At 38.9% G+C, this 119,167-nt stretch overlaps 5 protein-coding genes, 1 long non-coding RNA gene, 6 other non-coding genes and 41 pseudogenes across 13 annotated transcripts; 50 read left to right on the plus strand and 3 right to left on the minus strand.

Moving 5' to 3' along the window:
- Positions 1-28,739: 28,739 nt before the first annotated feature.
- Positions 28,740-48,737, minus strand: LOC148908244 (uncharacterized). Its single transcript, XR_016120750.1, has 3 exons — positions 48,641-48,737; positions 42,656-42,792; positions 28,740-29,185 (listed from the first exon to the last, which is right to left on the minus strand). It is a non-coding gene; the product is annotated as an uncharacterized LOC148908244 (long non-coding RNA).
- LOC148908245 (uncharacterized) lies at positions 35,316-36,570 on the plus strand (annotated as a pseudogene).
- On the plus strand, positions 41,224-42,108 carry LOC148908246 (uncharacterized). The gene has a single exon (XM_089035173.1). The coding sequence runs from the start codon at positions 41,224-41,226 to the stop codon at positions 42,106-42,108; it is 885 nt and encodes a 294-aa protein (XP_088891299.1).
- Positions 48,738-49,383: 646 nt separating the features above from the next.
- Positions 49,384-49,502, plus strand: LOC148908247 (5S ribosomal RNA; annotated as a pseudogene).
- A 200-nt stretch (positions 49,503-49,702) lies between these two features.
- On the plus strand, positions 49,703-49,821 carry LOC148908248 (5S ribosomal RNA; annotated as a pseudogene).
- Positions 49,822-50,340: 519 nt separating this feature from the next.
- LOC148908249 (5S ribosomal RNA) lies at positions 50,341-50,459 on the plus strand (annotated as a pseudogene).
- Positions 50,460-50,658: 199 nt separating this feature from the next.
- On the plus strand, positions 50,659-50,777 carry LOC148908250 (5S ribosomal RNA). The gene has a single exon (XR_016120935.1). It is a non-coding gene; the product is annotated as a 5S ribosomal RNA (ribosomal RNA).
- Positions 50,778-50,977: 200 nt separating this feature from the next.
- On the plus strand, positions 50,978-51,096 carry LOC148908251 (5S ribosomal RNA; annotated as a pseudogene).
- A 199-nt stretch (positions 51,097-51,295) lies between these two features.
- On the plus strand, positions 51,296-51,414 carry LOC148908252 (5S ribosomal RNA; annotated as a pseudogene).
- Positions 51,415-51,599: 185 nt separating this feature from the next.
- Positions 51,600-51,718, plus strand: LOC148908253 (5S ribosomal RNA). The gene has a single exon (XR_016120978.1). It is a non-coding gene; the product is annotated as a 5S ribosomal RNA (ribosomal RNA).
- A 199-nt stretch (positions 51,719-51,917) lies between these two features.
- LOC148908254 (5S ribosomal RNA) lies at positions 51,918-52,036 on the plus strand (annotated as a pseudogene).
- A 196-nt stretch (positions 52,037-52,232) lies between these two features.
- On the plus strand, positions 52,233-52,351 carry LOC148908255 (5S ribosomal RNA; annotated as a pseudogene).
- A 200-nt stretch (positions 52,352-52,551) lies between these two features.
- Positions 52,552-52,670, plus strand: LOC148908256 (5S ribosomal RNA; annotated as a pseudogene).
- Positions 52,671-52,868: 198 nt separating this feature from the next.
- On the plus strand, positions 52,869-52,987 carry LOC148908257 (5S ribosomal RNA; annotated as a pseudogene).
- Positions 52,988-53,187: 200 nt separating this feature from the next.
- On the plus strand, positions 53,188-53,306 carry LOC148908258 (5S ribosomal RNA; annotated as a pseudogene).
- Positions 53,307-53,504: 198 nt separating this feature from the next.
- LOC148908259 (5S ribosomal RNA) lies at positions 53,505-53,623 on the plus strand (annotated as a pseudogene).
- A 200-nt stretch (positions 53,624-53,823) lies between these two features.
- Positions 53,824-53,942, plus strand: LOC148908260 (5S ribosomal RNA; annotated as a pseudogene).
- Positions 53,943-54,142: 200 nt separating this feature from the next.
- On the plus strand, positions 54,143-54,261 carry LOC148908261 (5S ribosomal RNA; annotated as a pseudogene).
- A 201-nt stretch (positions 54,262-54,462) lies between these two features.
- Positions 54,463-54,581, plus strand: LOC148908262 (5S ribosomal RNA). The gene has a single exon (XR_016120976.1). It is a non-coding gene; the product is annotated as a 5S ribosomal RNA (ribosomal RNA).
- A 201-nt stretch (positions 54,582-54,782) lies between these two features.
- Positions 54,783-54,901, plus strand: LOC148908263 (5S ribosomal RNA; annotated as a pseudogene).
- A 201-nt stretch (positions 54,902-55,102) lies between these two features.
- Positions 55,103-55,221, plus strand: LOC148908264 (5S ribosomal RNA; annotated as a pseudogene).
- Positions 55,222-55,421: 200 nt separating this feature from the next.
- LOC148908265 (5S ribosomal RNA) lies at positions 55,422-55,540 on the plus strand (annotated as a pseudogene).
- Positions 55,541-55,741: 201 nt separating this feature from the next.
- On the plus strand, positions 55,742-55,860 carry LOC148908266 (5S ribosomal RNA; annotated as a pseudogene).
- A 201-nt stretch (positions 55,861-56,061) lies between these two features.
- On the plus strand, positions 56,062-56,180 carry LOC148908267 (5S ribosomal RNA; annotated as a pseudogene).
- Positions 56,181-56,380: 200 nt separating this feature from the next.
- LOC148908268 (5S ribosomal RNA) lies at positions 56,381-56,499 on the plus strand (annotated as a pseudogene).
- A 201-nt stretch (positions 56,500-56,700) lies between these two features.
- LOC148908269 (5S ribosomal RNA) lies at positions 56,701-56,819 on the plus strand (annotated as a pseudogene).
- Positions 56,820-57,020: 201 nt separating this feature from the next.
- Positions 57,021-57,139, plus strand: LOC148908270 (5S ribosomal RNA; annotated as a pseudogene).
- Positions 57,140-57,339: 200 nt separating this feature from the next.
- LOC148908271 (5S ribosomal RNA) lies at positions 57,340-57,458 on the plus strand (annotated as a pseudogene).
- A 17,508-nt stretch (positions 57,459-74,966) lies between these two features.
- LOC148908272 (5S ribosomal RNA) lies at positions 74,967-75,085 on the plus strand. The gene has a single exon (XR_016120982.1). It is a non-coding gene; the product is annotated as a 5S ribosomal RNA (ribosomal RNA).
- A 201-nt stretch (positions 75,086-75,286) lies between these two features.
- Positions 75,287-75,405, plus strand: LOC148908273 (5S ribosomal RNA; annotated as a pseudogene).
- Positions 75,406-75,604: 199 nt separating this feature from the next.
- Positions 75,605-75,723, plus strand: LOC148908274 (5S ribosomal RNA; annotated as a pseudogene).
- An 843-nt stretch (positions 75,724-76,566) lies between these two features.
- On the plus strand, positions 76,567-76,685 carry LOC148908275 (5S ribosomal RNA). The gene has a single exon (XR_016120991.1). It is a non-coding gene; the product is annotated as a 5S ribosomal RNA (ribosomal RNA).
- A 200-nt stretch (positions 76,686-76,885) lies between these two features.
- Positions 76,886-77,004, plus strand: LOC148908276 (5S ribosomal RNA; annotated as a pseudogene).
- Positions 77,005-77,205: 201 nt separating this feature from the next.
- Positions 77,206-77,324, plus strand: LOC148908277 (5S ribosomal RNA; annotated as a pseudogene).
- Positions 77,325-77,523: 199 nt separating this feature from the next.
- LOC148908278 (5S ribosomal RNA) lies at positions 77,524-77,642 on the plus strand (annotated as a pseudogene).
- A 519-nt stretch (positions 77,643-78,161) lies between these two features.
- Positions 78,162-78,280, plus strand: LOC148908279 (5S ribosomal RNA; annotated as a pseudogene).
- A 200-nt stretch (positions 78,281-78,480) lies between these two features.
- LOC148908280 (5S ribosomal RNA) lies at positions 78,481-78,599 on the plus strand (annotated as a pseudogene).
- A 523-nt stretch (positions 78,600-79,122) lies between these two features.
- On the plus strand, positions 79,123-79,241 carry LOC148908281 (5S ribosomal RNA; annotated as a pseudogene).
- A 200-nt stretch (positions 79,242-79,441) lies between these two features.
- On the plus strand, positions 79,442-79,560 carry LOC148908282 (5S ribosomal RNA; annotated as a pseudogene).
- A 519-nt stretch (positions 79,561-80,079) lies between these two features.
- Positions 80,080-80,198, plus strand: LOC148908283 (5S ribosomal RNA; annotated as a pseudogene).
- Positions 80,199-80,715: 517 nt separating this feature from the next.
- LOC148908284 (5S ribosomal RNA) lies at positions 80,716-80,834 on the plus strand (annotated as a pseudogene).
- A 198-nt stretch (positions 80,835-81,032) lies between these two features.
- Positions 81,033-81,151, plus strand: LOC148908285 (5S ribosomal RNA; annotated as a pseudogene).
- A 199-nt stretch (positions 81,152-81,350) lies between these two features.
- LOC148908286 (5S ribosomal RNA) lies at positions 81,351-81,469 on the plus strand (annotated as a pseudogene).
- Positions 81,470-81,670: 201 nt separating this feature from the next.
- LOC148908287 (5S ribosomal RNA) lies at positions 81,671-81,789 on the plus strand (annotated as a pseudogene).
- Positions 81,790-81,988: 199 nt separating this feature from the next.
- On the plus strand, positions 81,989-82,107 carry LOC148908288 (5S ribosomal RNA; annotated as a pseudogene).
- A 200-nt stretch (positions 82,108-82,307) lies between these two features.
- LOC148908289 (5S ribosomal RNA) lies at positions 82,308-82,426 on the plus strand. Its single transcript, XR_016121035.1, has one exon. It is a non-coding gene; the product is annotated as a 5S ribosomal RNA (ribosomal RNA).
- A 199-nt stretch (positions 82,427-82,625) lies between these two features.
- On the plus strand, positions 82,626-82,744 carry LOC148908290 (5S ribosomal RNA; annotated as a pseudogene).
- A 201-nt stretch (positions 82,745-82,945) lies between these two features.
- On the plus strand, positions 82,946-83,064 carry LOC148908291 (5S ribosomal RNA; annotated as a pseudogene).
- A 199-nt stretch (positions 83,065-83,263) lies between these two features.
- On the plus strand, positions 83,264-83,382 carry LOC148908292 (5S ribosomal RNA; annotated as a pseudogene).
- A 1,333-nt stretch (positions 83,383-84,715) lies between these two features.
- LOC148908293 (uncharacterized) lies at positions 84,716-89,053 on the plus strand. 2 transcript variants are annotated; one of them, XM_089034979.1, is made up of 6 exons: positions 84,716-84,818; positions 85,759-86,201; positions 86,581-86,848; positions 87,028-87,260; positions 87,602-87,909; positions 88,316-89,053. In XM_089034979.1, exons 2-6 carry the CDS (start codon positions 85,787-85,789, stop codon positions 88,514-88,516), a joined length of 1,425 nt encoding a protein of 474 aa, XP_088891105.1. In that variant the 5' UTR covers positions 84,716-84,818; positions 85,759-85,786; the 3' UTR covers positions 88,517-89,053. The 2 variants fall into 2 exon arrangements, with proteins under 2 accessions (XP_088891105.1, XP_088891104.1); XM_089034978.1 differs by lacking the exon at positions 84,716-84,818 and adding an exon at positions 85,338-85,645.
- Positions 89,054-89,134: 81 nt separating this feature from the next.
- LOC148908294 (uncharacterized) lies at positions 89,135-90,783 on the plus strand. Its single transcript, XM_089034980.1, has 2 exons — positions 89,135-89,517; positions 89,812-90,783. Exons 1-2 carry the CDS (start codon positions 89,306-89,308, stop codon positions 90,227-90,229), a joined length of 630 nt encoding a protein of 209 aa, XP_088891106.1. The 5' UTR covers positions 89,135-89,305; the 3' UTR covers positions 90,230-90,783.
- On the minus strand, positions 90,682-93,885 carry LOC148908295 (uncharacterized). The gene is made up of 2 exons (XM_089034977.1): positions 93,412-93,885; positions 90,682-93,062 (listed from the first exon to the last, which is right to left on the minus strand). The coding sequence occupies exons 1-2, from the start codon at positions 93,742-93,744 to the stop codon at positions 91,110-91,112; spliced, it is 2,286 nt and encodes a 761-aa protein (XP_088891103.1). The 5' UTR covers positions 93,745-93,885; the 3' UTR covers positions 90,682-91,109.
- Positions 93,886-95,188: 1,303 nt separating this feature from the next.
- On the minus strand, positions 95,189-101,743 carry LOC116305420 (uncharacterized). The gene is made up of 9 exons (XM_089035822.1): positions 101,490-101,743; positions 100,204-100,751; positions 99,733-99,886; positions 99,497-99,504; positions 99,168-99,211; positions 98,898-99,064; positions 97,330-97,967; positions 96,148-96,334; positions 95,189-95,502 (listed from the first exon to the last, which is right to left on the minus strand). The coding sequence occupies exons 1-9, from the start codon at positions 101,575-101,577 to the stop codon at positions 95,189-95,191; spliced, it is 2,148 nt and encodes a 715-aa protein (XP_088891948.1). The 5' UTR covers positions 101,578-101,743.
- Between the last annotated feature and the right edge of the window lie 17,424 nt (positions 101,744-119,167).

Here is a 119,167-nt window from a genome sequence, read left to right on the forward strand (position 1 = left end):
GATGAATTATCTTGACCCGCGAAATCAAGCAAACACTGCAGGCGGGATGATTTTTAAAGAGCTTGCTTTTAAGAAAAAAGGAATCATGTATCCCTAGAGGAGGAGCGTGGACCGAAATGAAGTATGAAGGAAGGGCGAGAACCATTGGCGTCTTACTAGCATACACGGCCGAGCAATTGCAAATCCAGCTGAAAGAAAACATGCCTTTGCTGCATAACGCCCATCTCAGCAGCTATGTAAGGATTGTTTTAAATTCTTTCTTACTTCATTTTATTTGTTGACTTTTTTAAGGATTAAGTTGTACCGTTCAATGAGTAGAGGTAATACAATGGAGAAAATGACATCTGGTGTGCTAGATTATTTAAAGGCACAAGGTCCAAGAATTTTTTACTTTTTTTTTTTACAAAAGTCGCTTCAAGGAAGACGAAGAAGAGATGGTACCATAATGTTGTTGTGATTGTTTAAACAATCAAATTTAGTTTGTAAGTTAACTCTTCTTGTTTTGTAGATGATCAACTGACAACACAATGACAACAACGTCCGTCACATCATTCTGGTTCGCGGTCGCATGAAGAAGGTTGCTTTCAACTGCTTTCGATGAAAATAAGCAGATCAATTTTTCAAGCTTCAATAGGATAATGCTTTTAATGGTCATGGCCAATGGTCATGGCCAATGGTCATGGCGTAAGAATCAAAACTTTATTCTCCTCTCGCATTCACTTCTTGGTTCGTCGTTGGCACCTATACATGATCAAAGTTTTTTAAGGTTTTTCCAAGCGATATTCAAGAGGTGGCGATAAAAGAATTGACTACGATCGATGGAGGCGAAGTCCCCACCAAATGGTTCGTAAGGTCAAAGTCGAATGCAAACAAGAATCGAACTCAAAATGTTTTCGCATCATCGACGCTTGGTGCATTTGCAGACATTCTGAGCTCATGCAAGGAGGAAAGAACGAAAACTTTGGGTCTAGTCAAGCACATATTGGACCTTATTCAAGAACAGAGGCTTGACAACGAAGACGTTTCGACCCCTAATAAATAGAATAAGAGACCATTACTTGATGAAAGAAAGCAAAATCATGCCCATTCCAAGCTGAGCCAGCCAAATCAAATCCATTTCCAGCCGACTAGTCCTCCTTCAAATCTCATTCAGCCCAGCCCGCCTAATCTTATAAATCAGTCCAGCCCACCAAAACTTAATTATTTCAAGCAGAGCACGCCAAATCTTGATTGCAGTTTTTCTTCATGTACTAGTGGCAGCAATGAATTTTCCATAATAGAAATTAAGAATTCTGATTATACTCCAGCCGTGAAGAAAAGAAAAATAAGAAAGCAGGCAAATATTCATCAAAGAAGTACCGTAAGGCCACGTGACTAGGCCTTGTAACGTCAAGTTGTTTACAACGCTTGCATATACGAAGAGACAAAATAAGAGAAAAATGGAAGCGAGTGTTCCAAAAACCAAAAGAGGAGGACAATATTGTGTTACTGGTGCACCAAACAATCAAAGCTGCACCAACTTGAGCTATTCTGAAGGCATAACTATGTATCAGTTTCCTGTTGACCCCGATATACGAGAAAAATGAGTGAAGTTCGTGCAAAGGCATATGAGAGATTCTGGGGAATCCGTAAACAAATATGCCGCCCCTTGCTCGGCTCATTTTGAAGATTCGTGTTATGTGCGAAGACCTCTACTTATTGAGGGAATGGCTAGGAAAATGAACAAGGTTTTAATAAAGGGTTCGGTCCCAACTCGAGCTACGGTGATACCAGCTAATTAACTTTATTATTGCATTCAATATTACGTTCAATAATGTCGTTAATAATGTTGTCCTAAATCTACCTCTAATGTAAAGGATCACTTCAACTGTACTTCATCTAACATCATCTATTGCATTCAATGCTCTTATTGTAACATGCTGTATGTTGGAGAAACTGGACGAAGATTAGGTGATTATTTCAGAGACCACCTTTACGATATTCCAAGAAAGACCTCTCTAAACCAGTTTCTTGACATTTTAATTCTGCGAACCACTCTAACGAAACTAATGCTATTGTTTTTAGTCTTTGCTTAACACACGGTAGCAATAATTCACGCAAAGCAAAAGAAATGCGCTTGATTTATTCGCTTGGCACAGTTAATCCGCACGGGATGAACGAACGCTTCACCTTTAATTAGCCATTACAGACTTACCATTGTTATTTTCGATCTTTTTGTTCTCTTTTGTTTAACGATTTTCTATTTTCTTATTGGTTTGTTTTCCCTCTACACCACTATATTAAGTTCCATCATTCTCTTTCTCTCATTGACTCTGACGAAGGACTAACGTCCAAAACATCAGTCTACTTTTAATACCCACGGTGATAAAATTATCAACTACGACACATTTTGTTCCACTAAAAAACGCCGACGCAGTCCAAGCTAGTTCCAAAACTAATCGTCATCGACAAGGTGTTCAATCAGTGTAGTTTTGCTATTTTCATGATTTTCGAGTATTTTGGGTTCTACTGCTGGACTTTATCCGAGCATGCTGGTATTCCATCAGTAAGGTTTGGCGTTTTCAATGTGTACGCGTGCTTTGTATTCCGCTGATGAAGTTTATTCGTACGTGCTGGTATCCCATCAGTGAAGTGCGGCGTTTTTTCTTGTTTCGAATCCAAGAATCCGTTGTATTCAACTGATGAAGTTCATGCGAGAGTGCTAGTATTCCGTCAATGAGGTTTCACGCTTTCAAGCTCCTGCTCAATCACAAATTGAATGTGATTCCACACTTCGTTCCGTGCAAAATCTTAGAAATCTGTTTGCGCCACATGCAAGCACTTCTCTACGCTCTTATCCAAGTTCTTGGGGCCCAACAACGACGGATACTCATCCACCCTCCAAGAGGACGCGATTTAATCAAATACTCGAAACGCGGACTCACGATTTCCTCTGCTTGTCGGAGAAGAACACACAAGTCATACCTAACAAAGCAGAAAAACTGGCTCTATTGATGCAGGCTTAAATCGACGTAAAATAGTTTTTGGCAACAAAGACGATTCTTTGCGTTTTAAAGAAACTCTTGGAAAGGCTTACCCAAAACTTAAAGCTGGTGATTCGAACAGCTAAGAAGTGGAGTAAGGCCTGGCGAAATAATCCTTATCAAGCCATCACCCTGTTTTGGCTAAAGTGTCCCTTACTTAAAAGATATGGCAGAATTGGGACAAGCAATTGTATATATAAAACCACTTCTACAAGACCTACATCTGAGTCCAGATGAGTCTTCAGAGTTAATACGTGGCCTTTCTTAATTTCCAAATTCGATCTTTTTCTATTAATTATAATGTCTTGCATATGCACCTATCAATGTAAGTCCTGGGGTAAACTTGTAGGATGGGTTGTTATTCCGGTGTCATATATTTTAAACATGTAGGGTTTTAAAAACTATAGCATATGTAGACCAAAAAATCAAGTTTGACAGCAATCTTGTTATCAATAAAGCACAAATTAAAATTCAAAAAGCTAGAAATTACAAATTGAAAGGCGCCGTTTTTGAGCCCGCAATAAATGACCGCTTTGTATTGTGACGTCACAACGTGAAGGCATTATTCAACATAGACTTCAACATGTGTTACTAGAGAGTTTACAGGCAAAGTTTATCAAATGTAATCGAAATTCTCTGTTCCAAATGCCACACTGCTGTGTGCCACAGTGCACCATTCAAAAAAGACATATATCAGTTATAAAATCCCTACTGACCAAGTCAGTCAAAAAGCAAGGATAGCCCGCATAAAGAGAGAAAATCTACCAGCACTAAAGAATTGCTACGTTTGCAATGTTCACTTCGAAGAGTCATGCTTCGAAGTAGATTTGATACTAAAACTAACAGGAAAGAAAAGAAAGAGAACTTTGAAGAAAGGTTCAGTCCCTACTTTGTTTTCGTTCTCATCTAGCCCAGCGAAAAGAAGAGCAACCTCTGAAAACCACATCAAACAACATCAAGACAAAGAGGTAAGGTTCTGTTGCCACCATGACCACGCTTGTCAAAACGTGGGATCTTCCTAAATCTTTGTAACATTTAACTTATTCTATGACGAAAAAACGATTACAGCATCAATATTCGAACGCAAAATTATTCAAATTTGATATGACAATAAAATCAAATTATTATAACATAAAACAGACAGGAGTGTACTTCCAAAAGGCTTTATCTAAAGGTTTCTCGATTTAGAGCTGTAATACTTGTAGTTTATCAAAAAATCTATGCCTTCTTACTGATATCCTATTTACTGTCAAGGAAATGCCTAGTATAATTGCAATATCAGAAACTAAATTATCCAGTGAGTATTTATAATATTTCTATTCCTGGGTATAAATTTATCAGTAAGAATTCAGAAACAAACGCCGAAGGTGTTGGACTGTATATAAAAGATAAAATCAAATTCATTAGAAGGATGGACTAAGACATAATTACCGATGGTCTTGAATCGTGTTTTGTGGAGGTTGCCAGAGCTAAACACCAATTATATAATTAGATATATTTACAGACACCCACAGAATGACCGTCAATATTTTCAAAAGATTTTAAGAAAGAAATTAGAATCTATAAATACCAAAGGCTATAAAGCCTACATTAGTGGTGATATAAACTTCGATTTTCTTCGTTATAACACAGATAAGCAAACTTCAGACTATCTTGATGATCTCAGATCATCTACCTTGCTTTTGCTCTCTCCTTCAGTGCTCTGTTTTAATAATTAAAGCTACACGAAAAGGAAAAACAGATGTGACGTCGCTGGGAATCGAACTTGGACCTGCTGCAACAGCTGTGCCATCCTTGCTCCTGTATAGCTCTTCTATAGCTAAAGCTAAGGCATTTTTTCGTGGCTCCCCTTCCAAATTCTTTTGAAGACCGGGTGGCCGTGACGGGCTGAAAAAATGAGAAGGCACTGGGTACGATAGCCTGCGTGGCCGGCGGTCTGCGTTTTTATTGGGGAGACATTCCATAATCAGGGACGAGCAACAATGGGATTTCCTGGAGGAGCTTTCGAGCTTCCTCCAGGGTTATCTCCGAATTTTGGACGCGGTAAGAATCGGTTAATACCATAGTGATGGATGTTGTTAGTTGCGTTTTGAAGTACTTAGTTCTTGAATTGTTTATATCTTCACAGAAGATGCATTTGATCCCTTTCGAAGATGGTAAGTGTTTATTGTGCTGGATTCCAAAGTATACTGATGTTTACGTATGAACTATCAGGTCAATTCATTGCTTTCTGCCAGCAAATCAGTACTAAACCATCATGTTTATTTCTAGTAAATACATATTTTCTATCTTTCTTAGGGATATTAGACTTTGCCTCACAGTCATCTTCGTGAGGGATCAATTTCCGCACATGCGGCGTCGGCGGAGGAGGAACAGACCATGTAAGTAATTTTATTACAGTTATTTTACAGGCTTAACAGGGTAGGCCTTCACCATGCGTTCTTTTAATTTTTATCATACTAGCTTCCACTACCATGCCACCCCGCAGGAGAAGAAGATAATAATAATAATAATAATGAGTGATTATCTTTCTGGTAGTAATCGTACGACTCTCCACATGACGTCGGTAGGATTCATACAGCATTAACCAATAGAGTGCCAGCATTTTCTCATACGTCATTTATTTACAGAGATCGACATAAGTGACAGAAATCATAAGTTACACTTATTACCGGATCGCGTTTTCATTACGAGTTAATCATGCCAAAGCAAAGATACAACTATAATGGCCGAAGTCCAAATGTTTTGGCCTTCGAGCAAAGTGGGGGACAAGATGAAGACTTGTCTGGTTTTCTCTCCAGTGATCTGGTCGCCGGGCAATCCCTGGCAGCCAAAAATAGAGGCAAGGCGTTAGATGAGCGCACGTTGCGTCTCTATGAAACAAGGCTGATGCATCTTGAGGAATTTGCCACAAGCAAGGGAGATGAAGCGCTTCTCTTTGGAGAAAGAAGACGTCCCTTCCTAGCTGTTACCATCATGACATTCCTACGTAAGTTTATTATCATAGATGTTTATGGAAGGTTAAAGAAGACTATTTCTGGACTACTATGCTTTGATGCTCGAACTCCTACTGTACTTTCGTCAAAACGCCATATTCGAGAGCAACTTTGACGAAAAGATTCAACTGATTTAAAATCGCATTCGCGTTAAAATAATATTTTATAGTAAACCAAATGTCTAAAAAAATTTTAATCTTTAAATATGTGGCAGAGATTTCAATTAATTTGAGTTCGGCATGACGTGTCGGCACGAAGCACGGATGTCACAAGTAAGCGTGAATTATCAAAACGAATTTCTTTCATGACCATAGACATTCAAATGCTAAGTAACTAATGTTTATCAAACTTATTACATATGCATAACTAGAAAGCGAAACTAGGATATCAAACAGAACGTGAAGCAGAATATGGATTCCCAAGAGTGAGACATATTTTGAGTCGAACTCAATCTGTGGATTTCGGGCGGTGTCCATAGTTCGCGCTAACGCAAAACGTGGACCGAAACGAACGCAAAACGTGGACCGAAACGCATAGTGTATAGCCCATGGTGATAGAGTCCACATTTTGAGTTGAAGCAAAATATAGATTCCAAGAGTGAGACATATTTTGAGTTGAACTCAATCTGTGAATTTCGGGCGGTGTCCGTAGTTCGCGCTAACCCAACACGTGGACAGAAACGCATATAAAGACTTTGTAAGATAGCGGGATTTCTGTGTGTAGTGTGCCGATCACATTAAAACGTATCAATGGATAATAAGTCGGCCTACATTGAAGTAATTAATTCCGGCACAGGTAAGGATCACTGACGTGGAAAAAGAGTGCTCTGAAGTAAATTTGAAATTAACTCATTCTTGTATTAAGTGTTTGAAGTATGATACATATATTCAACTACAGGAAGCTATATAGTTTAATAAATCCTAGAATGGTTCTCAATATGCGAAAGATGTTAAACTGGGAATTTTTAGCCTGAACACTCAAATTTTGGCAATTTTAATAGCGTATATATATTTCTTTTATAGAAAAAAAGTGCGAACGAAAAGGGAAAAAAATCGGATCCCTTCGTTGTGAGGAGTTAAAACCCCCAGTAATAAATGGTTATAAAGCCGCTTTCCGGTACTGGTTCAATGCATTTGGGCATACTGGGCCCTACGAAGAAGTAGTGGAGAAAGATGAAGAGGGCAAGCTGATTGGAGTAACACCAAGTGGCAATCCGATATTTTCTCCAGGTTAGTTTACTAATTATAAGCATTTAGACTATGTCAAAATATAGTATACCGTATTTACTCGACAGAATAAGTTTCTCAAGTCTGAAACGGCGCTGTTATTCAACGGAAGCGCTTAAGTATTAGTGGGAGGCGCTTATTTAAGAAACGGACACAACAGCTGATATAAGCCGTTCTCAGTTTTGATTTCAGTGGTATACAATTACTACAGTATTTATAGTATTGTAGGAATTGTAAGACGAGAAGAGGATACGTTTATTCGAGAAAGGTGCTTATTAAAGATCTTGGCCCAAAAGCCCGCTTACTCGGGGGAGGCGCTTATACTAGTAAATACGATACTCTGAAACTTTCAATCAATATTGTTTATGAAGCCAGTCATAATTGATGTAAAGGCATTTTAATGGGGTTTAATTTTCAAAACATACAGACATACCTTTTGGGCCTGAAACTAAGGCTCATAACTTTATGTTTTCCGACATAATGTTATTGCTGTTACTTCACACCGACATTGAAATATATTTAAGTTTTATAATCTTGCGGTTGGAGCTACATATCGTCCCATCAAAAATGCTGAACTTTTTTGAGTATGCATATGTATCCACATTTCAGGTGTGAAGCAAGCAATCAAGAAACTCATCAAAAGAGCTAAGCGACCTTCAAAGAAAGAAACGCGTAGAGGTCGTCAGGCATATGAACCGAAGAAAGCCCCTCCATTTATGCTTGACGACCTCTACAGAATGAGGAACTACTGCTTAATGACAATAGAGGTGAAACAATGCTAATTACTAAGTTATATCTTTCAAGGGAATTGAAAGGTAACTTTGTTCGGCCATTTGATTTTTAGGGTTTATGTGGATTGTGGCTTTGGACGGTTGCCTTGTTCTCATTTTCTTTATTTCTACGTGGTGAGGAGCCACTAAGACTGAAAGTCAAGCATCTCTCTTTTCCTGATGGTTTCGATCGTAAGTCCTTTTCGGTTTATCTTTCCCCGCCGCGATTACAGCGCTTCTCTCAGATCGCTTAAAATAACTTTTTGTTTCTTGTTTTATCTTGCTCTCGCGAATCTACAAAGTCAAGAGAACATTCATATTCTCTTGACAAAGTTGACGTACACGCTCAAATATGGAGATATTTCCACCTTGCAGACAACTCTACAGCAGTACAAAGGGGACAGAGGGCTATGACAAGATCTACAGAATAAGAAATTACCTTACAATGTTGGGTGAGAATATCAGAAGAGAATATCAGCTGTCACGTGAAATATCAATTGATGAGACAATGATACCTCACAAGGGGCGGCTTAGCTATAAGCAGTATATAAAAAATAAACCAACGAAATGGTTGATCAAACTGTGGGTTCTTTCAGAGGCAACAACTGGGTATGTCTATCGTTTCCAAGTCTATTTAGGAAAGGTTGAAGGAAATCCTGAACAACATCTGGCAAAGAGAGTTGTTAGAGACCTAACCATAACAGAGGCTAATAAAAACCACCACTTATATATGGATAATTTTTATTGTGATCCTCATTTGTTCAAAGAACTATTAGACAAGAAAATATTTTGCTGTGGTACAGTAAAATTCAATCGTAAAGGTTTTCCACAAGAGGTTGTTATCACTAAAGAAAGACAAAAACAAATGAGGAGGGGTGATTACTTGTGGAGATGTGATGATCAACTTGTTGCATCGGGATGGCTTGACAAGCGTCCAGTTTATCATTTGTCAACCAGTCATCCTCCGACAACAAATGAGCCCACAACTGTTGCTAGATGAGAAGGCAGAGGAGAAAGACAATCACTTCAATGCCCTACTGGATTATCAGAAGTTTATGGGTGGGGTGGATCTGACAGACCAAATGATAAAGAGTTTCTCAGTTTTGCGGAAGTCAAGAAAGGCTTGGAAAAAGCTTTTCAGTTACGGACTTGAAATAAGTTTACTGAACTCTTTCATTATCATGATGAAAGCTAACCCAGATGACAAGAGCACATTTCTGGACTATAGACTGCAGGTTGCAAGACAGCTTATTGGTGGGCAGTCATTTCGTGCAAAGATTGGTAGGCAGTTGTCCCGTCCAATGTCCCAGATGGATACTCTACGTCTGAATGGAAAGTTCCATCCACTGGAATTTACTGACACAAGACTAGACTGTGTTGTATGTGCCAAAACTGTCCAACAAAGAGCACTTCACAGAAACCACCGAAACAAGTCTGCTGTGAAGTGCACTATATGTAAGGTTCACCTTTGTGTCAACAGCCTAAGATCTTGCTGGAATGCATGGCATAATTCTGTTCAATACTGGTAGTAAAGAAAAAACATCTGCTTCAAAGGAGTTTCCTGATGCAGTGGCAGGTAATGGTTAGGTATATATTGAATTTCGTTTAGCTTAGCTGTATGTGTGACATTTTTATTGATGATGTTATTGAATTATTTTTTCAAGAACAACAGCTATTTTTCACGAAACTGAAATTTGTAACTTTCTTGAATGAAAATATTCAATTTCTTGGTACATATGGAATAGGTGCAACACACAAATAGACCTTTTATTTGTTATAATAAGAATATATAGTTTAGGGGGTGGTTACTGTAATGCAAGCAAGATATAAGAAGTTTCCATACTCCAAGTTGGATTGAAATTGATACCTTCAGAAATTTGGCTCTAATTCCTATAAAATAAAACGGTCACCGCTCTGCACATGTCACAATTGTAAAAATGGTTTTCAGGTTTTTGTACTGTATATGTTGTTGCCTTTCTAACTTGTACATAATTAGCTCTGTATCATTAATAATGTTGAAAATATTTTGTCAAGAACAACAGCAATATTTTTCGCCTAAATAACATTTGCAACATTTTTGCATAAAATGTATCAATTTCCTGGTATATATTATGGGATATGTACAATAAACAGAAAACACTTTTATTGGGCATTACAGTGACATATGGTTTAGGGGGTGGTATATAGCACCGTAAGGAAGATATCAATGGATTTCTTGCTTAAGGTTGGGTCACAATTGGCATATTTTCAGAAACTTGGCAATTAAAAAGTTAAACTGCATACATGAGCGTGTGGAGATAAAGAAAGGCTAAGAAGCCATGTGGCGCGACCTGCTTTTTATTACGTCCCCCCCCCCCTGCTTTTCATTGGAAAAAACATATTCTGTTGGTTTTTTTTCGTTTTTCTTTTAGCAAAATCGGACAACATTCCTCATCGAATTCCTTTCTCAAAAGCGGATAGACAAGCCAAAGGTATGCAATGATTTTCACAAACAATTTATTAATTGCATTGATACTGAGTATCTCACAGAGCATTTCATCAACCCTGGGCTTCATGTGATTTCTCCTTATCTGTTTTTAACTCTTTCCTGTCCGGCCCTTCAAATATCAGTACGTACGTACTGATGACGTCATGACCCTGTTTTGTCCTTAAAATATTAAGAATCGGCCAAAAGGCCAACGTATTGTGTGATATAGATAACAGCCAGTGAGAAAACGTCTTATGTCTTGATTTAAATAGTACGAGCATTTTGATAGGTGGATTCTACTTTTAGTCACGCGTCGCCAAGGGTGACGTCTTATTTTCCAATATGGCGTCTCCAGCGAAGCAGGCAAGATCCTCGAAATCTTACAATTTACACGAAGTTTTAGCTTTACTAGACGAAGAAGACAACGAAATTGAGATTGATAGTGGTCCTGAAGGAATATCAAGTAGCGATGAGAGTGATTTAGATCGACAATTACGAAATTCTTCTGACGATTCAAGGTGAGTCGAATATAAAAACGTGTTCATGCTTTACAGCGGAAAAAAACTCCTCATAAAGTTGCTTCGGACCATGAACAATGCACTTAGGCTTAGGAACAAAACCATGAAAAGTACTGAAATGTATTTGGAAACCAAAAAAGTCTGTCTTATGATAAAAAAAGCAAAATATTAGGGAATTATGTTTCGCAGGAAGCAAACAGCTGAGCGAAATTTGATCCAAAGCATCTTTACATTCGGTAATGTCTCTTTCGCTGTTAGGCACTTTTTTGCTTAGCAAATCACCTATAATCCAGCTTTTTACTCTAATATATTATCAAATATAATTGGAAGTTGATTATTTTGTTGTTCTATTGCAATATGAAGTATAAAATAATTTGCTCTTTTGACACTATAGATAACATATTCAGTCATGAGCAATCTTGTCAGTAGCAAAAAATTATCTTCATTACCTATGAATGCAACAAGTACAAATAGTATTTACTAGAGCAATGTTTTCCTGTTGATGTTTGAAACTAAGGTTATTAATTTCAATCTCTTAGCGATGGAGGACAAGACAGTGACTATGAACCCGATACAAATGCTGATGATTCTCTTAGCGATCCTGGGTCCTCAAGTGGTAATGAAAGCAATGTTTCCAGTGATGAAACTTCTCAAGGTGGTCCAAATTTTCCAAATCAGGTTCATGGAAGAGGTCGTGGACGTGGACGTGGCAAAAGCAGAGGACGTGGAAGAGGCTATGGACAAGGACGTGGTCGAAATGGTGGACGTAGGCTGAGTGGCCATGTAATGCAAGCAGACCAACAACGGCCTTCAAAAAGCTACAATGACCCTGATGTAGGTAATGTCATGCCACCTTTTGCACCTAATCGTCCACCAGGAGTACACTTTGGTCAAGTTCTTCTGAGGAACGGCATGACAACAGCACTAGAGTTTTTTCAGCTATTCTTTTCATTAGAGATGATTACAGAAATTTGCAACCACACAAATAGCTATGCTTATGAGCATATAACTGCAGGAACTCATTGGCTGAGATTTGTATTGGAGATGGTTTAACGGAAGAACAGCGTTCACTTGTTTGTCAAATGTTACTCGATGAATCAGACTCTTTTTCTAAAAATGACACTGACATTGGATGTATAGAGGACTTTCAAATGGAGATAAACTTAACTGACACCCAGCCGGTTCAACGGAATTATAACCGTATACCCAGACCGCTTTACGAGGAAGTGAAGAGCTATACAGAAGATCTACTCAACAAATGCTGGATACGTCCCTCTCGATCAAACTATGCATCACCGATTGTGTGCGTCCGAAAGAAGGACAGTGATTTACGACTGTGTGTTGATTTTCGTGAACTCAACAAAAGGACTGTTGCAGACCGTCATCCAATCCCCCGCATTCAAGATATTCTTGATAATTTGGGCGGGAATACATGGTTTAGTATGCTCGACCAAGGAAAAGCCTACCACCAGGGTTTCATCGCACCTAACTCTAGACATCTCACTGCTTTCGTAACTCCCTGGGGACTGTGGGAATGGGTTCGTATCCCATTCGGCTTAAAGAATGCTGTTGCTGAGTATCAACGCTTCATGGAAAATAGTTTAACTGGAATTAAATATGAAATGTGTGTCCCGTATATTGATGACGTCATAGTTTACGGCAAAACCTTTGAGGAACACGTTGAACATATACGGTCTGCTTTACGTCGTCTGAGAGAAAGTGGAGTTAAACTAAAGCCAAGAAAGTGTAGGCCTGTTTAAGCGCGAAATTACTTGTTTAGGACGCGTAGTGTCAGCAGATGGACATCGGCAGGATCCATCAAGTATACAAGCTGTCGTCGCTTTGAAGGACAGTAAACCCTCCACGGTAGGGGAAGTACAGAAACTGCTCGGACTTCTTAGCTATCATCGTCAAAACATTGCTAACTCTTTTAAAATATAGGACACGTCCAATATCGGTAAGGGTGGTCTGACATCGTCAACAAAGATAACGTGGACGGACGAACATCAACAAGCGTTAATACGTCTCATCGATGAATTAGTAACACCACCAGTACTAATATATCCTGATTGGTCCAAACCCTTCATTTTGTTCACTGATGCTTCTAAAGATGGCCTCGGTGCAGCACTTTATCAAGAGCAAGACAAATGTGTCAAGCCAGTTGCATTCACATCTCGAACACTGACTACGGCTGAACGCAATTACCACCTCAACTCGGGAAAGTTAGAATTTCTCGCCCTTAAGTGGGCCGTGTGTGAACAGTTTCGGGATTATTTGTACTATGCACCTCACTTCACGGTGTTCACTGATAATAATCCTCTAACCTACGTACAAACTACAGCGAAACTGAACGCGACGGGACATCGATAGGTCGCTGAACTTGCAGATTTTAACTTTACGATCAAATATCAACCTGGGCGATTGAACACTGTTGCGGACACTCTAAGCCGCATGCCTTTTGATATAGCTAGCCTTGATAAACATTTCATTCAGACCACTAGTCAAGATGAAATGAACGCTACCTTTACTGGTGTTGCGATGCTGAGCGCTGGTGATGCAGCGTGGGTCACTTCCATTTGTGACCACATTGATCTTAATTATGAAGAGCCATCTTTGCGTGATGTCAAAGGAAGGACTGACTACCCGCCAACTGCTACTAGCTCAACAGGCTGATCCTAGTATCAGCAGAGTCGTCGAGATCAAACAACAGGGACAGCGTCTCAGTCGTCGAGCGCTACAACGTGAAAGTAGAAATACTAGAGCCCTACTAAGAGAGTGGACTAAGCTTGAAGTGGGAGCTGACGGATTATTGCGGCGACACACCACAAACCACCTACAACTAGTACTCCCAGCTTCCAAGCGTTCCCTAGTGTACAGAGAACTGCACCAAGAGATGGGACATTTAGGAGCAGACCGTGTCATCCAGTTGGCGCGCGAGCGTTTCTACTGGCCACGTAGGCAGCAAGACATCACACACTTCGTAACGAACGTCTGTCCTTGCCTTAAACAACGCCGCCCACAACAGTCAACACGTGCTCCGATGCAACATATTACGTCGTCATCACCTTTTGAACTCATTTCTATTGACTTTCTACACTTAGAAAAGAGCTCAGGAGGCTATGAATACATCCTTGTAATCGTGGATCATTTCACCAGGTTTGCCCAGGCTTATCCTACAAGGAATAAGTCTGCTCGAACTGTGGCAGATAAGATGTTCAATGAGTTTATTCCTAGGTTCGGTTTCCATGCGAGGATCCTTCACGACCAAGGCAAAGAGTTTGAGAACCATCTGTTTACCCAACTGGAGCAGCTTAGCAGTATCAGACATACTCGAACGACCCCTTACCACCCTCAAGGTAATGGCCAAACCGAACGCTTCAACCAGACGTGTTAGCGATGCTGCGAACACTTCCTGAGGACAAGAAGTCACACTGGAAAGACTACCTTAATAAAGTCGTTCACGCCTACAACTGTACACCCAATTCAAGCACAGGATTTGCACCTTTCTTCCTTTTGTTCGGCAGGACACCAAGGCTTCCAGTTGATATTCTAATCGGTCGTGACGTTAATGGTGCAGCTAATCATCATGCTTTTGCCAAACATTGGAAGACAACGATGCAGACTGCGTATAACATTGCTCGTAAGAACGTAACGGAGAGCAACGTAAAGAGCAAGAAGCGTTACGATCGACGACTCAACTTCACGGAGATCCGCGAGGGAGACCGTGTACTGGTGCGAAACCTGACACCTAGAGGAGGCCATGGAAAGCTGCGTTCCTACTGGGAAGACAAAGTGTACGTGGTAGTGAGTCGCAAAGGAACGGGACCTGTTTATGAAGTCAAGCGAGAAGACCACGCTGGTAACTCGCGACTACTACACAGGAACCTCCTTTACCCCTGTGACTTCCTAGAGCAAGCACTTCCACAGCAACAACGACAGCAAAGACCACGGCGCCGACCACGTACAAGACAGAGGCAACAGCAACATCTGAGTTAGAGTGACGACTCTGGTAGTTCAGATAGTGATATCGGATTAACTCCTGCTGCTTTTCAGCAAAACACTGATGACAGAGACAGCGTAGGACAAGTATCTGAGTCGGTACCTATTGCAGATGCTGATACTGATGCTGACATTCAAGAGGATCATACTGATGAAGGCGGAAATAACTTTTCTCAAGCGGAAGGAGAGATGGTGGAAGACGTATCTACAGATGATACAGATGGATCACATGAGGATACAGTTCAAGAGCCCCAGCAAGAGCCTAGATACCTGACACGTGAAAGAAGACAACCCGCAAGGTATGGGTATGATGTGTTGTTGCACAGTACCAATCCATACAATGGTCCATGCAACATGCAGTCATATCAGGCTTATCATACCTTATCAGCCCAGACTAACACCTCAGCCATATCAGCCGTTTTACCCCCAGTTGACTCAGCCAACTCCATACTGTGGTAGAATGCGAATCTACAACCCATGGATTGCTCCACCCCATTGTCCGTATGGAATTACGACAAACTACTGAACTCACTTATAGGAACATTTAGTATTTTTAAGCATTGTTGTTAATTATGATACTGATTGGACATTGATTAGCTTCGGTTTCTAATCATTCGAATTGACATTATATAAGGAGAAACTTAAGCCACATTTATCAGCGAAAAAAAAGAAAAGACACAGTAGTATCAACAAAAGTACGCCTTAGTACTCAGACGGGGTTCAAACACCCGGTATCCACTGGATAACTGATGGAAGTGTACGGTTTGCCATCAGGGGAACTTAGTCAATAAGGAGCTTTGTGTTAAACGTTTGGACTTGATCACCCCAAACTACAAACATGAAAAAAGTTCAAAAGTAAGATAAGTTTACATCGCAGTGGAACTAAACTACTATGTAGTGATAGTACTCTCGTTTAAAGCAGCAGAGAGTGTGAAGTGTATGAACTGTCACGCTTTCAATAAGTTAGTTGTGTGACATAATCTAGTATAGTATCAAGTGACATGTATATAGAGACCAGAGACATAAGAGAGAACACGTGTAAGCGCAAGCAACAAGTATCAAGCTCTAACGAGTGAATAAAGGATTTTACTACTGTATTTGTATCTGGAGTCAGATTGAAACTGATAACAAAAACACGAACCAGGATGACACCCAATACATATACGTAAATAAGAAAACGATGCTTCTTTTATGTCGGACTCGGACGCTACTAGTCATCAAGTCTTGCAGAGATTTTTTATTCTGTAAACCCAGTCTTATGGTACAATCATTTCAAGCTTTATAACTTATTTAATATTACTTTCTTGATCTTAAACGCATTTTTTTTCGTGGGGTTGCTGAAACTGCGGCGGAAACCGAGGACGTAGTGCTTTCTTCATCGCTTTGGTTTGAGTCATCCCCATCGACTACCATTGACAGAATTTCATGAGCGGAACGTAGTTCTTGAGGGACCTCCAGGCCAACTTCTGTTCGGCATTCGGGGCATGGGGTTCTGCATTTATGGCAAACCAGCATTTGTTCGCCAAACAGTGGCAAGCAAAGTCCACAGTTATCCTCGTTTACTGGTAATTGTTGTTTTCAGGGTACCAATAGGCGAGAAGAAGGAACATGCACTACGACAATTAAAAAAGAGCAAGATACTAAAGTACCGATTCTAAGATCCAACTACCCATATGAAAAAGTGCAAGCGATTAACCAGTCGAGTAAGTAAAGTAAGAATAAGAGTAATATTTGTTCATTTTTGTTCGACTATAAAAAGGTTTAAGATTATCTTTTAACTTCTCTAACACTATCACGGGTCAAGCAAAAAGCTTCTAGTATAGCCAAATAAGGTCATTGTAATAGTCGCAGCACAAACGAATAAAAGCTTTACTCGTCAAAGTGTCGTACCAATCAAATGTGCTTCAAAACGACATACAAATATACAAATTTAAAATATCAAAATGCTTTAAATTGAAAAACCGAATTCCTGTGACATCATTTCTATGTTTATTTTTGTATAGAAAACATGGTTTTGACGTCATATCTATGTTTCTATACTCTGATAAAACATATCTTTTCAGCCAATTAGAGCACGCGTTCTTGAAAATCTATCATATAATATTAGTTAGCATAGCGTATTAACTAACAATTAGGCTGCTTTCATTATAATAAGGGAGAACCAAAAGATTTTCTTGAAAAATAATCTCACCATTTTTGGAGAATTATTTTAGCCAACAAAGTAAATAAATGTGAAATTTTTATGCTTGTTTATGTCTGAACAAAATTGTACAAAAATTTATTAATTACATTGAATATTCAATGATTTGTTTCATTTTTTTCTCCAGATGACAATAATAGCCACACTTCATGCAGAAGACTTGATAGATTTTGGCTTTTCTAAGAAAGGCGACCTTTTAAGCCTTAGAGCATTCTGCAAAGAAAAAAACGAATGTTCAAAATGCAGGAGAAAAAAATTAATGAAAAGAAAGTTGTATTACAGACCATCCTTGATCAGAATAAACATAAAAGGAGAAAGAAGAAAGACCCCAGTAGTAGCATCAACAGCAAAAGACCCAGGACAAAGGCAACTATGATAAAGGTACAGCTTGGATGGCTGCACTATGATGAGAAGGAGGGCAATATGTTGCTATTCCACAATCACCGGGTGGTGGTACAAGAGAAGTTTCTCTACCCCTTGATACCTAATTGGACTCCCTCATTGAAAGTGGAAAACAACTCTTTTTCCCAGACGGCAGTAGTCCACGTGGTTTAGTAGAAGACATAGAATAAAGAGAAAGCTTGAAAATTGACAGAGAGAAAACAGAAAAGCAAAAAGAGCAGCTTATGATCGAAATAAAACGATGAAGATGGAATCCTGCATGTTAGAGGTCGTACAAAGTATAACACCCCGCAATTCTACCCAAAGTCAACTATGTGACCAACCAATAAAGTACAAAAAAATACTGACCAACCTCATCATCAAGCCCTATTACGAGCGCATCAAGCATCAGGGTAAGGGGATGACACTCAATGAAGTTCGTTCCAACGGATACTGGATCCTCGGAGGCTCATCTGCCGTAGGCAATGCTATCGCTTCTTGTGAAAAATGTAGGAAGATTAGAGGAGAGGTTTTCGAACAGAGGTTCTGGACTCGTTGGCGAAAGGAGTACTTACTCAGTATGCAGGAGCGGCAGAAGTGGACGAATCCTCGACGGAACGTAAAAGTTGGCGACGTCGTTATAGTCAAGGACGCCAACGTGTCCCACAACGCAGGACTACAGTCTACCCAGGAACAGATGGCTCAACGCCATCTATATTTAAAAGCTAGAGATAATTTGAGAGTGGATTTGATGTAACACAACAAGCTAGCGCTAGCGATAGCCGAGAAACTTATTCCGAAATATATCCTGGACCATAAGCCGGTAGCTCTTCGTATGTTTCGGCGATTGACGATTGACGATTTCTTTGAAGTGAAACAGGCTGAAAACTAAATCTTTCACGACAACAACCAGTCTCAAGTCAAAAACAGTAAATCTTTTTAATTATCAAAACGAACTAAATTAAAATGTTTACTACTAGGGCAGAGTGACGAACAAAAAAGATGGAAGGCGTCCAAGGAATACTAGATTTGAATGGGTTTCAAGCTTACCAAGGAATTCTGACCAAAAGAAGCTGGGTTTTATAACTTCATCAAACAACAAGTGGAAGGAGTGATTTTCACTTTCCCCATTGGGTACCACGATGGCAGAAGTAAAGAACGCAGCAATGCCCAATGGATGACGAACCATATACCAAGATTAACATTCAACTATACTGACCCCTCGCGGAAATGTACGATATCGTTTGTACCTGGTGGAACGAGTGTGGACAAGGCGTCATCAGATACAAGGGCGTGCACTACGAAAAGAACATGCCTTAAAAACTGCAAATCCCTTTCGTAAACCTAGAGAATTACGATTGCCCCAAGTTCGAAAAACTTTACAAACAGTACTACACTAATGACTTGGATTATGCTTTTGATGCAAGTTCGTATTGCTGAGGCGACATTTACTCGTCGAAGGGCGTGTTTCCCATTGTCCGTGCCTGGAAGTGGTCACATTTGCCAAGTAACTCAAGAATAAAATTTAATTCTGCATTGATTGCATGCAGTGACGCATGATTTTGTAAATCTCTATTTATTGAACATACGCCTAGTTGCAGGAAGGTTATCATAGGAAGAAAGAACTTCTGCAATTTAGTGAGAATAGAATTAAAAAGAAAAAAGAAAAAGAAAAAAAAAAGAGTTCAGCTCCACTAACTTCCTTATGTCTTTTTAATGATTCCTTTCTCACAAAATTACTTTCTATGACAACCTTCTGGCAACTAGGTGTATGTAATGCATATTCTTGGAGTGTAATAAACATGTTTTAAACCAAACAGTGTCTCCTAAAAGGTTTGCAAGGGAAGGGAGATTCCCTCCCCCTTTGATAAAGCAAGATAAACTAACGGACGCTACTCTCAATAATTTGCCCAAGGGAAGAAACTAGATTTTAAAAAGGGAGAAAATGCGACCCACATGTAGTGGATGCGTCGTTTGAAACATAACCCATTTTACAATTGAAAGACACGGACGGGTTTGATTGGACAGAGGCTGTCAAAGCCGCCATGGAGGATAGTCAGGGAGCAAACGTCGTGAAATAAGGTCCCATGGGAATTTCGTGCTGAAAGCAAGCCACTAGTCTAGATGTGTTAAGGGGACCTAAAGGAACATGAAAATATTTGTCGGCAGCTTTATAAGTCGCACCCACATGTTTTAGGGGGGATTGAAAATCGTCCGTAGTATCTCAGCATGGAAACGAGTCCACATCTTAAAATCCCCTTTATACCTATTGCATTTTAATGTATCGTCACCATATTGAGTGAGAATGCAGAAATAGCTATTTAGAAACTTTTCACGCACTTTAATGAGGAAATTTCGATCACGGATGTTAAACACTATTGACTCTTCAAAAGTACTAGAAAAGATGTCAACCTTTGATATGGCGCATGACAAGAAGCCCATGTTCAAGGTTATGCAACATTACATGCGCATGGTGATGGAGATGCTTGCCTTTATCAGAGCTGTAAGAACTGGTGACTGGGAGGTACACCTTAAAACTCTGGCGAAGTTATCAAGAATCTTCTTTGCTCATGATATGATTAACTATGCACGAAGGATTCCTATTTATTTAGCAGAGATGGAAGCATTGAAAGAGTCCAATGTTATCGACGAGTTCAAAAAAGGAAACTGGTTGCTCAACAAGAACAGTCAAGCATCATTTTGTGCACTAGGTGCTGATCATGCTCTTGAGCACATTAATCGATCCATGAAAGTTTCAGAAGAACTCGTTGGCATTACCCTTATCCCGAACGCACGCAATTAGTTCTTTCTCATCGCTCCGGAAATGGCAAGGCTAGCCAAGGAAGCAAAGAACATGGCAGGACTGTCGGGGCAGAAGGAGACGGGGGAACACCACAGTCTAACTACAGCTGTATTAGTACGAGAAGAAAAGAACATCAAACAGCTGACGACCACCATTAAAAGATTCTCCAAGCCCTTCACCGAAGAGAGTGATGAACCTATTTAACCTGGTGACCAAAGTAGTTGTGCCAGATAATGTTAAGAAAGATCTTTGTGGCCAGAGTGAGATTGGGATGGAGATGCTAGAAACCTCTACTCCCACGTACTTTCAAAACAGTTTGTTTAAAGGGGGACTAGCACGAAAATTGGTCAAATTTTCAAAACTCTTCAAAAAGTCGCTCTTATGATCAATATTACTTACATAAATATTTCCTGAGCACTTTTTTTACATATTCCCACAAGAAGTCCGTTAAATTTTCGTTTTTCTTCGTGGCCGCCATTAATCAGTTGTCGCTTCTCTGTTCTCTCGGGGCAGTCTGGGTCGAGCGGATATGACGTCACTTACTCAACCCAAACAAACCAACGTGAGAAATTTGCTAAGGAAATACATGTGAAGTACGGGTAGCGCGCCGGTAATTTGGAGCTTTATCTGTATTTATTTCCTCAAAAGTTAAAAACTATTAAGAATGCCATCTAATTGTTGTGTGGTTCAGGGATGCAGTAATAAATCTGATCCAAAAAATGGCATTTCAGTGCATTCTTCGCCGATTAACAAGCTGGAACGCTGCGAAGTGGAAGCGTTTTGTCACGACGCACCGCATTAACTTCGAGCCTGAAAATCGTTTCACTGTGTGCTCTGAGCATTTTGAGGATAGCTGCTTTGAAAGAGCAGTGCATTTTGAAGGCTCAAAGAGAATACTAAAGCCAGGATCTGTACCAACTCTTTGGAAGCCCGAAATCAACAGTCAGGACGAACTTATCAGTGACAGAAGCCGCCGACAGGTGAGTAGCACAAACTTCTCTACGCTTTAGCCAAAAAAATTATAATACTGTTAAGATTTTAGGTAGGTAGTGGTGAGAATTCAAAATTGCAATTACTATCATAACTTTCTAGGATCAGCAGTACTCTTGCTTGCTTTTTAATAACCTTTATATTCATTCTGCGTGAAAATTTCGCGGCGCGCCGACATATTAAAGCGACCAGATTGCGCCAACATCATGCATTGTTTATTGATCAATGAGTCATAATATTTCAATCAATAGATTACAAACCAAGATTTACACTCTTTAACTTTAATTTCCTGAAATCCGTAAATTAGAAAAAATGCTTTAGAACAATTTGGCGTTTATGTTGTGTTTACCACAACAAAAGTCATTTATTTCAACTCTGTTATGAATATCAGCTGACAGTAATGTGCGAAAATCTATCAAATAAGATATGTTCTGATTTGCTTGAATTACATTGAAATAGTAAGTCATCTCAAAAACACTATATGAACGGGTATGGATAAACAATTATGTAAAGCGAAAAAACCCATCCTACTACCGTAAAATATATAGCCGGCCGATGTCGAATAATCATCATCTAAAAAGGCCACGTATCTTTTCCACAGATAATACGAGACATGGCAATCAACAAGTCGACAAACGATGATTCAAATACGATTGATAATGCGACTGGAGATACGACTGAAAATACGATGATTCAGATAAATGTTTCGGAAAATGACGAGGTTATCGACGAGTCTGGTGACAGTGTTAATATCTTAGTAATGGATACTGTGGAATCATCTGTGAAAGTGGAAATCCCAGGTACTTCCACCTGCAACGAAGATTTCCAAGAACAAACCCTGGAAAAAGTAAGTATAATTGGCGTTAATGTGTAAGGATTTTTCAAAGGGTATTCTAGGGCCAATTATTAGTCAGGGGCCTGCAGAACTAGTGACAGTGTAACCTTATACAACAAACATTTAGTTCAAAGAAACACTTTTTTCATTTGCATTCAAGCAAGTCACAGTTTTTTTTTCAAAATTTTCAAATTGTAAATTTATCAGGATCAAGCTGCAAAGTATGGAGAAATCGAAGAAAAGCTAAAACTCTCCAAGAGAAAGGTGAAATGCTTGCAAACAAAAATCCGCAGGATGGAAAAAAAAGAAGAAGAGCTACTTGGTGCTTTAGGAGAGAAAGTAAAAAAAGGGCAAATGATCACTACAAGTAAGGATGCTGTTATCAAATTAAAAATTAAATAATATCATTCACTGTTTCAGTAATAAAAGTATATTGATTCTAGGTACTCAGACATATTACTATGACTTCGATAATACTGCCAACGACAATGAAGAAAGGGCCGATGTAGACTGGGAACTCGATCCAGAGCATGAAGACCAAATAAAGAACAAGCAGTTCCACCCTCTCCAGTGACCCGTCAGAGTCCCAGTCAACAGGCAGCTCCACCTCCCCCAGTGTCACGTTAGAGTCTCAGTCAACAAGCAGTTCCACCCTCTCCAGTGACCCGTCAGAGTCCCAGTCAACAGGCAGCTCCACCTCCCCCAGTGTCACGTCAGAGTCTCAGTTAACAGGGAGCTCCACCTCTTCCAGTGTCAAGTCAGAGTCCCAGTCAACAGGCAGCTCCACCTCCTCCAGTGTCACGTCAGAATCCCAGTCAACAAGCAGCTCCACCTCCTCCAGTGTCCACGACCACACTAAGCTCGACTGACCCACTGCAGTTATTGTGTAGAAATCCTGGTCTAACACGTGGACAACTTGCTTCACTCAACATTCCACCAGTGGCATATATCAAAGATTGTGATATCAAACTTGTACAAAATACCCAGTGCAACAATCTTAAAGACCATTTTTCCTTAATCTGCCGTCCTTCTGAAGCTGTAGTGGACAAGGCTCTAAGTTTGCTACGTGACCATGTACACAGTGGTGGTGATATAGGGGCTGATGATAATCATTCATTTGTTAGCTTGGGAACATTTGGTACTTTTACTGGTGAGGCACTGGAAGTAATTAAATCATTTTGTTTCACAGCTGACATCAAGCAAAAAGTCAGAGAAGAGCTTGCATGGCTGAGTAGAGAACTCGGATATTAGAGAGACATTACTGTCACTTCGTCCCCAGAAGGAGTTTCTGGATGTTAATGGCTTTCTAATGGATGCCAAAGGTATAATAACAAATTCAATTTAGCATGCTTACTATTGAATTACATTGATCAAACGAAAGTCTCGGATTTTGATGAGCGGCGTATTAATCCATAATAGTAACAACAATTAGTAGATATGAAGTACCTGCATCCTGGTGCTCTCCCCTAGACCCTACTCCGGGCCCGCAATAACGGTGACGTATTCTATAGTTAGGTTCCAGTGAGGTTCCAGTTCTACATCAGGTGGATCGTGGATCAGGGTGGATCGCGGATCAGCCCTTGCAATGACGTCACCCTTATAAAATGATGTCATAGGATTTGAGAACCAATCAGAAGCCGTTCTGGTAACGATAGCAACTCCGGAGCGATCTACCAGATCCCCTTACGGATAGATCATATCTATTTTTAGCACAGCCCAAAGGGTGATGTCATAGCTATTCTAAGTGAGGTGCTGTAGGGGGAGGGGTGGTCATCTATATCTATGTTTTAGGTTGCTGGATTGCACCACATCCTATATTTTACGTCAAAGATTAATCTAGTATAGATCTAGTATACATTCTAGTGTAGATTGACATCGACCCCACATCGACCCCACATCGACCCCACATCGACCTCATATCGACCTCACATCGACTCTGCTCGGCTCGCCTCGGATCGTATAGGTTCGTAGGCTCGGCTCGGATTGGCTCGGATTGGCTCGGATTGGCTCGGATTGGCTCGTATAGGCTCGTAGGGGAAGAGCATAAGTAGTGATTTGAGATCTCTCGTCATAGATGAGATTGTTGAAAGTGGTAGGGATATTATAAAATGATTCTTTCCTGGACCATTTGCAGAAATTGCTCGAAAAACTTCCCCCGCCTCCATACTCAACTTTGAACTCGAACCTTCTACTCGCCGCCATAATTTCGAATTGAACATTGCACTGGAATAGCCGAGAAAGGAATACAGACAAAATCACACCTCCAATTGGGCGGAGTCACAGTGTCTCTGTGCAATGGCCAACTGGAGTACTTTAAGGCGAAGGTGCTTGACATGAGTGATCAAACAGAAGTTCAAGCTGGAAAGGCTAAGTTGAAAATGGTTGAGGCACTAATTGCTGACACAAGTGGAAGCATAAAAGTAGTTATTTGGGAGGATCTTATTACCAAAGTACACTCAGTGAAGTAAAGGTTATTATATTTAAAATGTACACGTTAAGTCTTTTTTGTCCTGATAAGACAGTAAAATGGCCAAAACAGACGCAGAAAGGCAAAGAATTCGTAGAGAGAAATTAAAACTTGACAAGGACAAATATATTCTGTACAGAGAAGATAGAGAAATAAAACCAATGCAAAGAAGTGTACCTCAATTTGCATGCAGTCTTTATGAAGTTCAGAGACTTAAAAGATTGAACAGGTATTATTTTGATTCAATATTCTGATGCATTTCAAATCCATCATAAGCCATTTGTGATTTTAAGACTACTTTGGTGCATTGTGTTGCACAGGGAGAGAGTACAGAAGTTTAGATCAAAGAGAAGGTTGACCAGCCTTGCACAGGTTGATGCAGTACCACCCATGGTGCATCAAACACCACAAGTTTTAGGTAAAGCGATCTCAAACGTATCAAGGGCTCCTCCTAAAAGTCCAAGAAAAAAATAGCAGTAGTTTATAAGCTAGCAAATGCAGCAGGATTTGCAAAAAAGTCAATTGTTAACAATGGGATCCACTTTGACACAATTTGACATCTAAAATACAGCCTTTAAAAAAATCTAAATTTGATGTCCTGAAAGATCTTTCATGATTTTCATCTTTTATTATTTACATTTTTTTAAATGTCAATATCAACTGATTCTTATTTTCTTTCTTTAAAGCGTCAAGCAACTCTCGATGTAGATTTATTGAGGTAGGTATCTAGATTCGGGTTAAGACATGTTAATAACATTGCCCCTCTTTTTTGTATTCATTTAAAATACACTTGTATCTAACTTATTGCAGTGATGATGAGGATGACTTTAGGAACCATTCCGCTTCCGGGTAGGATTGTCCATGGACTTCAAAGCAAAAGTGAATTGGAAACTTGCCTTCATTCTGAAGGATTCACAGTAACGTTGTCAATGCTTTATTAGGAAAAACTTCAGTGTCTAACGATGATGATGATAATGACAGCTACTGACACCAGCCTTTGAACAAAGGGACCTCAAGTGGGAGCTGCAAATTCTCCAGAAGAACTTTTTCGCAGACGAAAAAGTTAAATTGAACGTTGATGAAGAAGACCTGCTCCAAGATGGGTTACTAAAAGATATTGAATTTGATTTTTAAAAGAAACTGAGAGTGTTATACAGAGGGTAGGCTGCATCAGACACTGTAGGTGTCGTTTGACAGCAATTCAATACTTTTTATTCCTTTTCTAGTAATCACTGGAAATGCTGGTTGTGGTTGCGGCCCCATAGATGTGGATGGAGGTGGTAACTGTATATTAAACATGGGGGAGTTTTTAATTGGCCATGATGTCATAAGGGACTATATGTACCACTTCCTACATGGCAGGTATAATGATAAAAAGTATGGGCTTTATGAAGGAATAAACATTATTATCCGCTGGGCCAGTCATAAGATTTAGTGCATTACACACATACATTCTCAAAACTGTATACATTTTTTTAATCGTGTATTTTGCTATAAACTTTCAAAACCTGAAAAGAATACGAATTTTAGAATTAAATCTATGTTCAAATAACCACCTTTGTTAAGATACTAAAACAATTATTTACCAGAGGCTCAGTAATTTATTGGTGAACATTTACCTTGACTACAACCAATTTGTCGCGGACACCTTTATGGAGGCAGCTAATCAATTTCAGTCCTCTTATGGCAAGTGATTATTTCGCTACTGTAACCGTTATTGTTGTGATTATCAACATCATGCCAGTAAATACTCCCTATGTTTTAAGGTAGTAAACCGTAGCCAAAGCAGTCGATATCGTTGAAAACACTATACTATTGAATAAACTAGATCTGTATGGAATTGGAGGTGTAGCCCATGCATGGTTTTCATCATACCTGACCAACAGGACATAAAAATGTTCTATTAATCAGTTTCTACTAGATTCTCAGAGTATAACATACAAGTACCTCAGGGTGCTACTTTAGGTCTTTTATTATTTATTTTGTATTGTCCATAGCAAAATGTGGTTATAAGGAAGGGGGAAATGTTTGGACCTTGCTATTGCAAAAATTCGTCACTATCATTAACATATTGGAAGTATAAACATTCATAGGTGACATGTGACAGGTAAGATGGCAGACGACGATAACTTGGGCTCCGACCTAATAAGTATTTTAATATTAAAACATAGTTAAAGAACATCTTAAAGTACAGGAAAACAGCTTTAAATCCTTGGTGCACCTTATAGATCATTTCAACAGCCGGCCCAATAACCTAAACCGCGAAATACAAGGAGGTTAAACAACTATTGAATGAGAAGCTGCAGATCTATCTTGAAGAAGCATATACAGAATCGGACTACCTAGGGCACCAACTAGATAACTACTGGTGCCTCTCCCGAAATATTAGTAGCTAAAGAAATGTAAATTTGTTGCAAACCGTCCAATAGCAATAGTTTTGAATCATTCGTTCTCCAACCAAAAAAAAATTGGCCACCTCATTTGTTTTAATAAGAAACATACTAGCTACACAAGACAAGATACTATAAAAGGGCTTATACATCTAATGTTCTTATTTACTTATTGTGGTTGTCACGTTTTTCAAAACTAGACGGGATGGAGAAGGGAGATTTGTTATTAGTGGGGGCATTCTTGTAAAAACACCTTATTCAACCTTTTTCGAGATTGGTACATACCATATGCAATCATTAGTACAGGTTTTAAGAATTACATTCAAAACATATTAAAAACATTATAAACGTTTTCCCACAACCGGAGTTAGAAATTCTTATGAATTTGCTAATGATGAAGTGGCAAGAAAGTGACTAGCAATGTTAAATTTTAGTTTTAAGCGCCATTGTATGATTATTCTTCTTATATATAATCATTTTTGCCTGAACGTATTTCATTTATTACTTGTTCAGCAATTTCATAGTAGCAAAATTCAGAGTTTACAGGTGTGCAGCATCAAGTTGGTAAGTATGATGTAGTTTACATTTATTTTAGCGTAACTTTTCAGCAAAAAACGGCGTTATTGATTTTAGTGGGCATTGATGAACTGTATTTCATGAATGACATTACATTACTGGTGCAGGAATTTTTTTACGCCTCATGACAGCCATAAGGCGTAAAAAAATTCCTGCACAAAAGAAATTGCCCTACCCCCCCCCCCCCCCCAAAATCTATAGGTCCATCCTTTAAAAAGCCGGTTTAGATTTCGAATATATTGTACATGTTACGAGTGCATTGTATATTATGGACAATAAAGACGTCTTCAAACCGTTTGTTAACATTGCAATATTGTCTAGAGAAATGGCATTCTTATAGGTATAGAATGAGCAAGTAATCATGTTTCTTATTTTGTTTTAGAGTGAGAGCTGATGCGACCACCGCCAGCGCTGAAGCCACGAAAATTAAAGTGCTACTTCGATGAAAATCGCTCAAACTTGGATTCAGCGGAAACTTCCTAAGAATACTCTTTAAAGGTCCAATAATCACTGTATAAAGTGTTTTCTCGATATTCAGGACGAAAGTATGATATTTTGACGATTATTTTTTGGAGTCTGTGACGTCATACACTCAACATCGAACATCGCTCCATACATTTCTTTGTAGTTTATGATCAAAATATCAGTAGTAAAGGGAGAAAGAAATACCCAAACACCCCAAAATATAAATTATAGTCACAAGTAATGTGAAATAAGCACATTAGCCACCTTTTGGGCTTCATAGGAATAAAATAAATTAAGGATTTATATACAAAGAAATATATGTCTTCGAATTTATTTTTTCAATTCAATTCTTAGAAAACGTATTTTTCATTCGCCTTCAATGTGATTACTTCAGTTTTGAAACGATGGGCAGTGAAATTTGATGAAATTCAATGACAACAGGAATATGCAAACTAAAACTCATATTATTTGTGTGTGTGTGTGTGTGTGTGTGTGTGTGTGTGTGTGTGTGTGTGTGTGTGTGTGTGTGTGCGTGTGTGCGTGTGCAAAGAACAGCAATGAAAGAATCGGATTAAAAATTGAAATGTTGCTTAAAGAAATAAGTCATCCTTTTAGTTGTAAAAATCAAACGAGTGATAAACTAAGATTTTTATTCTCGTATAAGTGAAATGCTACATAATTTTTGACAAGTTACGGGACAGATGAGCAACCAAATATTTAGGCCTGTTTTGCGATAAGCTGTACGATGCTGTTTTCATAGGAACTCATTAGCATTGACGTTAAATTCTGAACTCCTTTTATTCTCACTCAAAAGTATCGATTCGTACTCTGATCAAGGAAGCCTAAACAAAAAATCACGAAAAGGACATTCACAGTGGTGTTGGAGGACCAGTAGCAACCCAACCGGCAGCAGCAAGAGCCCACCCACAGCACTGCCTTCCCTCGAGTCCGTTGCTGGCCTGAGATCCTTCATAGCCAAACACAGACCTCTGCCTCATACCATGCGTGTTAGAAGTAGTAGATGCTGTTGTTTTATACAGGGAGATAGATCCTTACAGTTACGATCCAATATATTAGACCTATAAAAGAACAAGGAAATATATCCATTCATTCAAACTACCAAAAAGTATAACGGTAGAATGCAATTGATATATCCTTCCAAACTATGATATACACTGTATTTAAAGCATTTATTATATATTGACATTTTCAAAGCCATGACACGGGATAAAGTTAACCTCCCACCAGCAGGAGCAGGTAATACGCTTTCAGCTTCATAGAGCTGCCAACAATAATGGAAGGTTTTTTTTAAACAACTGAAATCCTATTTCACAAATCCGGACAAAAACCTCCAGTCACTCGGAGTACCTTTGAAAAAATCCAAGAAAGACTTCTGTGTAAGTATAGCTAGCTAAGCTTTTGTGGATTTTATTTCTTTAATTGTTTTTATTAACTGAGTGGATCTTCTATAACTCCACATGCACACAAGTTACGGGGGATAAAGTCATGCAGTGTGTTGTATCTATGCATCTATTTATACAGGGTTTCTTTTCACTTCGTATTTTTCCACAGGCTTTCTTGCGTTCACATTCCAATTCACGCCCGAACTGTTTTTAAGCAACATGGTCTCGAGGTTGAAATTATGATTATCATAAAATGTTTATTGGCGTTGAATTTATGATTAGCATAATCCTTCTGCCAATGAAACAAGAGGCCAAGCCACCCAGGTTAGGCAATCCAAAATGGCGGAAAGTTCTGGTACGTGCGAAGATTCAGTATTGTTATTTTATCCTTGTTTATCGTGCCCCAAGCTTCCTTTTTCGATACTTTATCTTAAATTTTAGATTTACTTTTGGAATATGTTCCGTGTCTTTCGATTTTAGGTAGCAATATACGCAATTCTAGGCTTCCTTCGCTAGATGAACTCCTACGACGAAGCAAAAAGGTGTTAGAACCAACAGGCAGTGATGGTAGTGGTAAGCCAGCAAGGAAAAAAGGAAAAGAAATTCATTTTGATTTTGCAACCGACCCAGTAACTGGTATACGGTCTAACAAAGGGACTTACAAGGGCAATCCAAGGAAAAAAAGAGACACACAAGCATGTGATAATGAGACAAGTTTGTGTGTAGCCTTTTCTTGCCCAAAAAAAGTATTTGAAGCTTACAACTGGAAATAACACATTGAAAAATTTTAGGTAAAAATGCTAATGGAATAAAAATGATAGAGAGAGAGAGTGGAAGTTTTCAATTTTTGAAGCGGCTTTAGTAAACAAATATGTTTTCCATTATTAAAATAGATACTTCATTGTGTGATTCACCAGTCGCTTATTCTCAAGAATGTTACTCTCATCAAGAACTAAATGAAAAAGGTATGTTCTCTTCTCATCACAAAACTTATTATTGGAAACTCATAACGGGGGTTGAAATGTGTAACAGCCATACATTCCTTGATTAAGTCCAGTGTTCTGGAATATCCAAATTTCTGTCAACAAATTATACTTTCCCTAAACCTTTTTTTTTTTTTTTTTTTTGTTTTGTTTTTTTTTTTTGTTTTGCTTCAGTGTCTCAAAACTAATATTTAGAACAGAAAAGTTTGAAGCTGTGATTTCGAGTCTAGTTTTATTTCCAAAATGTGATATTAAAACTCCTAATTTGCTTATTTGAATATTCTGGAGTATGGATCTGATTAGATACCGTATTAGGTATTTGTGCACGTTATTACACTTCTAAATATCTGGAGGGATTAAAGAGGAATAACCCAAAAGAAAAGAAAAGATTGTGTCACATTTTGATAAGCTTTATTTTGATTATTTTATTCTGTTGCATATCTCCAGATGATATGCAGAGTGATCTCCTTAGTGTCAAAAAGCTTCTAGAAGAATGGTAAGCCAGTAATATACAAAAGAAAAAGCAAGGTTGGGCAGACCGCCAGGAGTGTCTCCACGAAAGCTGGACTGGGTCAAGGCCATCTATGTTTGAAGCAGTCCTTAATGCCCATTTCTTGCCTCCCAAACTAAATGTTTGTGGACGATGTGATGTCCATGCTCCAGTTATTAAATGTTCACAGTGTATTGAAAAGTTTATTTGTAGTTTTTGTGACCAAGAGGTGCATGAAAAAGCTGTTTTCCATGACCGAGAGGCCATAATAGATGGTCATTATGTTCCAGTTCCTACAGATACATCCAGCAACAACAGTGGAGAATGGATAACTGTTGGTAATGTACTAGCTGTATAAAGCACTTGCATGCACATTGTATTTACCATGGAAATGCTTTCAAGTGTCATTAGCCCTATGCATAATACTGAACGCTAATTTGCATGAATAAAATATTTAGTAAGTCAGTGAATTGTTTTATACTCAAAACGTCTATGTACGTAGGTTTCATTACAATTATTACATCTGTTCAACCAAGTTAATTTTTGATAATAACCAAGCTTTCGCATGAATAAATACACCACTAGTAAAAATAAAAGCGTGAGATATTTACAAAAAAATTATTTCATTAGGATAGGATGATAGCAATTAGGTAGGATACAACCATTGTCCCTATTAAAAATTCTTATTTTGCGCAATAAAGCACGCCTCTGTTTTATACTCATTTTACTCATTTTTTCAAGAGATTATTTATCAGAATTAATGTACTAAGTCTTCATTTATCTGATGTGTTGTTGTGGAAAAATAAATTTGAACAGTAACAGTAAAGGTTTTCTTGTGATGTCATAGCAGCCATTTAGGGCAAAACAAAAAATATTCTCCTTTGGAAAATCTATTCTCTTGTCATGCAAAGCTATTGAATTATTTATGACCTTATTATCAAACACGGGTGCCATGAAAAACTCTATGTAAGGAAGCTATTTACCTACTGTATGCTAAGGGAACATGCAGGAGCTTTACTGAAATTAATATATGTTGTGTTATTATACATAGTTAGAAGTTTACCATCAAGTTGCCACTTGTTATGTCCAACCTGTCAAAGTCAGTGCACCCCGAAGGACCCATCTCCTGCATCTCATTGTATAGTTGTCAACATTAATGGTATGTGGATGTTAACTAAATACTGTCAGTTGTGCCCCCAACCCACAATCCCAGTCTGTTTTCCACAAAATCTCAATCTCAATCCCATCAACATTTTTCTATTGTTTTCTTGGTCATAGTCCCAGTGCATGAAATCCCATTTCTTAGCCATAAAAAAGGCAAATCCTAGCTTCCATTTTACCCATTCTGAGGACCTCTTTAAAGGTGCAGTTGCACTGGAAAACATACATTACTTCATGAATGGTTTTTGAAACCTTTAGCATTTTTGACTCATTCAATTGATATTGTTTACTTGCACTGTAAGGGTAGCTAAGTAAATTATAAGGTGACTAGCCACTATAAACAATTCTAATCAATAGCTTCAATGGCTTTACTTCAACACACCGATCTAGCAAATGCGTATTTTTGGTTTAGTATTTTAAATCATTGCTCTCGCACATAAGGAAATAGCTCTAGAAAACAGTAAAAGAGGGAACTTGTTTTAATGAACACTTGTTTCTTTAGGATTTCTGGCTGACAATTGGAATAAGAATAAACCAAAACAAATTTCGTAATCGCGCGCCCACCTATAACATTATATCATTCTTCCGATAACAAATGCAAACGAGTTATCTAATTCAACAAATGATAACAGAAATATTAGAGCCCTGCTTTAATACCCATAGCATTTAGAGATAAATTTATTGCCAAAAAATGCCGGTAAAAGTACGTTTTATGAGGTAAGCTTTAATAGATTTGCATGTTGATATCGACAAACAAAGCATGCCTGGCCATTTCTGCATTTCAGTTGGTTGAACAGTGCACTTTCCTGGCGTTTTCGAAATGTTTTGAATGATTTTAGTAGTGAAACTATGAGTAAGACTGTTGTTTTATTGTTGTTGTTTTTTCTGTTACATTCCCCATTCTCTGGTGTATTAATTATTATACAAAGGACAAGTTCTGCCTTACTTACGCTCCTGCATTACGACAGCCACGTGCTTGATATGACATGACAGAACTACAATATAGCGTTCGCCTCCTAGCACAGCCTGGCCTCTTGTTCATTGGCAGAAGGATTATGCTAATCATAAATTCAAAGCCAAAAAACATTTTATGATAATCATAATTTCAACCTCGAGACCATCCTGTTTTAAGACTGCACGTCAACGAACAATACTTGACCTATTTGAAGGTAAGAAAGGACTTTCGTGATTTTAATTTATAGTAGTTAAAACATTTTTTTTTTTTCATCTATTGACTACACCCACTTACAAGAATGTTGTCATATAAAGATAGATCATTTAGAAATTAATTAGAAAATATTTTGACCCAACTTTAATCTGTCTTCGGTCAGAGCTTAAATGCATTTTAGCTTCCATTCACATGTCATTTGGATGGAAAGAAACTAATTTACGGTTACGATTTACTTGTTTCAGGAAGTCAGGCGATTATAGAAATAAGGATAAGAATAATGCGATTATAGAAATAAGAATAAGAATAATAAGAATAGCATTGCTAATCCTCTCTTGCTCTCTTTTCTGAATGACCATGAACTGTGCCATATCTTACAAGACTGCGTGAAAAATCATAGGCTAGACTAAGAAAGACGTCATAATGTTAAAGGGCTCTTGGAGAAAGATATACGGACATCCGCTTTTTTGTTTGACATTCAATCGCATGTTGCTGTAGTGAGTCCATTCAGATATATGCTCAATACTGGTTTGAAGTGATGAGGTAATCGATCTTGATACATTTCATAAACAGTGGGACTTGTAGAGGAGGAAAGCTCGCTAGATCAGCCCAAGATATAAATTGGGCGAATTCAGTCATTTCAACCAGACAGACAAGCAGTTTTGGTCTGATACCAGCACCATAGTGGAGTCGAATATGCATTTCAATTCGATGACCAAGCCTGGGTCGAGAATCTTGATGCTCTTCATCTAGTTAAAACGAGATCTGTGAAAAGAAAGTCTGACTTTATCAAGCTGTGTTCAGGATTGTTTAACTTTTCAATTGTTTTATTTACCTCTGTGACACTGCTAGAATGAGTTGACTGGAGAGCAATATACCAATCCCTGATGACAGGCACAGCCAATCCAGGATAAAAGCAGAGCTTGTGGCAAAGCATTGCCAGACATTTTTAACAGGAATGCTACCACTGGCACATTCACAGCTGACGCAAACATCACTGACACCATCAAGCAAAAAATCAAAGATGAAGCAGGAAATTCTTGTCCCCTTTAGGTTTGCATTATTTTGAGTTATTATATACATGTACTGCTAGTATTGCATGAATATAACGCAGTGGCTGCCAAAAATGAGACCAGTTTGGAAATTTGAAAATTACGAAATTTCAAACTACAACAACTGATATCTAATATACAGTGATCAGATACAGGATTTATAAGACTTATAATTTTATAATATAATAGAATAAGTTTTAGAGGAGTTGGATCCTTACGAAACGGGCCAACATTGACGTTGTTAGGTTAGGTAGTTAGCTTTTCTCGTAGCTTCGTAGCTTTACGTTGTGGAAAAGTCCAAGAGTTCCTGAACGGGAAAACAGCTTGGGCTGACTGTGGATCATCTTGAAGCCGCAGTATTTTCATTTTGGTCAGCGGCGAATAGTTTTAGTTACCAGGAACGCATGCTTTTGTATAGTACGTAGAAAGCCCCGTAGAAAGTGTACAAAACGATTGACAACGGAAACGTTAATGAACAAGAAATCAAACCACCGCAAATTGATAATTAACATGGAAAAAAGATATGTAAACACTATTTTGGCGCGGGAATTTAAACATTTTCACTAGCCATGGTCCAAAAAATGTGTCTTCATCGGTACTGCATCTGGTGTTTGGCCCAGACTTGCATTGCTCGAAAGCATGGTTCGCTGTGGGAAGTGAAATGGCAGATGGAAAAGTCTAAGAGTTCCTGAACGGGAAAATATTTAAAGTATTTAAAGGAGAAGTAAAGGAAGTATCAAAAGAGAATCGATCATAGGCGAGAATGGATTGCCAGTCGATCCGCAATGGTTAGGTAAGAAGAAGAAGGACTTAGTTCCAGTATGTACGCTCTTTGGACTATTGAGTAGATCCCTGAGAAAAAAAGAACTTGAAAAAGGACTTATTTTTGCGATCTAATGAATTCTCGCTGCTTCCGAAATTCATAAATGAATCAGCGTATGCTTCTATACAAATGGCTGGAAGGCAACAAGCTGGTGCCATTTTTGAAACACCACCAACTAATCCAGTGGCGATGCGCTCAATATCCAATCCAGAAAATCAAGAAAAGCCATGTAAGAAAAACATGAATGTGTTGCTCGATCTACAGAGTGGATCATTAAAACATATAATATATTATAAATTATCGTCGTCTAGTGCCCCTGTCTTGAGTTCGGCATGAGCCCTTTTGCACTTAGTGTGCGTGGCAGTGATGTACAAAACTCACTGTGCATGACATTGCAGTATAAACGACTATCAAAGTATAAAAGCAGCCATATTGGAGTGCAAGGGGATTTACTAGGGAATTAAGAGACGCCAATACTAAGAGCTGAGGTTGTGTAATAAGGCATTCGCGTTCAATGGCCTTGCTGCGTCGTGCAAAACCTGAACTCGACAGATCATCCGAACGTTGACTTGAGATCAGAAGACGAATCGAGTGATGTAGAGGATTCTAGACATCTGCATCACTTAGATGAAACCCCCGCATCTGGCAAAAACGTTCCAGTTCCAGGCATCACAGATCCTATTGCCTGTTTCAAAGACTACCTGAACAAGCAACATTCATCTTTGAAGAAGACCTCAGAGACGACGCCATCTCTTCCACAGAATCTGTAGCCAAGAAATTGAAGGAATCCACAGAAATTACCTTTAAGTACGAGGGTAATATACAGCAACAAAAGTTTAATGTGTCACTAGTTGAACACTTAGAAGCAGCCCAGAAATCTCTAGCTAAAAAGAAATACACACAGGCCCACAGTTCGTTGGACACTTTGGCGAAAGAGATAAAGAAAAGAAATAAACTTATCAGGCTGGCTGACAAATCCCCAGCAGGATGGGATGTGGTAAATGAGTATTTGTCAGACGAGCTTCAGGCAGGAGCGAGGATGAGAAAAAGATCAGTAGGGCCGAGCAAACTGCACAACGAAAGAAGAATCAACTCAAACAAAGAGGCAGAGGCAGATTTCAACCTTACACCTTTAACACAACAAATTCCTACTAGCCAGACTGCGAGTCAGCCACCGAATGAATCAGCACCACCACTCTTACCATCAGCTTTCGGTTACAGACAAGCACAGTTCAATAGGTTTCAGTCCAGAAGGGCCGGTCCAAACGATATCTGCTTTGCCTGCGGGCTGCAAGGGCATTGGAGGGCTGATTGCAGGAAATACCTGGCTAAAAACGCCTCAGTTACTGCTAGTAATCCACCACGTACCGGAGATAATCAGTAACCATCACTAAGGTGTTGCGTATGTAGCTTTGATTATATGATAATGGGTAGTGTTCAGAATTTGGAATTAATTCATTGTGTGAAAGACACGCAGTTTGTTTAAGAAAATGATGAAAAATTTGAATATGAGCGAAATGATAAAACACAAACAAAATATCCAGTTATAGAAGGAGTTTGCTCCTTCTTCGGCAAGCTTTTGTTGTGTGCCGGGGGAGAGACAAGAAAGGAGCTTGAAGATATGGCGGCAAAAGATTTGGAGGCTGGTCCCCTAAATCCATGCCAACAAAAGAACTGTCAACTAGAATTAGATTCTGTCTTGATGGAAGCTCGTTTGCTGTATGACAAACTTAGAAAATGTACTAGTTTCATTCAGCAATTCCTACACCGTAAAAAGGTTACTTTAAAGGAGAACCCCACACTCGATCCATGGCTTACTCAATTAAAAGTTTATTATATACTTATCTTTTCTACAAAGCCTTGACTCCATAGCATCAAGTACAGCAGAGAAATAATTTACGAAAGACACGAAAAATCCGAGCATGGCGGTCGCCATTTTGAATTGCCTTCTGAATGCGCAACATACTACTGGTCAGCAGCGTGTGACGTCACTGCGCGGTCTATCAACTTTCGCGCGAAATTCAACAAAAACACTCTCTACACGGCTTTGTTTACTAATTTTTTCACTCCTCTTTTAAAAATTATGCCTCATTGTATGGTGCCTGGTTGATTCAATGGTTCCAAAATAATACAGGGAAAAGAAATTTCCTTTCACAGAATTCCAAAAGACAAAAAAATTGCAAAAATATGGCTGGAAAAAGTAAGAAGAAAAAATCCACCAAAACGCGAGTCATGCTACGTCTGTAGCGAACACTTCATGCCAGAATGCTTTGAAAAATCATTTAAACATCTGATAGGTCAAAAAGAAAAAAAAATGCTGAAGTCTGAGTCTGTCCCTACTATTTTCAAACACAAAAAAGAGAAAAGACAACGCCAATTTTCCATTCAAAGACGGAACAAACAAGACAAGCAAGAGGTGGGTCAATTTATTTATATTTTCTCTCTTTTTTTTTTTTTTTTTTTTTTTGAAGTTTGCAGAAAAAGAGTAGTATTTAGTTAAAAACACGCACTGAAACGACTATCAACCTTGAAAAATACTTCCACAAGCAAATAAAGTAGTATTTGACATAATAAATTGTTTCATGAAAATGTACTATCTTTCTTCGTTTATTTCTATTTCAAGGAACTCGTCCAATTAATTGCATCAAGTAATGTCCATCTTGACACTGTACAACCAGAAGACACTTTAACTATAACACCACAGAACAGCAAAACAACTGTTGATGCCAGTACACAATATTCCTCTTCAGATTGTTGTGGTATTTATCATCGTACTATAGGAACTCAGACACTGAAACCATCTAAAAAAAGAAATAATAGTTTAGTCCATCAGCAGACCTCTCCAGTTGTAGATTTTGAGACAAATTCTTTAATTCATAGTCAAAAAAATACCCTTCTTGATCATAGCTACTGCCAAGCACCCTCTACTAGTACTGCATCAACTGGAATGGAACAGGAAAGACAACTCGCTTGTACTAATGTTGTTGATTGTGACATGTCTGACCTGGAAACATCTTCAGATGAAGTTTCTGACAATGATTACATCTATGACAGCTCAGATGAAAGCAGTGAATACTCAGAAATTTCAGAGGACAACAATATTGGTGATGACCTCAAATTCATAGTATATGAAAGTGAACTTGACAAGCTTTTTCATTTCTGTCACGTGTTTGTCACCAGTTAGTGAAGTGGAATGGAACAGGAAAGACAACTCGCTTGTACTAATGTTGTTGATTGTGACATGTCTGACCTGGAAACATCTTCAGATGAAGTTTCTGACAATGATTACATCTATGACAGCTCAGATGAAAGCAGTGAATACTCAGAAATTTCAGAGGACAACAATATTGGTGATGACCTCAAATTCATAGTATATGAAAGTGAACTTGACAAGCTTTTTCATTTCTGTCACATGTGTTTGTCACCAGTTAGTGAAGTGAAAAAAATAACAAGTGGTAGTATGGTGGCCATGCATACATTATGTCTACAGCATCATGAACTCACCTGGACTTCCCAACCCTACATGAGCAATAATGTACCTGCTGGAAATGTACAAATACCAGCTGCTATTATATGCACTGGTGGAACATTTCAAGAATTTTCTAGTTTTGCTAAAGCTCTAAAATTAAAGTTCATAAGTGAATCATCATTTTACAGCACCCAAGACAAGTTTGTATTACCAGAAATAAATAAGCAATACCAACACCAACAGCTATCTGTGATAAATGATGTAAAGAAACATAATACTCCTGTTGATTTATGCGGGGATGGGAGAGAGCTGACAGTCCAGGCCATAATGCTAAATATGGTACATACAGCATGATGGATGAAGATTCAGGGAAGATAGTCGATTTTGCATTAGTCCAAGTCTCAGAAGTGTCATCGTCAAATGCCATGGAATACGAAGGTTGCAAAAGAACACTAGATAATTTACTTAACAACAAAGTCTCAATACGCTCCTTAACTACTGACCGTCACACTCAAGTAACGGCAAAACTGCAGCAAAACTACCCTACTATCAAGCACCAATATGATGTTTGGCATTTATCCAAATGGGTGACAAAGAAGCTGTCAAAAAAAGCAAAACTCAAGTCAAATAAAGATCTAGAGTCTTGGATTAAATCGATCAACAATCATTTATGGTGGAGTGTGCAAACCTGTAACCAAGACCCCAAAGTTCTTGCTAGTAACTGGGTGTCGATCACCAACCATATTTGTGACAAACATACCTGGAAAGAAGGTAAAACCACTGTATCTTGCAAGCATCAGAAGCTATCTAGACGAGAACGCAAAGAAATTAATTGGTTAAAGCCAGGATCACCTGCTCACGTAGCACTAGAAGAAGTCATCTGTAATCAGAAGTTTCTAAAGGACATTGTTAAGCTTACTGAATGTCATCACACTGGAAATCTGGAAGTTTTCCATTCTCTACTACTAAAGTATGCACCCAAGAGAAAGCACTTCTCATACCAGGGAATGGTTGGCAGAACCCAACTGCCCATTATTGATCATAACAACAACAGCAATCGAGAACAAGCAATTACTAAGAAAGGAGAAGGCCGATATCGTGTGGTTTTTCCAAAGACAAGAAAAACCTGGGTCGCTAAGCCAGTGCTAACACAGACGTCATATTCATTTGTAAACATTATGGTGGATGAAATAGCTGAATGTCACAAGAATAAGAAAACACTGCCAAAAATAAATAAAAAAATAAAAAATAAAAGCTTGGATACAGAGTTGTTCATGATCTGACTAGAAAACTGGTGGGAAAGAACTATCACATATTTGCTGATAATTTTTTCTCATCAGTTACTCTTGCCGAGGACCTTCTAAAGGACGACCTCTACTGCTGTGGAACGGCAAGATCGAATCGTAAAGACTTTCCCGAAGAGCTGAAGGACAAGAATAAGATCAAGCGCCTTCGCCGAGGAGAGTCTTTATTTTTACAGAAAGGCAATGTTGTAGCGACAATATGGAAGGACAAAAAGGCGGTAGCATTTATCAGTTCACACTGTAATGCTACTGGAAACGAAACAGTGAGAAGGAAACAGAAAGATTGCACTTTCATCGAAGTACCTTCGCTTCCCGTAGTCAAGAGCTACAACAAGTATATGGGAGGAGTGGACATGGCCGATCAACTACGACAGTACTATAACACTACTTGAAGAGCAACAAAGTGGTGGCGATACCTATTCTGGTTTTTTATCGATGTAAGCATTACCAATGCTTATATTCTTATGAAGTTGGCCCCAAACTATCCCACCCTTACACAGCTTTCGTTCCGGATTGAACTGGTCAAATGTTTGATGAATGGCTTCTCCTCTAGCAAGGTTGGTGTAGTTGAAGGTGCTGTCCAAGAGGGACATTGGCCAGTGAAAATGTCCAAAGGCCGCTGTAAAGTCTGCTTGAAGGGCAAGAGAGTTAAGTTCTGCACGCAAGGATATGAGAAGTGTGGACTGCGAATCTGCAAGGACTGTTTCAAGAACCACAACTTGCACCTATGAGCGCCTTCAAACAAAATGGCGGGAGATTCAAATTGTAGTGAACACTGTTGTTGTTTTTGACTGTTCTCAGTGTATATAGAACATGAATTATTGAATACAAGTACACTGAAATATCTCTTACATTTCTAGATTCTTCTTTCTCAATTTTAAGGTCTATATTTAAATGATTTATAGCACTATATTAGCAACATCAGTTTGTATGTTAGTAGTTTCAATTGAAAAATCAAAGGAATGATTTTACCTAATGAATTTTGCTATTTAAAATGTTCATATTATTCTTTAATAGGTATCATTGAAAAGATTATTTTTTGGAAAATAAACTTTTTTACTATTGTATTTCTTAAAATCCTCTGGTTTTCTTGATATGAATGATTTAGTAAGGGTATCCAAAAACACCTCATATTTGTCTGGCACCCCTTGGGCAATTAGAGCAGTTACAACCTGGACCCCTTGGGACTGAGAGGGTTAATGGCCCTCCACACAACAAGGGGATCCTTATCTACCAGAATGCAGCCTTCAAGGATTCCAACATGATGCTTAACGCAAAACTGAAAAGCCTGAAGCAAGAAGGAAAGCACAATGTACAACACAAACCTACCATTGAGATGGAAGATCTCCGGAAGCTCAAAACAAGTGCTATCATGAGTCCAAGTACTCCCAACAGTTTACTAATGAATGTATGGTTTCATTGTACTTTATACTGGTGTAGGAGAGGGCTGAAAGGTCAACGAAACCTGTCTAAAAGCAGCTTCAAGTTCCTCAATGACGAAAACAGGCCATATGCCACTATGACTCATGACGAGGCCAGCAAGAATCACCCAGGTGGTTTTGGCGACCAAGAAAGCTATGAAAAGCTTGCTTTGATTTACAAAACTGACACTCCACATGATGGCTTCTCATCTCTTCAACTTTACCTTAACTGTGACGCATTATTTCAGGTTCCCAAGAGAAACTTAGCACGTTCTTCCGAAGCGGTGTGGTGCAAGAATCAAGTGCTTGGTGTAAACAAACTCGGAAACATGATGAAGGAACTGAGTTTGGCAGCCAAACTTTCCAAAGTCTACACCAATCATTGTGTAAGGGCAACTATGATCACCCTCTGGCCAAATGCTGGGCTATCAAACAGGCATATAATGGCTATTTCTGGCCACCACAATGAGCAGTCTCTACAGAGCAACAACTCGCGGCCTTCGTCAAACCAACTTCAGCAGTGTAGCAACATCCTCTCTCTGGCCATCAATCCAGTTCCAAGCCGCCAGATTCAAGTTGTTCCTGAAAAGCCATTCTGTTTCACAGAATGTACTCACACAACAGGAGAAATTCAATTTTGGAGCCCTATTCAGTGGATGTTCCATCAAGTTGGTCCGCATTTCTTTCATCAACACCGATGGAAATCAAGCTCGAGTTCTGGCTCTTAAAATAGTGTTTTCTTTTCGGTCTAAAATGACTAAAGCCATTGGTTAAGCTTTGGAATTATTATTTTATCTAGATTTGCTTGTAAAAGGCTCTTTCTCAAGGGAGAAAGTCGCTAAAGCTTGGCTTCTTCTCGCTTTGAAATAAAAAATTTTCAAATTGAATTTCGTGTTTGAAGGCATGTATGAAACTCGCAATTTGATTGGTTAAGCGTCTTCTTTCGCGCAATCTGATTGGTTATTGCAAATGCACAAGTATATAAGGAGAATTGGTATTTAAAACTTTGAATTAAATTCTTCTGTTTTATTCAATTGTGTTTCGTTATTTTTGTTTTGAAGAAAATAATTTTATAAAACAAAATACATTTACTGTGTTTGCACAGGCTAACCACCTGCAAATCGCCTGCGGCTCGTGTTTGCACTGATCTGCTCTCGAATTTTTCCAACAACATCTCAGTTTGCAGTAGCCTGTGCAAACACAGTAAATGTATTTTATTTGTTACAAATTAATTTTTTACGAGGAAGACATATTAAAGATAAAGTTGAGACTTACAATATTGTACCATCCTGTTTGAAAGAATTTCTGTATGGTGGCAAACTTATGCCCAATGGAACCAATTTCTCTGAAAATTGCAGGCACAGTTCAACATTTTCAATGCTTGGGGGCTCAGATTTCATGAAGAAGTATACCTATTAAAAGAACAAAGTAAATAAACTTAACTGTAAAACTATAGATATTTTTATAATATTATTGAAGATTCACATTTTCTTTTCAAATACATTAGTTTAATAATCACAATTTGTGAATATTTATTACCTAAATATAAGTATATTTAGTTATTTATATTTATATTTTATCATTTCTACTATTCAATTTCAAATGGCTGTTTAAAATTATTAATAATAATAGCCATTTCAAACTGAATATTTTTAACCAGTATATTGCAAGATTTTTAGTTCCAGAAATTATCCATACCACACCCAAAGATTTTCGAATTTCCAAGGGGTGGGAGGGTCGAAATAATTAAAATATGAAATTTCCAGGGGTGGGGGTTGGGGGATCTAACAAGAAAATTCCTTCCGTTGGGGGGAGGGGGTATGGATAATTCCTGGAATTACGCAATACTAGAAGAAAAGGATGTGCTTTTTCTGATAAAAGTGTACCATATTTCACGCCTGTTTATTTGATGTCTTTGTTTCAGTGCCAATCACAATGAAGAATATTAAATTAGGAAGAATGGTCAACCAGTGTCTACAGCATCAAAAATGCAAATGCAAAAATAATTATTTCAATAATTATAAATGCCCACTTGTGTCTATATACTATGATATAAACACGCTGGGAGCTGTAGAGCACTTGAGAACCCCACGACTTCTCTCTTGCTCTACAACTCCCAGCGTGTTTATATCATAGTATATAGACACACGCGCTGTTTTATATTCCTTAATTAGTTAGCCCTATCACGAGGCTTGAGGAATACTGGTTGTTTCACTACCACACACTTTCGCTACCGTCCTTTTGCTACCACCCAGAGTCCTTTCACTACCATCATGAAGTCTTTTCGCTACCATTGGAAATTGGTAATTTCCAATGTAAGCGAAAGGACTCTGGGTGGTAGCAAAAGGACTGGTAGCGAAAGTGCGTCGTAGCGAAACAACCGGTTACCAGCTTGAGTTCTTCTACTTTTATATCCTCTTATAAACCTACTACTTTCATCTTTATAACCGAAATGTTTCCTCACTTAATTTTTAATGAAATTAGTTCTCTAGCTTGTAGCACATGAAAACCAGCACAACTTCGTACAACTTCACCAAAACGTAAAAATTTAACGTTACCTTGCACAATAACTAAGAAAATGTCGCCATAAAAACGTCATTGTCAAACAAATATCTTTGTTTTGGTTCCCAATGTTGATAATCTACGTAATAATCTTTCAAAGAAAATTGGACTTTTTCGACACATCAGTCCCTACTTAAAAACCACAGAAAGAAACATATTACAACACGGTCATCAAACCTGCTATCATGTATTGCTCTACACTTTGGTCATCATGTAACAGTAGCTCTATTAATAGGGTTATGCAACAAAAAAGAGCGGCAAGAATTATCTTGAATGTAGATAAATCTTCCCGTTCTATTGACTTGTTCAACGAGCTAAGATGGCTGCCTTTTTGCCAAGAATCTTACATCAACAGATGCACCATTGTGTACGATAAGATTAACAGGACCTGAACTCCTTACATCAGTGATCTCTTAGGAATGAACTCTGAAGTCCATAAAAGATGAACATGCTACTGTAAAATAAATGCCCGATGTCCAACATACAAGAAAGAAACAGAGGGAGGGCACACCATAAGTGTCCGCTGCGCAAAAGAGTGGAACAAATTAAATAAAAGTATCAAGGAATCTTCATCAAGAAAAGTCTTAAAAAGAACTCTATTTAAAATCTAGCTTGATAATCAGATTACGAATTTATGTTTTAATTCAATTAATTAAGTTTTATTACATTATTGAATAATGAATTTTTTCATTCTTCTTCACTCGCTCCACTTGTTCCTGTTGCATAACCCTTCTTTAAATTTTTTTTTTCAACTTAGAATTTTCTAAGTCTCTATATGATGGCTCCCCTCCACTTCAGCAAGTGCAATGGGTCGTTCCACTTGTTCCGGCTGCATAACCCCCCTTTAAAATTTTTTTTCCACTTCAAATTTTCTAGGTTCGTCTATATATACCTGTTCATGTTAGCACTATGAATTAAAAATGTGGGTATCCTGTGGCCATTACTGCCACCAAATAACGAAATGAAGTGTCCTGTCAGGCCGATCCAGTGGATCCACTGGAATATCAACCCTCGTCTGATTTTTAGAATAAGGGACCGCTCATTATTTATCTAGAGGGGGGGTACAAAATGATCAGAATTTCTGCATATCGCTGAATATATATATATATATATATATATATATATATATATATATATATATATATATATATATATATAATGATTTTGTGCTTTATTAGGCAAGTTTATCTATTATTTATCTTTATAATACATAATGTTATACTCCAGTCCAATGAACCTGAATATTTTTGATACAGTGTATAAAGTTTTCACCTTCCTTGGTATTGTGCATGGAATACTATTATGAATTTAATAATGGGTGTAATATAAATATAGAAGCCTACAGGTGTTGCTAAAGAAGAAAATCAGTAATTAAAGATAGAGACTTTCATTGCCAGCGGCTTACAATTACAATATGATAATCTACTCAAAAATGGAGTCTAAAGCTAAAGCAGTCAAAGAATTAGAACTTCAAGTTAAAGAAAAGAAATTCAGAAAAAAGAAGCAGAGCTTCAAAAGTATGTTTTATTGACATGCACCTAATTTTTAAAACGTTGTCGGGTTCAAAAAAAGGCTATATCATCAAAGCTAAGACCAAAGGGGAGCATGGGAAGACAAACAATTATGCTAATTTCATGCGTATTGCAGTTTTCCCTTCCTGTGCACATCTTATGCAACATGGCTTTGGCATGTTGTTAATCTACGTAAATCGAATTTGCTCTACTGTGCATTTTTACATGTCTATATATAATACACATTTCGGAGTACCCAAAATCCTTTTTGGTCTTAGCTTCGATGATATGACCTTCTTGAACCCAACTACATCTTTTCAATTAGGTGTATATAAATTATGATATATGTACATATGATATATATAATTATATATTTTTCAAAAAAGGCTTTTGAAGGTTTTGTTGCCTCTTGCATACCAAGCCTGAAATACTCTATGGTTGTGAATGAATCAGCAATTAGCCACAAGAATTTGAATTTTTCAAACCTTTTTTCCTTGTTTTTCAGGAATATTTTCAGACATATTTTCTTCTGTGCTGACATTATTGGGGAAAAAATTACAAAACATTTTTTTTTTTTTTTTTTTTTAATTTTATTTTATTCTATTTTTTATTTTTTATTTTTTTACATGTTGTAATACAATTTTATTTCACATGGAAAAGAATGTGAATTTTTTTTTTTTTTTTTTTTTTTCCTTTAAAGTGGAGTTCTAACAACATTTGAAAAGGTATGAGTGTATTTGTGGGGGGTTGGGGGTTGTATACAATTTCTTCAAATGTGAGGGGACTTTGAAAAAATCATCTTTCACAAAAAAAAATATCTCAACCTCCACCCCCCCTCCTTTCCCTAGATAAATAATGACCGGTCCCTAAGTGAACAAGTCTTGTCTGGCATCACGCACTTTGGCACGTTGCAAAGTAGTCTTGGGAATTCTAACTTGGTATTTAGAATTTCATGTTTATTTGTAGTAGTCTTGACAGCAAAAATGTATTAATATAACTTCAGAATTGGCTTGAAGAAACTGCACAAATATAGTACAAAACTCCTGAACGAAATCAGAATGAGCCTCATTTATGTAACGAACAAAAAGGCATTAATTATTAGCAATGATCTTCGGATACAGAGAATACTGCTTTCAAAAGTTGAAATAAATTAATGTGTAGTTTGTCACAATGAGCCATTACACAATGAGCCATTACAATTAGAATTCTTGAAAATCCTTGCCGCCTTTTAATTTACAAGGAATTCCAAATAAATTTGAATTTCTAATTCAGCTCAGTCTTGAATTACAGCAGTCAGCAAAACGGAGCATGCCTAGACATTAATTCTGTCAGGTGATAAGCTAACTCCACCCCCTCCTAATAACATAGTAACTTTGATTGACAACTGCCATATGCTTCCTATAGCAGAAGCCCACAAAGGTCTACTGGGTAATGTCCCGTACACCTATCAATCTATGAACACGTCATTTAAATCCATATCTTGGTATTATTGCACAACCTTGAAATTTTGTCGAGCAGAAGACGACAAAAAAAACAAATGTATTTTATGAGCGGTATACCACAGGTAACCCGCTAATAATTTTATTCAGAAGAGTTCAAGCGTGTTACTTGATTACACGTGCTCTCTTGCATCAAACTTTGGAGAATAAGGCCTCGTCCCAGAGGAGGTTCCACTAGTATCCCAGAATGCATTGTGTTTGATACTATATTATCACTTTTTCGTGACATCATCACTTTGCTTTGACCGGCTTAGAGTGCACAACAAGATGGCGGTGTTCAGACTCGGCAAATGCTTTTCAAGATATTTCATTATTGTATGTTCATTGTGTTTCAAAAGATGATTTTTCTGTTTGTGTACAAGGCCTTGAAGGAGTACGAGTCGTTTTAGACTAGTTCACGTCAGTTTTTTGGAGAAATTGAGAGAGACGTGTTGCTCTTGTTCCAACAACAACGAGTGACAACTCTTCGATTGATTACTTGTTCAATAACGTCCGTAGCCCAGCTCTTATTCGCCTTACTTAAACATTTAGTATAGGAGTAAGTAAGGTTTATTAAACATTTTTGTTTTGTATAAAATGGGCTAAAAATATCACACCTTTTACGAGTGGCGTTTGTGATAGATTCTCGTAAATATACTTCAATTGTGACTGTCCAAAAGACTATAAATCATGGGTCATTTTTGGTCATTACAAAGTTTTGCTTTTCCTAAATATCTGAATTACACATAATTGTTGCTTAAACTTAAAATACTCAAATATATGAAAAGCAGCATTTACTTGATGTACCATATAAAATCCAATATGACATCAGGTATGACACCGCGTGACAAAGTGAACTCGAGTGATATAACTCTTACAATTGGCGTAAATCCAAACAAATATGTATGTAGATTAAGAGTATTATTAATAAACAATACAAGTTCATGAGTTTTTACCTCGTACAGGTCACGTAACAGCTTATACGGAAAGTGCAAGTCGCACACCGCTACACACGAGTAGAAAGCGACGCCATATTGGAAAACGAAACTCGCAAAGTAACTTGGGATACTAGTGTATCCTCCTCTGCCCTCGTCCACGCTATGCCGGATAAATTTGAATCCGAATTTTCACACTGAAACCGAAAAAAAATATTTCCGTCCACACTAATACGGCTAGCCGGCGTTTTCAAATTGTTCCACTCTGGAGACCGTATTCGAAAAAATTCGTTTTCGGTGAAGAATTGTTCTGGATTCGCCCGGACTAGTGTGGACGAAATAGAAATTCGGATTCAAATTTATCCGGCATAGTATGGACGTAGCTTAATACTTCAAGGTTTTCCAAATAATATCATAGATCGCTGAGCTTAAAACAATCATTATTTTGCAGTTTTTACCTTGGATTCCGCTAAATGAAACCTCAATGAAACAGTCTGTTTCATGAGGCCGTAAAATTCAATACATCGTACAAAATATAGACAATTTACCGGCAAACATCGCAAAATCTCTAATAAAGCATTAAAGCATAATTCATTTGGGATATTTAAGTTTTTTCAAGCAATAAATCGTTCAACTTGAAGCTAAATTGTTGAGAATGAATCCCGCCAAAACATGGCGACAAGCAACCGAACTCTTTACGGTTAATTCAACTCTAAAATATCGCTCTAAATAAGTGAATTAAACAATAAATGGTTAATATGATAGGTAATTTACCTTTAGGATGCAGTATGAGCCCGTAAAGATCCATATTTGAGGAAGAAAAGAAGCATTTTTAGTCAGAAAATATTCACACACCAACTTTTCTCGTCGACTACTCCTCTGATACCACGTGCCTGCCTCGTTTACATTTCAACACAAACCAACACCACAGGGGAAGGGAGGGGATTAATTCATTGTTCAAAGAAACTTCGCGTAACTTTTTAACCCTTTTCCCAGTGAAATTGAAATATTTCAAACAAACGATTCCAGTTATCTTTTTCCCAACACAATACAACAATTATGCAGCTATATTTATTTTATCCTTATGAGAAACTAAGCTATTTTTAAAAACTAAATCATTTCCTTCAAATTTTCTTCAAAAGGATTATTTTTACTGGTCATTTTACCGCTTTACCACAATTTCGGGACATTTTTCGCTCACACGAAATACCACATCATTTATTATTTTCTCCACACGACGCTAAGCTCACATATTGATTCTTGCGAAAGGAGGATCACCGGAAAACATGCAGAAAACCTTCATACACTTTTTTTTTTCATTTTATTCCCATTCTCTTTTCAATTGCTTTAGTTCACTATATTCGTTCCAAGTTTTACTTTTCTACTCCATTCATTGCTGTTCTTATTTTCTGTTTGTTTTGTAGTGTTATTTTCTTCTAATCTAGAAAAGATTGTTCGCGCTTATTTCGTCATCCAGCATAAACACAATAAGTACCTCAAGTTTTCAAGTTAATTCTGTCTAAGGCCTTAACACCGAGAAAAAACCGGTTCTCGTCCGATCACCGAAGTGAAACTCGGTAGGGACAGCGTAGTACTTGGACAGGTGACCAACTGTGAATAACTGGTGCTGTACACTTCTTTTCACTTTATTCCCCTTGACTTTTCAATCACTTCATTTCACTTTATTCGTTCAATTTTTAAGTTTTACTACTCTATTAATCGCTGTTCTTGTCTTCTGTTGTTACTTTTAGTGGTATTGTCATCCGTTCTAGAAAACTTTGCAGCCGCTGAAATCGTGATGCAGCATCAAGTAGCATAAGTTGTGCAATTTCTTCTGTTTACGGCCATATCACCAAGAAAAAACCGGTTCTCGTCCGATCACGGAAGTGAAACTCGGTAGTGCCAGCGTTGTACTTGGATGGGTGACCACCTGGGAATAATTGGTGCTGTTGACTTCTTTTCATTTTATTCCCCTTGACTTTGGAATGGCATCATTTCACTTGATTCATTCAAATGTTTATTTTTTTATTCTATTCATTGCGGTTCCTTTTTTCTGTTTGTTTTTTTAGTGGTATTATCTTCCGTTCTAGAAAAGTTTGCAGCCACTGAAATGGTGATGCAGCATAAAGTAGCATAAGTTGTGCAATTTCTTCTGTCTACTGCCATATCAGAGAGAAAAAACCGGTTCTCGTCCAATCACCGAATTGAAACTCCGTAGGGCAAGCGTAGTACATGGATCGGTGACCAACTGGGAATAACTGGTGTTGTAGACTTCATTTCATTTTATTCCCCTTGACTTTTGGATTGCATCATTTCACGTTATTCGTTCCACTTTTAATGGTTACTACTCTATTTATTGGTTTTCTTGTTTTCTTTGTCTTTTTATTAGTGGTATTTTCTTCCGTTCTAGAAAAGTTTGCAGCCAATGAAATCGTGATGCAGCATCAAGTAGCATAAGTTGTGCAATCTCTTGTGTCTACGGCCACACCATGGAGAAAAAACCGGTTCTCGTCCGATCACCGAAGTGAAACTCGGTAGGGCCAGCGTAGTACTTGGATGGGTGAGCAACTGGGAATAACTGGTGTTGTAGACTTCATTTCATTTTATTCCCCTTGACTTTTGGATTGCATCATTTCACGTTATTCGTTCATCTTTTAATTTTTCTACTCCATTCATTGCTGTTCTTGTTTTCTGTTGGTTTTTTTTGTGTTGTTTTCTTCCGTTCTAGAAAAGTATAGAGACGCTTAAATCGAGATGCAGCGTAAAGTAGCTTAAGTTGTGCAATTTCTTCTGTGTACGGTCATACCAGCGAGAAAAAACCGGTTCTCGTCCGATCACCGAATTGAAACTCGGTAGGGCCAGCGTAGTACTTGGATGGGTGACCAACTGGGAATAACTGGTGCTGTACACTTCTTTTCATTTTATTCCCCTTGACTTTTCAATTACTTCATTTCACTTTATTCGTTCAACTTTTAATTTTTACTATTCTATTCATTGGTTTTCTAGTTTTCTTTTTCTTTTTTTACTGCTACTTTTTTCCGTTGTAGAAAAGCTTCTAGTCGCTGAAATCCTGAAGCAGCATCAAGTAGCATAACTTGTGCAATTTCTTCTGTCTACGGCCATACCACCGAGAAAAAACCGGTTCTCGTCCGATCAACGAAGTGAAACTCGGTAGGGAAAGGGTAGTACTTGGATGGGTGACCACCTGGGAATAACTGGTGCTGTAGACTTCATTTCATTTTATTCCCCTTGACTTTTGGATTGCATCATTTCACGTTATTCGTTCCACTTTTAATGTTTACTACTCGGTTCATTACTTTTCTTGTGTTCTTTTTTTTTATTAGAGATATTTTCTTCCGTTGTAGAAAAGTTTGCAGCCGCTGAAATCGTGATGCAGCATAAAGTAGCTTAAGTTGTGCAAATTCTTCTGTTTACGGCCATATCAGAGAGAAAAAACCGGTTATCGTCCGATCACCGAAGTGAAACTCGGTAGCGCCAGCGTAGTACTTGGATGGGTGACGAACTGGGAATACCTGGTGTTGTAGACTTCTTTTCATTTTATTCCCCTTGACTTTTGGATTGCATCATTTCACGTTATTCGTTCACTTTAATTTTTATTACTCTATTCATCGCTGTTGTTGTCTTCTTTTTGTTATTTTTGTCCACTTGACTTTTCCACTGCTTCATTTCACTTTATTCGTTCAACTTTTAATTTTCACTACTCTAATCTTCTGTCTACGGCCATACCATGGAGAAAAAACCGGTTCTCGTCCGATCACCGAAGTGAAACTCGGTAGGGCCAGCGTAGTACTTGGATGGGTGAGCACCTGGGAATAACTGGTGCTGTAGACTTCATTTCATTTCATTCCCTTTGACTTTTGGATTGCATCATTTCACGTTATTCGTTCCACTTTTAATGTTTACTACTCTGTTTATTACTTTTCTTGTGTTCTTTTTTTTTATTAGAGATATTTTCTTCCGTTGTAGAAAAGTTTGCAGCCGCTGAAATCGTGATGCAGCATAAAGTAGCTTAAGTTGTGCAATCTCTTCTGTCTACGGCCATACCACCTAGAAAAAACCGGTTGTCGTCCGATCACCGAAGTGAAACTCGGTAGGGCCAGCGTAGTACTTGGATGGGTGACCACCTAGGAATAACTGGTGCTGTAGACTTCATTTCATTTTATTCCCCTTGACTTTTGGATTGCATCATTTCACGTTATTCGTTCTCTTTAATTTTTATTACTCTATTCATTGCTTTTCTTGTGTTCCTTTTTTTATTAGTGATATTTTCTTCCGTTGTAGAAAACTTTGCAGCCGCTGAAATCGTGATGCAGCATCAAGTAGCATAAGTTGTGCAATCTCTTCTGTCTACGGCCATACCATGGAGAAAAAACCGGTTCTCGTCCGATCACCGAAGTGAAACTCGGTAGGGCCAGCGTAGTACTTGGATGGGTGACCAACTGGTAATAACTGGTGCTGTACACTTCTTTTCATTTTATTCCCCTTGACTTTTCAATTACTTCATTTCACTTTATTCGTTCAACTTTTAATTTTTACTATTCTATTCATTGGTTTTCTTGTTTTCTTTTTCTTTTTTTAGTGCTATTTTTTTCCGTTGTAGAAAAGCTTGTAGTCGCTGAAATCCTGAAGCAGCATCAAGTAGCATAAGTTGTGCAATTTCTTCTGTCTACGGCCATACCACCGAGAAAAAACCGGTTCTCGTCCGATCAACGAAGTGAAACTCGGTAGGGACCGCGTAGTACTTAAATAGGTGACTGCCTGGGAATAACTGGTGCTGTAGACTTCTTTTCATTTCGTTCCCTTTGACTTTTGGATTGCATCATTTCACGTTATTCGTTCCACTTTTAATGGTTACTACTCTATTCATTGCTTTTCTTGTGTTCCTTTTTTTATTAGAGATATTTTCTTCCGTTGCAGAAAACTTTGCAGCCGCTGAAATCGTGATGCAGCATCAAGTAGCATAAGTTGTGCAATCTCTTCTGTCTACGGCCATACCATGGTGAAAAAACCGGTTCTCGTCCGATCACCGAAGTGAAACTCGGTAGGGACAGCGTAGTACTTGGATGGGTGAGCACCTGGGAATAACTGGTGCTGTAGACTTCTTTTCATTTTATTCCCATTGACTTTTGGATTGCATCATTTCACATTATTTGTTAAACTTCTAAGTTTTACTACTCTATTCATTGCTGTCCTGGTCTTCTGTTGTTTTTTTTAGTGGTATTTTCATCCGTTCTAGAAAAGTTTGCAGCCGCTGAAATCGTGATGCAGCATCAAGTAGCATAAGTTGTGCAATCTCTTGTGTCTACGGCCACACCATGGAGAAAAAACCGGTTCTCGTCCGATCACCGAAGTGAAACTCGGTAGGGCCAGCGTAGTACTTGGATGGGTGAGCACCTGGGAATAACTGGTGTTGTAGACTTCATTTCATTTTATTCCCCTTGACTTTTGGATTGCATCATTTCACGTTATTCGTTCCACTTTTAATGTTTACTACTCTGTTCATTGCTTTTCTTGTGTTCTTTTTTTTATTAGAGACATTTGCTTCCGTTGTAAAAAAGTTTGCAGCCGCTGAAGTCGTGATGCAGCATCAAGTAGCATAAGTTGTGCAATCTCTTCTGTCTACGGCCATACCATGGAGAAAAAACCGGTTCTCGTCCGATCACCGAAGTGAAACTCGGTAGGGCCATCGTAGTACTTGGATGGGTGACCAACTGGGAATAACTGGTGCTGTACACTTCTTTTCATTTCACTCCCCTTGACTTTTCAATTACTTCATTTCACTTTATTCGTTCAACTTTTAATTTTTACTATTCTATTCATTGGTTTTCTTGTTTTCTTTTTCTTTTTTTAGTGCTATTTTTTTCCGTTGTAGAAAAGCTTGTAGTCGCTGAAATCCTGAAGCAGCATCAAGTAGCATAAGTTGTGCAATTTCTTCTGTCTACGGCCATACCACCGAGAAAAAACCGGTTCTCGTCCCATCAACGAAGTGAAACTCGGTAGGGCCAGCGTAGTACATGGATGGGTGACTACCTGGGAATAACTGGTGCTGTAGACTTCTTTTCATTTCATTCCCTTTGACTTTTGGATTGCATCATTTCACATTATATGTTAAACTTCTAAGTTTTACTACTCTATTCATTGCTGTCATTGTCTTCTGTTGTTTTCTTTAGTGGTATTTTCATCCGTTCTAGAAAAGTTTGCAGCCGCTGAAATCGATATGCAGCATAAAGTAGCTTTAGTTGTGCAAATTCTTCTGTTTACGGCCATATCAGAGAGAAAAAACCGGTTCTCGTCCCATCAACGAAGTGAAACTCGGTAGGGCCAGCGTAGTACATGGATGGGTGACTACCTGGGAATAACTGGTGCTGTAGACTTCTTTTCATTTCATTCTCTTCTACTTTTGGATTGCATCAGTTCACGTTATTCGTTCAACTTTTAATGGTTACTACTCTATTCATTGGTTTTCTTGTTTTCTTTATCTTTTTATTAGTGGTATTTTCTTCCGTTCTAGAAAAGTTTGCAGCCAATGAAATCGTAATGCAGCATCAGGTAGCATAAGTTGTGCAATCTCTTGTGTCTACGGCCACACCATGGAGAAAAAACCGGTTCTCGTCCGATCACCGCATTGAAACTCGGTAGGGCCAGCATAGTACTTGGATGGGTGACCACCTGGGAATAACTGGTGTTGTAGACTTCATTTCATTTTATTCCCCTTGGCTTTTGGATTGCATCATTTCACGTTATTCGTTCCACTTTTAATTTTTACTACTCTATTCATTGGTTTTCTTGTTTTCTTTATCTTTTTATTAGTGGTATTTTCTTCCGTTGTAGAAAAGTTTGCAGCCGCTGAAATCGTGATGCAGCATAAAGTAGCTTAAGTTTTGCAAATTCTTCTGTTTACGGCCATATCAGAGAGAAAAAACCGGTTCTCGTCCCATCAACGAAGTGAAACTCTGTAGGGCCAGCGTAGTACATGGATGGGTGACTACCTGGGAATAACTGGTGCTGTAGACTTCTTTTCATTTCATTCCCTTTGACTTTTGGATTGCATCATTTCACGTTATTCGTTCAACTTTTAATGGTTACTACTCTATTCATTGGTTTTCTTGTTTTCTTTATCGTTTTATTAGTGGTATTTTCTTCCGTTCTAGAAAAGTTTGCAGCCAATGAAATCATGATTCAGCATCAAGTAGCATAAGTTGTGCAATCTCTTGTGTCTACGGCCACACCATGGAGAAAAAACCGGTTCTCGTCCGATCACCGAAGTGAAACTCGGTAGGGCCAGCGTAGTACTTGGATGGGTGAGTACCTGGGAATAACTGGTGTTGTAGACTTCATTTCATTTTATTCCCCTTGACTTTTGGATTGCATCATTTCACGTTATTCGTTCCACTTTTAATGTTTACTACTCTGTTTATTACTTTTCTTGTGTTCTTTTTTTTTATTAGAGATATTTTCTTCCGTTGTAGAAAAGTTTTATAGCCGCTGAAATCGTGATGCAGCATCAAGTAGCATAAGTTGTGCAATCTCTTCTGTCTACGGCCATACCACCTAGAAAAAACCGGTTCTCGTCCGATCACCGAAGTGAAACTCGGTAGGGCCAGCATAGTACTTGGATGGATGACCAACTGGTAATAACTGGGGCTGTACACTTCTTTTCATTTTATTCCCCTTGACTTTTCAATTACTTCATTTCACTTTATTCGTTCCACTTTTAATTTTTACTACTCTATTCATTGGTTTTCTTGTTTTCTTTATCTTTTTATTAGTGGTATTTTCTTCCGTTCTAGAAAAGTTTGCAGCCGCTGAAATCGTGATGCAGGATAAAGTACCTTAAGTTTTGCTAATTCTTCTGTTTACGGCCATATCAGAGAGAAAAAACCGGTTCTCGTCCCATCAACGAAGTGAAACTCGGTAGGGCCAGCGTAGTACATGGATGGGTGACTACCTGGGAATAACTGGTGCTGTAGACTTCTTTTCATTTCATTCTCTTTGACTTTTGGATTGCATCATTTCACGTTATTCGTTCAACTTTTAATGGTTACTACTCTATTCATTGGTTTTCTTGTTTTCTTTATCTTTTTATTAGTGGTATTTTCTTCCGTTCTAGAAAAGTTTGCAGCCAATGAAATCGTGATTCAGCATCAAGTAGCATAAGTTGTGCAATCTCTTGTGTCTACGGCCACACCATGGAGAAAAAACCGGTTCTCGTCCGATCACCGAAGTGAAACTCGGTAGGGCCAGCGTAGTACTTGGATGGGTGAGCACCTGGGAATAACTGGTGTTGTAGACTTCATTTCATTTTATTCCCCTTGACTTTTGGATTGCATCATTTCACGTTATTCGTTCCACTTTTAATGTTTACTACTCTGTTTATTACTTTTCTTGTGTTCTTTTTTTTTATTAGAGATATTTTCTTCCGTTGTAGAAAAGTTTTATAGCCGCTGAAATCGTGATGCAGCATCAAGTAGCATAAGTTGTGCAATCTCTTCTGTCTACGGCCATACCACCCGGAAAAAACCGGTTCTCGTCCGATCACCGAAGTGAAACTCGGTAGGGCCAGCATAGTACTTGGATGGATGACCAACTGGTAATAACTGGGGCTGTACACTTCTTTTCATTTTATTCCCCTTGACTTTTCAATTACTTCATTTCACTTTATTCGTTCCACTCTTAATTTTTACTACTCTATTCATTGGTTTTCTTGTTTTCTTTATCTTTTTATTAGTGGTATTTTCTTCCGTTCTAGAAAAGTTTGCAGCCGCTGAAATCGTGATGCAGCATAAAGTAGCTTAAGTTGTGCAAATTCTTCTGTTTACGGCCATATCAGAGAGAAAAAACCGGTTCTCGTCCCATCAACGAAGTGAAACTCGGTAGGGCCAGCGTAGTACATGGATGGGTGACTACCTGGGAATAACTGGTGCTGTAGACTTCTTTTCATTTCATTATCTTTGACTTTTGGATTGCATCATTTCACGTTATTCGTTCATTTTTTAATGGTTACTACTCTATTCATTGGTTTTCTTGTTTTCTTTATCTTTTTATTAGTGGTATTTTCTTCCGTTCTAGAAAAGTTTGCAGCCAATGAAATCGTGATTCAGCATCAAGTAGCATAAGTTGTGCAATCTCTTGTGTCTACGGCCACACCATGGAGAAAAAACCGGTTCTCGTCCGATCACCGAAGTGAAACTCGGTAGGGCCAGCGTAGTACTTGGATGGGTGAGCACCTGGGAATAACTGGTGTTGTAGACTTCATTTCATTTTATTCCCCTTGACTTTTGGATTGCATCATTTCACGTTATTCGTTCCACTTTTAATGTTTACTACTCTGTTTATTACTTTTCTTGTGTTCTTTTTTTTTATTAGAGATATTTTCTTCCGTTGTAGAAAAGTTTTATAGCCGCTGAAATCGTGATGCAGCATCAAGTAGCATAAGTTGTGCAATCTCTTCTGTCTACGGCCATACCACCTAGAAAAAACCGGTTATCGTACGATCAACGAAGTGAAACTCGGTAGGGCCAGCGTAGTACTTGGATGGGTGACCAACTGGGAATAACTGGTGCTGTACACTTCTTTTCATTTTATTCCCCTTGACTTTTCAATTACTTCATTTCACTTTATTCGTTCAACTTTTAATTTTTACTATTCTATTCATTGGTTTTCTTGTTTTCTTTTTCTTTTTTTAGTGCTACTTTTTTCCGTTGTAGAAAAGCTTGTAGTCGCTGAAATCCTGAAGCAAGCAGCAGTAAGGGGGACTCGCGGTCAATGTCAAAGATTTACGGGTTTTACAGGCGGTTTAAGGAAGGCGCCGGCAGCGGGAATAAGCCGCACGATAAGTCCTTACTGCTGCTAGTTGTCGAACCGCAAACGGAGGTTAAAATATCCTTTACATATAGATGGACACCATCACAAGCATTCGAAATAAAACTGTGCGCCGACTGCGAACTCAGGTGTGGGATCGCCTGGATGCTGACTTTGCCTTCACAACATTTATGGAGGGAGATACGGACGAGACGATGACAGAAGAAAGGGCTGAAAGAATAATTAACTTAATACCCGAAGGTAACTACCGGTTGGAGCTAACGTTCATAAAGTATTTAGACGGCGAGTGGATGATAGAAAAGGGGCGCAATCCTATCAGGGCGTCTGGTAAGAAGGACCTGTTTGTCTTAAACGAAAACACACGCCCGGGAGCATTGGTAGGAATAGACATGCTGTTCTACGAGGTTGCTTACCCTGTTACCGTAGTCATTTACGGTGCGTACAAGATAAAGACGCCAGACGTTAAGAAGTTGAAACCGATGCGACATCCCGGTAATTGCGTAGGGAAGTTAGTAAGAGAGTTCTTTGAAGACTCCTCTCGGGGCGGTAAACTGACTTTAAAGAGAAGAGAAGCCATCAGGAAATGGGAAAAAGATACTAATACGACCGGAGGGTCGATAGATAACATCAAGAAGTTAGAAACGGCGCTGGAGAGGCGAATCCATGTGAAAGATATCACCGACGGCTTTATTTACTCCGGAACGCACAAATATGGGGGCCGCGGTGCGCCTATAGTCATCTACCAGCACAATGGGCACGCCTGGCGCGAACTGCGGTTCCCAAGAAAGAAGGAAACGAAGGTCTATAAGAATTCTCCATTGACAGAATTAGTTCATGAGAATTCCATATGGTTAATGGACGCGGAGGGAAGTCAGTTTATGACCCAAGATGGTACTTTATACCGGCCGGAAATGGAACACCTGCGCATACAAAGTGCATGTGAATCCCTTGGTGAGGACTTCTCAGACGAGGTCCTCAGCTCTCGTAGTTTGGACTTCTTAGCCGCAAAGAAAAGAAATGGATGGAAACCTGCCCCAAAAGAGTTCGGAGACATAGCCAAAGCCTGTGTAGAGCATGGTCACGGTGGTCTTTGGAACATGGAGTACGACGAAGACGAGTACGTGTCTCTGGATATGAAACACTGTTACCCTGCAAGTTTTAAAGGTCTAGGGGATTGTAAGGAATATTACGACCGTTACGGACATCCAGACTCCCAATTCTTCCGCGTTTCGTTAGACGGTCACTACGACGCCCCAGCAACTGGATTCGTACGATTAACGTCTTGGAAGTTGGCTAAAGACTTACATCCCATAATTTACGCGTGGTACGGGAAGCACCTGCAGGAGAAAGAATGGATACCCATACCCCTATTGAAGTTCTTTGAAGAGCGCAAGCTTTTAAAATACACAGCGCATGAAGCCATACTTTGTCACAGCGCCTTTACGCAGTGGTTACCAGAGCATAACCCTACGGCCCGAATTGTCATAGGTAAATTCACCCAGGGCGCTAAGGAGGGAGAAAAACACATGCAACGGCGCTTAATAACAGACGAAGGTGAGTTGAGTTTCCTCATAAAACGTGCCCATGACCAAGGAACCATGGTGTCCGTGGAGAAGTGGGACTACTTCATAGAAGGTCAGAAAGAACGCAAATGGAATGCGCTTTGTTACTACCAAGACCACAGGCCGCAATATTACCACCTGCGTGCAAGTATGTTAGCATATGCGCATATTAACCTACTTGCGATGCTCCTACGGTTTGACAAAGAGGACGTTCCGCGCGTAGCCACGGATTCCTTGTACGTTAAGCCTGAAGTGTTAGAGAAGATGAAAGAATTCTACACCGAAGATGAGTTGGCGGAAAGTGGTCAATGGCGCGTTAAAGATGAGGAGATAAGGTCTTGGAGGGCACGTGTAGAATATCACGGCGAACATCTTTGCGGTAGCGTGGAACCAACCGGGGAGCCACTACCCTCGGTTGCCGACCCCATTTCCTACCAACGCTTCTCTTACCTTTACGGTACCGGCGGTAGCGGTAAGACGACGCTTGTGTTAGAACTCTTTCCTAAGATAAAGGTGCTAACGCCAACGCACCGTTTGGAACGAGAACTCTGCGAAATGGGCCACGACGCGCAGACCTACCACAGCTTCTTCCGTTGGAATGGTCAAAAGTGGGTACCTGAAGCCATCCATGACATACCTCCGGTGATACTTTGGGATGAGATTTGCACCGTACCTTTGGAAATCCTCAAAGAATTCGTAGAATTCCTCCGTGGAAAGTGTCAAGTAATATTCGCCGGAGATCCCTGCCAGCCTCCTCCAATAGCCGGAGAGATGCCCCACGAATGGCTGAAAGAATTCGTAGACCATGCGGAGGAAATTAACACCGACTACCGCAGTAAGGATCAAATAAGAAACCTGAAAGCGGAATTAAGGGGCCTCAGTGACGCCGAGCAATGCAAAACACTGCGCAAACGCGTACGAGCGAAGAAATACGAGGACTTTCTATACGCCTGGCACCCTAAGGATCTGGTGCTGAGCAGCAAACGCGCAGCACAGTCTCGCATACAAAAGGATATGCTAAATATACACCGAGAGCGCTTCCCTACGCATCCCGTACCTGTTTGCTACAAACCCCACGACACCCGCATGCAAAAAAGAGACGTCTGGGTACCTGGTACCGACATCCAACTGCAGAACGCAGTAACGCATGATAAAGCCTGGGTACCCATAGAAAAGGTGGAAAGAATTACCTCCCATCCAGACTGGCGCTTGGGTTATTGTATGACAGTCCACAGCGCGCAAGGGCTTACCATAAAAGAAACCTTATGGATCATAGACCAGCGGCTGTGTTGGAGCAACCTTATCTACACCGCCGTAAGCCGTGTGGAGTATGCCAAACAGTTAAAAAGAGCCTGGGGTCCGCAATTGCGCTACGATAAGACCCCAGAAGACGTAGCCAAAGAGAACATTGCTAAGAAACTCCTTCGCTACAAGCGGCACGACGAAGAAAAAAATATGACGTTCGACCTATGCGTGGACGACGTCTATAAGAAAGGGGCAAGGTGTGCCAAATGTAACATACCTCTACTATGGAGGTTTGACCCAAATGACGATCAGCAGTTCTCCGTGGATCGCATAAATAACAAACGCGGGCATTGCAGAGGCAACGTAAGACTGACATGCCTAGAGTGCAATCGGGCGCGTGGTGCTGCGCTACTCTGAGTCTTTGGGGACTATGAGCAGCTCTTCCATGACAAATCCACGACTTGGGCCATTTAGGTAATACAACACGGGTTGCCCTTCCTTGGTGACGGACTTCGAAATCTCATACGTTTCCAGGGACCAGTTAGGATCCGTGGCTCTCTTACTGCCACCTTCGAGTTCCCCCGGCTGATAGAGGTATCTGACCACTATGTCGCGGGGTAGCTTTTTTTCCTTCACTCCGACCGCCCTCGAACTTCTGACGTAGGATTTGTGTTCCACGTGTTTCTTTTTTATGGCATCCTTGGGTTTCATTCCCGTAGCCCTGGCCGCCTCGTTGTTCAAAGCCGCGACGACCTGGGGAATCCTCTGAGTCCATTCCCTGTTGCGTTTGGAGGGATCTTCCAGCTCTTTCCAATACTGGTACCCAAAGAGACGCTCGGCCAGGGTCTTATTGAATCTTTCGACAATGCTCTGACCCCTGTGGTACTCTGCTTCGGCTCTCCTAATCTTAATGCTGTGGTCTTTCAGGGTCTTAGTAACCACGCCCATGAACTCTGTCCCCGCATCCACTTGCAGCAGCTTAGGCCATTTCAAGACGCGCTTATAAATCCTACCTAGGGCTTCTGCGACTTCCCCAGAATCCTTGCTGGTTATGGGTTCGGCGTCCTTGTATCTGCTTGCGATATCAACTACGGTCAAAGCGTATCTATAGGTCTTTCTTCGCACCTTGTCGTGCGGTAAGAAAAGCAAATCTGCCTGATGAACTTCATTAGGGGTATTTACGGTAAAGCTGGGCCTGGGAATGTGCTTCGGCACGGGAAGATAAACCTGCCAGAGGGTTTGTTTTCTTAGCCAGTTCTTAGCCGTTTCTTCTGATACCCTGGCCGCGGTCGCGAGTTTCTTGATAGCTGACGCTCCTTTCCAATAGCCTTCGGGCCCATAGTAAATCCTCTTGAGTTTGTCCTCTACGCGGCCCATTATATGAATTCCAGGACGAGATTGATCTTGCGTCCGTTAAAATCCACCGTCTTTCCGTCCACTTTAATGGTGATGTTTATGCTTTCTACCAAATTAGACAAATCATAGCTCAAAGAAATGGGGGTGTATTCTACCAGGTCAAATGGATTACCTTTGGGCAGAAACTTGGACATAAGAGAAGACTTTTCTCCATCGTTGTAACTATGGACCAAGTCGCAATAGACTTCGTAAGAGGATGCGACTTTCCATTTCACAGGTATGGCTGTGTCGGTAATTGTCTTGCCTGAGGCACATAATAATGACCCCAATGGGTCAGACTTTCCAAAAGTTACTGAATAGTTTGGCATATTATGTTTGAAGGTCATTTCGTGCGGCAATCCTGTGGTGAGCGTATAACCGTGTTTTGCTAATTCCTTAGCAAGGGTGATTGGTGTGTAATGTCCATCGGGCAGCAATACGCCTTGATAGTTGCCGCCGCCTTTATGCTCAGTGATCAAGGCATTGACTAAATTATACCAAGAATTGTACAAAGAACAACTAACCAACCGAACTTTATGGGCTTTAATGGGGGGATTCAGATAAGTGGTAAAGTTATTTTTATCGCTTTCCAAAAAGACGATCATATATTTCAGGAAACACAGTTTCCTTCGTTAGAGCAGATACGCCAAAGCTACGCCTCCTGCCAGCCCTGCGACTCCTACGAAGACCAACTCACTATCTTTTTGTTTCTTAGAAGGCTGGTAGTAATTCTTGAACTGAGGCTTTCTCATTCTAAAGTCGGGGTGTGCCTGTGCATAAAGTTTAAAGGCGTAGTCTGTATTTTCGAAGTTCTTATCCGCCTGTATTTTGTCTTGGTAGTTCTTGTCCAACCAATCCCTGTAAGCTTGTCTTTTTTCATTCCAAGCTGCCACGTCTCGCTGATATTTCTCCAGCGCTAAATCATGCCTTTTCCTCTCAGCGGCCAAATCTCCGCTTTTGTCGCCTCTGACTAATCTATCCAAATACTGACCACCCTAATTAGCTCCAGTGAATGCTAAAGCTGCAACAATTCCACCTACGACCGCGCTAGCCATTATATATTAGAAAATCACAGAGATTTTCACGAGTTATGTCGTTGGCAGGTACTTTTCCTTCCGTAGGTAATCCTTTACCATGATAGCCCCGCCTACGGCAGCGGTCATCTTAGCAAAATTAGCGAAGCTCTTGCTTGGGTCTTCAGTAAAGTCTTCTTTGAGCACTTTCTTACCTACCCAACCAATACCCGCAACGATGGAAGTAATAATAGCTGCTTCTTCAACAGTTTTCAATAACGCGGTTGACATTATATTACAGAGCGAGAAGGAAAATCTAGGTCGCCACGGCACGTGGTGATAAATCTACTCCATTTCAGGGATCTTACTTTTTCTAACAGCCGGTTCCACAGGTGCGTGCACGGGCGCGTGATGTGTTGGTGGTTCTACTTTTGGCTTCGTAGCCCGCCATTGTAAGTAAAGGCTGCCTGCTGCTATAGCAACTCCTAACGCGCCAATGACGTACCCAGGATTAATAAAGGATTCTTCTTCTTTCTCTTCCACCTTTTCCTCTTTTTTTGCTTTGTTCTTCCTGTTCATCTCCGCGAGCTTCTTTCCGGCAGCGACTCTGCCTGGAGATTTAGCCTTGGTAATCTTTTGCTCCTCTTGGGGCTGCTCTACCTTCGACTCTGGTTCACTCATTTATATCTAAGGACTTGAAGGACTTGATAAGTACTTGACTAAGTACTTAAGGACGACTTGGAAATAACCTGGGCGCGACCTGACCAAGTACTTAGGGATGACTTAACTAAGTACTTGAGGCGACTTGATCAGGTACCTCAGCAAGTGCTGCCTGGAAGACCTTTTCGACTTCTCTGTCCTTCTTGAAGTCCTTCCAAGACACCAGTACCTCCTTCAAGTCGACGTGCTGAGCTACGTGCAAAGCCGCAGAGGCGACTGCCATTAACTTACCGCACTTCAAAGACAACCACCCGCAGGTTATCTTAAGTTCTTGGGCGATGACATAGTCCTCGCTTATGTCCTTCCGCAGTTGCTCCACGTCGTCTATGGGCAGCGCAAGTCCGAGAAGCTTGGTGGCCAGCTTAATGGCTGAGTCTGCTACGGCGTCCGTGGTCTTACTTGCAAGGGCAGCCTCGTACCTCTTATGGAATTTCTTGACTTCCTCTTCCGACAGCTTATTAACCTGCTCATGGGTAAGTTCCTTGCCTATCATTTCTTTGCACTTCCCAGATGACACAAGGATGTTGAGTTGTTCCTTGAGGTTACTTTCATCTAACTGCGTGGGAACTTCATCTAAGAGCTGCTCAATATCCATATATGTTAATGGAATACGGAAACCTCAAAGAGAAGATCATCTTGGAATGTTGGTGCGTCTTTAAATGCCGCATGTATTCGTGTAACTGTTCCTTGCTTATCTCACCGCCGTAGTCGCTTAAGATGGTTTCCAGGTCAGACTTGCTCGGAGTATAAAATACGACAAGTGAACCTATGTTTTCCCTGAAGGGTTTAGAGACACTGGTAAGCTGCTGGGAAAGCAACCAAACGCTGATATTGTCGTGTCTACCGCTGAAGGCGAGCTTCACTAATTCGGAGGTGCGCTTTTTTACGTCGTCCCCGCAGGCGATGTCATCCAGTATGAGTAAAGTCTGTGTATCTTTAGGGAATTGCTTGTGCCAGAACTTAAGATGGCTGGATAACTCGTTAGGATCTAAGATATCTACAAAGAAGTCGTCATCTTTCACTCCTATGCCCGTCCAGGTGCGGTTATTCACGTAGGTGGGGCAAAGCAGTACGATGTAGTCGAAGCGGTATCTAAAGGGTCCTAATAGCTGCTCTACCACGAACTGCGTTTTACCGCAGCCGGTGGGTCCTACGATCAGAGCGTTACAAGGAATATGGTTCGGATCCATTATATATACGATGGAGCCAGTGGAAGCAGTGCAAAGAATTGTCGCCGACGCAAAAGATAAAAGAGACACCATAGAAATGCAAAGCGAGGAGATAGACCGGTTAAAAGAGCGCGTGCAGGAGTTGTACGATGAAATGTGCGGTCTGAAGCGTGCAGAACGGTTTGGCGCGCTGGTGACGATGGCGACGTGGGCTAAGGAGTCCGTTAAGGACTTCATGCGATATCCCCTGTAGAATGTTGACGTTTAGGTTAAATCTTTGTTAAGGATGCCTGGAAACTATTTCAAAGAGTGTCTCAGAATGTTGACGTTTAGGTTAAATCTTTGTTAAGGATGCCTGGAAACTATTTAAAAAGTGTCTTAGAATGTTTACGATAAGGTTAAATCTTTGTTAAGTCGCCCATAAGCTATTCCAAAAAATGCTTCAGAATGTTGACAATAAGGTTAAATCTTTGTTAAGTATATATGGAAACTATTTCAAAGAGTGTCTCAGAATGTTGACGTTTAGGTTAAATCTTTGTTAAGGATGTTAAATGGAGGCTAAGATATTGTTAAGTATATATGGACTGCTTGTTGTGTAAGAAGGCGTTCAGCACCAAACAAAGACTTCAATACCACGTTCGTCGCGGCGTTTGTACAAAGAAACCCCTTAGCCGCGCTTGTAAGGATTGCGGTAAGGAATTCAGCACCGTTCAAAAGATGCAACAACATCAGGATAAACGCATTTGTGGGCTTTGTAAGGACTGTAATAAGGAATTCCACAACCCCTTCGAAATGCAGCAGCATCTGAAAAGGGGCGTCTGTAATCGAACCAGACAGTGTAGTTTCTGTAATAAGATACTTAGTAGTCGTCAACGTTTACAGACGCACCGGAGAACGCATGAAGTGAATTATAGGTTTCTCTCCCGCGCTTACGACTTGGAAGGCGTGGATTGCTACCAATGTGCGGATTTGATGTGTCGCTGCCCGCATAAAGAGGATTACTTAAGGAATCGCATAGATTACCATAAGAAGATAGTCCGTATTTTCCCCTCTTTCGAACGCGCCCAAGGCGTTCCGTGGACTACAAGGGAGTATTGGAGGCAGGAGTGCGATCGTTGTGGTTGTGTTAGAGAAGAGGAACATATCTTCAACTGTCTTAACAAAGATTTAACCTAAACGTCAACATTCTAAGACACTTTTGAAATAGTTTCCGGGGTGTCTTAACAAAGATTTAACCTTATTGTTAACATTCTAAGACACTTTTGAAATAGTTTCCGGGGTGTCTTAACAAAGATTTAACCTTATTGTTAACATTCTGAGACACTCTTTGAAATAGTTTCCACACATACTTAACAAAGATTTAACCTTATTGTTAACATTCTGAGACACTTTTGAAATAGCATTTCTTGGGGCCTTTAATAGTAAGGTAGGGTTTGCGCAAAGAGTCTCAAATCCCATCCTTATTTTTATCTATTATTATTAAGGATAATGAATAATAATAAATAAAAATAAAGACCCCTTTAAAGGGGCCTTGCAGAGTCCCCTAAGTATATGGTAGCCTACTTCACGGCATTCTTTGGGGCGCCCTAATCACCCTTTCAATATATGGACTGTATTACGTGCGAACTACCTGCAGACTGCATTACCCCTTGTAAGCCACCGATACCCAAACCGCGTAAAAAATACACCTGCCTTCATTGCGACAGGGTATTCTCCGAAGGATCCTTTGTGGGGCATTGGTGCTCCGCGGATCCTAAAGCGCAGCGGACTTTAGCAGACGCGCTTAACTACAAAGAGGAGATGGAGTGACTCTTCTTTCAATGTCAAACTTCCATCGGCCATTTACCTTACCATAGCTGCGTAAGTGGGTGAATTCCTCGCCCTGAATTACGTACCGCACGCAATCCGGCGCCCAAAGGGAATATTCCTTGCCTTCTAAGTCTTTGAGGACTAACCGTAAACGGTCGATGTCTTCGAAGACGACGTAATTTTTTATTTCGTATGCTTTACCGTGGACAAGATCACGCCAGTGAGTCAAGCTGAGCTTCATTATACCTATGGAATATCTTTAGGTGCGTTTTCAAAGTGGCGTAGGACTTAAACCGCTTTACACAGCCCTTACAGGGAATACGAATACCATCCGCGTAATCCATCAGGGCACGGCAGATAATGTCGTAATCGTTGCTAACCATCGTTAGGTAACCATTTACGTCAAGCTGTGAGATTTTCTTAGATTGCTTCGCGGATAAGACGCCGTTTCCTTTTGGGGTTTTCAACTCAATACACAACCCGCGGTATTTCTTATGCGCATTTAGGATCAAAAGGTCGGGTTGACCGGCTTGGTAGCCTTTTCGCCAGCAGGTTATTCGCTTGCTGTCTGAATCTTGAAGTTCGCCAAGACCCGGCGCTATGATGAAATCGGGGTAAAACCTACGTGTGTAGTCGACGACCTTCGCGTGTAGGTCGGCTTCATTTTCGATCTTGAATACTAACTTGTTTGGGCCGCCAAACCGCCTTTCTATTGCATATTTACCCGTTTTCCTTAGCGCGGGTAGGACTTCCTCAAAGACCCAATCACGAAACTCCACAGCTTTGGGTAGTTTGGAGCTAAATATCAGTTCGTACAAACCAGGTTCGGATATAAACACGGCATTTGGTTGCGTAGTAAAGGAGCGGTGATTCGCAGCCCCTTGTAGATCAACCCATTTTTTCTGGTATTTCTCAGATACGTGTGCTCTAATTGCATCTCTAGGGCGCTCATAACCCAACGCCAAGGCCACCTCCTTTGCTTTGAAGTACAAAGTTTCGCCTTGCATTATGCATTGCAGTTTGGTGTCGTTGTTTTCAAATACGCGAAGCATCGTATATCTAAGAAATATTTTAACACTAATACGCAACACTTTTAAGTTGGTTCATTTCTACGCTCAGTTGCGCGTCAGACACGACGAAGACGTAGCAGTTTATTTTGTCGCCGTCACTCGCACCGGCGTTCTTGGTGCGCTTGATCTCCAATGTTATGCCGTCCTGCGTATTTACCAACCGCAAACCCTGGCCATGTAGGTCTTCGTCGTTAATGGTGCGCATATCGATCCACAGCGCATACTTATCATTAAAGAATTCTGCGGGGGATATCTGATCACCAAACTTGCGCTTTGCCTCCCTGTACACGTCTGCGGGCTTTATTCCCTGGGAGTAGACCTTGTTTGGAACGCCGTTGATATTCACGCCAACGTTGGTAATGTTGGGGTTGTGAAAGGCTTCGGAGTCGCGCTTACCAGCCTCGTAGGGTTTGGCAAACACCAGCATTAGCCCCGTGAGACTTCTTCGGGGGAGGTTAATGCTTTGGTTGATAACCCCATCCGTCTTATCCAAGAAGCTAAACGTCTTATACATTACTACGTGGTCGTATAAGAATGCCTTCCCGGAGCTGTATTCCATGCCAGCGCTACGGGCCAGCTCTTCGCTGTACACCGTTTCGTACTGTAGCTCTAAGTTGGTAATAGAGTATGGGGTTGTCGTGGTAAGTGCAGTGCTTAGCCCACCAATGATGTTATTAGCATCTGCTAAAGTTACTTCAAACTGTAGCTCGGATAACTGTCTTGGGTAATACACACCGTGATTCGTGATTACTTCAAAGTCCAGTGGTATGACATACTTGCTACCATAGGCGGTCTTTATTCGCTTTGCGTCTGCCACTGCGGTTTCTCCGCTGCCGTCAGTAGGTTGCGTTTTCGTAGGTGTGCGGACCTTACGTAGAATGACACTACCAATTCCTTGTTCTATCCTTTGCGCGCGGTCAAAGGCTGTCAACCATAGATCCTTATAGGTGGTATACAGATCGTACCTATTTAAGTCCAATAGAGATTCCCCGGCGAACTTTACGCGCATCTTAGAAACAATGTTGCGGCCCACGTTGTTAACGATAATCCTTTCATCTGTGGGGCTTGACTGTACCGCTAGGTCGAACCTTAAAGCCAAGGTACCGGGTACTAGGACTAGGTTATCCGTTAGGCGGGGTACGCCTACGTACAGGGTTTCCCCTGGCTTAGCGCTGCTGGGGGTAAAGGTGACCCGGTGAAAGGTGCGTTCTGCTTTCAGTCCGCCAACCTGCTTAGGTAATACGTTGGGATTTAACTTTGAGCTTATCATATATAATGGAAGTAGAAGGAACAGACCCCGACTTCGATCCCACCACTGAGGAAGGTCAGGCTGACATTAACGACGGCGACGAAGAACCGCTGCTTCCCACCCAACAAGTCGACGATTCCCTAAGGGATAGGATTGCAAAGGCCCTAAGACATCCCAAAGCACGCGTTTCCGCGTTTCCGCGTGAGCACATAGAGCTTCAAAACATGGGCGAGCCGGAAGCAGCCGCGCGGGAAACCGTAGAGTGGGCAGCGCGGGAGCTAGAGCTGCGCTACGACAACTTTGATGCTGACGACGTAAAGCTCACGGAAAAGGGAAACAAAGTCCTCATAAGCGTCCAAGACTTAAGATTTCCCGACAAAGACCGCTGGACAAAACCGCAAAACCTCTTTGATGAGGAGGGCAACGTTAGGGGTGACGTCTTGAGATTAAGAGGCTTTCAGCGTGCTACTAGAAGCCTGTTAGAAAGGCTGCACAACTTAACCGAAAGGACCAACGCGGAAAAACGTGCCGCGGATCTGCAAAGGGAGTTAAGAGAAAAAGATGTAGAATATGCAAAGCAAGGTCAGCTACTTGCCGATGCTGAAAAGAAGTCCGCCCATCAAGATGAAAGAATAAAAGAAATAGGAAATCAGGTGGATCAGGCCCTGCGCGAATTAGACAAAGCACGGGAGGACTTAGGAGAAGCCCAAAGCTCTGGCGCCTCAGTGGAAGCGCTGCGGGAAACGTTGGAAGAAAGGGAGGAGGAATACATGAAGCAAAACCAGCGGCTTGCCGACGCGCATAGGAGGGAAGTCGAATTTAAAAATCAAGAAATAAGGGAGCTGGTAGACCAAAGAACCCAAATTCGACGTGAAAGAAATCAAACTCAAAGGGCTCTTAACCTCGCCCTGCAAGAGTTGGATCTAATTAAAGACGATACCGATAACCTGCAAACCACCATAGCCGGCTCTTTAGTGGAACGGCGACGGTTAATGGCTGAAATCAATACTAAGGAGGAGCAAATCCGGCAAAGAGATCAGGCTATCGAAGGCCTGGAGGGGCAAATAGAGCGGCAGCAAGAAGTAATTGCGGACCAAGCTCGCCCCGAAGAGGAAAGGGAGGCAGCCCAAAAGGAAGTAGATACGCTTGAAATACGCCTTGCGGAATTACGGGCGCAAAAGGACAACCTGGAAAAAGAGCTCGGGCTTACCACCAAGGAAAAGGTAAAAAGAGCCCTTTTGAAGTATGGCGTTCCACTGGCATTTGCGGTTGCTATTAGTACCGTAGTAGGAGTCATCCTATCCACGCTTAAGGCTACAGGCGCGGGCGTAAAGAAATTAGGCAATGGGCTGACGGACTTGGGAAAAAAGATGGCAGCCGGTCTTCCTGGGCTGCTGGGTAGCGTTTTAAGCCTGACACTGAAGACCGGCGGCGAACTGTTGAAGTTCGTGGGGAATAACATTTGGATCTTGGTCGTCGCTATCGGCGTGGTCCTTTTGAAGAAGATGCGGGGTTGATCTTATCCTTGTGTATTACTGGCGGCTTATAATCGTCGTCGGGTGCACGGGGTGTTCTCGACTGGGGATAAGTAAAGATAGTATTCGCACCGCCTTGATAATGCGGAACTAGCGGTATGGCAGTCATAGTAGAAATGGTCTTATGATTAAAAGTAGAATCGCTTGGCGCAGCTGATTGTGAAATAACAGCGTTTATCTTAACTTCGACATTAACGTTAGATGTTGCGTCAGTATTGATCTGAAGCTTTGCGTATTGACAATTAGCTACCATGTGAAAGGTTATTGGTACTATATCGTCTAGACTATTTGGCGGTTCATATGAAAAATGAGCTGACCGTCTAGTATTTTTCAGTGTTCTGTATGGTAACAATGGATCGTTATTCTCATCTACTACTCTAAATCCAATACCATATTCCTCCCTTACGCTAATACAAATTGTGCACATAATCAATCCCAACCCACCAACCTTCACCCACAATTCCGTGTCAACCCAATTAGCATTACGCAAGTATCTATCTTCCTCCAGAAAATAAAGGAATGAATCCTCCTTAGTATGTGGGTTCATATATACCAGCAAATAAATTTGCTTCTAGAGACTCATTACCGTAAGAGTGCAAATGGTTGCGTGGTTATATTTTTCATCTCTCTGATTTTCTATGCTATTTATGCAAACGCTCCCGGTGTCATCTACGCGCATTTGCAGCTTTACCTTCCCATGGCAATCGGCGACCATATGAAAAGTCCAAACCGATAAATTCTCAGCGCTGTCGGTGTTCGGCTCTACGGAGAAATGCACAGGCTCCCTGTTGTTTGTCTTCGCGCGCATAGGCTGCAGTACGCCATTCTCATCCAGGAACCTAAAGCCGACGTTGGCGTGACTACTCGCGCCCATGCAAATACTACAAAGGATTAACTTCTTTCCCGAGTAGTTCAAATTCACGGACATACCCGTGACATCAACCCAAGATGCCTGGGTGTATTTTTTCTCGCCTGTGTAAGTCGTATAGACACAATCTACTCCAGCTACGTAGGGGTTGTTCATCGCCATATATAATAGCTCAGACCAATGCTTGCGACTGTTAAGCCGGCTTTTAGTAAGTTATGGTCACATATTCCTCTTCTTTTTTAGGCGCTCGGTATACTTCTTTCGTTAGCTGCACTTTCTTAAGTGGTTGCGTATGGTGCACTTTTTTAGGCTGTTCAACAAAGTGCCTTCTAATAGTGTCAGAGTTCACGTCGTTCACCCCAAACTTCATGTCCGTAGTAGCTCGCTGCAGTTTATTGTTGTATCCTACTACAGAGCCAGTATTTATAGATAAATTACTAGGCATTAACCAACAACCCGGGGCTACTGCATAGTCCAACCTCGCCTTAGAATTTTGTATAGCTAGTTGGTAACGCTGTACGCCCTTGCTAATGTCGCCCTCCAAGATCGAACTTTCGAATAAGACCAAGGCTTCGGCTCGCGTCTCTTCTGCGGCGCCGGTATTTCCAATTATATTTGATCGGGTATTTACTTGGGCTCCAAGGATAGAATACACGTAAGCTTCTATGCTGCGGTTCAAACGGGCAAGGCCGGCTTTGGTTAGTCCTTTACCTTCTGGGGGTATGAAATTAAGATATTGCTTCGTTTGCTCGTCGTTGGTAATCTTAATAATCAGTGGATTGGCCCCTGCATACTTACCACCCTCGTCTTTGAACAGAGGTCCGTCTCTAACTTCCTTAGTGGTCTTAGCATTTGGTTCAAAGAAGGTGCTACTGTCGTGAGTTTCTTTGTGATACCCAGTGTTCCATCGTAGATTCAACGCATGAACTTCTTTATCGCTTAGCACATGTCCACCAATCCCCCAATAAGCCCAACTATGCCCCAAGCCATCGTTAGCACCGGTAGTGCATCTAAAGTCTTTTCCCACAACTCCAAACTCCTTACAAAGCCTGTCATAGGCTGGAACGTCGTATTTGTTATCTCTAGGATAAAACGCAGCATCTCCCGGCAGCGCAATAACACCCATTTCATGTAGTATTCTTCTAACCGTGAAGTGGAAGTGAAACATGAATATTGAATTCTTCATCAAGTTTGCACTTACACCGCAGCCGCTAGTGGCACACCAAACCGCAAAGTTTAGTTGCTGCGGCCAATAACGCATGTTAGGACCACTTAACCATTCATGAGATTCCTTAGCGGTGGTATGATTAATGGGCACGTTTTTGAAGATATCTCGCACCTTTAACGGAAAGGAATGGTTGTTAGAGATCCGCATGTTCAATGTCAAATCCAAACTTGGATGTTCATCAAATGAAACCGCGGGTATCGGATAAGTACCGGTACCAAGCAATAATTCCTTTGACCAACCTTGCACGGGCTTATGTTCGATATAACCAGAATTCTTCAGTTGATTGTCTATCTGATCGACCAGCGTAGGTTTCAAATCCTCATTGCTGTACATTCTTTCGCCGTTGAAGTAAATCCCATCGGGTCTCCTTTCGAACTTACTAGGGTCTGCATGCGGAAACATCTTCCTAAAGGCCCTCCAGTTCCAGTAATCCCGGTTGTCGTGATGTGGCTGCTCCTCTACGTTATTCCCAAAAGCGTCGTACATTAGTATATATAATGGATGTTATACCATCAGCACCTCAGTTGTACCCAGATGTTCCCTATACTACACCTAACGAACTAAACGCCGAAAACTTTCGCCTGAATAAAGCGAACTTAATCCTGGCTTACTTGGAAGGGCAGGCAAAACACTATGAAAAAGTTAGAAAAAAGTACGTTAGAGCCCGGAGTACGCTACATAAGATTGCGATAACTTCAGGATCCATATCTGTTGTGTTAACGGGCTCTGGCGTTGCTACTTCGCTTACTGGGCCGGGAATAATCGTTGGAGTTCCTTTGGCCGGCGTTGGGGCAGCTTGTGGTATTATTTCAGCTGTTGCTACGGGTATTATGAAAAAGCTATCCACGAAAATATCCAAGCATGACACGACAATAGCTCTGTCTAGGGCTAAAGTAAATACTATTACCGACCTTGTCTCAAAGGCTTTGCGTGACAGAAAGATAGACGACGTAGAATTCTCGCTTATTCTGGCCGAAGAAGACAAATACGAGAAATTAAAGTCGGACATAAGGAATAAAAAAACAGTCGTAAAAGATCTTTCCGAGGAATCTCGCAAAAAGATCTACCAGGAGGCAAAAGAAGAGCTTCAAAGAAAGCTTGCTCAGTAAATATCGTGACGGGATTCTATTTACATATCGAACGCCGGCTGTCTGGTTCATATGCAAATTAAATATAATAATTTTCACATACATAAGCGTCCAGATGTGTCTGGCGTTCGCTTGTGATCGTGGATTTTGGGGCTGGGGAGGCCTAAACTCCCGAGTTCGAGCCTCGCTGTAGATGCATGTGGACCGGTTGCTGTGAGTGAAAAAAAAAGCCTCCCCCACTCACAGCAACCGTGGGGGGAGGGGTAGAAAGTGCGATTCAACCCCGCGATGGGGGGTTTCGCGAGGAAAAGTTGGAAAAGTCAGGGGGTGTCTCGGGACGCTGTCCGGAGTTCACCCTCTGGTGGGTCGTAAGAAAGATATATGTGTATGTACTAGAGGGCCTCTGGCGCGGGATGAAATAAGCCCCGTAAGCCCAAAATGCAAAAAACCCCACTGGGGATAGCTTGGTGTTCTGCGCGATGCATTCCCCAGTGGGGTTTCTGGCAAAATAAACGCCAGTTTTGCATTTTTATTTTCTCGGAATCCATCCTAACAGGGGGTGGTTGGGGTCTATTTTGTAAAATATTTCGTAAATTACGTCAGGATAATAAGGAATATCCTTATTCAGCCGACAAAACATCCACTCGGCTTTTGTCATATCAGAAACCTCAGGAATAGACTTACCGGTAATTTCAGACAAAAGATAGGGAATAGCTTTGTAATATTTCCCTAGCTTTAATTTTTTCAACGCTTTCCGTAGGCTTTGTGGGGTTGGCTCTTCTAAATGGTCTATGATTTTCTTCTTTACTTCGTCGCTTAAATATACCGGATGTAAACCTTGGATATGACTCATCCAGTCCCTGAAGTATTTTATTCTCTTATATGGCGTTTTCTTACGACCTCCGTTGGCGTAATACTGCTCTCTGGTAGCATTTGGTACGGCATTACGAATATTCTTACCACATTCGTAACACTGCGCTGACGTGTCGTCTTCTATTTGCATTTTCTTACCACAACACCAGAAACCCTTGGGCTTAGGTATGTTAACTTTGGATCTTAGGCAAATTATACAGAAGTCATTCAAAAACTCTTTACATTCATGCATCGTATATATATCGTACATTTTTATAAACACTTATCTTTGATTCCCAACCCAGCAGCAGTAAGGACTTATCGCGCGGCTTATTCCCGCTGCCGGCGCCTTCCTTAAACCGCCTGTAAAACCCGTAAATCTTTGACATTGACCGCGAGTCCCCCTTACTGCTGCTAAGCAGCATCAAGTAGCATAAGTTGTGCAATCTCTTCTGTCTACGGCCATACCACCGAGAAAAAACCGGTTCTCGTCCGATCAACGAAGTGAAACTCGGTAGGGACAGCGTAGTACTTGGATGGGTGACCACCTGGGAATAACTGGTGCTGTAGACTTCTTTTCATTTTATTCTCTTTGACTTTTGGATTGCATCATTTCACGTTATTCGTTCAACTTTTAATGGTTACTACCCTATTCATTGGTTTTCTTGTTTTCTTTATCTTTTTATTAGTGGTATTTTCTTCCGTTGTAGAAAAGTTTGCAGCCGCTGAAATCGTGATTCAGCATCAAGTAGCATAAGTTGTGCAATCTCTTGTGTCTACGGCCACACCATGGAGAAAAAACCGGTTCTCGTCCGAACACCGAAGTGAAACTCGGTAGGGCCAGCGTAGTACTTGGATGGGTGAGCACCTGGGAATAACTGGTGTTGTAGACTTCATTTCATTTTATTACCCTTGACTTTTGGATTGCATCATTTCACGTTATTCGTTCAACTTTTAATGTTTACTACTCTGTTCATTACTTTTCTTGTGTTCTTTTTTTTTATTAGAGATATTTTCTTCCGTTGTAGAAAAGTTTCCAGCCGCTGAAATCGTGATGCAGCATCAAGTAGCATAAGTTGTGCAATCTCTTCTGTCTACGGCCATACCACCTAGAAAAAACCGGTTATCGTACGATCACCGAAGTGAAACTCGGTAGGGCCAGCATAGTACTTGGATGGGTGACCAACTGGTAATAACTGGTGCTGTACACTTCTTTTCATTTAATTCCCCTTGACTTTTCAATTACTTCATTTCACTTTATTCGTTCCACTTTTAATTTTTACTACTCTATTCATTGCTGTCCTTGTCTTCTGTTGTTTTTTTTAGTGGTATTTTCATCCGTTCTAGAAAAGTTTGCAGCCGCTGAAATCGTGATGCAGAATACAGTAGCATAAATTGTGCAAATTCTTCTGTTTACGGCCATATCAGAGAGAAAAAACCGGTTCTCGTCCCATCACCGAAGTGAAACTCGGTAGGGCCAGCGTAGTGCATGGATGGGTGAGCACCTGGGAATAACTGGTGGTGTACACTTCTTTTCATTTCATTCCCTTTGACTTTTGGATTGCATCATTTCACGTTATTAGTTCAACTTTTAATTTTTACTATTCTATTCATTGGTTTTCTTATTTTCTTTATCTTTTATTAGTGCTATTTTTTTCCGTTGTAGAAAAGCTTGTAGTCGCTGAAATCCTGAAGCAGCATCAAGTAGCATAAGTTGTGCAATCTCTTCTGTCTACGGCCATACCACCATGAGAAAAAACCGGTTATCGTCCCGATCACCGAAGTGAAACTCGGTAGGGACAGCATAGTACTTGGATGGGTGAGCCAACTGGTAATAACTGGTGCTGTAGCACTTATTTCATTTTATTCCCCTTGACTTTTCAATTACTTCATTTAGCTTTATTCGTTCCACTTTTAATTTTTACTACTCTATTCATTGGTTTTCTTGTTTTCTTTATCTTTTTATTAGTGGTATTTTCATCCGTTCTAGAAAAGTTTGCAGCCGCTGAAATCGTAATGCAGCATCAAGTAGCATAAGTTGTGCAATCTCTTCTGTCTACGGCCATACCATGGAGAAAAAACCGGTTCTCGTCCGATCACCGAAGTGAAACTCGGTAGGGCCAGCGTAGTACTTGGATGGGTGACCAACTGGGAATAACTGGTGCTGTACACTTGTTTTCATTTTATTCCCCTTGACTTTTCAATTACTTCATTTCACTTTATTCGTTCCACTTTTAAATTTTACTACTCTATTCATTGCGGTCCTTTTCTTCTGTTGTTTTTTTTAGTGGTATTTTCATCCGTTCTAGAAAAGTTTGCAGCCGCTGAAATCGTGATGCAGAATAAAGTAGCATAAATTGTGCAAATTCTTCTGTTTACGGCCATATCAGAGAGAAAAAACCGGTTCTCGTCCCATCAACGAAGTAAAACTCGGTAGGGCCAGCGTAGTACATGGATGGGTGACCACCTGGGAATAACTGGTGCTGTAGACTTCTTTTCATTTTATTCCCTTTGACTTTTTGATTGCATCATTTCACGTTATTCGTTCCACTTTTAATGGTTACTACTCTATTCATTGGTTTTCTTGTTTTCTTTATCTTTTTATTAGTGGTATTTTCTTCCGTTCTAGAAAAGTTTGCAGCCGCTGAAATCGTGATTCAGCATCAAGTAGCATAAGTTGTGCAATCTCTTGTGTCTACGGCCACACCATGGAGAAAAAACCGGTTCTCGTCCGAACACCGAAGGGAAACTCGGTAGGGCCAGCGTAGTACTTGGATGGGTGAGCACCTGGGAATAACTGGTGTTGTAGACTTCATTTCATTTTATTACCCTTGACTTTTGGATTGCATCATTTCACGTTATTCGTTCAACTTTTAATGTTTACTACTCTGTTCATTACTTTTCTTGTGTTCTTTTTTTTTATTAGAGATATTTTCTTCCGTTGTAGAAAAGTTTGCAGCCGCTGAAATCGTGATGCAGCATCAAGTAGCATAAGTTGTGCAATCTCTTCTGTCTACGGCCATACCACCTAGAAAAAACCGGTTATCGTACGATCACCGAAGTGAAACTCGGTAGGGCCAGCATAGTACTTGGATGGGTGACCAACTGGTAATAACTGGTGCTGTACACTTCTTTTCATTTAATTCCCCTTGACTTTTCAATTACTTCATTACACTTTATTCGTTCCACTTTTAATTTTTACTACTCTATTCATTGCTGTCCTTGTCTTCTGTTTTTTTTTTTAGTGGTATTTTCTTCCGTTCTAGAAAAGTTTGCAGCCGCTGAAATCGTGATGCAGAATAAAGTAGCATAAATTGTGCAAATTCTTCTGTTTACGGCCATATCAGAGAGAAAAAACCGGTTCTCGTCCCATCAACGAAGTGAAACTCGGTAGGGCCAGCGTAGTGCATGGATGGGTGAGCACCTGGGAATAACTGGTGCTGTACACTTCTTTTCATTTTATTCCCTTTGACTTTTGGATTGCATCATTTCACGTTATTAGTTCAACTTTTAATTTTTACTATTCTATTCATTGGTTTTCTTGTTTTCTTTATCTTTTTTTAGTGCTATTTTTTTCCGTTGTAGAAAAGCTTGCAGTCGCTGAAATCCTGAAGCAGCATCAAGTAGCATAAGTTGTGCAATTTCTTCTGTCTACGGCCACCCCATGGAGAAAAAACCGGTTCTCGTCCCATCACCGAAGTGAAACTCGGTAGGGCCAGCGTAGTACTTGGATGGGTGAGCACCTGGGAATAACTGGTGTTGTAGACTTCATTTCATTTTATTCCCCTTGACTTTTGGATTGCATCATTTCACGTTATTCGTTCCACTTTTAATGTTTACTACTCTGTTCATTCACTTTCCTTGTGTTCTTTTTTTTTCTTAGAGATATTTTCTTCCGTCTTAGAAAAGTTTGGAGCCGCTGAAATCGTAATGCAGCATCAAGTAGCATAAGTTGTGCAATCTCTTCTGTCTACGGCCATACCACCTAGAAAAAACCGGTTATCGTCCGATCACCGAAGTGAAACTCGGTAGGGACAGCATAGTACTTGGATGGGTGACCAACTGGTAATAACTGGTGCTGTACACTTCTTTTCATTTTATTCCCCTTGACTTTTCAATTACTTCATTTCACTTTATTCGTTCCACTTTTAATTTTTACTACTCTATTCATTGCTGTCCTTGTCTTCTGTTGTTTTTTTTAGTGGTATTTTCATCCGTTCTAGAAAAGTTTGCAGCCGCTGAAATCGTGATGCGGAATAAAGTAGCATAAATTGTGCAAATTCTTCTATTCTACGGCCATATCATGAGAGAAAAAACCGGTTCTCGTCCCATCAACGAAGTGAAACTCGGTAGGGCCAGCGTAGTACATTGGATGGGTGACTACCTGGGAATAACTGGTGCTGTAGACTTCTTTTCATTTTATTCCCTTTGACTTTTGGATTGCATCATTTCACGTTATTCGTTCAACTTTTAATGTTTACTACTCTATTCATTGGTTTTCTTGTTTTCTTTATCTTTTTATTAGTGGTATTTTCTTCCGTTCTTGAAAAGTTTGCAGCCGCTGAAATCGTGATGCAGCATCAAGTAGCATAAGTTGTGCAATCTCTTGTGTCTACGGCCATACCATGGAGAAAAAACCGGTTCTCGTCCGATCACCGAAGTGAAACTCGGTAGGGCCAGCGTAGTACTTGGATGGGTGAGCACCTGGGAATAACTGGTGTTGTAGACTTCATTTCATTTTATTCCCATTGACTTTTGGATTGCATCATTTCACGTTATTCGTTCCACTTTTAATGTTTACTACTTCTGTTCATTACTTTTCTTGTGTTCTTTTTTTTTATTAGAGATATTTTCTTCCGTTGTAGAAAAGTTTGCAGCCGCTGAAATCGTGATGCAGCATCAAGTAGCATAAGTTGTGCAATCTCTTCTGTCTACGGCCATACTACCTAGAAAAAACCGGTTATCGTACGATCACCGAAGTGAAACTCGGTAGGGCCAGCGTAGTACTTGGATGGGTGACCAACTGGTAATAACTGGTGCTGTACACTTCTTTTCATTTTATTCCCCTTGACTTTTCAATTACTTCATTTCACTTTATTCGTTCCACTTTTAATTTTACTACTCTATTCATTGCTTTCCTTGTCTTCTGTTGTTTTTTTTAGTGGTATTTTCATTCCGTTCTAGAAAAGTTTGCAGCCGCTGAAATCGTGATGCAGCATAAAGTAGCATAAGTTGTGCAATTCTTCTATGTCTACGGCCATATCAGAGAGAAAAAACCGGTTCTCGTCCGATCAACGAAGTGAAACTCGGTAGGGACAGCGTAGTACATGGATGGGTGACTACCTGGGAATAACTGGTGCTTGTAGACTTCATTTCATTTTATTCCCATTGACTTTTGGATTGCATCATTTCACGTTATTCGTTCCACTTTTAATGTTTACTATTCTGTTCATTACTTTTCTTGTGTTCTTTTTTTTATTAGAGATATTTTCTTCCGTTGTAGAAAAGTTTGCAGCCGCTGAAATCGTGATGCAGCATCAAGTAGCATAAGTTGGGCAATCTCTTCTGTCTACGGCCATACTACCTAGAAAAAACCGGTTGTCGTACGATCACCGAAGTGAAACTCGGTAGGGCCAGCATAGCACTTGGATGGGTGACCAACTGGTAATAACTGGTGCTGTACACTTCTTTTCATTTAATTCCCCTTGACTTTTCAATTACTTCATTTCACTTTATTCGTTCCACTTTTAATTTTTACTACTCTATTCATTGCTGTCCTTGTCTTCTGTTGTTTTTTTAGTGGTATTTTCTTCCGTTCTAGAAAAGTTTGCAGCCGCTGAAATCGTGATGCAGAATAAAGTAGCATAAATTGTGCAAATTCTTCTGTTTACGGCCATATCAGAGAGAAAAAACCGGTTCTCGTCCCATCAACGAAGTGAAACTCGGTAGGGCCAGCGTAGTACATGGATGGGTGAGCACCTGGGAATAACTGGTGCTGTACACTTCTTTTCATTTTATTCCCTTTGACTTTTGGATTGCATCATTTCACGTTATTCGTTCAACTTTTAATTTTTACTATTCTATTCATTGGTTTTCTTGTTTTCTTTTTCTTTTTTTAGTGCTATTTTTTTCCGTTGTAGAAAAGCTTGTAGTCGCTGAAATCTGAAGCAGCATCAAGTAGCATAAGTTGTGCAATCTCTTGTGTCTACGGCCACACCATGGAGAAAAAACCGGTTCTCGTCCGATCACCGAAGTGAAACTCGGTAGGGCCAGCGTAGTACTTGGATGGGTGAGCACCTGGGAATAACTGGTGTTGTAGACTTCATTTCATTTTATTCCCCTTGACTTTTGGATTGCATCATTTCACGTTATTCGTTCCACTTTTAATGTTTACTATTCTGTTCATTACTTTTCTTGTGTTCTTTTTTTTATTAGAGATATTTTCTTCCGTTGTAGAAAAGTTTGCAGCCGCTGAAATCGTGATGCAGCATCAAGTAGCATAAGTTGGGCAATCTCTTCTGTCTACGGCCATACTACCTAGAAAAAACCGGTTGTCGTACGATCACCGAAGTGAAACTCGGTAGGGCCAGCATAGCACTTGGATGGGTGACCAACTGGTAATAACTGGTGCTGTACACTTCTTTTCATTTAATTCCCCTTGACTTTTCAATTACTTCATTTCACTTTATTCGTTCCACTTTTAATTTTTACTACTCTATTCATTGCTGTCCTTGTCTTCTGTTGTTTTTTTAGTGGTATTTTCATCCGTTCTAGAAAAGTTTGCAGCCGCTGAAATCGTGATGCAGAATACAGTAGCATAAATTGTGCAAATTCTTCTGTTTACGGCCATATCAGAGAGAAAAAACCGGTTCTCGTCCCATCAACGAAGTGAAACTCGGTAGGGCCAGCGTAGTACATGGATGGGTGACTACCTGGGAATAACTGGTGCTGTAGACTTCTTTTCATTTTATTCCCTTTGACTTTTGGATTGCATCATTTCACGTTATTAGTTCAACTTTTAATGGTTACTACTCTATTCATTGGTTTTCTTGTTTTCTTTATCTTTTTATTAGTGGTATTTTCTTCCGTTCTTGAAAAGTTTGCAGCCGCTGAAATCGTGATGCAGCATCAAGTAGCATAAGTTGTGCAATCTCTTGTGTCTACGGCCATACCATGGAGAAAAAACCGGTTCTCGTCCGATCACCGAAGTGAAACTCGGTAGGGCCAGCGTAGTACTTGGATGGGTGAGCACCTGGGAATACCTGCTGTTGTAGACTTCATTTCATTTTATTCCCATTGACTTTTGGATTGCATCATTTCACGTTATTCGTTCCACTTTTAATGTTTACTATTCTGTTCATTACTTTTCTTGTGTTCTTTTTTTTTATTAGAGATATTTTCTTCCGTTGTAGAAAACTTTGCAGCCGCTGAAATCGTGATGGAGCATCAAGTAGCATAAGTTGGGCAATCTCTTCTGTCTACGGCCATACTACCTAGAAAAAACCGGTTATCGTACGATCACCGAAGTGAAACTCGGTAGGGCCAGCGTAGTACTTGGATGGGTGACCAACTGGTAATAACTGGTGCTGTACACTTCTTTTCATTTTATTCCCCTTGACTTTTCAATTACTTCATTTCACTTTATTCGTTCCACTTTTAATTTTTACTACTCTATTCATTGCTGTCCTTGTCTTCTGTTGTTTTTTTTAGTGGTATTTTCATCCGTTCTAGAAAAGTTTGCAGCCGCTGAAATCGTGATGCAGCATCAAGTAGCATAAGTTGTGCAATCTCTTCTGTCTACGGCCATACCACCGAGAAAAAACCGGTTCTCGTCCGATCACCGAAGTGAAACTCGGTAGGGCCAGCGTAGTACTTGGATGGGTGAGCACCTGGGAATAACTGGTGCTGTAGACTTCATTTCATTTTATTCCCCTTGACTTTTGGATTGCATCATTTCACGTTATTCGTTCCACTTTTAATGTTTACTATTCTGTTCATTACTTTTCTTGTGTTCTTTTTTGTTATTAGAGATATTTTCTTCCGTTGTAGAAAAGTTTGCAGCCGCTGAAATCGTGATGCAGCATCAAGTAGCATAAGTTGTGCAATCTCTTCTGTCTACGGCCATACTACCTAGGAAAAACCGGTTATCGTACGATCACCGAAGTGAAACTCGGTAGGGCCAGCATAGTACTTGGATGGGTGACCAACTGGTAATAACTGGTGCTGTACACTTCTTTTCATTTTATTCCCCTTGACTTTTCAATTACTTCATTTCACTTTATTCGTTCCACTTTTAATTTTTACTACTCTATTCATCGCTGTTCTTGTTTTCTGTGTTTTTTTTTATTGGTATTTTCATCCGTTCTAGAAAAGTTTGCAGTCACTTGAAATCGTGATGCAGCATAAAGTAGCTTAAGTTGTGCAAATTCTTCTGTTTACGGCCATACCACAGAGAAAAAACCGGTTCTCGTCCCATCAACGAAGTGAAACTCGGTAGGGCCAGCGTAGTACATGGATGGGTGACGACCTGGGAATAACTGGTGCTGTAGACTTCTTTTCATTTCATTCTCTTTGACTTTTGGATTGCATCATTTCACGTTATTCGTTCAACTTTTAATGTTTACTACTCTGTTCATTACTTTTCTTGTGTTCTTTTTTTTTATTAGAGATATTTTCTTCCGTTGTAGAAAAGTTTGCAGCCGCTGAAATCGTGATGCAGCATCAAGTAGCATAAGTTGTGCAATCTCTTCTTTCTACGGCCATACCATGGAGAAAAAACCGGTTCTCGTCCGATCACCGAAGTGAAACTCGGTAGGGCCAGCGTAGTACTTGGATTGGTGACCACCTAGGAATAACTGGTGCTGTAGACTTCTTTTCATTTAATTCCCTTTGACTTTTCAATTGCTTCATTTCACTTTATTCGTTCAACTTTTAATTTTTACTACTGTATTCATTGCTGTTCTTTTTTTCTGTTTGTTTTTTTAGTGGTATTTTCATCCGTTCTAGAAAAGTTTGCAGGCGATGAAATCGTGATGTAGCATCAATTAGCTTAAGTTGTGCAATGTCTTCTGTCTACGGCCATACCACCGAGAAAAAACCGGTTCTCGTTCGATCACCGAAGTGACCAATGGAAATAGAGAGCCTTCGGTCGCAGTCTAATCATTGATAGAGTGAGTATTAATGAGTATGAGGATTATATTTACATTTACATTTTCACTTAACAAATTACAAGCACGGCCTCTCTTCGAGTCTTAAGTGATCGGGTACAAATATTATACAAATATTATTAAAATACAAATACAGTTAAAAGGACGTTATCTAAATTCCGCGGGATTTTAAAGCATTCAGTGGTGTTGTTAAAAACCTGATACTGTTTTTCATTCAATCGTTTTCCATATGATATCATATGTACGAACATTTGTTGGGGACGTACTAGTATAGGAATGAGTTGAAAGCAAATCCAAACCGAAAAATGATTGATGTAATATACCTTTATTCGTGGTGTGACAATGCTTTCCTAATTCAGCGTGACGAACCTCCAGGGGATTCATTTTCTTTTGTTTTTACTCTTCGAAAAATTCATGAGTATCCCAAAGGATGCGAAAGGAATAACGATGATATCCCGACGAATTTCAAAATAATAGCTCTTCATTCCCCTAGAGGTTTGCCACACTGAATTGGGAAAACATTGTCACACCACGAATAAGGTCTATTACGTATTCGTGCACGATATCCATAACTGACCGTGCACGATGCCCAAGCTGATCGTTTACCGCATTACGAATGAAACTCATCTGATCGTGTTGGGTGCGAGATCGTACACGATTTCCCGAGATAGAAACATTGATTCAATGTGTTGTATCATAGCCTGCGAAGAAAATTCCGAAGAAAATTCCGAAGAAAATTCCGGATGTGACGCAGTATAGTTGTATCACACTCAGAACTTTAAAAATTTAGCGGGTAATTTAGCAAGAATTTATTTTGTTTAAATGATTTACTTTCTCATGAAAATAAAATAAAAGTGTCTTATAATCGTTGTAGTGCGTTTGGAAAAAGATATTTTTGAGTTGGTTGTGGGAAATATTTTATTTTTGCTTCGAAAAATGTTACAAAATCACTCTGATCCATGAATGAATCCCCTCCCCTCCCCCGTGGCGTTGGTTTGTGTTGACATGTAAACGAGGCAGTCACGTGGTATCAGAGGAGCAGTCGACGAGAAAAGTTGTTGTGTGAATATCTTCTGACTAAAAATCCTTCTTTTCTTCCTCAAATATGGATCTTTACGGGCTCATACTGCATCCTCAAGGTAAATTACCTATCATATTAGCCATTATTGTTTAATTGATTTATCTAAAGCGATATTTTAGAGTTGAATTGAGCGTAAAGAGTTCGGTTGCTTGTCTCCATGTTTTGGCGGGATTCATTCTCAAAAATTTAGCTTCAAGTTGAACGATTTATTGCTTGAAAAAACTTAAATAACCCAAATAAATGATGCTTTAATGGTTCTTTGGGAATTTAGCAATGTTTTGTGGTAAATTATCTATATTTTGTGCGATTTTGTTGGATTTTACGGCCTCATCAAACAGACTATTGAAGTCAGTTTTCGTTCGGCGTTTGATTTTTGTTTGCGCTTGGAATCTTGAATTAACTTCGAGTCAGACTAAAATACGAAATAAATACAAGTCATTATGAGAATAAGAGATATCAGATTTCTCCAAATCTAAAGATTACTGCAAGTCCCTTGCGATCGTAGGGTGAGAACTCGCCTAAAGTTCGTCTTGGAAGAATAGACAAACTTTTGTCGATCAAAGTTAGAAAGAACTGCTGTATGGCGTTCCATCCATGCCAAAATTCATAGTTGACATTCGATATTGTAGTTTAAGTATTCTTCTTGGTTTGTACGATTGGACATTCAAGGTTAGATATTTTTTACGGAGTTTTCACAATTCTACTTTGTAGTTAAGAGTATGTCGATATTGTAGCTGAAGTATTCTTGTTGGTTTGTACGATTGGACATTCAAGTTAAGAGTATTGAACATTCAACTTATGAATATCCAACCGCAATCCACTTTACATGCCGTCATCGCGGGCTCAAGGTACGAAGACTCCTCAAAATGGCGGGATAAAAACATAGTAAGTTTAGCTAATTTTCGTATCCTTTTTTCATAAGAGAAAAGTGTTAAAAATTCAAAAAATATACTCAACTCGATTATTCATATATTTTTCCTTTGTTTTATATGTTGTAGTCACCCAAGCAGGAGATTCTGTGTAATCATGAACGACATATCCTATTTGCTACAGTCTATTCATGACATTATCAGTGGTTTAAACAGATTAACAGATGACTCGAATAATCAAATGGACTTTGAGTTGGTAGTTAGTAAATTTGATTATCTTCAGAGAATTGTGGTGAACCTCGATATCGATGATTTTGTAACAGAGACAATTAGGAGAGCGTATAGTTTGTTAATAGAAAGCAAAAATACCAAGAAATCCTCTGCAGGCCCAGGTTACAGCGCAGGAATTCAACGAGATGGAAGCCGTGGAAGACCATCATACGTCATAAGTAAGGACGTACTATCTTATTTCATTGACCAAAGTTTTAAACTGGAAGAAATTAGCACTATACTTGGAGTAAGTGTCAGAACTGTGAATAGAAGAATGTCATCATATGGACTCAGTGTATCAGGTAATTAAGACTTGTATCACAAGAAATATTTCAGAAAGAGTAATTTATCATTGATGAGTTGCGGGGGATTTCCTTTGTTGATGTCTAGTTTATATCACTCCCAAATTCTCCATGCCATTACAATTTCACTTCTTATTCATTTCCTGCCTTCCCTTTCCACCCCAGAATTTCCATTTCTTTCTGTACATGTTAGTAACATGTGTCAGCAAAAGTGACTGTCATTTTTTGACACCCCACCCCTCAATCTGTTAAATATGCGTAATGAATATCTGTGAGAAGTTTGATGATTTAATGCAAAAGTGCACAGTGCAAGTTTTGTAAGTTGTTGTCACTGTAAAGATGGTGGCAATCTTTGTCATAAACTACCTTATGTTTATAGGGACATACAGTACCATTGATGATAACCAGCTAGATGAACTTACTATGCAAGCATCTAATGCACATCCTGGCATTGGTATTAGAATGCTAAAAGGCTATTTACAAAGCAAAGGAATCCGTGTCCAACGTGAAAGGGTTAGATTGTCGTTATTACGAATTGATCCCATTGGTATTGTTCAGAGGTGGCAATCAACTGTCAAAAGACGTCGCTATAATGTGAAATATCCGTTATCATTGTGGCACATTGATGGAAACCACAAACTTATAAGGTAACCTTGATTTTATTTTGAATTATTGGATAAGAACAAGTATATTTCACCTGCATGATGCAAATAATACAGCTGGGGTCTTGATAATTTTTGATACTGTGCTCAATTTCATGGATTGTTTTGTCATACATTTTGTAACCAAAAAAGTTTTTCCATGTACTGATGACACTTTTTCATAGGTGGAGAATAGTAGTACATGGTGGAATAGATGGTTATTCCAGAATCCCAGTTTACCTAAAGGCATCTGACAATAACAGAGCAGATACTGTATTAAATGCCTTTCTTGAGGCAACATCCGAGTATGGTCTTCCATCGCGTGTAAGATCTGACAAAGATGGTGAAAATGTAGATGTTGCTTCATATATGTTAAGTCATATTCAGAGAGGACCAGGCAGAGGAAGCATGATTACAGGTATATCATAGAATCAGATCAGTTTTTATTGAATGCCAATTACCTATGTATCTTATTAGAGTCGTTTTCATTGCACCGTGAAACATTAGTCAGACTAATACGTAGTACTTGTTGGTGATAGCTAGTATTAGATCTAGTCTAATGAACCAAAGGCAACCATTATAATAAGGTGAATACATTAACGTGAAAAATACCAAAATGATACTCTTCCGAGTCAGGTCTCCTTGTGTTTAATACAAACTACCACACACTGCCAAAAACTAATTTAGTCTTTTTCGTTTCACGGTGCAATGAAAACGACTCTATTAAACAGTGTGCAATTTTGAATAAATGCTTGATAGGAAAAAGTACCCACAATCAGAGAATTGAGCGACTTTGGAGAGATGTTTTTGCTGGATGTATTTCCCTTTTCTACGAGCTATTTCATGATCTCGAAAGTCAGAATATCCTAGACCCAGACAGTGATGCTCATTTGTGGTGTCTACATTTTGTCTTCTTACCCATCATTAACAAACATCTAACCAATTGGAAGAATGCATGGGTTCATCACCCAATACGTACAGAGAAAAACAAGTCTCCAATGCAACTCTGGATTAGAGGCCTGCAGGAAGCCTGGGGGACACAGTCTGTTGAAGATGAAGTATTTCAGGTATGATGATTACAATCAAACTACCTCCAACATTAACATATTGACAGGGGCAGATTCAGAACTTTTTCAAAGAGGGGGTTGCAATGCAATCAAACAAACCAAAAAAAAAAAAAAAAATTAATAGGGGGTTATTACTATTTTCTAAGACAAGTTATACTGAAAACTCTGTAGAACTAGTTCCCATAGGGTGGTTGCAATAAAACAAAGTAACAACACAGAAAATACTCAAGTAGCATTAAATCATTTATTTTCATTGAAAAATGAAATGGAAAATGTTCTTTAATATTAAGATGACTTTATCTTATAAATATGCTAAGATTAACAAAGGTCAACAAATTTTAAAATTTTAAATTGAAAGCAAAATATGATCTCAGTTGCAAATATTCTTCCACTGTTTTTTATTTAGAATGAAGGTGACAACTTTGGTGTGGACTGGTCTGGGCCTATCCCTGAAGCAGATCCTAGTTTATGTAATGTAGTGGAAGTACCAAACACGACTTGCCCTTTGACTGAAGCCCAGATGAGTTTATTACCATCAACAGAAAACATGAGCTATTTAGAAGGAGTAGAAACATTCCAGCAAATGCTCAACATTTTGAAACTGTAACTTTTGAATATTATGTATGTATAGAATATTATACGAGAGAAGTGTGACACTCCTTCTTGAGCATACCCAACCTAATGTTTTCTGACAATTATTATTACAAGAACTATTGTTGAAGTTTGAAAATGTGGTTGGCTGTTGAGAGCCCAAGTGTAATAATTGGTTCTGAATGTTTCTTGGCGATAATGTGACTGTTTACTATGCTAAGACCCAAATGTTATTTCATTAAGAACCAAATGTTATTACTCTAAGGACCTTTATTACTTCAGAACCAATTATAACACTCGGGCTATCAACATTGGCTCACTAGCATTTCAGTGGCCATCAATCAATTAGCTGAACTGAAATATAAAAAGCTAGTTGGTGAGTAATGCTTCAAGTTTCAAGGATCACCCTTAAACAGTAATGGTTGTAAGATTTATTGCATGACATTATATACTGATTCTGGGATTGGGGGAGAGGGACTCCATTAAAGGGCAACTTACCCCCCAAAATGACCCATTTTTAAGAGAAAGTACATCAAATGAGAAACACAAAAATTCAATTTTTAGAGGGGATAGAGCATCCGTGTTCCTAAAAAAATAATTTCAAAGCATCGCATATATCGCTCTGGTGGCCGCCATCTTGCACTTTTATCGCGGGCTCAGAAAAACAGGTAATGACGTCACAACGTCATAAGAGTTCACGGCGTCAAGTTGTTTACGAGCGTTTGGTTGACTTCTTCCCCTGTTTCTGAGACGTTTTACTCAATATTTTACGAACGAAATACGGCCTGGTCATTCAATTAAAGGCATGTCAGAGTCTAATTCTTTTTCCGAAGACTCGGACAGCTCGAGAGACGATTTTGCTCAAGAATTTTTAGAAACGGACGAGTTTGTTTTACGGCCATATCAGTTCGAACCAGAAATAGAAATCTCCTCAGATGAAGAGTTCAGAGAAGGATCTGACAGTGACATTATTGAAGACGATGAACAAGAGAACAATCGACTAACAAATTCAGATTGGTAAGTTTTACTTCTTTCTTATCACGATAAAACTCAACTACGTATCCATTTTTTACAGTCGTGTTTACCACTTTCTTGCACTGTATATTTATGCATTTTAATCTGCCTCACGACCTTTGCAACCAAAAGCAAAACCAACTGTCACAATTAAACATCGCTTGGTTGTCAATAAGTTATATACTGTAGGACACAGATTCAGGGATATAGTTGTGTCACAATTTGTGTATATACTCTCACTTGGGACAATCATTGATAGTGTTCAAAAATACTAAGGATTGTTTTATTTGTTAATAGGTGTACCTGTGGTAGCTGCCAAATTATGGATACAATAGCTGAATGCATTTGTTGCCAAGAAATCCAAAAAGTAGTTGCAACATGCCAGTCTGTTGTTGAAGATGGAGATGCTGATGAACCACCACCATGCATTACTCAACATCCTGGATTCTTACCTGTTTGTGGCAATAAGTATGTTCTTCGAACCGCATGGGCTCAGTACAAACAGCAATACAGAGATGCTTATGAAGGCCCAGAGCAGAAGCAGTACAGACACATTGCATATAGACAACTAGCAAGATGGTGCTGGGGAGTTCTTGGAAAGGAAGTTCGGGTTGTTCTGCCCTCTTGTGCTGTCATGTGCATCAGAGCACACTTCCCTCCTCCTGGACTAGAGGAGGACTTTCAGTTTGAGGGTTTTCATTATGCAGATGATTAGCTTGATATAATGTTGCATGGAGTGAATATATACATTTTATTTATTCCTTACTTCAGTTACTATACAGAGTGGATTTTTTTCTATCAGGAAAAATTCCTGGAATTGCAATTTTTTGGCATATTTAATTGCAAGATAATTGAAAACAAAAACATAGACTAGAAAAAGCTGAGACCAATATGCATAAGAATCATGTATTCATTTAGGATGCAGTACACGGAAAGGCGTGTTATATAAATTTCTTTTTTATATAAAAAGCTTTTTGTTGGTACAAACATTTTTTGAATGTTTTACATATTTTATTATTAAAAACACACTAAACAAAATACCCAGCTGAATAGTGAACCTAGTGTACAAAGCACTAGTGAACACGATCACTAGCCAACCAAGCAAAATTTGCAGTTATACGAGTCCTGGCAGCAAAAAAGTTAAATATGCTGAAGCAAATGTCACCATTCAATTGGATATTTTTCTTTAATATATTCATACTGGGGGAGACTCCCATATATAAGGTAGTGTAGATAGGTAAAGAAAAGACCTTTTTTACAGTCAATGCTTACCTAAATGGAAATAATATTTTAATAAAATTTTCATTTGAACATCTAAAAGGTACTGCATACTTATCTGCCCGTTTCATCAGGTCCCCTTGTCATTTTTAAAAATTACATATTTTGTATATAGCATTTATACTTGGGTCTGTCGTGTACCTTTCCATATCTGGGAGCTTTTTTCATTAAGGGATATCTTTTACCAGTATTTTACACGACTGTCCAAAGATAGCCTGCAAAGCAGAGGGGGATTGGGACTTGAGGGAGGGGAAGAAGGACCAAACAGTGGAGGGTCATATGACCTGCAGGTACACAAAGGCTAATTCTAATTTAGATTATCTTGAAAACCTGGACCGGTGTTTCTGAATCAATTCCTGTTTATCCGGTGCAGGCAAACTTGCAATGTTTGCTGGTAGGTCTACTTCTTCAATTTCCTGGAGGTCAACTTCTGAGCCATCACACAATCCCAGCACTTTCTTTTGAAGCTCAGGAAGGAAAGAATAACTTTTCTTTTCCAACACAGGCTTAACTACCCAACGCTTGTGCATTTTTGGGAAACATGGGCGGTATCTTGCCTCTCCCATCCTCGTCCCCGGCTTTTGAATCACAGCTTGGTTCCTTCCTGTGTTGTGGTTGTTGTCAATGGCTGCCAGTTGTGTTCTAGCAACCATACCCTTGTAGGAGAAGTGCTCTCTCTTTGGGCAGTACTTCAGGATCATGGAGTGGTATACTTCAAGCCCACCTGTGTGACAGAAGTCAGTGAGCTTTGCCAAGTCCTTCAGCAGTTTTGGTTGAAGGACCACTTCTTCAAGGGCTACATGAGCTGCAGATCCTGGTTTTAGCCAGCACTTTTTACGAGCTTCTCTCCGGGTTAGTCGAGGATGGTCACATTTTTTGAAGATCTCTGCATCTCTCCAAGAATGCTTGTTTGTCACATGATGCAAGATAGAGATCCACTTCTCTCTCAACAGCTGCACACTACCATTGCATGTTGCTGCACACCACCACAGATGGTTTGAGACCGACTGGATCCAATGTGAAAGGTCAGCACTTTTTTTCAACTTGGCCTTCTTGTTGAGTTTCTTCACAACAGATTTTGACAAATGCCATACGTCATATTGGTGTTTGATGTGGCTGTAATCTTTTTCCATGGTGCTAGTGATTGAGGTATGTCTGTCAGTAGTTATCCTCTTGATGTTAATATCGTCCTCATCCTCAAGACTACCAAGACTCCTAATGAAACCTTCTTTCTCCATAGCATTTGAAGATGTTGTTTCTGTGACCTGAACCACAGAGAAGGAAACTATCTTCCCTGAGTCATTGTCCATAAATGTGTATGTACCATACTTGGCATTATGGCCAGGGCTGTCACACCGTCCATCCCCATTCAAGTATACAAGAGGCTTACTTGACAGTTCTTGTAAAACGGCTCTTCTTTCTCTTTCCCAGGTATCATTTATTACAGGAAATAGATACCTATTCTGATTTTGGTAAAAAACTTTTTCACTGATAAATCGTAACCCAAGACATGAGGCAAAGTTTTGGATTCTTGTAAAAGTGTTACCAGTGAACAAAATAGATGAGCAGATTAGAAGGTTTCCTACCGGTGCACGATTGATGAGAGGCTGGGAATTCCACAAGCAGTTGTGACCTTTCATACATATGGTTTTAACCGTTACCATGCTTCCTGTGCAGGTAATGTTGGTGTCAGTTACGATGGAACCACAGTTGATACAAAACCTGAACAGTTCACCTAGGCATGCTGCAAATACCAAATACTTTGGCTCTTTGATGTAGGTGTCAAAGTGATACTCAGGTTCAGACTCTTTGTCTGTTGAAGAATTTGTTTCTTGTGATGAGATAATGTATTCATCCTCTTCATCACTTGAAAAAAGATTCACTTCTTCATCTGACAAAGGAAAAGACCCACAGGACTTTGCAGATTTCTGTGGTGATACATCATTCTTGCAAGACTTTTGTGGTGACACACTCATGGGTACAGAGGGAGCAGTATAGCTGTATGGATGGTCATGCAGGATACTGTTCAATTGCTCAAATGTTGAATTTCCTTCTACTTGAATGCAGGCATCAGAAGTCTCAACACTAACATCCACATTTTCTGTTTGGGTTGAGGTGCTTTTTCGTATTGAAAGCTTTTCATCCAGACAGCACTGGACTCCAAAGTCCCTTTTGTTGGAAGGTGTTTCATCGAAGGAAACCTCCATATCAGATTCTTCAACCCTTTCATCAAGTGCATGTGTAGTTGGAGTCAGTAGGTTATCCAATGTCTTATGGGGAAAAAGAAGTAAACATAATCATTTATAGAACAAATACAAATAACAATGAATGGCAGTTACTGGGGTTCTCACTGATTCCGATAGTTGAGACGACACTCAAGCTTTAATTGTTTATAGGACTTTCATTGACTCCATATGAAAGAGCGTATAACTTATTCATCCGCAATTCATCATAACTAAACCCGCAGCGGTAAACTTAGTATTAAGAATTTAATGCATTGGTTTGGTCTGAGCACAGTCACAGACCAGTCACGAAATAGCTCTAATATATATATAAGACTTACATATTACACTGACAATCTAGCAGTGCACGTGCGAACACAAACTACAAATCACCTACCTCTTTTTGTCGTTGTCGTCTTATACGGTTTTCTGTCGTAGCTCTTCTTTTACTAGGGATGGTTGAAAAGTTAAAAATACTTGGAATTGCATCAGCCTTTAACCTCCTTTTTCTTTTTTCGCCTGTTAGTTGCTCCATAAGGTCGGATTCGAAGCAACCATCCTCGAAGTGCTCGCTACATGCATAGCAATTCTTCAATGGCGGCAGATTTGCTCGTCTTAGACGAGAAATCCAAGCTTTCTGAATTTGTAAATCTTTAGGAATCTTGTGATAGCTAACATCTTTTGTTTTTGTCGAATAGTTAGTGCATTCAGGCACGCAACAATTAACCATTTTGTCGAAAAAGCCACTTCAAACTCTCATGCTTACAGAAAAACTCTACATATCCAAACACACGTTGACGTTGTGACGTCACACCTGAATGCGGTAATTTATCGCGGGCTCAAAGATGGCGGCCACCAGAACGATATATGCGATGTTTTGAAATTATTTTTTTAGGAACACGGATGCTCTATCCCCTCTAAAAATTAAATTTTTGTGTTTCTCAATTGATGTACTTTCTCTTAAAAATGGGTCATTTTGGGGGGTAAGTTGCCCTTTAAAACAATGAGAGGGGAGCTCAGCAGATGGTTTTGAAAATGACCCTAAAAGGTACATATAAATTAACTGAGACACTTAAATGGTACAACCACATTAAATCAATTATAAAAAATATGTTAGGATATTATTTTCGCCCCTAAAAGGTCTGCCAAGCACCCCATCCATTTGTTATGGGAGTCCCTACCCCCTGGTACTAATTCAACGTTTTGTTTAAAAAAGTATGTCCAAAAGTGAAACACTACCAGATTTTTCTCAACGCTTCATTGGCTACATAACAACTGTAACTACAACTCTAGATTTTGTTTAAAAAATTTTATGAGATGTGCACTTCATCCTAGTGGAATGCAAATCCCGCAGCACCATATTTAAGTGCTACATCCATATTTTTTTGGAATTCCAAATATTCCTTGTGCTTTATTGGTAAAATGATAGACCTGAAACAGGTCTCTGATAATGGCAAGTTATTCTCTCCATTGTCGAACTTAATTAGAAGCTTGCCACTGCTTAACTTGAAGGCAGTTTCTCCAGTCCAAAAGCTCATCAGGGTGCGAAGTTTTAAACCTCCTATATTTAATAATAAAATTAATGAAGTTGTCCTTTGGGAGTGTGATATTAAAAATGAAAAAAAAATAAAAAAAAATAGAAAATGATTTGTGTGAATACAGACAACATTATTACAAAGGCTTGGAAAATCTGGAAAAATACTCAGGATCAAAACCTTTGCAATTACCAATGCAGTACCCCAACCACCATTTAGAGCTTTCTATTCCACAGGGGTAGCTTAGGTTTTTGAGATTCAGGATTGCATGGTTAAGCTGTAGGTAATTAAGAGGATGAGAAAATCTTGACCAAAGCTCAGCTGTGAAAAGTACTACTGCGTAAAATCATGGGTTTGTACACTGTCATATGCTGAGTTGTTTCCCAAGTCTTTACTATTCTTAATGATTGGAATGATATGCACGGTGGAATTTGAGTAATAAACCCAAAACAATAAATGTTAATTAATGGACATGTTCACGTAGATTACGTTAGCCATAAATACAGCTGTTAAGCAGAGGTATTGCATTCTTGCTCAGTTTTACCAGTGGTAAAAGACGAAGCGGCCCACCCGCCCTCCCTTCGATTTGTGTTTAGGGGCAATAAAAGGAAGGGGAAATAATTAGACCATTCTATCAAATTAAATTCTACTGTAAGCTTTTTCAAACGAGAACAATATAAAAGTGTTTATGGATGCAACAATAACTGTAATTAAAGATTCTAAAAATAAAGCTTTTATGAACTTTTTTTTACCTTCAGCACCTTCAATTTCATCGATATATGATTTGAAGAAACCCACAGTTCTCTCCTGTTCTTCTTTTGGCGTTTCTTCAAATTCAAAGGCTGCCTTGATTTCTTTCCCACTTAACACCTGTTCGGCATCTGTGGGGAAAACTACCCTGACCAAGTTGGGATATCTTTTCATAAATGTATGAAGTTTTACTTCTTCCATTCCTAAAATATTAATAATATGACAAAATAATTTAGAAATATATTAATAAACTGTGAAAGTATTAAGAAATTAAACTTAGCAACAAGTTAACAATGACCTTCACAACTGTCACAGTGAACTTGTTTATTCTGGGACTGAATAACCAAGAAAAATGTGTGATCATTTTTTCTGCGGTTCACCTGGGTGTCCATTCTTGTCCCCCAGGAGAATTTCAGAAAAAATGATTAACTAATTCACTAATGACTGATTCACTAACAATAACAAAGAACACATAACAATAAATCTATCCAGTGCTTTTGGGCTTTGATGACTCTTTTTCATAAAAAAAAATAAGAAAAAACTGTAATATGCTTATTTGGCATAAACATTTTTTTTTTGCATATCTCATAAATATCATTGAGACTTCAGGGCGAACCTCTCTTGTTTAGTTTATAATGTTTGATTATACTCTTAACTGTTTTCAGAATGATAAAAACTTTTGTTACGAAAAATATCTGAGATAATTTATGCAGTGTAAGGGATCCATTTCACAGTAATACCCCTTTTATATACATATCTTATACTATCTTATACTGCATTACACATGCAGTATAAGATAGGTAGTACAGAAAGTTTATAGTTCCACATTGAAAAACACTAACCATTACCTTTAATAATGTCATCCAATTCAAGATGGCGTTTCTCAATAACATGATATGTCATAAGCCCATCCATAACAAGCTTGCGGTTTTCACATGACAATTCATCTGGGTCTAATCCAGCCTCCATAATGTAGGGCTCCAAAGTACTTCTTTGATCTGGGGTGAGCTTCTCATTGAATGGAAGTGAGTCAAGCTGTGATAAAAAGAATATGTAGAAGAAAAAAATAGAAAGACTTCAATGTCAAATAATTAGCCCATAATTATATGCAGGGTGGACTATATACAATGGACCAAACCCAGCTAATGCATTGCTATGTACATTTCCATCCATTTCAACCCAATTCAAAACCCGATATTGATATTCCACATGATATTGTAAAATGCACAAAGACAAACATTCCAAAAGAATTTAAAGTGAGTGGTTACGTACCTACCCTTATGACAAACCAAACCACAACAAAACAAAAATGAAAACAAAACAATTGTTTTGGAGGGAGGGGGCAGGGTCTCAGGAGCTTTAATGATGTAGGAAAGTGCAGACTTGGTATTCCATGTGGTTAGGGATTTTTCTGAGCTTCAATCGGATTGCGATCTCATCCTCTCATTATAGAAAATCTGTGAAACACAGACAGCAGAAACTCAAAGCAGCATTGTAATTCGGTGCAATTTCTGTTAAGAACTCATTTTGAAGCGTGTAATTATGGCATATATATATACAGTATATGAATTGTACGATTTTTTGGAGCATTAAACCCAGTGAAGGTATTAGCTAAAAAAAAACACGGCTCAAGTGTCTGCACTGTAAATAAAATCTATTCACCTTGTTTCATCAAATGTGTCGTATAGTTAAGTTAACTCAATAAACACATAGAAGAATTTTTTTGGAAGACCCAGGAATTTTTACAGTAAGGGGTGCACCCCCAAGGATTTAGTATTGGGAAGGATGCAGCACTTAACTATGGACCACTCATCTCAGGGAGGGAGGGGTGCACACTCCCTGCACCCCTCTTCCTGGATCCACCCCTGTACACAGTTACAAAAATTGCTAATTGGTGCAAATTTATGCAATGTTTTGCGAGTTAATGCAAAGGTTAGCAATATTAATCTATCACAAGAAAATTATTGGCAAACTGCAAATATATACCAATTATAATGATAATATGATTTCCTTTTTTAGTTTTGTCTTACCTCACTAATGACTTGTCTCAATTCCCAGTCTGGAATATCCTCTACTGTCAGAGGTGGTGGAGTGTCACTGTTTTTATCATTTGACAGATAAAACTTTATTCCTGGAGAAATCCCATGCAGTCCTGGACCACCATGGAGAATGGAATGGCCTATCATCCTGCCCATGGCTTTATAAGCCCCTGTCAATCTGAGGGAGTGATCATGTGTGGGAACGCGATGCTCACTCTCTCCCTCTATAAACATCAGCGGTTTTCCGGAACTTGAGGGAATCCCTTCATCTAAGGCTCTCATGGTTTCTGTGAAAAACTCTCGAATAGGGCCACTTCCCACTCCTTCTTCCTCCTCAAATCGGATTCTTGGCATAAGTTTCAAATTTGTTCTGGGATTTTTATAGATTCCCATTATTTCTTTTCTTAGTTCAGTGACCCCATCTACTCTGCATACTGTGATTATTTGTTTGGATGGGGCATTCTCGATTACATGGGACTGTAACAATTGTAGTGCAGTCTCAGGGGATTCATCAGTACTGTGGTTTTCAAAAGCAGGTTTCATCAACTCACTGTCACTTTCACTGGCATGGTTATCACCAACAGAATCATCATCTATTGTTATACATGTAGATGGCATACTGTATATTCCTGAGAAAGACAATATCGTAGGTCTATACATTACTATTATATCAATATAATGTATACTATTTAACAATTAGTCCTCGAGTCCGGATGGTCTACGAGTCAATAGCCCATGAGGCCGAAGGCCGAATGTGCTATTGATTCATAGACCAAGAGGGGAAGAGGTCTAATTGTTTTAGTAAAAACCTAGTGATTGGTCCAATAAAGGGTGCTCTCAAAATCGACTTTTTTCGCTACTAGAGGTCTATCACTAATAGACCACTAGTAGCTCAGCCAATCAGAGGGCCAGATTGGTGATAGACCATAAGTAGGTTTTTACTAAACTAATATAGTATAATAATATAGAGGATAATTATAGCATAATAATATAGAAGATATTGAATGGTGAAGCAAACATATCGAAGTTTATCTTCGAGTGGTGGAAAAGATTTCACAAGTGGGCACTAGTCAGGTAGTTCAAGGACAAATATTGGCCAAATCATTAAAGGCCTATCAGAGCTGAGGAAAGCACAAACTTTGTCACATATGTTGACTTTGGTGTAACATGACATTTGCTCAAAACATTCTTAATTACTGAGTTATCATACAAGAGGCTTGGGCTTGGGTATGGCTTGGGCTTGGGTATGGCTTGGGCTTGGGTATGGCTTGGGCTTGGGTATGGCTTGGGCTTGGGTATGGCTTGGGCTTGGGTATGGCTTGGGCTTGGGTATGGCTTGGGTAGATGGGTGTCTACCCAAGCCATATATTCTCTGTAAAAAATTGACATTTTTGAGGGCTGATAACTCTGGTACCTTTTAACAAAACACGTTCAAACTTGCCAGATTTACTAATCTAGAGATGCTTTATCAGATGAGAAAACTTTTTTGCTAATTACATTAAAATTCAAAACTCGCCCGAGTCCCTTGCTCGTTTTTGTAGTGGCCAACTGCTACTTACCTAACAATCTTCCAACTGCTTCATTTGTATTGCCATTAGAATCATCCAAAGCCCCTTGAATTTCAATATCAGTGGCATCTGGGCATATCTCCTTAATCATGATTGTATCTTGGAGGCCACTGGTACTGGGTACTGGTGCTGGTTCAATGCCAGATTGTGGAATAATTCTGGAATTAGTAATGAAATAAAATGAAATATGCATATATATGTCAATTTATGCTGTTTCATCAGTAGTTCAAATGGCAGTGTTATACATTTTGTATAATTTACCTCTTATTAGTAGGTACTGCAATGGAATCTAATGTCTTCTGCTTCTGCAAAAATTAATAGAAAAACATAAATTGTTTGTAAAAAACTGAGAGCTCTAAATGCATCAAAGTTAATAAAGTGAATTATCATAACTGCAAAAGCCAAGAACATAATTACATAAAAAATAAGGGTATCTGAGCTAGTGCATGTGTCAAATTATATTTATATATCATATATTATTATTATATACACCTATTTCAAAAAACGTTGTCACAATGATCAAGCCTAGACTGCAGAGAGTGCTGGTAATTTAAAATTTCATTAATTCAATGCTGTGGAAGCAAGTCTACCTCTACACCTATTATCAAAAGCAGCAGCCATGCGTTGAGCAATTTTTGAGGATGACTGATGAAAATGCACCATAAATACAATAATTATGATTAAATGTAATGGTGTTCTCTTTGAAATAGGTGTATATTTGATCAAGTATGGGAATGGGGATAAATTTTTTTCAGAATAAACAATATAGGCTGGCTGAAAGGTTTATATATGCAATAATTATAGTGCTGGCATTTTTAAAAACTACATGATATGTTTTTATGATATGTGTCCCATGCCTTTTCTGGTGGTGTGTTGATTGCTGGAAACTCATGGGTTTCTTGATGAGCTGACATTTCATTCATGCGAATTGCTTTTCCACATACAAAACAATCAACAACTGGGATGGCAGCTTCAGATTCCTGTTATAATAAAAACACATTTTGTTATAGCCATTTCAATGTATGACAATGGGTACAAGCACGAAAAACAAATAGCAAAAACTAACCCATCAAGACAGACAAGAAAATAGCACATTATGACCTTCCATTAATTCCTAAATTACAGAGGAATACACTTGGCATCCGCAACCCATTAAGTATAAAATTACAGTAGTACTTAATCAGGTTCCTTGTTTTCACTTTAAAAAATGTATAATTTCATGGGTGTGGCTCTTATTGTCATAAAATCAAAATTATCAGATAACCTTTGTTTTGTTTTTCATAAATAAATGACTTACTTCAGTCTGATCCAGCTGTGATTCTGTCTGCAATGTTTGATGTTGCTCAATATCCCTTTGCAGAGGTCTTATGTATATCTTTGCTTGACCTGCCAGTTGTTTGATTCTAGTTGATATATGGGGTGGGTTGATTACATGAAAACCCCCATCTTCACCTCCTCCTCTCTGAAAAAGATATAGTTCAAATCCCCCTGCCATGCTCAATGCAGGGTATTTTAAGAGAATATTCTGATACACATGTTCATGTGCACCAAAAGTTATTGAGCCATCTCCTAGCCCCATGTTGGAGAGGTGGGTCCTGGCCTTAATGGAAGAAGGAGGACTTGAGGCAGTCTTGGAGGCAAGGCACACGAATTTAAGGGTGCATGTGGACTCATTTTTGCCTTTTCCTTTTCCTTTTCCATTTTTGTTAGTATACTGTTTTTTGGAAGCATATCCAAACAACCTTCGTTGTTCTACCACAGCGGAGTTTGGAACTGAAGATGAACTTGTAGAAGAAGCACGGGTAGATATACTTGTAGATACAGTTGTAGAGGCTTGTGCACCATCTGAGAAGTTTGACACATGATTATTAACTAAGAAAACCAAGAAAACCTAAAAAAGTTTTGGAATGTTTATTTGATAAATGTGAAAAGACTTTGACAACAGCACTATTTAACGTATAGGATCATATAACTTAGAACTACAGAAAAATATAGAATACATAAAAAGGATCTCACTAAAAATGCCGGTTTTTTCGAAATATATATAGTTTCTTAACTTATCAAAATAGCAATACCACTTCTAGAATGACAAGTTTGTAAGCTTAAATAATTGCAGCGCTAGCTGCATTCAAGTGAAATCAGTGGCGGCCAAACTTGTAGCTGGAAATGACCGAAATAGTAGAAAAATCAACTGCAGGAATTTTATGCGAGTACATCACAGACTATAAAATCTCCCATAACAGCTAAATAATACCTCTTGACTCTAGACTATTGTCATGTAATACCACGGATCAAAGTGCATGCGCTGACCAGTCAGTCAAGTCAGTCCACACGCAAAGCCTATACATAATACTACCACATACTCTATTTCCTTTTTTTTAGATTATTACCTTTTGGTCAGGTTATTATAGATAATTTTGATATGAATATTAAAATATCTTTAGCTTGAAGCTGAACTCATTCCTTGGAACTCATGTACGTGTGCGGCATTGTGCGTCATGTGGACCCGTCATGTGTGAAATTCCAAAAAAAAAACAATAGGAAAATCTTTCTTATTTTATACAAACTACTATTTAATCTTACCTTGTGGAACACCTCCTCTTTGCAATGCCGAAAGTCGATCGGCCACCTTTAACAGGGCCGACCTCACCTCATTTAACTCCTCACTCATAGTCGCCAGAACAAAATCCCGAAAATCCACGTGAGCATGAGGAGCTTAGCTTAGTTCGAGAAAGCGTCACCCCGTTGTGTTGGTACAAATAATGTCCCTACTAAAACAAAGAACTATGAAACCTGAGCATTTGAGTTGGTTAGATGTCTATTTATTTAATCCAAGATGGCGTCATAATTAGCAACACCTTGGTGGAGTGATACTGAACCACAGATTAGATAAGATTACAATAGAAAAGTTTCCTAAATTTTGTTTACGAATTATAATTAATAAACAAAATAACGATGTATAACAATTATAAATAGTATAATAATGCCTTATGATCTTATGAGAACATCCTCCATGGCCGAAGTCTACTCGGAGCTTCCCTGTCGATTACTTCTAGGATTTGCCGCCAATACCATCGTCATCAAGAGTAAATAATTAAGGATAAAATTTCAACAGCTAGGGTCTGCCAATTTTGTTTACGAATTATAATTAATAAACAAAATAACGATGTATAACAATTATAAATAGTATAATAATGCCTTATGATCTTATGAGAACATCCTCCATGGCCGAAGTCTACTCGGAGCTTCCCTGTCGATTACTTCTAGGATTTGCCGCCAATACCATCGGCATCAAGAGTAAATAATTAAGGATAAAATTTCAACAGCTAGGGTCTGCCAAATTTCAATGACTGATTATTTTCAGAGGAAAAAAGGAAAGTGTTCTAAGCCGGTACTTTGTACTACACCTCCAGTAACCACAAAACATACTGAACTAAGCTAAGCTCCCCATGATTTTGAGGAGTCTTCGTACCTTGAGCCCGCGATGACGGCATGTAAAGTGGATTGCGGTTGGATATTCATAAGTTGAATGTTCAATACTCTTAACTTGAATGTCCAATCGTACAAACCAACAAGAATACTTCAGCTACAATATCGACATACTCTTAACTACAAAGTAGAATTGTGAAAACTCCGTAAAAAATATCTAACCTTGAATGTCCAATCGTACAAACCAAGAAGAATACTTAAACTACAATATCGAATGTCAACTATGAATTTTGGCATGGATGGAACGCCATACTGCTGCACATGACTCTTCAGCTTTACCTTCAGAGTCTTGGGAGTGAAGGGTTAAATAAATCATTTTTGGAGATAAAAACCCATTTTTTTGCTGAGGATTGAGGCAAGCAAGCAATGAATCTTTACAAAATCCTGGTATTTTTGGTTTCATTGAGGAGATGGTTTCGAGGACACTTTTAAGAATCTTGTTGTCACACAACAGTTTTCTTCACTTCTAAAGCTTTTGACTCATTCACAATGTTTCTCTTACTAATCTTGTAATCTTAAATTTGATCTTATATTTAATTTATCTTCATTTGCTATGAGTTTAAAATTTCCTTGAAGGTAAAAAATATGTTTGATGAAATACATCAATTTTATTTGGATGCCAACAGACTTCATATTTGATAAGTGAAAACACCCAGTATTTTAAAGTGCATATAAGGGTTGGCTGGTTTCACTTTCCTATTAATCGTTAAAATTAGTTGATTAATATTGATTAGTTATCGGTAGTAGATGGTTAATCGATAGTTACACGAACATAATATTATCGACTATCATCAATTAGCGTATCATCTGGGCTGCCATATTTGTCCGATCGATTGAAGAAATCATACATTTGCATTTTTTTCGAATGAATCGTAAATCTCACTCGTCTCAAAAGCATGCGCGGCTCGCTTTAAAATAAAAATGCTTCATTTAAAACGTAAATACAGGCCAATATTTGCTCAAAACTTCTCTCATAATTGCTTTACATTTTATAATTTATAGACATTTTTTAATGAATCGCTATTTCTTCAAACTGCAAAGATCAAGCCCTGGAATGTGTGTAGCAAATTATTTATTTTGCTTTTCAAATCAAATAGAATCTTAAAATAAATGATGCTTTGTACTTCATGTTCCTTTGTGAGTAGACTTGGAAGCCAAAACAGTTCATATAAATACATAAATATAGGCTATAAGACTATATTGTTAAGTTCAAGTGAATAATGAGTGATGATGAATGAATTTACGATCACTTATATCATTTGAAACCCTGTTCTCCTAATCAAATCTTTGCTTGTTCATGCAAAATACTGTTCAAGTAGATGAATCACAAATAGATAAACCAAAACAAGCTTTGCCCATGAAGTTCAATGAAAATTCTTAGAAATAATCGCTTCAAAATCATGGGCTATGTTCTTGGTTTAAAATCCTTGTTTATGAAATTGATTTCCAGTTCAGCTGTCTTGAATTATGGCGGTAAACGAAATAGAGCATGCATAGACATAAACTTTACCACGTGATCTGCTAGCTCTGCCCTCTCTTAATCACTTGACAGCATAGTGACATTGATTGACATCTGGAATATAATAATTGATTGGACTATAGATGGGAACCCTATAGGAGATAATGTGTCAAACCTGCAAAGGCCCCTTGGGTAAGTTCCTGAAGACCCCTGGGTAACTATTGTGCAACTTTGCCATTTTGTTGCTAAAGTCATTTTATAGCTGGTATACCACAGGTATCCCAGCAAATATATCTGGTAAATGTCGCAAAGACAAACAATGCTTGCCTTGCATCGTGTGTTAGCAGCATCTTTAAAAAACGCCACAGTAAATGGATAAAATGATTAAGACTGTGAAACCTCGTTATCTCATACTGCTCAAATTTTTTTTGCTTCTGGTACTTAAGAAGACGCAGTTCTTGAACATTATTGGTGAGTAAAATACCTGAACCTCCACCTTTATCTGAACTTTGTTACTATTGCGACAAACGAAACTTTGGTATTCAGATTCTATCGCTGTAGTTTACTAAACTGTCGTAACCGCTATGTGCATCCTGAATGTGTCTTAGAGTTTTTGCATTTTCAAAATTCTAACGAATGCACCTATTATGAAACACTAGTCATGAGAATTAGAGATTTTGATCATACCGCTATGGATTACTCCACCTTAGAAAATCCTCTTGAATTCCGTAGAGGTCTGTTTGAAACTTTTCTTGAAAAATGTTATCATACTCAGTTGTCAGAAAGTATGCTCTGAGGAATTATCGTACATAAAACTTCTTAATTGCCTTTGTGATTATGGATCTAACCCTATGCAAAAGTATGTCTGCAATTTTCCCGATTACGACTCCTTCACACAGCGCAGTACTCTTCATAAAACTCGATGTTGTACTGTAGATATTTAAACACCCAAAATATACTGGGGAGTTTAGATCTCTTTTTTTCATTAGGACATTGCAAGCATATCCGAAATACCTCTATGCTCAAACTCTGTTAATATTTTCACATTTTTGATTTTATTTAAGATCATTGCCATATTATTTTATGAATTGCTTACATTTATACTTCAATTAATAATAATCACATATGAATAATGGCAAAAAGGTATTAAACCAGCAAATCTAAGTTAAACGAACGCTTAACTGGATGCCTTCTATATTTGTCTAATGCTTTCCTACATAAAGTCCATATGTCTCTTCTTTCTGTGGTTAGTACTGGCTGTTAAAAACATATTGCTGAATAAGAGCGATTCGTTCAGGATCTACTTGCGTTTTCCCGCCCACCCCAAAAATGTTTCTACCAACTAACTCAGTAGGATGGAACATTATTCTTAAACACTGCACGGCAAAGTTTCGAATAGATTTCGAAATGTATTCCCAGATGGTCATCAATTCCAACAAGATACAAATAACAACCCGAAACACAAAAGTAAACTAGCCATGGCATTCCTTGAAAATGATATCAACTACTGGCACATGCTAAAACACCATGTTTCATCAAAATCGAAATAGTCAGTATTTGCATCAATGTTAGAAGCATTTAGTGTGTTAAAAAAGTTGAAATTGAAATTTGGCTTGTCCATTTTTCTAGTTCAGCCTCTTCAAGGAGCTTGAGTGTACGTGTCATTTTTTTATCTGTCTGTCCTCTTATTGATGATAAATTTGTAAGTTATTGTAAAAGCGTTTCTTTTTTTGCAGCAATAAACTTACATGGTGAGTGGTTCTTGTTGGTTTTCTGTGTGTTGGATGGAGATGCTGCTGCTGCTAATAAACAATAACAATAATCATATATTAAATCACAACTGCATTCATACACTAGAATTTAAATGCATCATTGTCATCTTTAGTTATCAACCCAGATTTCAATGCAAGCTGTAGAACAGCTTCTTGACAGCAGGAATGATTACAAGGCTTCTTCTTGTCAGTTTCTTAGCAATTCAAACAACTAGAGGCATGGCTCATGGTAGACAAATGATCTGTAATCTGCTCACCAAGCTTCTTTTTTCTTTTGCGTTCCCAATGGATTGTTCCATAAAGAAAATAAGCCTTCTGCTGCTCCTTCATCCCACTCGTGTAAAGGTTTTGGAAATGTGATGTGTTATCTGTATTATTTTTGATTGAAGAAAGCATGGCTAGAAATCCAAAATCCAATAAAGGATTGTATTTTTGGAACAAATCGTCAATGTTTAGAGAGGACATCTTGTCTTGACTTCTTCTTAAATTGCAATCGTACATTTCCCCTCTCATGGTAGAAGGAAATTTTGAAATCATGCAGACTCAATAAAGACAATTTTGATAGATTTGAAGATGGTACATCTATCTGACTTTTATCCCTTACTTCCGGGGATAATTTTAGCATCTGACCACCTAATACACATTTTACAAACATTGAGGCATCCTTTTCCTCTCCAGATACTTTATGCATTCCACTAGGTAGAACCTCCTCCACCACACCGATTTCATTTAACATTTTGAAAGAATCTTTTCTTTTTAAAGTGCTTTTCCACATCTTGTACTTGGTATACCACTTTGTCACCAACATTGAATGAAGAGGCACATCTTGATCTTTCTATGTTCTTCTGGATGGTATATTCGGTTGATTCCAGGACATTAACAGTGCTGTTATACCCAAGAAACTGGCTGATGTCACTGGTTTCAAAACACTCCAAATTTTCATCTTTGTATTTAGAGAACAACATCAGGGATGGTGCTAAAGGATGAAGCCAAAATGATGTCAGAAGTGATGTCAGCCACTTCAGGTAATACATCCTGTAAAAGACTGTCATCAGGACAAAAAGAATCAAATTCTGGTAGGTCTTCCTCAGCTCTTTTTGAAGCCATTGTAATCATAAAATTAATGTCCTAGTCGTGCCGATTTATCGTAAATACTCTTCTAAATGATACTGTCCTTACAAATAAATATGCATTTAAACCAAAAGAGCATAAAGAGAGGGAAACTTCTTATCGCTTCGCGACATGTGAATTCCCATTTAGGTTATCTTTAGTAACCGGCTGCAGTATAGTTTTCGTCCACACCCCACTCCTACGAGTCAAAACATTGTATTGATAGGCAAAGTAGCATGGCCTAAAGATGTGTGGAAAATGTAATTTTACTCGTCGAAAGCTCTTGATTTCTATACTTTTTGGTTTTTAAAATTCGCTAGTGACTCATCAGAAAAGACAGCATAAGCAATCCTGATCGTTTTGCTCTTTGATAATAAACCATTAAAAAAAATTTATTTCGAATATTTAGAGATATGCTAAAGATGTACAGCACAGTTTTTTTTTGAAAAAATGACATTTATTGCACCGAAACAGGACATTTCTGCTTTATTTTAACCCTGCTAGGACGACAAAAAGCTACAGTTTTCTTCAAGATTTACTTTGTTTTTTCCTCAAAAAAAAGTGTTTGGTTTAATTCCTGATACAAACGAAACGTCTTTCCTCAAAATTTGAAATATTTTTGGCGGAATCAGTTTTTCTTTTCATGACTTGATGCCTTGTCTTGCAGCTCATGATGGTTTTTTTACTCACAGGATTGTACAGGGACCCCCTATTTTTTTGTACTCATTTTGTTTGTTTTATACTACTTTATCATCTGGCACTGAAGTTTCAGAAAATTGACATTTACTTTGCATTTGCCCGCGAACGTCATTAATATAACATGAACATAAATTGTTTATACTAATTGCAATATCTTTTAGTGTTGACGAAAAACTGTTAAAACCATGACAAAAATCAGTGTATCTATCACATGTTGGGAATAAAACAATAACTTACCCCAAAGAAAAAATTTGCTGGCCTCCAGGTGAACTTCCCAGTATTCCCGACACTGAGCAGTGATGTCCCTTACCCTTGGCGTAGGTGGTAACGAGGACCTATTGAATATGCATTCCATTGTTGTTCAAAGGCCCCTTTCAAATGAATGTGTTTATAGTCTGGGAGGGGAGCCAGGCTACACATCGCCGGCTTTGGTTATGACGGATAAGAGTAAATATATAAATGTATTTTCAATTTAAAGAGATTTTATTAATCTGGAACTCTTGATTCCTCATTATTTAATTTTATAATTTTCCATGTTTTTTTCAGTCCAGTCCAGTCAATGTTTTACAACATGCCTTAATTAAAAGCAAAAGTTCATTAATCCCATTGGGACTAAGGGTGCCTAAAATGTGAATAAGCCGCATTTGTTTGGTCTTGTGACAGTCATTGTTGTCAATGATTAAAGAAAGAATGAAAACAATTCAGAGAGAGAATGTCAGAAAGAGAATGGTTAGCTCGATTAAAATGACGGGAAACAGGTTTGGTCAGATCGTTATTGAGGAAATCATAAAGATGATTGCAAATGTGATCACTGTGATGGTGGTCAGTCTCACCCACATACAAAAGATTACAGCGATTGCATTTTATACAATATACTGTATTTTATAGACACTTTGGGAGAAGTGTAAGTTTATGAGTGCTGCAATTGTCACAGTTCCTGTTCGCACATTTGTGCCGTTGCTTGTCATCCTCCAAAGGGCATAAAGTATCAGAAGTAACATCTGAAAGGTGTGAGTAAACTTTCACTGCGTTGACAGGATCATGTTTTCTTTGATAGTCCATACATTGCTTGTATAACATATTGATCTCAACATGAGAACGACAGCAGCAGGAGTTTCTATCCTTGGTTCTAGCAGATATAACAAAAATTTTTTAACACGATTCAAATTACATCTTGCCCATCTTTAAATCTGGATAAACTTCTTTAAAATCACGATGAACTTTTGAGTCTTTCCTAAGATTTGTTTCTCATGCTCCAGGTAATCTTTGGGATCCACAAGTTTTCTTGCCTCGTCTCTTTTATTGCCTGTTGGGCGAGATATTCCTTGGTCTTCCAAAATGCATACGCTAACTTTCGGTGTTCTTCTAGTGTTGCATCGTTTCTGGTTTTCTTTCAATTAGGGTCCATGGTGTAGCAGTTTGAGGTGCTCTTAAAACGTTTCTTCGATGTTGTAAACATGATGCCATTCGGTGTCTGTTTATTCCAAACTGTGCTCCCAGTTGTGTTTGCAGACCATTTTTCACCAACGTTTCCCCACAGACCATTGAAATGCCAACTTTGATTGCTGTTTGTGCATCCTTGCTTCTTTTATTCTTGCTGACCTTAACTGCTTCTTTGAGATCTTCGAAAACAGCTGGGGCGACTAGATTTTTAGAATTTGCCATCGATAGTAAGAACACAGCTACTAACATGATTCACTTATAAATTGAGTAAAGTAATATTCAGCTGTTTAACTTACCTTGGTTTCCAATGCATGTACGTAATTTATAGTCAGAGAGTTAATTCCATACTTTAACAACCATTTTACAAGGCCTAGAGACAGTTATAAAGAGATCAATACATGAAGAATGCTTCTAAAACAGAGTTGAAATTTTAAGGTTTTTCCTTTTATTTTCTGCTCTGTGATTGGCTTCGTTAAGACAATGGACTGTGCGAAAAATTCCACTACGTATCCAGCCAAAGGCTTTTTTGTCGTGCCAAAACAAACCCAAGTCTCTGAATGTAAAGTAATGTAAAATGTTCTTCATCCAGTGTCTCCAATTCTAAGCTTGTGTCACCAAAACGTTTAGTGATGATCTGAAGTATCTTGACTGCCACTGGGTACTTGGCTTGTATTCTAGTCTGATTTCTCTTAATATCATGAGTACTATAAAGCTGGTGACATATGATATATGCCATGCACGACGTGGTGGCAAATAAAACTTTTAAAGTTTCAATCGTTTGAATATGACAAAAAGAAAGACAATTTTGCTTGGTTTCAGAATTTACAAAACAAGATTTTGCAAGAGCCACCTTTTTTCATATTTGATGGACGGCAGGCAGAACACAGTACATTTACATTTACAGTAAAAGGGCCCCAAGAACGAGACATCACTTCTTAATCAAATGAGCAGCATTTTCTGAAAAACGTAGCATAGTCATCGACCGAATGTACGTATATAGTCAGATAGTCTACTAATAATGGAAGTTTGAAACTTTCGAATATTTTCGAAATTGAAATGTCGGAAATATTTGGAAGTAAAATCAGATCTACAAAAACCGTCAAACTCTTCTTTTAAAGTTTATTTAAAAGTATCACAAGCATAATATGTCACTGACTTTTAAGTTAGTTGTTGGCTCCTAAAAGAGCCGTTGTGTTTTTTCTTGCCACTAGTTTAGTAGCCTGATGCTCAGCCTTCCCACTCGATAACTTTTGGCACAACTTTGTTTAGGAGACCAATGTACAGTTGGCATTTTTCTGGCATCACTGTCTTCCAAAACTGTTGGATGCCTGACAGAATCTCTTCCTTGTTCTTAGACTTGACATCCTTCCGCAGAAAGTGCTTTATTTCATGCCATAGCATTTCTATTGGGTTCAGCCTTGTCGCTCGATAGCTTTTGGCATGACTTTGTTTAGGTGACCAATGTACCGTTGGCATTTTTCTGGCATCACTGTCTTCCAAAACGGTTGGATGCCTGGTAGAATCTCTTCCTTGTTCTTAGACTAGAAATTCTTCCGCAGAAAGTGCTTTATTTCATGCCATAGCATTTCTATTGGGTTTGGCCTTCCCGCTCGATAGCTTTTGGCATGACTTTGTTTAGGTGACCAGTGTACTGTTGGCATTTTTCTGGCATTACTGTCTTCCAAAACTGTTGGATGCCTGACAGAATCTCTTCCTTGTTCTTAGGCCATAGCATTTCTATTGGGTTCAGGTCAGAGCTTTCAGCAGGAGCACCAGTAATTTATATTGTTATCCGCTATGAATTATCGTTAATTTGCCTAAAATCAAACAATTAGAGAAACCCAATTAGATAAATTTATTATTAAAATCCGAGATTAAGGATCAGTGTATACCACAATCGACATTTTCTTACTTTTATGTTTGGGATAATTATCCTGTTGAAATCGATGACCATCAGGAAATCGCTCTTTAATAAATGGCAGTAGGCTGTCACGGAAAATGTTCTCTGTAAAGAAGACCTTTTGCATTATGTGCCTGTGGCAGTGATGTTTAGTGTTGAGTGTATGACATCACAGACAAGTATAAAATTCGTAAAAATATAATACTTCCCCATTGGAATACAAAGAAAAAACTTTAACCAGTTAGTATTAAATACTTAAAGATTATTCCATTGACGTTTCAGTGGAATTAGATTTCTGAAGATTTTCGTCCCCCCCTTTAAAATCAAGATTATTGACAACAGCTTTTAAGCTCACTCAACACGTGTTACTGCAAAGTTATGCTATTGAAAAGAAATCTTACAAATAAAATTATAAAATGGTTGATTCACCAAGCTAAAGTTTATGATTCAAATACCTGAGTGTCTTATATATTCATAGCACAAACACTTCTCTATTGTCCACGTTAAACATTATTCATAACATTCTTCTTCTTCTTCTGAAGAGTTACTACTTGATTCATACTCGTAACACTGATTGTATGTGAGATCATAGTCCCTTTCAAGGCATTCAGGAGCAGTTTCCACTGCAATTTCCAGTTGTTTGAGATCAATGTCTTCAAATACATCATTCAACATGTTGAGAAGGTCAACTGCATGAGACCTTTTAAATACAGGTAAATTTGACACAATGCCCTCAAGTGTGAAGATTTTGTTGCACTGTTTTATAACAGCTTTCACTAGAGAATTGCTGAAACCAGCTGTACACTCAGGATGGAGGTAGGTAACAAGCCCTGATTGTTGACTGTCCTTGTGTTCCATAAGGAGTTCTCTCAAAAGTGTCTTGTCCTCCTTTGACACTTTCCTTATTCTCATTTTCTTCTCCACATTACTTGTGATGTCATCAAAGCAAGGAATTGGTATTTGACATTTCTCTTCACAATAACACTTCTGGTGACAATTCAAACAACAGTCATGGGTTCCACATTCAAATATCAGCTCTTGGATCTGTTCAAATTGTGATGCCAAATGTTTACGCAAACAATCATCGCTGTTACTGCAGTATTCAATGATGGTGTCTTCGCATTTTCGGAGATGCCGCCCATGGTATAGTAAGACCGCAAGAGCTGGTTGGCCATCTCTTCCAGCTCTACCAACCTCTTGAACCAACTCTTCAACCTCTCTTGGTGGCCCATAGTTAATTACAGTTCTCACATTTGGAAAATTGATTCCCATCCCCAATGCATTAGTTACAAAAACAAGTCTGCAGACACCATCTTCATTATGAAAGGAGTTCAGTATTCTGTCCTTGTGTTTGTCCAATGTGTTGTGGTGAAACATGCCAAAGAGCATATTTTGGGATTCCTTTTGGCACCCTTGAGGAAAATAACTATCACTTCCAAGCTCTGATTTAAACAATTTAAATAGTCGTCCACAGTCCTTGATAGATTTACAGTATACGATTGTTCTTTCCATTGTATTCTTCTCTTTTTTTCAACTTTTTAGTGAGCCATGAAAATGTTTTTGATATGTTGGTTGTTACCTGCAATCTTGCAAGGTAAATGTTCTTTCTGTACGGACTTACGAAAACGTTCTGAAAGTCTTCCTTCAATGAAAGTGCTTTGACTACTGCAATCTGGGTTTCTAGTGTGGCTGTTGCAGTTAGAGCAAGCATTGGTGCACCTTGAACACCAATAGAGCGTAACTCACCAATTCTGGAGAAACATTTCCTGAATGCAGCTTTTTGTCCCTTTTCAATTTTATGACCAAAACCCCTGTAAATAATGAAAATGCTGGTTAGGAGGAAGTTTTCAAACATATTTATAAAAATGGATGAACCCATTAACTGCTCAACAGACAGATACACACTAGAAGACCATATTCAAAAATATATATATTTTGTTTTACATTCAGTTTGTTTTTTCATATTTCAGGAGATATCAACTTACATCTTATACTTTAGAATTTTTAGAGTTTTCAAAAATAATGTCCTGTGTACTTTGATTCAGCATAATTTTCATGGCATAGGGTATTATAATGGTTATAAGTAATAAAAGTAGATGCACAATATAATTTCTGTTTGAAGCTGTAACCAAGGTTACAGTATGTGCTTAAAAATTTAGGTTTAAAACCAGACAAAAGCCTGCATGTATATAAGAACCTAGAAATTAATTTTTGTAAGAGTCAATAATAACTTCACAATTTATTTATTTAGTCAATATTGTAATAAAATTCATTGGCAGCTGATTGATGAGGGGACTATGGATTTTTAATGAACTGCGGGTTTTTATCATATATGCTGCTTTAGCTCTAATTCTTATCATTTTGGAACGACGTGCGCTTCATCTGTTACAAAAGAGAACAATCTGTTTTGGTACTCATCGTTCATAAGCATTTTTCTCCATTTGTCATTTTCGAGAAAGGACTTGGGGCTGGCAAACACGAACGAGTACTCTCCTCGCAGAATGGCGTCTTCGTCGAGTTCATCTCCATTCAAGGATGTCGCTCGTAGACCATATCCTTCGAGCTCACGAATGTGAAAGTCGACTAAGGATCGTAGTGGGCAAATTACTACCATGATTGCATTCTTTGCATATGAATAACCTCGTAGAAACAACTCTCTGCAAAGATCTGGCAGAAGTTGAAAAATCGAGGATTTTCCGTGGCCCGTAGGCAATATTGCGAACACGTCTTTCTTGTTTATCAAAGCCAAAACAGATGTCTTTTGCTCTTCCGATAATGCTTCAATATTTTCAAACCGTTTTTCAAGCGTCGTTGACAATATTTCGTCGAATAGCGCTTCAGATATACAATGTGGCATCGTTAAATGTTCACTGTAGCTAGAACTTGACTTCTGTCTTGACTTCTGGGTCATCCTCAACATCCTCAATTGACTTGCTCTCATTCCTAAATTTTTCTTTCAAACTTGCATACCATGAGTCCTAAAACATGAGTAATACAAAAAGGTGTTTATCAAGCAGGGTTGCAGGATTCTTACAAAACAGTCACTTTGTTAGCATATATTTTTAACTCGTAGGGCTGGTATATAAATAATAAATGGAACATGAAATGAATTTCCTTAGGTCCACTGCAAAAGCTGGCTGGAATATTAGCAAACCTCATTAACACGTAAAAAATGTGATAGTATGAAATAACTCTGATAATTTATGTATCCTGTTCCATTCGATCTGTCCTTTAAAAACAAGCAGCCATGCATGCTATGACATTACAACTTCCTCGCAATTTGAAACTGTAACAGTGAAATGTCTTTTAGATGAGAAACGTAAACATCATTTTCTTTCACATTGTCATTTAAATTTTCCCAACATATTTCAAGTAACAATGAAGAATTTCTGAACTACTGTTCAACTGAACAATGGGGACTCAGTTGCAAAAAAATATTTTCTTCTTTCTCCTTCTCTTTCATAACTTTCATATTACCAGAAGCTTCAGGAGGAATGACTAGAGGGTTTTGTTCAGACTCATCATAACTCAGGAATAACTGTATCACCGCCTTCAGACTGTGTATCACACAGGTTACCCAGCCCGACCAAAAACGTCCGTGGTCTCAAAAAATTTATAATGAGGAGCTATTTCTTTAACTAGAGAGGAAAATCAATCCCCATGGTAACCTCCACAACGAAATTTTTGTTAAATTAGAATCCCCCACCTCAGAGTTTGGTAAAAGAAGCTTTTCTTATGATAGGGCAAAAAACTGGAACTCCCTACCAGAAAACGTAAGAAATTGTACATTGCTGCCCATATTTAAGTCTGAAATTGCCACTCACACCCTATCTATTTTTCTTAGTATCTACAAATTGATTTATTACTTAATTTTCTATGTATTATTGCAGCTTAATTAACAGTTATATTTATGTTTATTTTTTGTTTTGATTAGAATATAAAATAGTATTAGCATTTCATTGTAATATTCATTCAGTCGCCCCTTGTGCAAATCAGCTTCAGTTGACTGGCCAAGCGTGTTTAAATTACGTTAACTTACCTACTCACCTACCTATCTCTCATAGGCCTACACCTTTGTAGATTTGGGTACATTTGTTTAGGCTGTACCCAAGTTTTAGGCCAAGTAATGGCGTTTCAGCTCTTGTTTCATTTTGACTCCTGTGAAACCCACACAACTTTATGAGTGACCTGATAACAAGGTCAAAGTTAGCTGGATCTAGAACTTCCTTCAACATTCCTTCCTCTTCTTCATTAATAACCCTCCTCAGTCTTGCTAACTCCCTCATCTTTGATGATACAATCAAGGCTTTTCTTTCACCAGCATTTTCTATGAAAGAACTTCCATACATCAAAATTATATCATCTTTCTTGCAGATAAAAGAAATGTCATCATCCTTCTTTTTTCAAAGTACAAGTTCATTGAGTAGAACATCTGATTGTGGTGATGTAAATGGCAACAAAAACAATTTGCTTTGCAATATCTTACTTTTACATTTGGTTTCATTATTAAAGAGCACGTACGGATGCATAAACAAACTATCTACGAACATCTAGTCACGCATATTAACAAACCATCTATCAAAGGACATCTCCTGGGGGATACTACACAATAGCATTACTGCTAGAAATGAAACAAGAGCAAACTCTTTCTTTTTACACCCCAAAATTGTGTACAATCATTGAAAATATGTTCTTTTCCTTAGGATCTGCAATAAGAAATCAGTCTTTGTGACGGTTATAGGAGGCACATATTTCTTACGTGGAGCTGGATCTCCTCGTTTGGGCGTCACCTAGGCTGTTTTCCTTGTGTTTTCGAATATTTTCATCGCTTTTTAGATAGAAGTGACGGTATTGCGTGACACAAACTCAACCTTCATAACTCGGTAACCAAACATCAAAATGACTTTTTCTTGTGGCTTAAAACACTAATTTCTTAAACATACTTGAGAAATGCCTCTTTACGATTTATAGTTTAGATTTTGATGTTTTGATGAAGTGATGCGAAAAACGGCAATAGGACTACATGCTTGTACGATTTAGAAGTACTTCAATTCAAAAAAAAAAAAGAAAATTCCTCTGACAGCCAAAGTGGATTCGAATTTTTTTCATCCAATTATTTCCAAGTTGTGCAGCATGTGGTCCTATTACCTGTGTAAAAATAAAAATAGCGCATTTATGTCCTTCTATCCTTATTGCATCCTCCTTTCTTAATCGGGCAGTCTCTACTAGGTACAAACCAGCGGACATGCTGGCGGAAGGCAGCGCAACCACTGTCGTTGATATTTCTAGACTTTTGATCCTCAACCTTAAGGTTGACAAGTGGGTTTAGCAACTCTAATGGGGATTCCTTTGTCGAAAAAGTATTAGTAACGTACTAAGAGCTCATATTTACATACACATATATTAAGGTTGAAAGAGTAAACGGAGAACCGCCCTCCAACCTTTTTTTGTGTTGTGTTTTTTTTTATCACCCAGGCTATGTTCATATATACGTGAATTATATAATAACATTCTCAATTAATTAATTAATGCATGTGTCTTAAATAGTGAAGAAACAATACACATTTGTGCATACATACATCTTGTTGATCAATTTTTTTTTCGTATGGCAAGCTTTACTCTCTCCAAAAATGCTGGACCTTTTTCATAGGTAGATATGACTTTCCAAGTCTTTTCAAAGCTTCCCTTATATCGGCTCTAGCCTCAGCTGAAGAATGGAACTAAAAATGAAGCAAAATAGGTAACTTTTTCCACTCGTTTTTATATCAGACAATTAAACCATACATTAGATTGGCTTTCCATAACCCATTAAACAAAGTATACTAAATTAGAGTGTAATAGTCAGGATAGACACTATAAGAATAGAGGAGTGTGACAAAGCGTGTTTATTAATATGTAGTTTCAACTCTGCTTACTAGGGTACAGGTATACAAAAGCAACATTGCTCCTTTGTACCAGCGTGGTTGCTGATGTGGAATCTCCATTTCCAGAACAGCTCTAATTTTTAAGAGATTTTGGTAAGCTCCTTTATAGCTGTACCACGTTTTTCGATATCTTTAGACCCAAGCCAGAAGCATTCCCTGAGAAATAAAAAGAAAATGAAATTATAACTATATGTGTACATTAAGCTATGGTTTTTGTCACAGTATGAAATGACTAACTATACAAGCACTGCGATTGGTCAATTTCAGTGCAGAAATATTGTAAATAAAATTATCACATTAAGCTTTCATAATACTCTAAGCTTAGCTTTAAGAAGCTTAATGTACAAAAGAAATGTAAGCTTAAGCTTACGAAATCTTATTAATGTCGAAAACATATTTTTTTAAAGCAATGTACAAGCTAGTATTAAGCTTCAAAATCAGCAGAATAAAAAATAATAAAAAAGGAAGCTAAGTAGCCACAAATCTTAATTTTACATATTACTTCCTTTTTATTCTGTATTGTAGACATTTCTTCCTTGCTAAGTCTTCCCATCAAATCCGATTCCGTTTCACTTAAACGAGTAATTTTTTCAGCAACTGTGGCCTCGTTTCGCTCACATTGTTCTTTGTGTTCACGTTTCATGGCATTCCGAATCTGTGGTGTAGAATTTTCCCAAAAGCGATAAGAAGATTGTCTGCCCTTTGAATCACGTTTCGCACTCTGGCTGTTACTCTTACAGCATTTCCTTGACTTATTTCATGGCCGATCGTTTTTGTAAAAGAAGAAAATATTATACAAATTCAGCTCAAAATCCGCCAAGGAACAAGGCGAAGCCTTCATCTAAAACCGGGGGGGGGGGGGGGGGGGAGGATTTAATATATATATATCAAAATCATAACTATCATAGTTATCAGTTTGATAATTATCATAATTAACATTTTTAATATATAGATAGCTACTCAATCTATACATTCTTGCAATTTATTTTATATTATTATATTATTTATATCAAAATCTGTCCAAGTATATTTGCCTTTGTGCTTCTATCGAACCCCCTTTCAAACTGAAATAGTTGAAATCCTTCAGTGTTAATCAAATATTTAAGATTTTAAAAAAAGCTTTCGAAAATCCTTTTCATTCTCATCTATAAAGCTATAAAGGCGAAAGCTTTATTGCAATCTCTATATAAAGGTAGCGATTACTTTACCTGTTGTTGTTCTCAACATAATGTTTGAGAGATGATGCGACCTCGAACGCACCATGTTTGGCTACGGTGTCATTCCACATGTTCGTATAACCCTGTTATGTAGAGCAGTCGTGTATGCTGAAGTTGTATGTTCACAATTGTCGTTGGTAGAACATGCCGTATGTGTGAGTGTGGTTGTGGGTAAGTTCTGTTGAAAGTCGAATTTTATCTTCTGCGTCAACATAACAGAAGTCAATGTCATGTGAGACAGCCCTCGTTTACGTCTGCCACTTTTCCTGTAGTTAGAAAGAGTCGTCAGAAATCTTCACTTTTAAAAGTGAGTGCACATTTTCTATACCTTCACTAGTGAGGATATCGATGTCGGGATTAGCTGATAATGTCCGTTTGTTTCTAACTGTACATCGCTGTACTACAGTGCCATAGCTTATCTTTGTAGTGTTATATTTTGTGCGTAGGTGTGCCTGAATACGTCTGTTGGAGTGGCTTTTGAGACTGATATTTAAAAAAAACACTCCGTCTTTCATTGAACTGTCATATTTAAACAAGATTCGTTTTGAAAATTGTTCTATGTTTTATACTATTTTATAATACCATTTTGGTACCAAATATCAAATATCATTTTGGTACCAAAGCATTTTGCTATATAAAAAACAACAATCGATAGATTGAAGCCAACATCTTCGCGTTTTAACTTAACATCAAGATCCATTAACATCGGTGGACATCCATTTCCAATAAAAATTTAAATAACTTTAAATGTTTGGTTCACGAGCGTGAAGAGGTTTTTTCAAGCATAGCAATTTCTCCCACTTAGGTCAGGTACTCACTGAAAAAAAAAACGTCTCCACTAACCAGTGGCAACAATCGTTTCCTCTCTTGTGCTACCTCTTCCTTAGATAAACACTCTATTCTCAAGTACATTTTCATTAAATCTCTTGCTTGTTGTTCTTCCGTAACTGTCGTAGTCTTTTTACGTTACCAAAAAACTTCAATCATACATATTTCATGATTTTCAAGGTCACGCTCAAGCAGCCCACGAAAAAGTAGTTAGATAGAAGAGGCGGTAAGCCGTGTGGGGTAGGCTCAGAAATCGTATAAGAAATTGCGTAATAGGTACATTACCAGCCTTATATGAAACGTTTGAAGAAGAACGCCATACAACTTTGATGTGTGGATTTTCTTTTTGGAAAAGAGCATGTGTGTAAGACAATAAAATGACTTGAATTTTCCCCTTTTTTTGTGAGAGGTGTTGTAGTC

The sequence above is a fragment of the Actinia tenebrosa genome, unplaced genomic scaffold (assembly GCF_029948245.1).
Source record: "Actinia tenebrosa isolate PJP-AT-01 unplaced genomic scaffold, QUT_ActTen_1.0 PGA_scaffold3__52_contigs__length_22856419, whole genome shotgun sequence".
NCBI classification, from domain to species: domain Eukaryota; kingdom Metazoa; phylum Cnidaria; class Anthozoa; order Actiniaria; family Actiniidae; genus Actinia; species Actinia tenebrosa.

Coding starts and splice junctions, on each gene's coding strand:
- LOC148908246 (XM_089035173.1), top strand. CDS start 41,224: ATGCTTAACGCAAAACTGAAAAGCCTGAAGCAAGAAGGAAAGCACAAT.
- LOC148908293 (XM_089034978.1), top strand. CDS start 85,587: ATGCCGTCATCGCGGGCTCAAGGTACGAAGACTCCTCAAAATGGCGGG. Junction 87,261..87,601: donor CAGAGGAAGCATGATTACAG/GTATATCATAGA, acceptor AATGCTTGATAG/GAAAAAGTACCCACAATCAG. Junction 87,910..88,315: donor TTGAAGATGAAGTATTTCAG/GTATGATGATTA, acceptor TTTTTTATTTAG/AATGAAGGTGACAACTTTGG.
- LOC148908294 (XM_089034980.1), top strand. CDS start 89,306: ATGTCAGAGTCTAATTCTTTTTCCGAAGACTCGGACAGCTCGAGAGAC. Junction 89,518..89,811: donor CGACTAACAAATTCAGATTG/GTAAGTTTTACT, acceptor ATTTGTTAATAG/GTGTACCTGTGGTAGCTGCC.
- LOC148908295 (XM_089034977.1), bottom strand. CDS start 93,744: ATGGTTAATTGTTGCGTGCCTGAATGCACTAACTATTCGACAAAAACA. Junction 93,063..93,411: donor GACGACAACGACAAAAAGAG/GTAGGTGATTTG, acceptor TTTCCCCATAAG/ACATTGGATAACCTACTGAC.
- LOC116305420 (XM_089035822.1), bottom strand. CDS start 101,577: ATGAGTGAGGAGTTAAATGAGGTGAGGTCGGCCCTGTTAAAGGTGGCC. Junction 96,335..97,329: donor TGAGACAAGTCATTAGTGAG/GTAAGACAAAAC, acceptor TTTTTATCACAG/CTTGACTCACTTCCATTCAA. Junction 95,503..96,147: donor ATTGGATGACATTATTAAAG/GTAATGGTTAGT, acceptor TTAATATTTTAG/GAATGGAAGAAGTAAAACTT.